The sequence below is a fragment of the Ambystoma mexicanum genome, chromosome 1p (genome assembly GCF_040938575.1).
Source record: "Ambystoma mexicanum isolate Mex_15411 chromosome 1p, UKY_AmexF1_1, whole genome shotgun sequence".
NCBI classification, from domain to species: domain Eukaryota; kingdom Metazoa; phylum Chordata; class Amphibia; order Caudata; family Ambystomatidae; genus Ambystoma; species Ambystoma mexicanum.
In genome coordinates this window covers 37,136,556-37,280,734 of record NC_090921.1, presented here as the reverse complement: position 1 = coordinate 37,280,734, position 144,179 = coordinate 37,136,556, and the positions used below count along the sequence as shown (strand labels likewise).

At 48.4% G+C, this 144,179-nt stretch overlaps 1 protein-coding gene across 2 annotated transcripts; it reads right to left on the bottom strand.

Annotated features, from left to right (window-relative positions):
- Positions 1 to 38,465: 38,465 nt before the first annotated feature.
- Positions 38,466 to 89,065, bottom strand: LOC138565518 (zinc finger protein 271-like). 2 transcript variants are annotated; one of them, XM_069642985.1, is made up of 2 exons: positions 88,080 to 89,065; positions 38,466 to 45,649 (listed from the first exon to the last, which is right to left on the bottom strand). In XM_069642985.1, exons 1-2 carry the CDS (start codon positions 88,909 to 88,911, stop codon positions 43,977 to 43,979), a joined length of 2,505 nt encoding a protein of 834 aa, XP_069499086.1. In that variant the 5' UTR covers positions 88,912 to 89,065; the 3' UTR covers positions 38,466 to 43,976. The 2 variants fall into 2 exon arrangements, with proteins under 2 accessions (XP_069499086.1, XP_069499087.1); XM_069642986.1 differs by having other exon boundaries at positions 88,107 to 89,065.
- Between the last annotated feature and the right edge of the window lie 55,114 nt (positions 89,066 to 144,179).

The window sequence follows — 144,179 nt, the reverse complement described above, 5'->3', positions numbered from 1 at the left end:
ATCATGTTGAACACCCTATCGACCCGCCACCCAAGTGAGCCCAACACCCCCCATCCACCCTCCTACCTCCCCCCCGAACACCAGTGTCCAAAGATGCTCATTGTCAGTGGGCTGTCGCTATTGCAAGCCCCCTCTGCGGGTATCAGGGGCACCCCTGCCTGTGGAGCGCAGGTTCCTCCCAGATCTACGTTGGGGGCTGCCCTGGACGGAACTTGCAACGGATGATGTCTCTGCCTGCTCACGTCCATGCATGTCCCTAAGGGTTTGCGAGAGCTCAGTGAGCACAGGGCGCACTGCGGCAAGTTCGGCACATACGTCTTTGGACGTCGCATGCAGTTCCCCCCTCAGGCTCTCGGTGCTTCTCTCCATTTGGACTCTCAGGCTCTCGGTGCTACTCTCCATTTGGACTCTCAGGCTCTCGGTGCTACTCTCCATTTGGACTCTCAGGCTCTCGGTGCTACTCTCCATTTGTGCCCTTAGTGTCTCTGTACTCCTCTCCATTTCTGCCCTAAGTGTCTCAGTTGATGTTTCTATGTCTGCCTTAGTGCCCCCACATTCATCGGCATGGTCCTTGAGGAGCGTGGCCAGTTGCTGCTGTTGCACGATTAACTGGTCGAGGGACTGTTGCCTCTGCTGTGCCATGGCCATTTGCGGGGGTGTCACAGAGGGGCTGTTGTCCTCATGTTGCCTTGCCACAGGGCTTGTGGGGGATGGCCAGTCGTCGTCTTGTGGGTGCCCCTGCGTGGTATCCTCATGTTGTACGGGATGGGACAGACAGGGGGATTGGGACAGGTCATGGATGGATCTGACTTCGACATCCCCGTCTTCTGTGTCGGAGCATGCTGCCATCAATGGGGTGTCACCTATGGTGCTGCTGCCACCAGAGGCAGTGCCTTCTGTGGCATCCGTTGGGGGGACCTGTGGTGGTGGTGTTGTGGGCATGCTGGCTGCTGGGGTGCCTGTTGATGTTCCCTCCTCTGTGCTGCCACCTGATTTGTGCTGCTGCCGTGTCTTGATGCGTGCAGCTGAGGTGGAGGGTCTTTGGCCGTTGGTCTTGGCCCTCTTTGCAGGTGTGCTGGTAGGGGTGTCCTGATGCTCGTCGTTTGGATCGGACCCTGTGGTGGAGTAAAGGAGGGCGAGGGTTATTAATGGGTCTGTGGGAATTGGAATGGCATAGTATCACATGCATTGGGGTGGTACCTGAGGGTGATTTGGGTCGGGGCCTTGGAGGTGCTTTCATTTGTGTGTGGAGTGAGGGTGCAGTTGTTTGGCAGCCTGCAGTTAGGGTGTGCCTGCTGCACGTGTAGTGGGTGTTTTAGGGGTTTTTAATTATTTATGTATTTATTGTGAGTTTTAATGTGCGCTATCAGGCCGATGTGTGTGGTCGTTCTCCTGGACATGTGTTTCTGTTGCACTATGTGGACACATGGTACTTCACATGATTGGACATTGTGGATTTAGCATTGTTTTATCTGGCCCACCTACCTGAATCTTCGGATGTCTGCACTCCTTTCTCCATCCCTCCGACTCCCTCTATGCTCTCCATTCCGATGGTGGAGGCACAGATTTCTTCCCAGGGGGTCAACTTGATGGGTGATTCAGGACCTCCCCCGGTGGCTGTGGCAATGTTGCGGTTGGCAGAGAGTATGCTGCGGACGCGTATTCGCAGGTCGTCCCATCGCTTTCTGCATTGCTGTGGGTTGCGGGGTGCGGTCCCCACCGCACTTACCCGCTGTGCCACCAGAGCCCATATGGCCTTCTTGTTCGCAAGTGCCGTCCTGGTCATTTGCGTGGAGAAGACGACGGCAGCATTCTCCTGGAGGGTCTCTGTTAGCACGGTGAGTTCCTCACGGGAGAAGTGGACCTGCCGCTTGCGGTCGCACGCTTTCTTCGCTACTTTTCCCATTTTTCTTGGTTTCGCTAGGGTGGATGACGGGTTGGGGTGTGTCTCAGGGTAGTGTTTTTAGTGGTTGTGTGGTTTTTGTGGTTTTATAGGTGTACGGCGGGATGTTTCCCGTTCCGGGCCCATGTTTTTACTTCCGTTTCCGTATATTTCCGGTCACCGTACTTTCCGGTAGGCGCACACTGCGGTGTCCGCTGTGATGGGTGGCGGTATTGCACCTAGGGCGCCGTACAGCGGCGGTGTGGGCCGTTTTGGGGTCATTTCCGCCATCGCGGACTTTGCACTTCCGCCATGCCGTGGTGCTCGTGCCCGATGGGTCGGAATGGGCCGCACTTTGCTCCTTCGTGCAATGGCGGAAACGCTATTTACGCTGTGGCGGTCCGGTCAGTCACTTTCCGCCAGGGTCGTAATGAGGGCCATAGTCCCAGTGCTGAGAGGAAGGACAACACAGGCTACATGCAGAAGGGCTAGTGAGCTGGAACATGGACCGGAGGGGCATCCGGGTGACTAGCATGTGAGTATGGTGCAATTGTGGTGATAAGGACAGTCCCTGTCTGCTCAACATGTCCACCATCCTGCACAGCAGCCACGCATCAGTGAAACATTGCATGACTTGCACATGAAAACGGTTCTAGGGCAAATGTTCGAATGCAAAGGATCGAATGACCAAAGGGTCAATTTCCTTGGCCAAATAGTTTGTGGTTTCCCCCCACAACCCCAGTTACTGTTGCAAAAACCACTTTCATTTTTAACTATACGAAAAGCATTGAACATATATATATATATATGATGTATAAGAAATTTGACCCTTTTTTCTTAGGTCCAATTACCCCGACCCTTTCATCATTCAATCCTTTTGGTGTTGAATCTTCCACAGGACACCCATGAGAACCATGTACACATGACATGTAGTGGCAGTCATGCCCAACACATGACACGAGTAAAACAACCATGGCCTCGACAAACACGCAGCAACACTCACTGGACTGGGCATCAAAGTCCTGCATCTCTCCCACTCCTTAGACCAATTGTGGTGGTATGAACTCCGCTATGAGTGACTAGTGCGGAGTGAGGTCTACCTCCTCAGGTGCTGGCCCACTGCCAGTCACCAGAGTCATGTAATTTGAGGCACGCTTCGCCTTAGCGCTGCGTTTGAGGTCATTCCAACGCTTTTTGCACTCTTGGGCTGTGCCCACCTCATGGCCGAATGCACTCACATCTTCCACAACTTGCTTCCAGTGGGTATCACGATGGGCAGCCGTGGTCTGACAATTCGGCCCCACTAGCATGTCACGGTTGTGGTCCCGCGCGTAGTCCACGGGGCAGTCCAGTTCCTGATTGCAGAAAGGCTTCTTCCTCGAAGTGCAGGAGGTCGTAGCTGTGTCTGGGGTCCCAGCCTGTACTGCAGGTGCAACCTTCCTCCTCTTGGACGCTGGTCCGGACCCTGGCTGGCAAATGCCGCCCTGATCAGTATGGGCAGTGGCACTGGTGGAATGAGCCGAGGGAGTGGCAGGTGGAACATGGAATGAGGCCCTGACTTGCATCAGTGGCTGCTGGGTGCCCTGGAATGGACCCTGCACAGCAACATCTGCTGGGCCAGGGTCATTGACCAGGACTGTCCTGGTTGATAGACTCACAACCGGGGTCGTGTCGGCTACATCTGCCCCTGCAGTTGCCGACACCCGGCTGGTCGGGCCAGCAGATGGTATTACTGCCCCAGGGACACGTGCCTTGGTCTGGGCAGCCCTGCGTGCACCTACGGTGTGCCTCCTGACCACCTGGAAATCTTCCATGGACTCCTCAAGTGCCAACGCAGCCTGCGCTGGCAGACCCTGAGCATGGATGGTGGTGTCCACAGCTGCACCTGCAGCTATCACTACCCTTGGGCCCATGGCAGTCGATGAAACGGACTGCCGGGTCACACGGGCGCCAGTGCCAGATTCAAGAACTGCATCTTGTCGAGCCGCAGGGGGTGGTGGCATGACTGCACCAACATGTGGCACAACAACATCCCGAGCTGGCGCACCCCTGCCTCTTCCCCGTCTGCAGCCACCCAGGACACCCTGGAGTCCCCCTACTCCCTGGTCACCCCGGCCACGTCCCTGACCACGCCTGCCACGAGGAGTACACCCAGCTGAGGCGCCCCTCACCTTTGGTGGTCTCCCAACCATGGCACAGATGGGGTAGTGCCGGCACAGATGGAGAAGTGCCAATGGGAGGTGTACACAACAATTGTCCTGGGCAATTGGGGTGAAGGGGGTGGGACACAAGATGTTATAAGCACCCCTGCACCTGCAAGGCTGTATGTGACCCCGGTGATGAAGTGACGGGTCACGCAACGCTCAGGCACCCCAAAACTGCAGTAAAATTGTGCACGCACACCGGTAGCCCACATGTGTGGAATTAACCTCCCACAGTACGCGGTGACACCCAGGGACACAAAAAACACATACGCATAGGACACACAGGCTACTATGACCTCAAAAACAGGTACGCGATACACAGGGGCACCCGCAGTGGGAAAAATAGCGTGCGCGACTCACCGTCAGACTAGCGTGATAATGAAAAACAGGCATAGCCAATACCCCAGCCAAAAGAAGAGATAGGTCCTTGATCCGCAGAGTAGTGATGGTGTGCGAAACAACACGAAGTAGCAACACACACGTCGGTCTCCACGTAAGGCACGTACAGCGAACTACCGGGAGACGCTCACCTTTAACCCGTGCAGAGGGAAACGCCCACACGCGTTTCGTCATTTATGCATGTAGGCCCTTTCTTCGGATTACACGCTGATGTGCACTTCTTTCACGTGCCAAATCACTCCGTAACAAGCAGGCCACGCAAAAACACACGGAAGATCATGCTCCTGCCCAGAAGGCCATTTTCCTGCCTCCAAGAGCCCCGAGCACGCTCCCACCTGCCATCTGCTGCTGCCTGCCTGCCTGCTGCCCATGTGCCCTGCTATTTGCTGCCTGCATGTCAGCCATCTGCAGGGGTGCAGTTGCTGTGTCCACCCCTGCTGGAACTGAAGACTCCCGTCTGGGATACCATCGCTCCACAGCCCAGCCCCAGGACCCAGTTGCCCACGAACACCTGCCTCTGGGGTTGCCATGTCAGACACAACACCATCTGGCACCACTGGCAACCCCCAGCCAGAGAGGCAGAGGGCCACCAGCTTCAGTGTCAGTGAAGTTCGTGTCCTGGTTGAGCAAGTCCTGGGGCAGTATGATGCCCTCTTTGGAAGTTCGCGTGCCGACAATGAAGGACGGAAGAGGATCTGGATGGACATCGTGACTGCCATCAACGCGGAGGGGGTGGCAGTCCGCGAGATTAAACACGTCCGGAAGCGCTGGGAGGACTTCAGGTCCAAGACCCTCAACAAGGCCCGGCACCTCTTGAAGGCAGCGGATGCCAAGGGGTGCCGGGTCCACCTAACCAACAACCAAATGATGGTCCTGGAACGCATATGCCCACCGCTCCACATCCAGGTACTTGAGAAGCAGACCCGTCTGGAGTCGAGCGGTAAGTGTACATGCATACTGATTGGATGCTGTGCGTGTTGTGATGTGCCAGGAGTGTGCAGGTTGCACATAGATCTTTGTAGGGACATGTATGGATGTGTATGTACAGGGACGTGAACCTGCCACATGTGATTCCTCTCATGTGTGAGACACATTGATGGTGTATGTGTTGGTAAGCATGCTGTGCAAATGTATGTGTGGGTGCACACATGTAATTGATTATGTGCATGTACTGTGACATGGTTGTGGTGTCACGCGTGGATGCTGGTTCCTGCTGCATGTATCTGCACTATGTACATGTGCATGTGTGTGTATTTGACAAGTGTGCACCTGTGATGCAACATGGATGCATGTGACACTGACATGTAGAAGGCTGAATGCCAGATGTGAAATGGATGGCGATCTCATCACTGTGACAGTTGGTGGAGATGCACACATGCATGTGAGCCTGGTGGCGTGTTTGCATGTGTTCTGCACTCCACGTGTTGCGTGTGACGTCAGGCTCACCTTCGGCTGCTCGTGCTGTTGTTTGTGTATGGATGGTGCTGCCTGGTGCAATATTCCTGTTGATTTGCTCATGTGTGTGAGTTGAAATGACGTGTGTTGGGGAGTGTGATGCCATGTCTGAAGTTTGACACTGCCACTCATGTACAACTGTCATGTGTGTATCAGTCCATTGTACAGTGCCCTGATGCCTGTGTTCTATCTCTCCCTGTCTGCAGCGTCAACTGATGAACGCCTGAATATTTACTCACATAACATTAGAAATATCCATTGAGTCTGTGCGTTATGCAGCCTGCAAAATCCACAGTGCCCCAGCCCGTAATTCCAGTGTTGTGAAGTAACATGTATTTGGGAACGTCCGGCCTCATCGCCCACGTCGCTATTGCGCATCCCAAACCATTCATATCAATCATTGCATCCTCGCCATGGCCCCTGTCTCAAGGACATTGAACAATAGAACGTTATATTTGCAGTCAGACCTGTGGGCATCTCCTCGCCGCTAGCTGAAAACCGAAAGCGCCGCCCTTCGAATTCCTCATTTGCAACATCACGTCGAAAAGGCATCTGTGGCCGTTTGAAATCATTAATTAATCCATCTAGTGCGGCTGTGTGTGGAAATGGCAAATGCCTTCACTCACAAATGGGACGCCCCGCCCGTCGTTGCAACTCGGTACAGTGATGCATGAGGGCCCACCGTTACTCGAGTACTACGTTCCACTGACCCTTCACAAGTCTGTTCGCGACTGCAAAGATAGTATGTGAAACAATGGGACCATAGCAGAATGAACATATCAACCAATGTTACACGGCCATCGGGTACAAATACATGATTGCAATAGCAAGATGCCATTCCTCGAATTGCAGCGTTGTGCGCGGGACGTGCTCGGCCAAAGGGGAGAGCAGTTTGCACAGGTGGAATGAATCACCACAGGTGGAGGCCATACAGCCTGAAAACACATAAATTGCACACCCAGTCTCCTCCCACAACCACACCCACTCCGAAATGCTACCGACAGGACTCGCGATGTTCGCCCTGGGGGACCTGATAGCACTGCAAGTACTCCAACTCCAAGAAGAAGACGAACACCAACTACAACCGGCCGCACGGAGGAGACGCAGGAGGAGGAGGAGGGCAAGGCAGGGCCAGCAAGGGCCGCCAGCACAGCCACTACCACCACGCAGGCAGCCCGCAATCCCACGCCTCCGAGCACATCCGTTCAACCTCACTGATGAGCAGATCCACACCCTCTACCGTTTGGACCGGGACACCATAGCCGCCATTGTGGACATGACACAGGCTGACCTTGTCAGCATGATAGATAGCCCAACCGCCATCCCACCCCTACTGAAGGTGGTGTCTGTACTCCACTTCCTGGCCACAGGCACCTACCAGCACACAGTCGGACAGTTGCATGGCATTTCTCAGCCACTGTTCTCACGGACACTATTGCAAGTGCTCGATGCCCTCCTGCAGCACGCAGACGACTACATCTCTCTACCACGCTCGGAGCAGGAAATTACCAACACAAAAGTGGGATTCCATGCACTTGCCGGCATACCGGGTTGCATTGGTGCCATCGACTGCACCCATGTGGAATTGGTCGTCCCACATGCCATGGAGGCCCAGTACCGCAACCGAAAACAATTCCATTCCCTGAATGTACAAATGGTGTGTGACTCCAACAGGATCATTACACATTGTTGTGCCAGATTCCCTGGATCAACCCATGATTCTATGGTCTTGAGGAACTCTACAATACCACGCTACATGGAGCGACACGCAGGGAACAGATCCTGGCTACTCGGTGAGTCTCATTTCATGCATGATGATGTGGGGTATGTGATGCGGCAATGACCTGGCAGGAAGGGGGCGGGGGGGTGTGCGTACGTAGCAATGGCATTCCACATCATACGTTTCTCGTCCACATACAGGTGATGCTGGGTATCCACTGAAGAGATGGCTCCTCACACCAGTGCGGAACCCACGGGACCAGCATGAGGAGGACTACAACCATGCCCACTCACGTACCCGTGTAGTCATTGAACAGGCATTCGGCCTACTGAAGACTCGTTTCCGCTGCCTCAGCAGGTCTGGCGGGGCACTCCTGTACCGCCATGAGAAGGTTGCAAAGATGGTGATGGCATGTGTCATGCTCCACAACATGTGCGTACGTAGAAATGTGCCCATGCCCCCTGACGCAGAACTGCAAGCACCTGATGATGGTCATGATGAGGGTGGGGATGTGGCAGCACCTCAAGGAGTCTGCTAGGCACCGGAGGGCCGTGACATTCGTCAGCATCTCATTGATGCATGCTTCTAGCACTCACGCCTGGTGGCTGATACATGGACACGGGACTCGTGGCACTGTGTGTGTCTGGTACATGCACAATATGGACTGTACGCCTATGATGGCCTAGTACACAAAGATCATTGTCCACACATCTCATTGGTTGATCATGCACTGTTTATGGCATATGTGATATCATGTTGAACACCCTATCGACCCGCCACCCAAGTGAGCCCAACACACCCCCTCCACCCTCCTACCTCCCCCCCGAACACCAGTGTCCAAAGATGCTCATTGTCAGTGGGCTGTCGCTATTGCAAGCCCCCTCTGCGGGTATCAGGGGCACCCCTGCCTGTGGAGCGCAGGTTCCTCCCAGATCTACGTTGGGGGCTGCCCTGGACGGAACTTGCAACGGATGATGTCTCTGCCTGCTCACGTCCATGCATGTCCCTAAGGGTTTGCGAGAGCTCAGTGAGCACAGGGCGCACTGCGGCAAGTTCGGCACATACGTCTTTGGACGTCGCATGCAGTTCCCCCCTCAGGCTCTCGGTGCTTCTCTCCATTTGGACTCTCAGGCTCTCGGTGCTACTCTCCATTTGGACTCTCAGGCTCTCGGTGCTACTCTCCATTTGGACTCTCAGGCTCTCGGTGCTACTCTCCATTTGTGCCCTTAGTGTCTCTGTACTCCTCTCCATTTCTGCCCTAAGTGTCTCAGTTGATGTTTCTATGTCTGCCTTAGTGCCCCCACATTCATCGGCATGGTCCTTGAGGAGCGTGGCCAGTTGCTGCTGTTGCACGATTAACTGGTCGAGGGACTGTTGCCTCTGCTGTGCCATGGCCATTTGCGGGGGTGTCACAGAGGGGCTGTTGTCCTCATGTTGCCTTGCCACAGGGCTTGTGGGGGATGGCCAGTCGTCGTCTTGTGGGTGCCCCTGCGTGGTATCCTCATGTTGTACGGGATGGGACAGACAGGGGGATTGGGACAGGTCATGGATGGATCTGACTTCGACATCCCCGTCTTCTGTGTCGGAGCATGCTGCCATCAATGGGGTGTCACCTATGGTGCTGCTGCCACCAGAGGCAGTGCCTTCTGTGGCATCCGTTGGGGGGACCTGTGGTGGTGGTGTTGTGGGCATGCTGGCTGCTGGGGTGCCTGTTGATGTTCCCTCCTCTGTGCTGCCACCTGATTTGTGCTGCTGCCGTGTCTTGATGCGTGCAGCTGAGGTGGAGGGTCTTTGGCCGTTGGTCTTGGCCCTCTTTGCAGGTGTGCTGGTAGGGGTGTCCTGATGCTCGTCGTTTGGATCGGACCCTGTGGTGGAGTAAAGGAGGGCGAGGGTTATTAATGGGTCTGTGGGAATTGGAATGGCATAGTATCACATGCATTGGGGTGGTACCTGAGGGTGATTTGGGTCGGGGCCTTGGAGGTGCTTTCATTTGTGTGTGGAGTGAGGGTGCAGTTGTTTGGCAGCCTGCAGTTAGGGTGTGCCTGCTGCACGTGTAGTGGGTGTTTTAGGGGTTTTTAATTATTTATGTATTTATTGTGAGTTTTAATGTGCGCTATCAGGCCGATGTGTGTGGTCGTTCTCCTGGACATGTGTTTCTGTTGCACTATGTGGACACATGGTACTTCACATGATTGGACATTGTGGATTTAGCATTGTTTTATCTGGCCCACCTACCTGAATCTTCGGATGTCTGCACTCCTTTCTCCATCCCTCCGACTCCCTCTATGCTCTCCATTCCGATGGTGGAGGCACAGATTTCTTCCCAGGGGGTCAACTTGATGGGTGATTCAGGACCTCCCCCGGTGGCTGTGGCAATGTTGCGGTTGGCAGAGAGTATGCTGCGGACGCGTATTCGCAGGTCGTCCCATCGCTTTCTGCATTGCTGTGGGTTGCGGGGTGCGGTCCCCACCGCACTTACCCGCTGTGCCACCAGAGCCCATATGGCCTTCTTGTTCGCAAGTGCCGTCCTGGTCATTTGCGTGGAGAAGACGACGGCAGCATTCTCCTGGAGGGTCTCTGTTAGCACGGTGAGTTCCTCACGGGAGAAGTGGACCTGCCGCTTGCGGTCGCACGCTTTCTTCGCTACTTTTCCCATTTTTCTTGGTTTCGCTAGGGTGGATGACGGGTTGGGGTGTGTCTCAGGGTAGTGTTTTTAGTGGTTGTGTGGTTTTTGTGGTTTTATAGGTGTACGGCGGGATGTTTCCCGTTCCGGGCCCATGTTTTTACTTCCGTTTCCGTATATTTCCGGTCACCGTACTTTCCGGTAGGCGCACACTGCGGTGTCCGCTGTGATGGGTGGCGGTATTGCACCTAGGGCGCCGTACAGCGGCGGTGTGGGCCGTTTTGGGGTCATTTCCGCCATCGCGGACTTTGCACTTCCGCCATGCCGTGGTGCTCGTGCCCGATGGGTCGGAATGGGCCGCACTTTGCTCCTTCGTGCAATGGCGGAAACGCTATTTACGCTGTGGCGGTCCGGTCAGTCACTTTCCGCCAGGGTCGTAATGAGGGCCATAGTCCCAGTGCTGAGAGGAAGGACAACACAGGCTACATGCAGAAGGGCTAGTGAGCTGGAACATGGACCGGAGGGGCATCCGGGTGACTAGCATGTGAGTATGGTGCAATTGTGGTGATAAGGACAGTCCCTGTCTGCTCAACATGTCCACCATCCTGCACAGCAGCCACGCATCAGTGAAACATTGCATGACTTGCACATGAAAACGGTTCTAGGGCAAATGTTCGAATGCAAAGGATCGAATGACCAAAGGGTCAATTTCCTTGGCCAAATAGTTTGTGGTTTCCCCCCACAACCCCAGTTACTGTTGCAAAAACCACTTTCATTTTTAACTATACGAAAAGCATTGAACATATATATATATATATGATGTATAAGAAATTTGACCCTTTTTTCTTAGGTCCAATTACCCCGACCCTTTCATCATTCAATCCTTTTGGTGTTGAATCTTCCACAGGACACCCATGAGAACCATGTACACATGACATGTAGTGGCAGTCATGCCCAACACATGACACGAGTAAAACAACCATGGCCTCGACAAACACGCAGCAACACTCACTGGACTGGGCATCAAAGTCCTGCATCTCTCCCACTCCTTAGACCAATTGTGGTGGTATGAACTCCGCTATGAGTGACTAGTGCGGAGTGAGGTCTACCTCCTCAGGTGCTGGCCCACTGCCAGTCACCAGAGTCATGTAATTTGAGGCACGCTTCGCCTTAGCGCTGCGTTTGAGGTCATTCCAACGCTTTTTGCACTCTTGGGCTGTGCCCACCTCATGGCCGAATGCACTCACATCTTCCACAACTTGCTTCCAGTGGGTATCACGATGGGCAGCCGTGGTCTGACAATTCGGCCCCACTAGCATGTCACGGTTGTGGTCCCGCGCGTAGTCCACGGGGCAGTCCAGTTCCTGATTGCAGAAAGGCTTCTTCCTCGAAGTGCAGGAGGTCGTAGCTGTGTCTGGGGTCCCAGCCTGTACTGCAGGTGCAACCTTCCTCCTCTTGGACGCTGGTCCGGACCCTGGCTGGCAAATGCCGCCCTGATCAGTATGGGCAGTGGCACTGGTGGAATGAGCCGAGGGAGTGGCAGGTGGAACATGGAATGAGGCCCTGACTTGCATCAGTGGCTGCTGGGTGCCCTGGAATGGACCCTGCACAGCAACATCTGCTGGGCCAGGGTCATTGACCAGGACTGTCCTGGTTGATAGACTCACAACCGGGGTCGTGTCGGCTACATCTGCCCCTGCAGTTGCCGACACCCGGCTGGTCGGGCCAGCAGATGGTATTACTGCCCCAGGGACACGTGCCTTGGTCTGGGCAGCCCTGCGTGCACCTACGGTGTGCCTCCTGACCACCTGGAAATCTTCCATGGACTCCTCAAGTGCCAACGCAGCCTGCGCTGGCAGACCCTGAGCATGGATGGTGGTGTCCACAGCTGCACCTGCAGCTATCACTACCCTTGGGCCCATGGCAGTCGATGAAACGGACTGCCGGGTCACACGGGCGCCAGTGCCAGATTCAAGAACTGCATCTTGTCGAGCCGCAGGGGGTGGTGGCATGACTGCACCAACATGTGGCACAACAACATCCCGAGCTGGCGCACCCCTGCCTCTTCCCCGTCTGCAGCCACCCAGGACACCCTGGAGTCCCCCTACTCCCTGGTCACCCCGGCCACGTCCCTGACCACGCCTGCCACGAGGAGTACACCCAGCTGAGGCGCCCCTCACCTTTGGTGGTCTCCCAACCATGGCACAGATGGGGTAGTGCCGGCACAGATGGAGAAGTGCCAATGGGAGGTGTACACAACAATTGTCCTGGGCAATTGGGGTGAAGGGGGTGGGACACAAGATGTTATAAGCACCCCTGCACCTGCAAGGCTGTATGTGACCCCGGTGATGAAGTGACGGGTCACGCAACGCTCAGGCACCCCAAAACTGCAGTAAAATTGTGCACGCACACCGGTAGCCCACATGTGTGGAATTAACCTCCCACAGTACGCGGTGACACCCAGGGACACAAAAAACACATACGCATAGGACACACAGGCTACTATGACCTCAAAAACAGGTACGCGATACACAGGGGCACCCGCAGTGGGAAAAATAGCGTGCGCGACTCACCGTCAGACTAGCGTGATAATGAAAAACAGGCATAGCCAATACCCCAGCCAAAAGAAGAGATAGGTCCTTGATCCGCAGAGTAGTGATGGTGTGCGAAACAACACGAAGTAGCAACACACACGTCGGTCTCCACGTAAGGCACGTACAGCGAACTACCGGGAGACGCTCACCTTTAACCCGTGCAGAGGGAAACGCCCACACGCGTTTCGTCATTTATGCATGTAGGCCCTTTCTTCGGATTACACGCTGATGTGCACTTCTTTCACGTGCCAAATCACTCCGTAACAAGCAGGCCACGCAAAAACACACGGAAGATCATGCTCCTGCCCAGAAGGCCATTTTCCTGCCTCCAAGAGCCCCGAGCACGCTCCCACCTGCCATCTGCTGCTGCCTGCCTGCCTGCTGCCCATGTGCCCTGCTATTTGCTGCCTGCATGTCAGCCATCTGCAGGGGTGCAGTTGCTGTGTCCACCCCTGCTGGAACTGAAGACTCCCGTCTGGGATACCATCGCTCCACAGCCCAGCCCCAGGACCCAGTTGCCCACGAACACCTGCCTCTGGGGTTGCCATGTCAGACACAACACCATCTGGCACCACTGGCAACCCCCAGCCAGAGAGGCAGAGGGCCACCAGCTTCAGTGTCAGTGAAGTTCGTGTCCTGGTTGAGCAAGTCCTGGGGCAGTATGATGCCCTCTTTGGAAGTTCGCGTGCCGACAATGAAGGACGGAAGAGGATCTGGATGGACATCGTGACTGCCATCAACGCGGAGGGGGTGGCAGTCCGCGAGATTAAAGCGCTGGGAGGACTTCAGGTCCAAGACCCTCAACAAGGCCCGGCACCTCTTGAAGGCAGCGGATGCCAAAGGGTGCCGGGTCCACCTAACCAACAACCAAATGATGGTCCTGGAACGCATATGCCCACCGCTCCACATCCAGGTACTTGAGAAGCAGACCCGTCTGGAGTCGAGCGGTAAGTGTACATGCATACTGATTGGATGCTGTGCGTGTTGTGATGTGCCAGGAGTGTGCAGGTTGCACATAGATCTTTGTAGGGACATGTATGGATGTGTATGTACAGGGACGTGAACCTGCCACATGTGATTCCTCTCATGTGTGAGACACATTGATGGTGTATGTGTTGGTAAGCATGCTGTGCAAATGTATGTGTGGGTGCACACATGTAATTGATTATGTGCATGTACTGTGACATGGTTGTGGTGTCACGCGTGGATGCTGGTTCCTGCTGCATGTATCTGCACTATGTACATGTGCATGTGTGTGTATTTGACAAGTGTGCACCTGTGATGCAACATGGATGCATGTGACACTGACATGTAGAAGGCTGAATGCCAGATGTGAAATGGATGGCGATCTCATCACTGTGACAGTTGGTGGAGATGCACACATGCATGTGAGCCTGGTAGCGTGTTTGCATGTGTTCTGCACTCCACGTGTTGCGCGTGACGTCAGGCTCACCTTCGGCTGCTCGTGCTGTTGTTTGTGTATGGATGGTGCTGCCTGGTGCAATATTCCTGTTGATTTGCTCATGTGTGTGAGTTGAAATGACGTGTGTTGGGGAGTGTGATGCCATGTCTGAAGTTTGACACTGCCACTCATGTACAACTGTCATGTGTGTATCAGTCCATTGTACAGTGCCCTGATGCCTGTGTTCTATCTCTCCCTGTCTGCAGCGTCAACTGATGAAGAGGGCAGAGAGGGTGCTGTGGAGCAAAGCGGCAGGGATCGCACCACCAGCCGGAGACGCAAGGCCCGGCTCCCCTCCCAGGTTGTCATCTCGTCGGGAAGTGAGGACTCGGTGCCGTGTCCCAGGCCGCAGCTGCCGAGGGTAGGTCCAAGAGGCGGAGGTCGGAGGTGGACTCCTTGGCAGCGAAAGGGGCAGCTGAGACCCCACAGGGTCCGACGGAGGAAGATGGCACAAAGTCATCCAAGTTGGTGAGGGGTTTGGTGGAGGAGGAGGCCATGGAAGGGACACACACGGGGTCTGGAGGTGGGGATTCCACTGGTGCTAGTGGTGCAGTGCAGGGGCAGGACGGCGGTGCCTGTGTGTAATCCTGTCCCCGATCCTGTGACTGCATCATCCTGCACCATCAGGGATGCCTACGTCCAGACCCGTTTTCAGGGAGGGGATGAGCGCACAACAACTGGCCTTCCTCTCCCTGCGGATGTGGTAATCCGGGACCGGGTTGAGCCTGTCCTGGCTGCGATAGCGTTGCGTCAACGGGGCATGCGAGGTGACCTGCAGTGTTTTCGTGAAGACACTGCAGGGCATCTCGGATGCCTCATTGACCACGTTGACCTACTGGGACGGGTGACCAGGGCTGGATTCCTCTGTATGCTGGACCTTCTTCCAACCCCCTCCTCACCTGAACCCCCTATGCGTCAGTTGTCCTCCATGCCATCTTCCCACCCATGTGTCACCTGGGTACCCTGTGGAGCTGCCTCTGACCCAACGGCCAGGCTGGTGGAGGATACATCCCTGCCAGTTGGGAGTCGGACGTCCAGCAGGGGTGGCCACCACAACAACTGCACCCCAGCCGGAGGAGGACGTGCAGGCAGCAAGAGCCAGGGCACAGGCACAGCAGCAACAAGGTGGGAGCGATGATGGCTCGGGGCCTTCAACATCCGAGGGGCAGGCATCGGCCAGAGAGCAGGAGGACCCAGGATTGGGAGTGTCTTCCGTGTGGCAGCGGTTGGGCCAGGCCATAGGTGCTGAGCGGCCACGGGCGGAAGAGGCACAGCTCAGGGCGCTGAGGCGGGCCGAGTGCCTCGAGGCCATTCGCAGGGAGTTGGAGTTGAACATGGCATCGTCCCTGCGAACCCTCGGGGCCATGGAAGAGGACCGCCTACAGGACATAGAGCAGGAGTTCGATAATGCCATGGCCCGGGAAATCGGAAAGTGAGCCGTCGGACTAACCCGCCGCCATCATATATAGCTTTTAGTGTTAGGTTTCATTTTCCTTTTGCTTTATTTTGGGGTTATTGGACTATGCCCCACACTTTTGTATATAGTTATTTCTTAGGTAGTTTGTTTGATAGGTTTCATTTCTTTCGTTGGGCTCATTGACACTTTGAACATTCGCTGTACATAGTTGGACATTGGATTTGTGCGAACTTATTATTTTTTTATTCACCATGGATCAATGGATTTTACATTTTACGTTTCCTTTGGATTTGCTTTGGTGGACAGAGGGTTTGGAAAATTTTTCTTTTGGATTTCTTTGGATTGGTTCTACATTTCTTTTTAGTATGCTTTGGACGTGCATTTTATTTCATGTTTGACATTTTTTTATGCTTTCATTTTATTACATTCATTTTGTTCATAATACATTTTCATATTTTACTTCCATGTGTGGAATTCGCTCATTGGATTCATGCATGTCAAAATGTGGGTGTGTGTGTGTGACGGACATGTGTTGATGTACATAGTTGACTTTTGGTTTGTGTCATGGTTCGTGTCATGGTTTGTGTCATGAGATAGGCATGTCAGTGTGGGGTGGATTGGCAAATTCATTGCATCTAAAGACTGGGGTGGCGTGCTGTGGGATTTTGGTGGACATGAGGGCCATGATTGTGCATCTTTATGGCGTGTTGGGGGGACATGAGTCGGGGCCTGCTGGCAGGAGCCCATCACTGCTGGGTGGGGGGGTACAGGGGGACATGAGTCGGAGCCTGCTGGCAGGTGCCTGTCACTGCTGGGTGGGGGGGGTGCAGTGGGACATGAGTCGGGGCCTGCTGGCAGGTGCCCGTCACTGCTGGGTGGGGGGGTGCAGGGGGACATGAGTCGGGGCCTGCTGGCAGGTACCCCTCACTGCTGGGTGGGGGGTGCAGGGGGACATGAGTCGGGGCCTGCTGGCAGGTGCCCGTCATTGCTGGGTGGGGGGGTGCAGGGGGACATGAGTCGGGGCCTGCTGGCAGGTGCCCCTCACTGCTGGGAGGGGTGCAGTGGGACATGAGTCAGGGCCTGCTGGCAGGAGCCCATCACTGCTGGGTGGGGGGGTCCAGGTGGACATGAGTCGGTGCTCACTTGTGCATGGTGACATGTGGGCTGGCTGGGGGGCATGGCCAGGGTGGATGGGCTGCCTGCGGGGCATGGCCAAGGGTGCAGAGTAGTGCCCTGTGGTGGGGCTGCCTGCAGGCCCTGGGGAGGGTGGTGAGGGCTCACCTGGGAGGACACACACTGCCAATTCCCGTTGGGGAACCCCAGTCTTACAAGTACCCTGCTCGCACAAGGCCTGTCGCGTGTGAGACTCCCCGCGAACCCCAGTAATACATGTACCCCGCTCGCCCAAGGCCTATCCCGTGTGAAACTCCCCGCGGACCCCAGTAATACACGTACCCCGCTCGCACAGGGCCTATCGCGTGTGAAACTCCCTGTAAACCCCAGTAATACAAGTACCCCGCTTGCACAGGGCCTATCACGTGTGATTCTCCCCGCGCACCCTCGAAATACACGTACCCCGCTCGCACAGCGCCTATCACGTGTGATTCTCCCCGCGCACCCCCGAAATACACGTACCCCGCTCGCACAAGGCCTATCGCGTGTGATTCTCCCCGTGCACCCCTCGAAATACACGTACCCCGCTCGCACAAGGCCTATCGCATGCGATTCTCCCCACGCACCCCCGAAATACACATACCACGCTCGCACAGGGCCTATCGCGTGTGATTCTCCCTGCGCACCCCCGAAATACATGTACCCCGCTCGCACAAGGCCTATCGTGTGTGATTCTCCTCGCGCACCCCAGAAATATACGTACCCCGCTCGCACAAGGCCTATCGCGTGTGATTCTCCCTGCGCACCCCCGAAATACATGTACCCTGCTCGCACAAGGCCTATCGCGTGTGATTCTCCCCGTGCACCCCTCGAAATACACGTACCCCGCTCGCACAAGGCCTATCGCGCCATGTATGGGATTTGTGCGCTGTTCATGGCGCACAGGGAGGGATTGGGGGCGTAACTGGCGCTGCTGCAAGGTCGCTGCACCACTCTGCGCCACGGCTGGTTATGGATGTTAAAATCCATGAATACGCTGTGCGCGGAAATGGATTTTGGCGCACGCGGCTGGCGCACACTGCTGCACGTGCACACTGTGCACCAGCTGCGTGCACCACTTGTGCGCTGAATTCTATGAATTACCCCCTTAATCTAGTGAACACTTGTTAAGTATTTGTTCCCACGTTTTTACAAACACTTGGTTTTCCTTACAGAGAGTCAGGTGTAGATAACCCCTAACTCCCCTTGGGATTCTCTGTGAATTGCGTGAAGCTCCAGTTTAGTGAGAAGTCTATCTGGGCTCTCATTGGGGGTCGTCTCCTGATCCTTGATATGATATGATATGACATTTATAACACACCTGTACACAAGTGTTTCTGGGCGCGACAAGACAAGGAGGGCGAAACAAAAGGGCAGACGAAACAATGATCTTACTAGGCCTTGTATCATTCAGATCGCGCAAGAGCAGGGATGGGAGGAGTGAGAAGTGCTGAGGGTAGGGGGAAAATGGAGAAGTGCGGGATAAGGAGAAAACAACAAAAATGTGTCTAACGGGTGGCAAGTGCGGGCACTCATAAGTGCAGCCACCGGTTGGCAAATAATGCAAGAGAGGGGACTGTAGGGTTACAGATACAGACCACAAGTGCAGGGGAACCAAGAGGCAGTGCAGCATTGCAGCTGAACCGACAGGCACCTGGATCCGAATTCAGAGGGTGACCAGGAGACTAGTGCATAGAACAGACAAGTTATCAACAATGGAGAGAAAGAAATAAGGCAGAAGCAAAGAAAAAGGTCTTGAGTGGCTTCCGGAACCGGAGATGGTTCTGCTCAAGTTTCAAAGAGACAGGGAGGCTGCCCCAGCCGAAGAAAGAGATCTGCCCCCAACTCATTGCTTGGAAAAGCAACTGACCCTCAGAGAGTTGGAGGTGGAAGAGCGGAGAGCTTGAGAAGGCAGATATTTAGGAAGAGAGAGTTGGAGGTAGTGTGATCCCAGGCCCCAGAAAGCCTTGTGGACAATGCAAAGGGTCTTGAACTTGATCCTTGCTGCCACTGTGAGCCAGTGAAGACATTTCAGAGCTGGAGAGATATGATCCCTGGGATTGAGGCCAAGGACAAGTCTTGCAGTCCTGTTCTGGATGAGTTGTAGAGGAAGGAAGATTTAGAAAGCGGCTGTTGCAGTAGTCCAGCCTAGTGAGAACCAGAGCTTTGGAGACGGTGAGCTTCTGGGGAAAGTGAGGAAGGGAAGAATACCTCTGAGGAGGTGCAGCTGGTAGTTTGACTTCTTAGAGACATCGGAGATGTAAGGAGAGAAGGAGAGTGTGGAGTCACAGATGACCAGGAGGTTCTTAGCCTCACAGGTAGGAGAAGGAAGAGGGCCCAGGGTGGGCAGCTAGAGAGTTAGAGGAAAGGAGGCAGCTGGTGTTCTGATGAGGAGGATCTCAGTCTTACTGGCATTAAGGCAGAGATCATTTGTGGCACTCCCGAATTGCAGAAAGACAGTCAGGAATGAGAGAAGGAGTAGAGGAGACTGAGGGGAGCCTGAAGAGGATCTGAGTGTCATCCGAATAGCACTGGAAATTGGAACAGAGGGCGGCTAAGTGGTAAGCAAGCGGTGCCAGGTATTGGTTGAAAAGCCAGGGAGAAATATTAGACCCCTGGAGTACACCACAGGAAGAGAGAGAGAAAGAGGAAGGACTCCAGTTGGACATGGGAAGGTTGATCAGTGAGAAAGGAGGTCAGACCCGGTTGAGCAGGATGGTATGGTTGACCGTATCGAAAGGAGAGAAAAGATTGACGAGAATGAGGACAGTAGGAAGGTTAGAATCGAGGTTTGAGATCAGGTCTTCACGGATGTTCAGGAAAGCAGTTTCCGTGCTTCTGGCCGCTCTCTAGCCAGACTGATGGTCATGGAGACAACCAACAGATTCAGTGTGAAGATTAAGCTGGGAGATGGCCAGCTTTTCCAGGAGTTTGCCCAGGAAAGGAGTAATGGAGATTGGGCAATAGTTGGCCAGATAGGAGGAATCAGCAGAAGGTTTTGAAAGAAGGGGGTGCACAAGGGAGTACTTCAGAGGGGAGGGGAAGGTTCCAGTGGCGAAAGAGTGATTGCAGAAATCGTCAAGGCTGGAGTGAGGGTGTCAATGTGGCCCTTGATGGTTTTAGAAGAACAGGGAAGAACTTGGTTTGACGAGACTTTCATAGGTCGGACCTGTCTAGAAATGTTGCCACGGGTGAACCAAGGAAAGGATGTTAGGCAGAATCCTGTGCAGTTCCATTGGTGAACACTGCAAAAAGATTAAGACTACAAGAGTAAGCAGTAAACCCAATTGGTAGCAGCCTGTACCACCCAGATTTACCTGGTAGCTGTGGCTGAACAGTCAGACTTCTCTCAAGAAGAGTTAGGTAGTATACAGAGGATACACAATAGGGCCAAAAACACAGTAGAACAAGCAGAGCTTTGTATCAAAAGTATATAATTATTTATTTAACACACACTTTAGAAAATACACAAGCGCTATTAATCAAAGCAAGTTCAAAACACAATCAGAAAAGTATACTCACCTCCCTTAAGAATTATTAGACAAGTCTAAGTTAAAACACCACCTTTTGTCAAAACAGAGGTGAGCGCGTAACTTAGATGGCACTCCAATAATTAAATAAAAGGGAGAGAAAAAGGCAGGTCATAGAGATAAAACAGTTCCCAACACTTTTAAGAGATAAAAACAAGTTAGTGAAGGCAGAGTCTACTGTAGAGCCAAAGTTCATAGGCCAGGCCCACTTTAAATGGAGCAAGGTGAAATGTGCCCAAGATCACACAGTTACGAAAAGCATTCAAGTCTTTGTAGAAATGTTCAAAAGAGGTTGGGGTGTTTCAAAAGATAAAGTTAGAAGGTCTGGGGGCCAACCCAGTTGGAAAGCCAAGGATTTAAGGGTCACCTTTAGCAATCCGAAGAAAGGGAGGCCAGGTAGAACACAGTATCTTAAAGAGTGAGGAAGCTCCAGCGGTGGCAGTTGTTCCTGGCAGAGGGTGCAGTTCATGGGTTCGACCAGGGGAAGAGAGGATCTCGTCGTTGAGGAAACTTGGAGTCGTTGCACTGCCCAGGGAAGAAACCAGCCGGGGAGTTTGTTGGTTAAAAGGTGCGTTCCTCGTATTCGCGGTCACAGTGGTGAAACTTGGCTATCCGGCCGCCGGTTTGCTTGGCACGGACGATTCGACCAATAGACGTCCTGGAAGGTGAAATGGCGAACTGGTTGATTCCACCAGCTCAGAGGGAGGAGACTCTTCCAGCAGAAGATCTCCTCTTGTCGTCGGGAATGTGGTGAGGTCGTTGCAGCAGGGCTCCACCGGTGGTGTCGTCGTTGCAGATGGCTCAGATTCTTCCCTCTTCGGATGCCTTAGGTACTGTGGTGACTTCTCAAGTTCCAGTCCCAAAGGCCCTGCTTTTATGCAGAAAAACCCCCATTCAACAGCTTAGCTGTCACTCAAACATGCTAAGTGGTGAGCCGGGCGGCTCACCACTGGGTCAATCAGAACAGAGTGCGACTTGAGTTGCTAAGGCAACGCAGTCCAGGGTGCCAATTCCCCCATCCACACATCCTGTGGTACCCAGACCGAGTGGCACCATTTGGAGGGCTTCTGTGGAGAAGCCCGCCAAAAAGTGAAACAAAGGGCCCGACCTTGCTTGGAGTTACAGAGACAGACACAAACGCTATTTTGGAAAGAGTTCTGGCAAAAAGACCCAACCGGTGATTTAATATTCAATAAATAAACCAGCGGTATCTTTAACATTGCACCAAAAAGTGGTGCGTTTAAAATCAATGGGAAAATCCCATAGGAAATATTACGGTGGAATATTTTGCGTGGTAACCACTGCCACCAGCCAGAAACTCGACAAGGGGGGACTGGACAGTGCCCCCTTGAAAACAGACCCAGGGGCAATGGAATTAACCCCTACCAGTACTTCCACAATATGATGGTTTGTACTGGTTCTGTTCACAATTTTGGACTAGTAAAGTCAATGGTGACTTTACATGCCCTGGGAGACAGTAGTCAGTCCCAGGGTATGGAGTCTATGTTTGGGGGTCACTATGACACCCCTGTGTTACAGCACTGAGGGTGCTGTGTAACACATACACAAAAACAGATGATACCCTATGGAGTAAAAAAACCCATAGCCCATAAGCACACAAAAAGTCAAAGACATACCTCAAATCATGCCTAAAAGTGGGAGCAAACGAGTCTCACTCTTAGCAGAAGAAAAAAACAAACCCCAAAAATCCAGCAAAGCTGCTGGGGGACTCACTAGGTTTGGGAAATTAGTCTTATAAGAGAAGGAGAAGGGAGGAGGAGAGGCAGCTCAGGTGGGCCAGGAAAAGAGGAGAAGGATGGAAAGGAGGGGAGGGTGGACAAGATGTCCTGGGCTTTAGTGAAGAAATGAGAAGCCAGGGCCATGAAAAAAGGCCTCGGAGGGGACAGGAAAAGTAGAGACTGCAGCAGGATTGGTCAGCTCCTTGCAAATTTTAAAGAGCTTGGCTCGGTTGAAAGATGCCGCAGAGAAGCGAGCTTGGATGTACGCTCTTTTCTTAGCAAGGACAGAGAGTCTGTATTGCCTTTGGAGAAGGCGGCAGGCCAGTTTGTCAGAGGATGTACATTTTGCCCTCCACCTTCTCTCAACCATCCTACAATTGCATTTAAGGGTGACGAGGTCTAAGTCGTACCAAGAGTTACACTTGGATTTGGGCTTCAGGCGGATCCTCATGACAGGGACAAGTACATCAAGAGTGTCCGAGATAGAGCAGTGAAGGTTAGAAAGTACTGTGTCTGGGTGTTAGTCAGCCAAAGGTGTAGAAGGAGCAGAGTAAGTGGCGGCAAAAGCCTCAACTGACACACACGTCATCGGTCAGATGACCGAGAAGGTGGGTGGCAGAGGTGGAGTAGGCTTGGCCTGAGGGGTAGAGAGAGAGAGAGATGAGAAGAAAGGAGAAAGTGATCACTCCGGGAGAGAGGAGTGGTGAGAAGGTTAGAGAGGGGAGGTCTGAGGAAATCAGAACATCCAAGATATGCCCTGCACAGTGAGTTGGGCCAGAGGGGTGAATAGAGAGAGAGAGTTGCAGAGGTTGTGAAAGAGTCCAGAAGAAGGACAGGAAGCATCGAGGTGGATGTCAAGGTCTCCGAGAAGGAGAAGTTGAGAGGTAGTAGCAAGGAGGAAAGAGGCAAGGCCTGCCCACTCATAGAGGAAGGAGGTTATCTGGCCAGGCAGCTGGTAGATAGTGGCAACACTGAGAGAGAGGCCAGGAGAGAGAGAGCCCACAGACCAGGCATTCAAAGGAGGTGTAATCCTGCATAGGAATGATAAAATCATGGATCCACTGCAGGAAGGTCAAGGCTACACCCCCACCAGGACGGGTGGTTCTGCGCACGGAGAGGATCTTCAAAACTTGTGAAAGATCTGGCCGTGAACCACATCTCGGGTAGACCGTGAACATTTAGGTCAAGTTCTTCAAGCAGACAGAAGATGTCAGAGGAGTGTTTGACAGCTGAGCGAGAGTTGAGAGTGGCAATGTGGAGCAGGTTGCCATCTTTGAAAGACTTCTGTGGGGGGATACAGGTCTGGGGTATGCCCTGAGGAAGTGTAGAAAGAGGCAGAGGATGGGCAGAGGAGGAAGAGGAATAGGGCAGAGGAGGATGCCAGAGTGATGGCAGAAGAGGGAGGCAACAGGATGGCCAGAGAAGTAGTAGAAGGTGCCGAAGAGGTGGCAGAGGATGGAGGAGCCAGAGGAGCCAAAGAAGGGAAAAAAGGGAAAGCAGGAAAAGAAAGAAAGTTGATAAGGTGTGGGAAGCATCTATCGAAAAGGAAGAGGTTGGCCTGAGGGCCTAGGACCAAGACGGTGCCATTTAGGTAAAAATATATGATGGTCTTGAAGGACTGGAAGGGTGCCACCATTAATGGGGAAGAGGAAAAAGGAAAGGAGAGAGGGCAGAGACCATATGGAGTGTCCATAGGCTTGAAGAGAGAATGAACAGAGGATGTCGGTGAGGGTCTGTCTGGAGGACGCGCTGGTGTAGATATCAGCGATATGGAGGTCCGGGTTGGAGACCAGAATATCCCAGAATATTCCCTTTGAACTTCTTCCTCCCAGACTTGGTGAGAAGGACCGGATAGTGAGATCGAAAATCAGTTAGAGACAATAGGTGAGACAGAGAGCGTCATATGATATGATATGATTAGTTATTTATAACGCGCTTAATGCCCAGTGGTTTCTAAGCGCGGACCCGGTGATCGTACCTGTGTTGCTCTGTGTTTTCTTGCTTACAAGGTGAGCACATTGCCCCTGAGCTATCCTCCGGAAACGCAAGAGAGAGGGTGGGTGAAAGGAAGGGTTGTGTGGAGAGTGGGGAGGAGGAACACTAGTGTTGAGACACAAGGTGGAGGGGAGCAAGCAGACAACATTGACAACTCAGAAGAAGTTACTATCTCTGTAATATACGACTTAGAGATAGTGCAGCCAGTCCTAGAGGAGGCGACTTGTCAAAAAAGCTGGCACAGCGTGCACTACATTGGATTTACCACCTTGACGCAGTAGCGCCCTCAGAGACAAATGAAGAGTTCTATCGGGGACCATATATCTAGAATACTCACAGATGGGACAGGACAGATCATGGTATAGAAGGGGGATGACCAGCCACTGTGATAATCATAACGGACAAAGTGTGATTTTTGACATATAAATTTAAAATATTGTTTAGTCATCAAAAATGTGATGTTTCCATCTGGTTAACCTTTGTGACAATATAATACAGATTTTCAATACATTTGTAATAGAAAGTCATGATTCTACTAAAGACACAGAAGTGAAGTATTATGCTCAACTCTTTACTTCTCGAGCAGCCAACACCAATTAACATCACTTTAAGCACACTGTCAAATACTACAACATCCATGAAAATATGCGAAATTTGAAGTGTGTGTCGAATTGGTTTACACATTTCATATGCTCCAGTCCAATCAAGTTCAATCACGTTCCTCAAGTCAAACACCCTGGCTTCCTTCCTTCTTCCTCTTTCTGTAGCTGATCGACAACTGAATCCTGTGTCCCAACCTGTAAAACGCTTCAACTCCCCAAACTCAATCTATCATTCTTCAGGAACCCGAATATTGTACCAAGTAGGAATGTTCGAGGACCTCCTGATCTATAGAACGGACACATACAAAACTAATGTCATCAAATGGACACGTTATATTGATGATGTCTTTTTCATTCGGAATGGTACCTTACAAGACTTGGAAGACTTCAGACTCCAGACCAACAACAACAGTTGGGGTATTGAATTCACAGGCACAAGCAGCCAATTGGAGATTAACTTTTGGGACCTAACAATTTTAACACAAAACAACCGACTCATAACCAGAACTTATCGAAAAGAGGCTGCAGTCAACTCAACACTGTTTGCCACCAGCTGTCATCATGAACCGGTGATCAGAAACATCCCAATAGGGGAATTCATAAGAGGGAGAAGGAATTGTGCAGACCCATCACACTTCAAGGAAGAATGCAATCTCCTAACCAACAGATTTAAAGCTGGACTTTATTCACCGAAAAGCGTACAAGTTCCCCAAGACAAAGCACAACTAATACCAAGATCACAAACTCTGATAAAAAAGGCCAAACCTACACAATACAACATAGTACGATTCATCACGACATATTGCGCCAACAACCATGAGATCAGAAAAATTCTTTAAAAAAGCTGGTATCTGCTCAAACTTGATCTGAACGTAGGGATCTTTATTCATGATCATCCTTCTATAATTTACAGAAGAGTGAGAACACTCCGCACAAGCCTAAGCCCATCATTACTACCTGAGAAGACAAAACAAAAAGCTCAGACCTGGCTAGAAGACCCAAGACCAGGTTTTAGAAAATGTGGCACTAGCACCATGCGCAGATATGCAACACCCAGTACAGACGCCTGCAGAGACTTAAATGGTATTCAAACAAAAGTAAAGGAACACATCAATTGCCGGACCAAGTACGTGGTCTATGCAATTATATGTATTTGCAAACAAACTTACATTGGTAGCACAATTAGAGAGCTACAGACAAGGATCAAAGAGCACCTCTCAACAATCGGCAGTCAAGATAAGAACTTACCTCTGGCCGACCATTGGCAGAAAGCTCATCAATTGCAAGACAAAAGAGACATCAGATTCATAGGTTTAAAGAGAGTATCATTGGGACCGAGGGGCGGCAACCATGAACTGCTCCTACGCCGTGAAGAGGCCAAATATATCTGCCGTTTAAGAAGTGTAGACTCTGGCCTTAACACGGACAATGAGATGTCATATTTTCTGTAACTTTTACCGCAATTATTTGTTCCTCTACACATGAGATACAGTTAGGGACTAGCACATAATGCCATACATGTAGTACAATGATATGGACCCCTTCAATAAGCAATATGGAAATGCTATGTACCTTGCAAGGTTTATTACATATGGGTTTCAGGCGATTCCAAGCAGCCTTAGAAACGCTACCTACGCATGACTACGATTCCCACAATACACTGTTTTGGAATCACATGATACGCATTGGCATCTTTATTACCAGACTCCATATTTACTCTTCCCACTACAACCAGGATTTATATGTTAACCAACATTTCTGTCCTCTACACATGAGATACAGTTAGGGACTAGCACACAATGCTTTACATGTTTAATAATTGTACAAATGGCATGGACCCCCTTATTTAACAATATGGAAATGTTATGTACCTTGCCAGATTTACTATATATGATTTTCAGGCAATTCCAAGCATCCTTAGAAATGCTACCTACGCATGACTACGATTCCCACAATACACTGTTTTGGAATCACATGAGACGAACTGGCATCTTTATTATCAGACCCCATCTTTAGCCTTCCCAATACAATGAGGCTTTATATGTTAACCAACATTTCTATTTCCGACAAAACCTTGACTTACAGACATTTAGAAATCTTTTTGGGACGTGATTAGCAGTCAAAACGGAACCTGAGCATGTTTTGGCCCTTCAATTTTCCTTATGTTTCCAGGTAACATACGATCCGTGCACACATTTAATCCTTTCTAGTGACTGTCCACTATCAGGACGTATAACGCTTTGGAGTTTTGTATTTCTCTTTTCCTATCCCAAGACAACGGCTGAACACCTTTCAGCATGACCAACACTAATACACACACTTACAGTCAGCCCCAGTTGACACAAACAAGGGACTAAGTTACCAGGACAACCATTCATTACATGGTAACAAGCAGGGATCACAGCTCCATTTCGCCACGACGCGGAAACGACATTTTCAGGTAAACCCTGGGGTCTATAATAGCCCACCCACTCTCAGATCCAATTGCATATAGATGCATTAAATTGCAATATACGGACGCATGGTCGTGTTAATTAGTAGCGCACTTGCCACTTATGGCTTTTTACATTTAAATAAGTGTTTAAAACATTGTTTACACGCATGCATGCCAATATAGCATGCTTAGTAACTGTGCACCTTAATAAGAACTTTGAATGGATTCAAAAATGCATTTTCACTTACATAGAGCCAAAGGCAGTATTTAGTAGCGCACTTGCCACTTATGGCTTTTTACATTTAAATAAGTGTGTAAAACATTTACACGCATGAGTGCTAATCAATGACTCTTTGATACCTAAGTGCAATGTAGCATGCTCAGTAACTGTGCATCTTAATATGAACTCTGAATGGATTTAAAAATGCACTTTCACTTACATAGAGCCAAGGGCAGCGCAAGCTTTGCCCCCTGACACAACAAGATCAGAATCTTTAGGTCTGAACTGAAACTTAACGTAACGAGCAGACTTGGTATAACTAATGATAAAAACCGCCACTGTTTTTCCTCCCCCATCCTTCTACCTCGCAGTTGGGATTGATCCCAATTATTACATCTTCAGTAATGGTTACAAGAAACAATGTTGGGTAAGAAAGGACCCTTTACCTTACTGCACATTCAGCACACATTTTTTTCATCACAACCACTCACTAATTTTTCATTTTTTTGTGTATCTCTGATTTTCTCTACCCTCATTCATCCTCCCCTATCCCCTGCCCCTTCTCTCTGTCAGTTTTGAACTCTAATGGAAATGTATACGGTTAATATGTCAATTGCTGGTCTTTTCTTTTCTTTGTTATGGCTGACTGAACTTTTCTCTTGACTTTCTCATTTTGATCTCTGCAATGTGACATGGAATATGGTGTTTTGAATGCATATGTACTATTTTCACTCATGATTGATTGCACCTAGATATGCCCTGATTTGAGAAAGGCACCTTGCCGAAACACGTGTGATCTATAGGGCAATTTAATTAAACCTTCCTATCACATAACCCTATTTGGATTCAGCCTTATTTTTTCTCGCGCATTAATAAAATTGCAGTCACAGCAGCTTGTTTTTTGAGTTTAACAAACGGAGTTGAGAAACTCAAAGTCTCCGTTCTATGACACACCAATGCGACAGCATAAATCTTTGCAATTAACCAGGTCGCGGAGGCATTAAGTGATATCGACCCAAAAGTTCCTTCACATTACATAACCAACACTCAATTCTCAGTCATGTCAAACTATCTTCGCGATTGACAGGGTGGGATGATCCTTCACCTCTGTGTCTTTTATAGAATCATGACTTTCTATTACGAATGTATTGAAAATCTTTTTTCAATGTCAAGACCCAGAGGCTCGGATTAGGCTCGTTTAATGCCTCCTGAGTGTAGTTCTGCGAATGTTTGAGTCATGGCCAGATAATGAAGAGCTGTCCAGAAAGACTCTTTGGGCAAAACTAGGTGCATTGCTATGTTTAATTTCCTGCAAGAGGGTGTCTGACGTCAAAGCTTTGGAAGTGGACAGGAAGTCCTTTTCACCTACGGGAGTAACGTTCTATATAGAGAAAAGAACTAAGACAGGGATCAAGACTGTAGAGTACGCAGCGTTTCCAGACCGTCCCAGGTTATGCCTGATCAGATGCCTCAAGGTTTATGAGAACGTTGCAGCTCAGCCTAGGCCAGCAGGTGAATCTCAATTATTGATAGCGGTAAAGAAGCCATTCCTGGCAGTATCATCAGCTACATTAGCGAGATGGGTGAAATAGTGCATGGGCCAGGCGGGTATTGATGCTGATCATTTCAGGGCACATTCCACTAGAGGGACCATGGCTTCCACAGCGTTCAGAACGGGAGCCCGCTTAGAAGACATTACGAGTGAGTCAACCTTCAAGAATTTCTATTTTGAACCAGCACCTGGCAATGGGGAATTACCAGGACCGCCGGGGCTGTAATGCTCCGGTAATTCCCCATTGCCAGGCGCCGGAAGAAAACGACCCTGGCGGCAGCCACGCCGTTTTTACCAGCACGGCTACTGCCAGGGTCGTAATGAGGCTCATTGTCCATCTTGAGAAAAATGGAGCACTTTGCACTTTTTTGTGTCCAGCATTGTATTGTGAAAGATCCTGCCAACAACTCGAGGCAATTGAAGTGGAGGTCTAGCTCCTCCTCTGACCATCTCACCCCAGTGGACCAATTTCCACATCCGGCCCCACAGCCCCAGCGGCTGGCATCCGACTCTATAATCAGGTCCGGGGAAGAGCCGAATATTGCCATACTATTCCATGCTTCCATGTGGTGATACCACCACTCTAGTTCTGTCCTCACCTCTTGTGAAATAGGGATTCTCTGTTCGTATGACAGGCCCTGTCTGATGTGTTTTATCTTTAGACCCTGTAATGCCCGATAATGCAGGGGACCCGAGAAAATGGCCTGGATCGACGATAACAGACGGCCTACAAGCCTGGCCAGTCCTCTTAAAGGTATGTCCTCCTTCGACATCATGGTCTTTAGCTCTCTCCTGATAGAGTTCATTTTCTATAGAGGTAAACTGAGAGTGCCCTGTACAGTGTCCAACATAACACCCAGACGATCCATTGACTGGGCTGGGGTCAGCTCTGATTTCTCCCAATTCCCTAGACACCCCCATTTTTGTAACAAGCCTATTGTGCTCTTCGTCCTGGTCTGAAAGCAACTCTCTGTCCTGGCACATAATGCATATATTATCCAGGTATATGATCAATCTGAAACCTTGCTGTCTGCGGTGTCCTACTACTGGCTTCCTCAGCTGTGTAAAGCACCACAGCGCTGATGCTAGGCCGAGCAGGAGACATGAAAACCCCCATCTCCGACTTTCCAAAAGAATTGAAGAAGCTGACATTGAGGACCATCAGGTATGCGTCTCTGAGGTCTATCCGAGCCAGCCAGCCCCTTTCTGGAGTATGTCCCTCTGTAGATGGATGCCCTCCATCCTGAAGTGCCTGCATACCAGAAATGTATTCAGTGCCCTGAGGTTGCTCACTGGCCTGACCTTGTGTTTGCCCTTCACCAAAAACATGTTGCTTATAAAACCTTGTCCTCTAACAGCTGGTCTGAAAGCTTTCTTTAGCTGCAACTTATCTATCTCGCCATCTAGCAACAATCGTCTTACCTGCTGAGCCCGATCGGTCTTGGAAGGTATTCATATACTGGTTCTTGCCAAAACCCTATACTGTCTGTAAAGCCCAGGAGTCTGAAGATATCTCTCTCCACTTTTTGTATATGTTGTGACACTTCCCCCCCACCGGAGGGATGAGTGTGTTTTGTGTACATTATTGATAATTGATCTCTAACCTGAGGGGTTTTGTTTGTGATGTTTGGCGTTGCCTATACAGCTCCTGCCTCTGCCCCTTACCCTGGATGGGGTTGGCTCGCCGCTCATCCCGCTCTCTCCAGTATGTTAAAGCTTGGACTTTATCTAGTATGGCATATGTACTAGCAAACTTTGCCAAGTCCTTGATGAATGTCTCACTGAACAATTTACCCTTGGCAGACGCTGCTGCTTTTGATGGGGCTTTTATCTTTTATAATGCCCTGAGAGAAGGCCTGGAGGTCTTCCATAATGCCCCTGATTTCCTGCATCGGGCCTCTACCGGCACTTACAGCTCTCTGAACAGCCTTGCTCATTCTGATGCCACTTACGTGAGAGCCGTCAGAGTCCTCTTCAGAGTAATCCCTACTCATGCTGTTTGTCTGCGCCGACTTTACTGCAGAATACTTGGGCTGCCCCTGTCACTTTATTTTTCTTCGTAGCTTCATGATGCCTTCACAGACTGTGCAGGGGATTGTTGCTGTAGTTGAAGGAAATAGAGTGGAGACCAATGCTTTCGACTGTACAGGGATTTTGCTTGACCTGGTATGACCATTTTGACCTAACTTGGCGGCTCTCATATGGTCTTTTGGTTTCTGTAGTTTCATTCACACGGGGATCAACCAGTCTCTGGTGTTAGCACTCACGTGGTGCCGGTTCCCTCTGCAGCTGGTCTCCCCTCAAAACTTTTACAGTTTTTTTTAACTTAGTTCACTGTGCCACTTTGCGACTTTCATCCACCACAGCCCGGCTTTTATCGGCTGTCCCCTCGACTCACGGCTGTGATGAACCTCTTGGCTTTCTCCTTAATTGGAGTTAAGGCCAGTACCAGGAGTTTCCTTTGCTCACGCTTATCAGCGTCGACACACTCCATGTACCGTTAACATCTGTTGCAGCACACTTGGGCTACTGTCCTCGGTCTTACGATTCCTGCGGCAGAGGTTTTGCGGTTCTGCGTCGGAAAGGGCAAGGTCGTGTATCTCCTTGTCAGCCTCTCGATATTCGCCACCTTTCTCCTCCTCTTGAACTGCCAGACCTGTATAGCCGTCTTGTCGTGCGGTCTGCCTTGCTTGTACTGTACTCTCTTGCTACACCTTTTATCTCTGTGGGGAAGGGAAAGAGCCATCAGGCATGTGTGATTCTGATCAATTGCCTGACTTTGACTGACCCGACTGACCCTTGTTTTGGGACATGTCAGATAAACAGCTCTGGTCTTAGTCTGTTCTTCAGTGTGTCGTGCGGAAGTGTTTGTGTCGAGAAAGTGGGGGGGCAGTGATTTTGATTGCCCTAAGTGGTAGGATGGGGAAAATGGGTTGAAAGAAGGCGATACCGCACACCGATAAGGTCCCACTCCCTGAGGAACCCCCATCCAGGTGATACCCCCTCACTGGTCCACCCCCAGGAACGGGATCCAAAAGCGATGGTGTGTCCTGCCATGGATGACAGATCCCCGGGGACTAGCTAGGAGGACACCTTCAGGTTTCTCACACTGCTCTGAAAAAGGATCAGAGAAAAATTACGACTTTTCTGAAACCAGTGGCACTTAAACTTAATGAACTCACTCCGACAATATCAGAAGATGAATTTCCGCCACTGGCAACGGTTGCGTTACTGATGATGGATCGTTAAACTTGTGTTTCAACCTGCAGCCTGACTCGATTGGTGGTGCGACCCTTACAAACAATGTGGGTAACACCAGTGAGGCTTTGAATCATGGAAATATAATTAGCATTCCCTCTGGTAATGCCTCTAAGTTATCGAAAACCCCCAATTTAGTTCCGATTTTGTAAAGTGTGTATGCCTCTTCACCAGCTGACAATGTCTCATATAGCTCCTCGTATTCTTCAGAAGACGATGTTGCACCAGACTTCGAGATAATAACAATATTGAAAGCACTTTAAGCCTTTTGTAACAACATACATAAGGAGCAGCAGTTCTTGAAAACAGGTTTAGTTATACTTGTGTTATTAGTGGTTCAGCCCAATGAGCATAATTTATCCACCAATATACACGGTTTTATGGGAAAAGGCATGGATGAATCCATTCAGGAAGCCTATAATAAACCAACTGATACAGCAAAAAGATACCATGCAGAGGCTTCGTGTGAAATCAAAATCAGTGTTGCCATTGATGAGGGCACACAAGAAGAAAACATTATATCGGAAATTAATAGTACGTTCTCTTACATAGCGGTTAGCCCGTTCCAAAGGACAAAGCTAATTTTATTTTTTAATTTTATTGGCTTATTCAAGCCTTTAAAACACAACGTAAACAAATCTGTTGTCGCCACATCAATTACATGCAAAAGAAAGACATTCCATCTACTTTACAAGACCCTTTTCTCCGTGGACAAGGTAACATTGTCAAAGAACGGTGGGTTTACAGTATGAGGCCAAGTGCGTGACTGCGCACCATACAGTTATTCTTGAGCTTCACTGGCTGTTGCCTCAAGGCGTCTTCAATTTCATCCAAAAACAAGGTTAGCGCAATAGTCAGTTTCGCGTTCGAACCCGTGAACAACGAATGCCACCCTTCTTCAGCATTCCTCGTTACCTGACCTTCCAACAAGTGACCAAAGTGTTTCATTCTTTGGGTTCCAAAAAAGGGGCAGAATAGTACAAGATGCTTAGTCGTTTCATCACAGGTGTCACAGAATCTACATAATACATTTATCTTGTCCCTTCCAGCCCAGTTCTTTGTTCGATCTTTGGTTCTAATCAGGTTTAGACGAAATCGCATGTGTGTAGTCCTCTTCCTGTTGTCAGGGAATAGTACTACGTAGTTTTGTAGTCTGTTAAATGCTCTGGCTTCACTCGGAGCGTCTTTCATTGTTTTAGCCGCCCTTTGGACTTCGCTAGTCAAGATCCAGTCTGTTTCCCAGAACTTTTTCTTCACCAGGTCTGGATTTTCCTGAAGCGTTTTTATATTGGTTTCATACATGATCAGCAGCTCTTCACATCTTTTGGTCCATAGAGATAGTATGCAGTCAAGGTTGCCGCTGCCAGGCTTACATAAGATTCTAAATTGCGGGGCAACCTCTGTCAGGATGATTTTCCTGAACAGGGCAAGGGTGTTACAGGTGATCCGGCTTTGATAGAGATCAGGCCTAACTCATATCGCAGACAAGCTGTTGAGATATTATTGGGTAGATGGAGTATTTTCACACAAAATATGTGTTCTAAGGTTGACCAGAATTCTTCTGGACATCTGAAGGCATTTTCAGCTCCGTATATGAGAGCTGGGACCACCTTCTGTTGGTAGAAGGTTATCACCGGCTTTAATGAGAACTTACCATATTTTTTGTTTAGTATCGTAGCTTGGCAGGCATATTGTCGACATTTTATTTTAGTAGTCTCCATCCAAGGGCCATCATTTATATTAGCGCTAATCTGCATGCCAAGATATCTAGGAGTCCACCGTGCTTAATTTCTCACTTCCCAAATGCCATTTGAATTTGTTGTTCTTCCGATGGCATCGTGATTGCAGATTTTGTAGCGTCAGGATTTCGCTCTTTGTGTTGTTGATGAGCAGGCCATTAGATTCCACATAGTATTTTACGGTGTTCATTTTGCGCTGAAGACCGATTGGCGTGGTGTCTAGCAAAATCAAATCATCAGCATACAGCATCCAGTTTAGCACAGAGCCGTGTATTTTTGGAGAGAAGGATCGAGGCTTGTCGATTGCACTGCCAATATCAGATAGAAACAGTTTGAAAATTATTGCTGCCAGTGGGCACCCTTGTTTTACACTGCAGAAGGTGTTTCTTTCCTCCGATTAGATCCACCCTGATCTAATCGGATCCTAATGTTAGTAGCACAGTAGATTTCTTTGATGGCGGCTTGTAGACTCTCAGGGCAGCCCCAATTGGTCATCTTAGTCCAGAGTAATTCTCGATCAATGGAGTCGAAAGTGTGAGAAAAGCCTATCAGGGCTAGGTAGACCTTTCTGCCAGATCTTATATGATCACTGTCTAAGATCCGTTGTGATAAGTTTCTGTTGCAGCATAGTGGTATATACTTTCCCCAGCACGTCCAGGAGCGCTATCAGACTTTAGTTTTTTGGCTCCAGGTGATTTCCTTTTTTAAAAATGGGGACAATGATTGCTTTCTTCCATGAGTTTGGTGTAGCACACCTGCTGCAAATTCTGGTGAAAAGCTCTTTACATAACACTGCCCATATTTCGGGATTTTGCTTTAGGGTAAAGTTAGTCAGACCATCTGGTCCAGGAGCCCTTGAGACACTAACGTTCTTAATTATCTGGAGGTTGTCTTCTTTGGGGAATGTAAGATTCCATTTTGTTAGAGTCAATGTTGTATGGTGCGACCACTTCCCTTTTTTGCTGTAGAGATTCGTGAAGTGGGCGATCCACCTTGCTACTTATACCATATTCGCCATAAGCGCAGATTGAGGAGTGCCTTCATCATTCAGTAATCTCCAAAACTCAGCCGAGTTTTAATTTCTCATCTTTTGTATCAGAACAAAGCTAATTAGGGGCCAATCCAGGAAGAAACAGTGTAAGAAAAGTAGAGCTAAAGCCCGGCGGGCCCAAGACCGTCAAAGAATTAACTGTCAAAGGGTTTACTCTGGCAAAATTCCTTCACCAACGGAGACTATCCCAGTGGTGGTAAACACAGCTTCGAATTGCGTTACATCGGGAAAATGATTTGACCCATTAGTAGAGATACATTGAAATAAAGATCCCCTTAATAAGAACACTACGGGAACTTTGGATAATTGGATTAAGCAGAAGATAAGCAAATTAGTAATGGAATATAACCTTAGAATGCGAGGCACAGCTGTTGAGATGCCCAACTAGGATGAAACATGTTTGGGGATGCTTGTGATCTCGTGCAGAAGGGATGTGACCTAGCAGTTTGGGCTGGACTACCCCTTTGGGAGTGGGACCAAGCCTGATTTGCATATGGACTTTCCCCTTTTGTAATGGCTTGGAAGGTGAAGAACATTGGTCTGGAGGGTTGGCCAGAGCAATGCCAGAGGTTAAGATTTATTCTAAACATTCCAAACATCACCTCTTTTATTTTACAGCTGTTGAGATGTGCATCCTAATTGAGGAGAATATTTTGACACCCAGTGAACAAACAAGTAGACAATGACATTTTAATTACAATCTGTATGCTTAGATCCAAATGTGGGCAACGTAAATAATAGGATTTAAATTACTGAACCGTTTACCACAGCAGATAGCGCATTTTTAAATCACAAGAAAAGTTTAGATATTATTCACTGTTTACCGCACTTGCACTTTATGACTTCTGAGGACCTTGAACAGGTCGAAATCCCAGGAAGATCTTATGAGACAAACTGGTCATGAGTTCAATTTGTCTCTCCCATAATCTCTGAACTGATCATGTTCAATTGGGAAGCGTTCTTAACATTGGGCTTTGAATTTAAGCGTGTAATTGATAAACATGGGAATGTTGACAAGGTTAACCCGATTGAGACCAAAAAAATAAAGGAAAATCACGCAGTCAGAGATTTGGAAACTATTATTGCTAAATGGGCCTCAGTATTGGGAGAGATAAAGGCACAGGCCCAGAAGGTGATGAACTATCAAGGGAAAAAAAACAGACGGATGGTTTCACCAAGAAAGGGTCCTTAAGAACATCTTTCCTTTTTGACATGGAATACAAGAGGTTTTAGTTCTTTTATGAAAAATTCCTTTGATAAAACCTTGTTGTCTGATTCAGATATTTTTATTATACATGAGTCTTGGCTTGCCATCGATTTTAGCCTCAATGGTTTTAATACAATTCAGAGAAGGGCACTCAACAATATGATTGATAGACCTTCGGTTGGCCTTCTAATGGCGGCTAGAAATGTCTTGATACTGAAGGAATTTAGGCTGTGTCTTATCAATCAGCATGTACTAGCTGGGGTCTTAACAATGGATATATGTCACACCACTTCCTAGACCACGGACACACCTCCCCACTCGCCCCTCCTTGTCTACCCATTCCCGCACTCCCCGACACTCGTGCATCATGCCCCCCACTCACGTCGCACACATCAGGGCACGGCATGGCATGTTTGGGGGAGCGGGTGTTTATCGCCCTTCACGGCGGTGGCAGATCAACTGGAAGCTTCGTCACTTCAGGAACTCACATCCTTTGCGGAGACCGGCGCTTCCCGGCGCTTCACGGATCACGTGACTTTGGTTACCTAGCAGCATTGCAACGCTTTCGGTTCACATCACACGTGACTATACGTGCGTCCCTTCCGAGGATAAAAGGAGTCGGTGAACCGAAGGCGTTGCTTCACAGCTGTTTAGTTTTGGATCACGTGACGTTCTCTCTTCGTTCAAGGACCTGCTCTGATTCTGACCTCGGCTCGCTCCACAGATTCCTCTTGCTTAACCCTTCAAGTACTTTTTGGATTTGCCTGTTACCGACTCACGCCTGCTCCACGGATTCCTCTTGCTTAACCCTTCAAGTACTTTTGGATTTGCCTGTTACCGACTCACGCCTGCTCCACGGACTCCTCTTGCTTAACCCTTCAAGTACTTTTGGATTTGCCTGTTACCGACTCACGCCTGCTCCACGGATTCCTCTTGCTTAACCCTTCAAGTACTTTTGGATTTGCCTGTTACCGACTCACGCCTGCTCCACGGACTCCTCTTGCTTAACCCTTCAAGTACTTTTGGATTTACCTGTTACCTACCCACGCTTGCTCCACGGATTGCTCTTGCTTTAGCACTTCATTGGCTAGGACCTCGGTCCTACAAATAGGTGGTTGCCTGTTCTACCCTACAGCACGTTTCCAGCCTAAGCTAGGAGACCTACGCCTTGACCCAAGTTCTCACAGGTATTCTGGTAATTTTGGGGTTTATGTACATGGAGGTATTCGGGCCCTGTTTCTTTGCTTAACCACTGTATCTTGCTTTGCAGCGCTCAAGGGGTTCTTCCGGCTGTTCCCGCGTCCTGGTTTTCCGGACTTCCACCTGTGGCCTTAATATTCACACTGACCATATAACTAAATCGGTCAGGGTGTTTCTTGGGGACAGAGGGGTTGTCCATACTCTACACGACCAACGAACTTCGTAACAATATAGGAATTCAAATTATGATTTTAAATGTTTAAGATCCCTTGGGAGTGTTTGTAACTAGTAAAAATATTACTATTTAGTTGGAGGCGATTTCAACATTCAGAGATATCCTTCAAAACCCCAAAATAAGGATAAAGAAATTGCCACAATGGTGTAGCATTGGCATTTGATATCAAAGAAAAGGTAGGAATAACTATGCAGAACCCAAGGGAAATGTTTATTGATAACTTCATCGGGATGTCCAATACCGTATGTATGGTCAAATGGGCTATATAGATTTTGGATTGACTATATATTTATCCAGGGTGGTATGTTTGATAGCATTGATAGGTTTCAGCTTATTACCAATACCCCTAGTGATCATTCAGCTTTGATAGGTCTTGTTTGGGCGATGATAAAATAAAAAATAAAAAATGCTGCTAACCAATTGATTTGGACAGAACGTGACATAGTCAAAGTTAATTATGAGGCTCTTAAGGTATTTGAAGATATAAAAGATATGCAAGATTTCGATTTCCAATTGTACTATGAAAGAATGGGAAATATTGTAGAAACACTAGGGACATTTACAAAGAATAATTCACATTGTAATGAAACAAGAAGCAGTGAATAAGATTTGTACGGTATACAGAAACTGGACTAAGCAGCACAAACGTTCTACTACAAACATCCAGTGGCAAATCATGAATAATGCAATGTGTAGTTCTGATTTCTGCACATTTTGGAATAATGGAAACAAATTTACTACTATTTCTGCAGTTTGTTGGGCACTATATGTGCAAGAATCGTACACGAAAAATGCTTTAGTCGAGGAAAAGAAGTTTAATGATATTTATCATGGCTATAGTTACTGTGGAGATGGTATCTCCTAGGTTGCTGATGATATTGAGGAAGCAATTAACAGTTTCCAATATAGTATATAAACACAACCCCCATGCCTATGCAATAATTATGGAAATACGTTTTAATCAAATGATTTTAACTGGTGTAGTCCCCATTAGCTGGAAGAGATCCATTTTGATTCTGATTTATAAAAAGGGCTCTAGAACCAACCCGGGAAATTACAGAATATTAGCGATGGTGGATTTTTTGGCCAAAATATTCTGTCATTTTATATTAAAGGAAATTAATCAATTGATTTTAACAAAAAAGATAAACAAGATTTCAGAAAGTAACAAACCCATTAACAAATGTATGGAATCTATCATATTTAATTTATTTGCTTATTTTAAGAAAGAAACACTTGCTTTATGCTTTGTGGACTACCCCAAAGCTGTTGATAAAGTAACCAGGTATAGACTATCGATGGGGTTGGATGCTATAATTCTATATTTTACTATGGCCCTTTCCTCAGATACTTCATCACAAGTACAAATGTATATGGATGGATAACTGAGTAATGCTATTAATACAATTTACAGCCTAAAGCAGGGCTGTATTTTGGTCCTAGTAATTTTTAATATTTATGTTGCAGACTTTGACGATTATTATTTGAGAATGTATAGAGTGTGAACTAAGGCCCAAAGGCATCTAGGCACTAGCGAGGACAGCAACCCAGGAAAAATACATGACTTCATCCTCTAAAATACTGAAGAGAAGAAGAGAAAAGCAAACGTATTAAAATAAATAGGTTTTCAACGCTCTTCTGAATGGGAGATATTCAGCAAGGTATCTCAAAAATAATGGGAGAGCATTCCAAAAGCTAGGGGCCAAAACTGAGAAAGAGCGACCACACAATCGGTTTAGTTGATATTTGGCGATCTTAAGAAGCAGCCGGGACGCCGAACATAGATTTCTCGCAGGGCAGTACCTTTCTAATTTCACTTTTAAATAGTGAGGACCAACATTATGCACAGCTCGATGGACAACACACAGAATCTTAAATTCAGTTCGGCACCAGTGGCAGCTACTGCAAATGGCGCAGGAGCGCTGATGAAGGAGTAAGGCGAGGCACCATAAGTGCCAATCGAGCTGCAGAGTTTCGAGGTACCTGCATCCGTTGGATCTGGTACTTGGACTGTGCCAGGTAGACACCATTGCAATAATCCAAAGAGCCCATTATGGTGGACGTCACCAGTGTTGTATGGTTTGCTGGGGGAAGCAGAGGAAGGATCTTCCTAATAACCTTTAGTTTTCCAGAGCCAGCATTACAAATAGCAGAAATCTGAGCCTCTTGAAACAGGTTTCACCCCCAGACTTTTTACTGAGGCACAAGAGACCAGACAGGGGCCAAGTGACTCCATCCCCTGAAAGCCGACTACCAGAACATCTGCTTTGCTTCCATTTAACTTCAACCAGTTTGCCGACATCCAGCTGCCTACTTTCTCCAGGCAGACGATGCCTTTAACAAAGTTAAGAACTGGCTTTCATATGCCGACCATACGGCTATCTTTGACCGGACACCAATCGGACTTCAACTGTGCTTAACTGTCTTACACCAGTATTCTAAATAAAACAAATTGTTACTTAACTTGCCAAAAACTAAAATAATGATCATTAATGGGAGTAGAGAACACTTATAGAGAATACGTATAAAACGTTTGCATGGAAATTGAAGGAATTCCCATTGAGACAATAAAAGGTTATATGTACCTGTCACTTCTATCACTTGGGGAGTGATCCACACAAATATCAGGGTCGTCGCTGAGAACTATTGCCCCCTCCTCCTCCTCACCTGTTTCTGTAGATGAGGCTTCAATTCTTTTCCCACCTTTCTTCTTGCCTTTGTGTCTTCTTTCGTAAAGATAGGGCCGCCCTCGGTTCAAAGCCACTCTGCTGCCTTATTGAATGATGGCAAGCGAGAGGGGCTCCTTCCCGATGGTGTCCAACAGAGGAAAAAGCCAGAAGGCAGAAAAAACCTCTCGGATTGTTCTTGTGACACCGGGAGCTGCAGTGGTTGACAGACTGTAGTAGCACGAAGCTTCCAGATGACAAAGGATGCAAGCGGAATCTCCAAGTAACAGGACGAGCCTCGGATGTCAACAGGCTCCAAAACTGCAGCGGTTAAACCTCCAAAACAATAGGGGTGCTCTGGAGGGGCACTGCTGAAAAGGACTGAAACTTCCCCTCAGTTGGGGAAAGTGTGTAGCCAGGGATGTTCCGGAAAGGAAAAGGAAATCAGACGGACCGGCGCATACGTTAAGCGGAAAGAAGCAGACACGAAAAGTTTCCTGGAAAAAAAAGAAGGTAGGAAGAAAAGGTCGGAACCCAAGGCAGGTAGTGAGCCAGAAGAAGAGGATCCGGCACAGAACAAAGTACTCGGAACGAACAAAAATGTGTACCGGGTAACAAAAGGAATGGAAGGAACAGGAGAAGGCAGACGAGGAATCAGGGAAAGCAGAGAGAAGCATGGGAAGAATATGCTAGTGTCAACCTCACGGAGGAAAAAGCAGTGAGTTGCAACGCAAAGCTGGGGTGGAAGGGGAGGAGCTAAAAAGCGGAAGAAAGAGAGGGGCACAAAAGACTAGACCTACACACCCGATAAAACGGGAAAGTCGCCTAGTAGGCCAGATGTGCCAAGAGAATCAGCGCATGACAGTACCTGGGAGTTCCGATTTTCGACTCCTTCGATCACAGATTAGTGGCTGAGGTTGTAAAACCAAAGGTTACTAACACATTTAATATTATACTATCTTTTATTTCTAATGGTGGCGGTTACTCCCTTGAGGGAATATTGCTGGATAAAGAGTTACTTTGGGTAAAGATCATGGAAGGAAAGCTCTGGCATAATGCCTTGGGTCTTTCCCCGACTACTCCTTTCCCCGACTACTCCTTTAGAGGCAATTAATAGTGAATTGGGAATTATGTCCAGGCTGACCCATTTAAAATTGCGCCACAGTTTACACTTTCTTCAAATACTTGAACAAAGTAAGAATGAAGAATCCCCTTACTATGAATGTGACCAATTATTACTATGGTGATGGGTAAATGGTTGGAAGACATTAAGAAATTCTATCAGGACATTGACTTTGTTTTAAATGTGCCAATTAATGTAGGCTTGATATCAGAGAAAGTAAGCGTAAGGCTGAAGGATGGGATCAAATTTAAAACATTGAACATTTGCCTAACAAATCTTTCTATTCTGTATATGCTACACAGGGTTTCACGAGTAAGACACCATTGAATTATATTTGTAAAGTTAGAAATGTTAAGGTACGACGTTTCATGATGAGACAACGTTTTGATCAGTTACCTACTTATGAACGTAGAGGAGCTTGGCTACAGACTGCAAATGCCCAAAGATTATGTTGCATTTGTAATAATGATATAGAGACTTCTCTGCATTTATTTACATAATGTACAACACTGCAGAGTAACTATATTTAAAGGGTATCATGAATTTGTGGCAAATTGTATGCAATATAGGGTGACCAATTTTGGTCACAAATTTATTCTGGAGAATCCCTAAAAATATCGCTCCTTATCCAAAAACTGCATTTTAGTTTTTAAGAGGTAGGAACTTGAAATGAATTATGAAATAATTGATTTAATCTTAAATATTAATAAGTGAGTACACAGTTTGAGTTGTTTTTAGTGAATATTTGTAGTTGGACTCTGTAACGTAATTTCGTCCTTTTAGGTGCTTGTGTATATTGTATCATGTATATAGGTGCTACTGGCATTTCACGCTTAGCCACAAAGTAAAGAACTCTAATTATAATCTCTCAAGTAGAGTATCATTCATTCAATTGATGCAAGAAATGTTATAGCAATTATAACATTTGTAGAGATTTTTGAAATGTTTGCTGTTTTTAATTACTCTTCCAATCTGATCTAGATGCAGTCAAAAAGTAAATTAACACATAGGGCCTCATTACACGGTAGGCGCTAAGGGATTACCGGCACCGGTAAGGTCACCGGTGCCGGTAATCCCTTAGCGCCCTACTAAGAGGTCCCTCAGTGGGTCTCGTCCTTAACGCCTGGTCTGACCAGGCGTTAAGGACGGGACCCGCTGAAGGACTTCATAGCTAATAACGGTACCGCAAATTGCAATACCGTTATTAGCTCCTTCCCCATTCCCATTGAGCCCTATGGGAGCTCAAATGGGAATGGGGAATGGTATTTGGAATGGGGATTTACCGGGTCCTCCAGGGCGGGAATGACCCTGTAACTCACCATACCGCCTACCCGGACCCGCTATGCGGTAAGGGAGTAGCCATGCCGCTAATAGCGGCATGGTTACCTCCTACCGTGTAATGAGGCCCATAATCCGACTCTCTGTCTTTTTCAAGGCTAAATTTCTTATATAATCTGACCTCCAGATGTAGTCCAACGTTTGCAATATTAGGAAGCATTTAATGTGTACTTCGAAATATAGGTATGAAGTTCCATTAGAATCTCTTCTCCTCCCCATCACTATTTAAGGGTTGCATTAATGTTGTACCAATCTTAGGGCCTCAGTGCCGATGGAATTACTGTATTTCAGGGCTAGTACATATTAGATTATAGTTCAAAGCAGTATCCTGTAAGGATTCACCCTGGCGGTCCGTGTGCATTTTTCCTACTGTATCATGTTTGGGTTTTTTCTTCTTTTCTGTTAAGAACATTTATGTTTTGTGTATATGATGGGTTAATGGGATTTTAATCAATAAATCTAATTAAAAAAAATAGAAATAAAATTCCCACCAATGGCACTTAAGAACTATGTCATGTGTTTTAAGCATTCACTTTCAATATGTTTGTTTGCTTGACATGCCATATTTGTCTGCTTTTGGGGTGTTCTAGTAGTCACAGAACTTTGGTTGTGTGTTGTTGTTGCTATCTTTTGCTGTGTGTGAATGGTGCATATAGAGACTGGATATTAAGCAGCTTCTGATGCTCCACGGAGGGATCTATAGCTTTCTCACATTTTCTATCCAGTTAATAAGCTAATTTATATGCACTACAGTCTGATTATTGTCTTGGCTTTAGGTTTAAACACTCTGTTTTGTGTTTGTTACATCAATTCTCGATCAGCCTGCAGGCTTTGCAGGTACTCTTTCTAGTGCACTATGCTCATGGTCTCCATCTAGTTTTGTCATCTTTTCTCCAAGTCCTTTTTCTTAAATTCGTGTTTTTAAAGCCTGGTTTTCTTTATTTTTAAGAAAGTGTCCCATGGTTAGTATGTCTGAGTTAGTATTTTGTAGCATACATTCAAAGACAACAATAACACTCATTCTTGAGTCTACACAACAGGACATCAGCTCCATGTAACATTCCTGTTTCCAAAATGCAGTTTCCAATCCTGCACCTGTCTTACTTTTTTCCCACCAACTGCTGTCATGTGACCATAAGGTATACAGAAGCCAAACCCCACCCCAGGGATGCTACTGAACTATGAAAGTTCAGCCCTGTTGCAACAACCTTTGTGGTGACTTTGATGTCGCTTCAAGCTTGACGACTGATTAAAGTACTTTCCGCACTCACTGCACCCGTAGGGCTTCTCCCCAGTATGGATCCTCAGATGTCGGGTCAGAACTGATGAGTAACTGAAACATTTCTTGCACTCTGTGCACCTGTAGGGTTTTCCCCCAGAATGAATCTTCTGATGCTTTCTCAGCTCTGTGCTCTGAGCAAAGGTTTTCTTACACTCAGTACATTGGTAAGGTCTTTCCCCTGTGTGAAATCGTTCATGCTGGCTTAGGCTTGATGCTAGCCTGAAGTGCTTGCCACACTCTGTGCACTCGTAAGGCTTAACACCAGTATGGATTCTCTGATGAATGTACAGAAGCCAGCGCCGAGTGAAACTCTTATCACATTCGGTACAGTGGTACGGTTTCTCGCCTGTGTGGGATCTCTGATGTTGCCTCAGGTGTGATATCTGTTTAAAGTGCTTACCACACTCAGTGCACTCATAGGGCTTCTCCCCAGAATGAATCATCTGATGCCTGCACAGAATCGACCTGTGAGTAAAGCTTTTCTCGCACTCAGTACAATGATACGTTTTCTTTTTGTGGGACCTGCGATGTTGACTCAGTTGTGAAGCTCGCTGAAAATGCTGATCACATTGCTTGCACTGATAGGGGTTGCCCCCAGTATGGATTATGCGGTGGCTATACAGAAGAGAGCGCTGGCCAAAGCTTTTCTCACACTTTGTACACTGGTACGGTCCCTCCTCTGCATGGTATTTTTGATGGCTCTTCAAGTTTGACACCCGATTAAAGTGTTTACCACACTCTGTGCACTTGTAGGGCTTCTTGCCAGAATGTATCATCTGATGCCTGCCCAGATCTGCCTTCTGGGTAAAGCTTTTCTCACACTCAGGACACTTGTATGGTTTCTCCCCTGTAAGGGATCTCTGATGCTTCCTTAGGTGTGATGTCACCCTGAAGTGCTTACCACATTCGGTGCACTCAAAAGGTTTCTCCCCAGAATGGATCCTCTGATGCATGTACAGGTTAGAGCTCTGGGTGAAGCACTTTTCACACTCGGTGCACTGATATGGTTTCTCCCCTGTATGGGATCTCTGATGATCCCTTAGCTGTGATGTCACTCTGAAGTGCTTACCACATTCGGTGCACTCAAAAGGTTTCTCCCCAGAATGGATCCTCTGATGCATGTACAGGTTAGAGCTCTGAGTGAAGGTTTTCATACACACTGTGCACTGGTATGGTCTCTCGCCAGAGTGAGATCTCTTGTGTAGCATAAGATTATGCCTGCTAGTGAAACACTTCTCACAAACTGTGCAAGCAAATGCGTTTTCTTTGATGTGGATCCTCGTATGTAAAGTAAGTTGTGAGTGCTGAATGAAGCCCTTTTTGCAGTGTGTGCATATATGGTTTCTTATGCAATATCTTTTATGCCTTAGGAAGCTGGGTTGGTCTATAAAGCTTTCCCCACATTCTGCACATGAGCGCAGTGTTTGGATCGCTTGCGTGTCCACGAATGCCTCTACCAGTTCAACAGACTGCACTTGTCCACCATCTGTATGATTCCTCTTCTGTCTCGGAACAACTCGTCTTCTAGAATTTATTTTCTGAGGCCTGGTTATGGGTATAGATCCATTTCCTATCGAGGAAAGCAGAGGAACAGATATTATTTTATTTCACTGTAAAGGCTATGGGTTAACAGACCTAGTGCAGAACACTAACACACTGTAGGGACATGAGGGCCTGCCCTCATCTTCCTGCTCCTTAAAATAATATTTAGGCGAGAAAAGCAAGAAACATAAGCACTATTAAGATTAATATCAAACTAAAAATGAAGAGGACTTAGATTAAACCTGTAGAGTTGTTGCATATCAGAAAATAAAAACTGCCAACATGTATTTGCTGTGTACGTTTTCTAAATTAAAGAAATACATGAGGAAAACTTCAGTGGGCAGAGTCTCTGTACCCTGCTCCACACTGCAGTTCACGTTCAGGTAATTAGAGGAGGGTTACCAAATCTTCCGGTCACTGTTTGAGGAAGCATTTATTTAACACAGGACATTACTTGAGGAAAATACTAGGGATGACATTTAAAGTTCTAGATTTGTCAATCCTTACACAAGTCCTCCTTACCCTCACTGGCTCCTATGACCACAACTCTGCAGCCCTTCTCCAAATATACTCCACCATCCAAGCCTGGATGGCAGCCAATGGACTTTGCCTCAACGGAGACAAAACTGAGATCATCCTCTTAGGTCCCAAAGAAATACTTGACAAATTGAACCAAAAATATAGCAATTGCATCATTGCTAACACCATCATCCCCGTCTCCTCCTCAGTAAAGACCCTTGGGGTCCATCTTGACTCCACCCTATCCATGAACAGACAGGTCAGTGCCATTGCCTCCACCTCTGCCCACACCACTAAACTAATAAATGCCATCAAACCATTCCTCTCCAATCAAAACTGCCTCTATATCGCACAAGCCCCTATCGTTGCCAAGTTAGATTATTGCAATGCGCTCCTTGTAGGCACTTTGGCAAAAAATCTAACCCGACTCCAAACTGTCCAGAATAACACGCTCTGAGCAGCACTCAGCATCCCCAAAAGAGACCACATTACACAAGCCAGACGAGATGCCCACTGGCTCCCGGTTAAGGAAAGAATTATATTCAAGACTCTTACTTTAACCCATAAATGCCTTAGCCTCGCTGCCACCTCTTACCTATCCGAAACTATCAACAGACTCCTCAGCGCGCACCAAAAGAGCGCACCACGCTAACCAACTACGCATTCCGCCCATCAAAAGAGCCAAAGCAGTGGGTATCGTTTTTCCCACCTAGCCGCCAAACTATGGAATGCCCTGCCCAACGCCCTTCGAGCTGAAGCCTCCTTCCCACCTTCCGCAAAGTTCTCAAAAACCGCTCTTTTCAACTGACACCCTCTCTTACTGCCTACACACCCTCTTTGTATTGACTGTAACTAAGTATGAATAACCAAACAGAAAGTCTGTAATTAAGCTTTGCTTACTGCCTGTATCTGTTAACTGTTATTCTCACTGTAACCATATTTGCTCACTGTAACAGCGCCACGATGCCTCAGGGCTGCTGAGCGCTATATACATGCTAATAAATAAATAAATAAAATTACATTGAAAAACATGGCGTACTACCTGGTCCCCCTCCTAACTTATTTTTCAATGTTGTGATGAGGCGTTACGAAAGGCCACTTTAACACCTTGATTTGATCCCAGGGATGTTTCCCCTGTCTCCTCCCCTCTACCCTTGCTTGCCCCCACCCCTCCAGCACTATCTGAAATGTCGTCAGGCCTAATATGATAGTCGCTTGTTTTGTTCCTCCCCTCCCTTTCTGCACACCTCTCCCTCATCTTTTGTGTTTCTCCGGCTCTACCAGAAATGTCATCAGGCCTAGTACGGTAGTCGCCTGTCTGTTTCCATTTCCTTCCCACTCTCCCCCTCCCTTCCTTATCTATGTCTTAGCTCTTGCACTATCTGAAATGTCATCAGTCCGAGTATGATAGTTAATTTCACATCCTTACTGTTCATGGCCTGTAAGAATGTCATTGTATTTTCCCTTGTTCCCTCCCTTGCCTTGAAGCGCTTGAAACACATTGTGTATTGGCGCTATATAAATAGAGTATCAAATCATATCATATCATATTGTTAATTCTACAAAGTGGTATGCTTGGTTGAAATCCCCACTAGTCATGGCAAAAGGGGTGTTTGGGAATTGGCGTTAGGGCTGTCCCTCTCTCTTGCTCGTCTCCCTTGGTTTAACCACACCGTAGCCCAGGCGCCCATATTCCCGGTTAGTCCTAGTGATTGGCAACTCCTACTGTCATTTACTGAGGCTAGTGCACTGATTTCTATAGGGAGTTGGGGGCAGTGCCTTGCGGTCTCTCCGATGGAATCGTATGCACAGCCATGCTCAGTCTCATTTTACCCTCCTCTCCGTTTTCTTCCCCCACTCTTCTCCTCCCCAAACTTGTGTCCCTCTGATCTCTCACTCCCCCTTCCTACCTCCACCCTTTGATGTAACTTCCTCGTCCTCCTCCTACTACTACCACACGTCTTACTTCTTCTACCGGTACTACCAGTTCTCTAATACACCCTCCTTTCTGCGACCCACCACTCTGCTACAACTACCATCTCTACTACTGCTTCTTTCTCCTACCTCCACTCACTTCTCCATTGACCACTACCTCCCCACTCCTACTGCCTCACTACTGGTTACTACAACGGCCACGTCTCCACTCCTGCTGTGCTGTGTTCACCACTATCACTGCACTTCTCTTCGTCCACTGCCACTTCTCCACTACTACTACCTCTCCTTTGCTACTAACACTCATCACGACCACCAATTGGGTACTATTACTACCTCTGTACTGCTACCATTACTACGTCCTCCTACCATTCTTTTCGCTTACTCAGGCACATGCCCTCTGCAGCACCTGTGTCTTCTTTAACAACCTCCACAATCCTTCCCTCTGTCCTCCTGTTGGTCTCTTCCTGCCACCTCTGACCTCACCCTTCTAACCCACTCTAAATCCTATCCTGTTTCCGCCTTAAATGTCCCTCCCTCGCCCATGATTCTGTGGCTCTTCCCAGGCAATCCAATGTGACTATTATGGAGGGCGAGTGTGGGAGGGCAAAGAAATGTTCAAAGAGGCCTAAAGCCCTGCCCCTTTCATTGCCATGCAAATCGCGGCATTCATTGGGGGGGGCAACTCATCAGTGCATGGTGAGCGGTTTTCCCTTTTGCCGTGGCCTCTTTGCACACTCAGTCTAATATTGTAATATCTCTGGTGGGCTAGCCATTCCTCCCCATGTGCAGGCTCCAGCTGGCATCTTACTATACCAGGAGGCCATACCGGGCTGCTAGCTTTCCATAGTGTCTCTTTCTTCCTCTACCTTGAAGCCGCCACGTCCTGTGGTTCGCCCACAGGCCTCACACGTATCTTCGCTGGCATCATCCGTTGATTCAGGGCCGCCCCACACATTTTTTGATTTGACTCATTTAAGAATGCGTTGAAGAAGGAAAACAGGAAGACTTTCTGGGAACTACTGGGATTGCCACAGAAATGCACGGTCAGCAATGTCCTGAATGCTTTCCTACAGTGGCCCATTCTAGCAGTACCTGTGGTAGACCAGGTGATGACACTTGACACAAGGTTGACAGTGTTTGAGCAAAATGGACTTTAGTCTCATTTTCTTAAAGAAAGGTCCAATCAAACAGCTACAGGGGCTACAGGTTTTCTGTAGAACACATGAGGATTTTATAAGGCAAAGCAATGTCACGGATGGGGCAAGATAAGTGAGTCTTCACTCAGTGTCTATCACCTCAACGTTCTACCCTTCTTAATCATAAAGTCCAAACGTACTTTTACGAGTCTTGCACTTCTTGGCACATCTTTGTCCAGGCATAATATGGCCAATAGGGAAGTCTCCAGGCTGCCCTAAAGTATTAATTCAAATGTTCCAAGGGGTGGCCAAACAAAGAGTTTTCAAAGCATATTCGCAAAGGTCCATCTCTAAGCCAATCACCTCCAAAACAAATAAGAGATCCTGAGAAGGCTCCTTGAGGAGTTACAGTTCGGCCTTCCCTTCGCCTCTCTGCTTTCACGTCATAGCCCAGGACCTCAACCAGGTCGTCCACAGTGTCCGCTTCTAGGGCTTCTTGGGCTTCAGCATCTGTACTGGTGGCTTCTTCTTGCCCCTTGGGCTTCCAAACTCTAGGAAGGTCTGGCATCAACCTTGGGTTGTTGAATTCTCACAACCGGTTACTAGTCGACCTTAGGTTCTCTGAAATTCACAAGGGGTCCATCCCTCCGAGACATTAGGTTCTCTTATGATTTAAAACAGGTCAACGGATATTTCTTGCCCTCACATTAAGGGTCTTTTCAGGCAGCCAATATTCAGTCAGCTTTCTGCCATGGGCCAGTTTTCCCGGGCTCACTGTTTCCCATGTGTTGCTAGTGGAAAGACTTAGAGAGTGGCTTACCAATTACCCGAGGACTTTGAGAGGTGCTTGGGCCTCTCTTGCAAGCCTGCTTCTTCAGGGCATACAATGTCTTGCAACTTCTAATCCTCTGCAAAGCTCCAGGGTTTGGGCTGCCTTCTTCCAGGCGGTGTCCTCATTAACATTTCTCCACCACAGTGCTTCAACTCTGCCTTCTCCCCTTGTACCATGGGATCAGTATCTGGTATGCCTGCTCTCTCCGGGATCGTCTCTGCTTTGACATTTCTTTCACATCCTCTTTTATGCACCCTTTTTTGGGGCTGTTTCCATGAGTTGTCATCGGATAGGTTATTCCCCTTTCTAATTTGGATTCTGTTTGGTGATTGGTTAATCCCCCGGGGACTCTTAATTTCATTTATAATATCATTATTAGCCTTGGGTAGTGGTTAATTACCTGAAGGTTTATCTGAGGGTTGATACAGGGCTGCCAGATTTGAAAAGCACCGTAACATGCAGAGTCATCTTGGATTCTGTCCAAGAGCTGGGCCCGGCTCAGTAGAGTTCCACAGATTCTCCCTTCTGCGGGTTTGGTCACCAGTACAGTAACAGACTTGCCATTCCATTCCGGGAGCTGCTATAGCCCTTGGTAAGGTATTATGGGAAGCAGCGTCCTTAAGAGCAGCCAGGACACTTGGCAACGCATTCTGGGAAACTGAGTCCATGGGAGTCCTGGCCCGAAGGATTTCCTTCAGTAACGATATAACACATCTTTCGGGGGGCAAGGAGCTGAGAGGTTCCTCCTCAACCATGTCTGTAGGCACATTGCTTAGCGGCCGGACAAGGCAGGTCCACGGTGGCTTGATTTCCCCACACATTAACAGGAGGGTTTGAGCAACGCGTCACACGTGTTAACTGCATAAGCCCCACATGGAGCCAAACTATTGTACAGTCTAAATGTTAAAGGTAGCACCCAAATGATATTCCAATGAGCTATTGACTTATTGAGCATAAGTGCCGTCTGGTGCCTCTGCCCAAACAATGCCATTGAATGGCCTCATTGAATGGCCTCATTGGTTTTACATTTCACCCCAATGCCACATTGCTGTCGATGACCTGAAATGAAAAGGGGGCCAGAAGCGGCCGATGGATCTCAGCGCCTGCCACTGTGGCATGAAACTGGGGCTCTGCAGTGCTCTTTGGAATGTTCTCTTATTTAAGCAACAGTGCTGCATTGCAACAGCCTTTACTAGGTGGTTACGGCCCTCAGCCGATGGCAAATATAAGGCCCATGGGACGTTACCAACAGGTAATGGCCCATCGGGGGGGAATCATTGCTCTAGGGAAATTCCACCCAGTGGGGGTTAAACTCGGTTTAAAACAAGGAAAGACTAAGGCGAAACATTGGAATGGTCAGACAGAAGACTGATAGCAGCCAGTATTGCCCTCTGCCCTCTGCCACTGTGTTGTCTGCAATGGAAGTGCCAACATTCTAATGTTGTAATATAGCAACATAGAAATGTATATGTTTCAAAAAACGGGATGCGTGCTTGCCGCAGCCCGTTCTTTGAAGCAAATACTCACCCAACATAGCCACCATGGAAATGGAAGGAGGGGCTTCATCCCTCTCCTGTTTCTATGGCGGCACTGGAGCATCGGAGGAGCAGCGTGGCAGTGCCAGGAAATGGAAAGGGGAAGGGGGAGCAAAATGGAGATGGCAAGGGGCCTAAGGTGGGAAGATGGTGGGCGGTGTGAGTCATGTGCTGCTTGCTCTGAACCCGTGCTAGGATTGTTAGTTTCAGCCCAGGTTTGGAGCAACCTAATTGGCTAGTGCATTGCCCCCAGGTGAATATGGGGGTTTATTCTTCCTGCTTTCACTGGCTCCCAGTCACCCAGCAAATCAAAATTAGGAAGTGCACAAATGTATCTTTAGTTTGGCTCCAAAATACTTACACAAATCATTGCATAACAACCAGAAGAGAACGAGCCATCACAAAGTGGTGTGGATTTCTGTTCCCAAATGACACCTAATAACCTAATGTGACAAGCCAGTACCCTGGCCATGTCAACGCAGGAGTTTGGGGGCTGGGGGGACTACTTCAAAGATGGACCAGAGCCTACCATGACCCTGGGAGGCAAGGTAGAGTGGGATGCAGTGCCTACCCCCATACCAGGTGCCCACATGCTTGTTTGTAGACCTCTAACACCAACCTTGCCACGTAACGCATAACTTGCCTGTCTACCCTTTATGCTCGCAGATCTATGGGGAGAAACGAAACGCCCCCCCCCCCCGGAGATGGAATGGCGAGTGGAATATCTTAGGAAGCTGCACCACTGAGAGGAAGAGAAGAGGCTGAACCCCAAAAGCACTGATGCACAAGGAGCAACCGCAGAGAGAGGGGCACCGATTTGCTTAAAAGTCGCATGCTGCTCACATATATTGGGTACAGATACCATAATTACTGTTGATTGTTTCCGTCTGCCCCTTCTGTGTGACCTCCCCCCCGCCCTCTGCCCATCCTGCATTGCACGGCTCGTGCTGTGCATCTCTCCTCTCTCTCTTCCACTCCCTCCTCCGCCTACTTCCTCCTTGCACCCTCTATGGTGCTTTCCGTCTCCGTTATCTTCTCTAACTGCTACTTTATCTCCTATCCTCTCACGAAGTTCAAGGGGGACATCCTGGTCTCCAACCCAGGCCTCCCTATCGCTGATAACCACACCAGTGCTTCCTCCAGACAGACTCTTACTGACATCCTCTTTGTCGTTCCTTCTCCAGACCTATGGACCCCCCATATGGTCTCTGTTCTCTCTCCTTTTTTCCTCCTCTCCCATTAATGGTGGCATTCGGTGGGAGGTCCTCTTGGCCTCATTCCACTCCTCTGAGACCATCAATAATGTCAATCTAAATGGCACCGTCTTGGTCCAGGGCCCTCAGCCCAATCTCCTCCTTTTCGATAGGTGACTCCTGTGTCTTATCAACTTCCTTCCTTCTCCTGCAACTCCTACCAGCACCGCTCTGGCTGCTACACCACCTCCTTCTTCTGCCACCTCTCTGGCACCTTCATCTTCTCTGGCTACCTTGTCATCTCCTTCTACCTCCTCTACCCACTCTCGGGCCCCTCTACCACCTCTGCAGCGCATAAAGCAAGTCTGTACTCTTCCACAGAAGTCTTTCAAATGTGGCAACCTGCTTCACGTCGCTACTCTAAACTCTCGCTCTGCTGTCAAACACTCCTCTGACATCTACCACCTCCTTCAAGAACTTGACCTTAATGTCCTTGCTCTCACCAAGAATTGGTTCACGGCCAGCTCTGTCATGGGTTTTGACAATCTTCTCCCTGATGGCTACAAGATCCTCTCCGAGCTCAGAACCAGAGGTTCGATTAGCCCTGATCTTTCCGGAGTGGGTCCCTGCTTCTGTCATTCATATGTATGCCCACTACTTCTTGGAATGCCTGGTCTGCAGGCTCTCTATCTCTCCTGCCCTCTCTCCCACTGTGTCCACCATCTACAGGCCACCTGGCCAGGTCACCCTCTTCCTCTCAGAGTGGGCTGACATCTCCTCTTCTCTACTTGCCTCTCCCTTTCAACCTCTCCTCCTCTGAGAGTTCAACATCCACCTGGATGCTTCTAATCCCTCCTCTGGGCTCTTCTGCAACCTACGCGACACTCTCTCTCTTTCCATTCCATGTGATTGGTGTCCTGGGCCCTTTCCTCCCACACCCAATCACCCAAGCTCCTGTCTACCCTCAGAACTTGCCTTGGCACAACCTCCGCCCTGGAGGCTCGCACCTACACCTAACGTGGCCTCATCTGTGGCTCACCCATGAGCTCGGACCCCCTAGCACCTTCCCCTCTGCCCTCTTCCTTGTTACACTTGCACACTCTCAATGCTCACAAGGCATAGTAGGTTCGTCCTTTTTCCTTTTCCCTCCACTGCTTTTAACATTGCATTTTTAATGTGTTTCACTGCTAGTTCTCTCCCCTTGCCCTGTGGGTGCTTTGAAACAGTATTCTACTTGCTGTATAAGCACCTAACAAGCAGGCCAGATAGACGAGCTGAGAGACAAAGGAAGGACAGTACTCCTGCTCCTACTCGACCTCTCCGCTGCATTCGACCTGGTCAAACACAAGGTCTTATGTCGGCACCTTGACTCTGCAGCTCACTTCTCCACGGACGCTATCAAGTGGATCGAGTCCTTCTTGAGTGAGAGGACCATGAGAGTCTTCTCCTCCTCAGCATCTGCCGAGCTGTCATGCATGCTGGACGTGGTCCTACCTCCTACGCTCGTAGAACAGCTAGACCGTTCTATTCCAAATGGCGGTTGTTCGATAAGTTGCCGGGAAAACGACGTTTGCACTTTTCACGTCGCTAACTTCACGTGTATTCTGCTTCGTCACGTGAACTACGGCATTACGTATTTAAGCAGCGTGGAAACTTCACTCGCTGCTTCTGATCGAATCATTTGGCGTTGTGTAGCTGAACCTCCGGTCTGCATCCTTGCAGGTTACTACAGCTACTGTTTGGGCCTTCTATAGCGTGTTTTCTGCCACACGCTGATTCCTGGAGCTGTTTGGTCGCGTGTAAATCCACACGTGCACGCTATCTTCAAGCGCTGCTGGTCTGGGCTGCGTGAATCCTGTTCGCGTGTAAATCCACACGCGCACGCTATCTTCAAGCGCTGCTGGCCTGGACTGCGTGAATCCTGTTCGCGTGTAAATCCACACGCGCACGCTATCTTCAAGCGCTGCTGGCTTGGACTGCGTGAATCCTGCTCGCGTGTAAATCCACACGCGCACAATATCTTCAAGCGCTGCTGGTCTGGGCTGCGTGTAAATCCACACGCGCACGCTATCTTCAAGCGCTGCTGGCCTGGACTGCGTGAATCCTGCTCGCGTGTAAATCCACACGCACACGCTCTTTTCTTCGCGGCTGTACAGAACCGCGTGTACTTGTTTATACCTTAAAAGGAGCGCTATTTCCAACTCCTGCACCTGTGATATTAACAGGGGGATTGATTCATTTCTATACTTTACTCTACGTGGGAAGGAAGCTTTTCAAGGATAACGGGAAGGTGACAGTGAACAGTACTTTGGACGCTATCCTGTGGTGCATCAACCCGGTATCTAGCGTGAGCCTCGTTCCGTTCGGGATAAGTCTCCCTTACTAATCTTCCCTTCCTTGTCGTTTGTTCTACCTTGGATTCCTCAAGAGACTCTGCTGGATTCATCTGCCCTAGACTCAAGGTCAGTGTGTGCATTCATGACATTCTCTATTCCATCATACCCAGGTTGGGGCAGTTATTCATGATACTTTATTTTGTTCTAGGTTGACTTCCAATACCTTACCCACGCCCTTTCCAGTGATCCATCACTCTGCCTGTTTTACCAGTCAGAGAGTTGTATCATTTGGAAGGTCTTAACTTGACTTCACAACTATCAAAACGCGTGAACAGGGATCCGGAAGACCCTACCACCTGTATCCTTTTACTTTGTTGCTCTCTGACACGAGCCTACACCCATCCTATGCGGCGTTCCGCAAGGATCCTGCGTCTCGCCCACCCTCTACAACATCTTCACTAAGCCACTGTTCGACGATCTGGACCAGCTGGGTGTCACCTACACTAACTATGCAGATGATACTCAGATTCTCCTACCACTTTCTGGGGATTACGGTACGGACACAGGCCTAGTGAACAAAGTTTACCTTATCATCCAAGCATGGATGGCCACACACGGCCTATGCTTGAACGATGATAAGACTGAACTAATAATACTGGGTTCGCAGGCCAATATTAAAAAACTAGGTCAAGAATACTCATCTTTCAATATTGACGGCAACACCATTAAAGTCTCCAAGGAAGTAAAAACCTTGGGATTCTACTTGGACTCCACACTATCCTTTGACAAACAGGTCAAATCCCTTACCTTGTCTACGGCTTACACATGCAAACTTCTTAGAGCTGGTAAACCGTTCCTCTCTGACTTTAGCTGTCTGATCCTGGCTAGAGCTCTTATACTCTCTAGAATCGACTATTGCAATGCCCTCTACATTGGGGCTAACAAATCCACCACTAATAAGCTCCAAACGCTACAGAATAATGCCTTAAGAGCAGCCCTTGGCATAGATAAGAAAACCCACATCTCTGCCTTGAGACATCAACACAAATGGCTCTCCACATCCAATAAAATACTTCTAAAAACACTCTCTCTGACACACAAAGCCTTGAACAATGCAGCCCCCAGTTACCTTATAGACAAACTTCAGAGAAGAACTTCTCTCAGACCCACTAGAACAGGGAACACTAACTGCCTAAATATCCCCAAATACAAACTTACTACCATCGGGGGCAACAGCTTCACTGTTAAGGCAGCCAGAAGCTGGAACTCACTGCCCCAGGAGTTGAGAGCTGACCAACCATATCCACTTTTCAGGAAAAACTTAATAAAGCATATCACTGCCACCAATCCTTAGCTCCCCATCACCCTCTCCCCGAGGACACTATCCTGCAATCAAGAAACAGTATATCTTGCTATACTCTTTCTTTATGTAAATACTGCAGCCCATGCATTTGTAACCATTTAAGTTTTACATCCTAGTGCTTGCACCCTTGCTCCAGCCCTATTGTTCATATTGTATATATCCTATAATCATGCAAACTTGCCACAGTCCTATTGTTCATATTGTATATATCCCGTAATCATGCAAACTTGCCACAGTCCTATTGTTCATATTGTATATATCCCGTAATCATGCAAACTTGCCACAGTCCTATTGTTCATATTGTATATATCCCGTAATCATGCAAACTTGCCACAGTCCTATTGTTCATATTGTATATATCCTGTCTGTAACCTGTGTAAACGTAATCATGTAAGCCTTGCATTTCCTTGTCATTGCGCCCTTTTACTTACGAGTCTGGTGCGCTTAACAAATGAATAAACAAACAAACAAACAAATGCATTCCACCCTCTGGTCTAACACACTCGGCTGCGCACACATTGGATGCTCTCTTCTCTTCAGACATCCCCCTCTCGAACCCTCTCACCACTCCTCTCTCATGGACTGACCACTGTCTGCTCTACTCTCACCTGAAGCTCTCTGGCCCCAGGCAAAGCCGACCCCAGCACTGCCACCTACCTTCTCAGTCATTTGGCCCATAAAGCGTGTGTCAGTGGAGGCCTTTGCCGCTACTTTCTATGCACCTAATGCGGCTGACTCACACTCTGACACAGCCCTCTCTAATGTGCATCTTTCTATCTCCAACACTCTGGCTATCCTTTCCCCTGTCATGAGAATCTTCCTCAAGCCTACCTCCAAGTGCATCTCTTGGTATGACTCCAACCTCACCACCATGAAACGCAAGTGTAGGGTGGCTGAGAGGAAGTGGAAGCCATTGGGCACATGCTGTGACAAACTGACTTGATGCCTGCTCCAGAGGCAATACAGACTCTGCCTGGTCCAAGAATAGAGCCCACATCCAAGACTGCCTCTGCGGCTGCAAACAACACGGCCAAACTCTTTAAAATCTGCAAGGAGCTGGCCAATGTTTCTGCAGTCTACACCTCTCCTGCTCCCTCCCAGGCTGTCTGAATGGCTCTGGTTTCTCACTTCACCACTAAAACTCAGGACATCCTGTCCTCTCTCTCCTCTTCCTCTACCTCTACCTCTCTTGGCCCCCCTCTGGCCGCCTCTTCCTCTCCTCCTTTCTCCTCTTTCTCTCTGACCACACCTGAAGATGTTTCTAGACTGATGTGAAAGTGTCATCCAAGCAGGTGCTCCCCTGCTCCTCCAGAACCATTAAGGACCACATTGACCACATTGACACCCTCGCTTCAGCCTTGGCTGATTTCGGCAATCACTCTTTTGCCACTGGAACTTTCCCCTCTCCCCTCAAGTACTCCATTGTGCACCCCTCCTGAAAAAGCCTTTTGCCGATCCTTCCTGTCGGGCAAACTACCGCCCAATCTCTATCACTCCTTTCCTAGGCAAACTCCTAGAAACGCTGGCCATCTCCCAGCTTACTCTCCACACTGAATTTGTTGGTTGTCTCCACAACCATCAGTCTGGCTTCAGAGCAGCAAAAGGCACGGAAACTGTTCTCCTGAACACCCATGAAGATCTGCTCACTAATCTCGATTCTAGCCGATTCTAGCCGTCCTTCTGTCCTTATCCTCCTTGATCTCTCCTCTGCTTTTGACACAGTCAATCATGCCATCCTGATTAACTGTCTCCGTGAGAACCTCAGCATCATGGATCAGGCCCTGGCTTGGTGGACCTCCTTCCTTCTGGACCGACCCTCCCAGATCCAACTTGTGTCCTTTCTCTCTACCACCTCTCTCTCCACATGTGGTGGTCTCCAGGGTTCTAACCTCTTAGCCTGGCTTCAATGTCTACTTGGCCCCTTTAGCCCACCTTATCTCTACCTTTTCCCCTAACTTTCAATGTTAAGCGGATTACACTGAGCTCTCCTTCAGGCTTCCCTCAGCCTCCTCTGCTCTCTCGCTCATTCCTGACTGTCTATCTGCGATTCAGGATTGGTGCACCTCCAAAGATCTCTGCCTTAGTGCCAGTAAGACTGAGATCCTTCTCATTGGGATCCCTGCTCCCGCTTTCCCTCTCTCATTCAGGCCACCCTCCTTGGGTGCTCTTCCTTCGCCTACCTGTCATCTTCGACTCCACTCTCTCCTTCTCCCCAAACAACATGGACCTTGCCAAGAAGGCCCACTACCAGCTGCACCTCCTCAGAGGTATTCTTCCCTTTCTCGCTTTCCCCCAGAAGCTCACTGTCTCCAGAGCCCTGGTTCTCTCTAGGCTGGACTACTGCAACAGCCTCTTTCTCAATCTGCCTTCCTCTACTCTCCGCCCTCTGCAACTAATCTAGGACAGGACTGCAAGACTTGTCTTCAAGCCCAGGGACTGTATCTCTCCAGCTCTGAAATCTCTCCACTGGCTCCCGGTGGCTGCAAAGATCAGGTTCAAGACCCTCTGCATCATCCACAAGGCCTTCTGGGGCTGGGGTCCACATTACATCCAACTCTCTCTTCCTAAACAACTTCCTTCTTGAGCCCTTTGCTCAGCCACCTCCAACTCTCTGAGGGTCAGACGCTTTTCCAAGCAGAGAGTGGGTGGTAGAACTCTCTCATCTGCAGGTGCCTCTCTGCCCCTCTCAAACTTGAGCCAGTCCACCTGAAGTTCTGCAAGCAGCTCAAGGCCTTCCTTTTCGCTTCTGTTTTCTCTCTCTCTCTCCCCTGCTGACCTAGCTGTCTGCTGCGCTGACTGGTTGCCTGCCTATTCTCACTGGGTGCCAGACACCTCCAGTAGCCCCTGCACTGCCTCTGAGCCTACCACGCCCCTATGGGCTGTATCTGGAACCCTACAGTCCCCTGCCTCCCTGCCTCCTTGCACTCATCCAGAGCTGTGCTGCCCAGGCTGCACTTACTCAGAGCAATGCCGCCCTGCTTGCAATTTCCCCTTCCCTCCTCCTTGCACTTTCCCTCCCCCCTGCACTTTCCCTCCCCCCTACACTTCGTCTCTCCTTCCCCTTGCACTTTGCGTATCGCATTTCCACGATCTGAATGACAAAAGGCCTAGTAAGTTCATTTGTTTTGTCTTCCCTCTATCTTCCTTCCCTTGTCTTGTCACGCCTAGAAACACTTGTGTACAGGTGGGTTATATAAGGTAGGCATTGTTTCAACAATAAGACAGACACAAGTGACCACAGTTCAAGAGTGTTAATTGAACTATCTAATCCTAGATCTACAGATGTGAGCAAGCTACGACCATCAAATTATAGTGTGGCAGTCCTATTGGTGACTTGTCAAAATAGAAGGACCTATACTAATAAACCTATTGCCAATCCTTACTTCTTAATACAAATAGTGTGGGAAACAGTGTTACAAAAAAGAAAGAAGTGTTCACAAAATGATATGTCAGGATGTTCAGGACGCTGGCACGGTTTCAGCACAGGACAAGGCGGTACACTCGAGTTTAGCACAGTCACTGGCTTCTTTAGCACGAGGATACTGTTAAATCATTAGCATCCGGGCCTTCCGTGCCCAAGTCTCTTTGCCTTTCAAAGTCTCTTGTTTCAGGGGCGTGATGCTACAAACAAACAATAAGTTATTTTCCTCTTTCAGATTTTCACAAGTACTCAATTTCTTAGGCGATTCACAGTTCACCCCGGACCTTACTCAGTCGGGCTCAGATCCCGATTCCAACACAATATTCAATTAGTCTCCCTCCACCGGGCTGAGACCATTTTAACACACAGCTCAATTTCATGTGTCCCTGTTCACCCTGGACCCCCCTCAGCCGGGCTCAAATCTGTATTAACACAATTTAACAGGGGTATTCTTCCCCAGCCTTCTTACTTTCAGATTCACTTTGCTTTACTGTTGGAGATTTCAAAACTGTATGGCTTTGGATTAATCCCATACATGACCACTCCATCCCCGCTGCATTCTGGTATTTTCATTTCTTAAGATCAATTCCTTTTACTTCAGGGACTTACTTTTGCTCTTATTATCTTTCAGGTATGTAAGGAAGGCATGGTATCAACAGTAAGACAAACACAAGTGACCACAGTTAAACGGTGTTTATTGAACTTTCACAATGTTCAGATAAACGCCTATCTAAACTTAAATCTACAGATTGGAGCAAGCTGCGACCATCAAATAATTATAATGCAGTCCTAGTGGAGTCTCGTCAAAATAAAAGGAGCCTATACTAAAAAGAACTATTGCCAGACCGTTCTACTAATGTACACATAATGTGAGGGAATGTTCATGAAAAGAAAAAAGTCTTCAAAAAATGATAGGTCAGAATTTTCGGGTTGTTGGCCTCCCTGCCCCACGTTTTCAGCACTTGGCAAGGAAGTTCACTCGGGAAAAGCACACACTCTGGGTTCTGCGGCACGAGGATACAGAGCTATTTTCACAGTTCAGGACCTTCTGTGTCCAAGCCTCTTTACCTCTTTACAAGTCTCTTGACTAAGAGGGCCTGGTATTAAAAAAACAACACAAAAAAGTTATTTTCCTTTTCCAGCACTCAATTTGGGTGTTCACCCTGGATCCCCCTCAGCCGGGCTCAGATCATTTTCAAAATAAAGTATCAAACGTTGGATCCCCCTCTTCCGGGCTCAGATGCCTTTCAAACTATGTTCAGATAGTTCTTTCTTGGGTGACTCACGGTTCACCCCAGATCCCCTATGTCACATTCAGCCCTTTTTCTCACCTGTTTCTCTCTGGGTTGAATCTTCTTGGGATATCTTTCCTTCTTCCTGGTTGTTCTGGACTTGTACAGGTAAGGGCGCATATCCTCTGGGTCTGGGTCCAGTGTGAGGTTCGCCGTCTGCCTCAAGAAGCAGAATAGTGTTCAGGATCCAGGAAGGAAGCACTGCGGCGGAATCCAGGAATGAATAGGAGCGTAAACTCAGAGTTCGGAGCAAGCGTGGAACCCGCTAGCACGAGACCACAGGCGTGGTCCGGGATGGAAGGGAAAGGGAGCCAAGAATTGCGAGAGCAGTTCAAAGGGGGCAGCCTGGAAGGGAAGGACAGAACAAACTGGAGAGGGCACTGACGAAAAAGGAGCAGTAACAATAGCAATCGCTAGCAACACGAAACAGTAGCTTTGAGAGGCGCAGAGCCGCGTGGGCGTGCCTACTTTCTAGAAGGCAGCGCGTCCGGCGTAAACGCTAGAGAGCGGCGTTCCTGTGCAGGCGGCCATGTTGAAAGGATTACTGAGAAATGTTGCTGTGCATTAGGGACCATGAAGTCCATAGGGGGCGAAAGTGGCCATTCATGACACCCTATGCCGGGCTCAGATCCCTTTCTTTCACTAAATAAGTCTCCCTCAGTGGGGCTCGGACCAATTGTGTTGTACTTTAAACTATCAAAGACTTTCAAATGTGCAGAGAGTTTAGCTTGACCCGTTGCATGACCACTTTGATCTCCATATTACTTTTCCTCACACTCAGCATCAGTTTGATACCTAACAGAGTCTTTCGAATGAGCACCCACGTTGCCGCCGGACCACTCTGTGTATGGTATCTTTTCTCGCAAAGTTCAATTATAAAGTTCAACTACTCCTTTTGGTTTCCAATTATATCCATGTCGCTCTTTGCTAGTCCCCAGGGATCCCTCTCTCAGGTGGTCAAGGCACGGCCATCTCCTTTGGAACCAGACCCTGAGGGTGGACCATTGCGAGAGGATCACCTGGCAGAGGGATCTTCAGGGAGTGGGGGTGTGACCACAGATGGTGAGACGCAGTATCCACCCTTTCCGTGCCCATAACGCATCCTATTTTATAGGATTCTCCCCCCTCTTTCTACACAAACACTGGGCCGAGCAAGAGGAGGACTGAGAGTAAAGAGACTAACACTTGCATATCCGATTGGACATGTCCCGTTAATAAGGTCAGCCAAAGTCAGGCACTTGACTTTAATCACATACATCTGATACCCATTAGCTCCCCCCACACGGATAAAAAGCGGAACATAGAGACAAACTCTGAGCAAGATGTAACACAAGAGAGAGCAGATCTTCCGGGGCAAAGTCGAAACCCACTGGTGCATGACGACCGATCGAGGGACCAGAGCGAGGGGTAGGGAAACCCTGGAGATCCCTGCAGGAGGTTGTTGCCTCTGGGAAACTGTGAAGGAAACGTGGATAAAGTCACATTGCAGACAAGGAGCCTGCATTGTGTTTCAAGGACGCCAGCGACCCTCCCGGGTGAACTGCAGAGTTGGGGAGGCAAGGCCAAGCCTGCAGTATCAACCTTGGCTCGTGAATCAAAGCAGCAGAGAACAGAAAGGAATGCACACAACCAGTGAGTTAGCGAAAGACATGAAAGGCTAGTTTGTGTCAAGGAAAGATTGAAGCCGCAACAGTGTATCTCCGAACTGAGGGTTGCACATGAGCAGATGAGATGCGAAAGAAAGCAAACCTGTAATGAACTTTAAAGTCAGTGGTAACTGTGATGCCAGTGATAGAGTAAAACAGTGATCCAGAGAAAGGAAACAGCCCACTCGAAAGTCTCAGCAAAATGTTTGATTTGTTATAAAGTGACAAAGTGAACTAACTCTGAAATGTGTGATGGTCAAGATTAACCCTGACGAAAGGGGACGTTAAAAGGTGATTGCTTTAAGAAAAAGATTTCTTCGAACTTTTCTGATTGTATTATGGAACTACCAAGACCAAGAGAAACTGGGGCAAATACCATAAGGGTTGAGCTGAAGTGAAAGCCGAAGTGGTCCTGCAGAGGTCTATGGAAAAAGCCTTGCACATTCAAAGGTCTTTGACATCAGTGAAAGGTCGGAGCAGACTGAGGGAGACCTGGAACATGAAATAAGTCAGGGCAAGGGAACCCCTAACTAATGCGAATAAAGCTTGGGGAAGGGAACCCCTACATGTGCTGTGATTACGAGGCCCGAGCCCGACTGTGGGAGATTTACGTTGAATCATGTACTTTTGTTGAGAGGTCCGAGCCCGACTGAGGGAGACCTACGTGAACTGTTGATGCATTGAAAGGTCCAAGCCCGACAGAGGGGGACCTACATGAATTTTTGTTGAACCGTGAAAGAACCTTTGGTGAACTTAAGTGACTTTAACATAGAAAGCCAAGCGGGCCTCGACCCACGTTTTAAACTGCCTTTTATATTGATAACCTGAGCCAGAGTGTGTCATACTGTCAGGAGAGCCGCCTTACTCTGTTCTGTCCAACGTAGGGAGGAGAGCTGGCTCAGCCTTCTTGATCCTTTATGTTATAACACTGATTTTCCTTTGCATACATATTACCCATTACACACTTTTTGTATAAGAGATAGGGCAAGTATTATTTTATTTTTAGTATAGGCCATTTTGATTTGACATAAACTGACTAGGACTGTGTTTTGTTTATTATTTGATGGTAGAGGCTACTCCCATCTAAGCTGTAGGACAAGGTAGATGTTTTTCCAAGCCCCAAGAATTTAATAAAGGTTTTGAAACTTGTAGCTCTAGTGTCAGTGTCATACTTGTGATACCATGCCTCCTTTACAGTACTAGCAGCATGACTCTTAGGCCATGGGCTTTCTAAAGACTAGCCAACATAAAAATATGATTGACAATGCTCCAGTGTACTGTTTGTGACCTGGTATCTAATGTAATATTGTATGTGTTCCATTACAGATCAAAATGTAAATTGTTTCTAAGGCACTTGCATCTTCCTGTCTGCACCTGCAGATGTGTTGTCATCTGTCCTAGGAGACCCACCCTACAGCCTGCATACCCGGGAACCTTCACAAGCCATATCTGAGAAGCAGCATCTACTCCATCCTAAGATGGCAGATTCTGCCATGGTCGCTACTGCATTGCTCGCCGGTACCCTGACTCAATGGATGGTGTCATGATTCCTGCCCCTTATGTCCCCAGCCCTCCAAGATGTCAGGCTGGAGCCAGGCCACGATCACCTACATGGCCCTCAAGGGCCTCTCCATCCCTCCAAAGACCCACTTGGAGTCAGACTTGGCGCTTGTGGCACCAGACTCACTCACTCCCATAGGATAACATTGGGGATTGGACTTGCAGTGCATTTTTGGGGACAAGATGGATGCCCCCACATATTTCGGTTCCCTGAACTGCATGTGCAGTCTAGTCTTTTGGGTGTGGGTCAGCCCAGAGACACCTGGGATACCCAGAGACTATTTAAGCCACACCCAGGCTGAGAAACATGCTTTGCATTTTCTGCACCTGCAGCGTGACACTCACCGTGTTCGGATCGGTCTCCAGTAGGCCTGCATCTTTCTTCTGCGCTCAGCTCCTGCAAGAACAAGAACACTGTTAGGAACAGCCTTACCTTGCAGCGCTTCTGCCCATCATTCATTGCTCCTTCTGTTCTGCGGGCATCTTCAGCGGTGTCATTCCCATCCCGGCACGCCGCTTCCTAAGGGAAAAGAACAGAAAAAAGGCATTAGTAAGCATTCAGCAAATCTTCCTTTACTTTTAAAGACTGTACGAGCTTCAAACGCTTACCTGAATCCCAGCCGCTCTGGGGGAACTCTGTCTCCGGAACTTCTCATCCATCTGCAAGAGGGAAAAGACACTCCATGTAAGCATGGAGACCCCTAGAGGCGCCGCATACCCAGCTTACTCGCATTTCTTCTTCATAACCGGCATCCACGCTGAAAACGTTGCGGCACCTAAAAGACACAGAAAAAGAACTCAGTTCAATATAAATATGAAAGGGTCGCATCGCGCTCTCACTCACCTTCAGCGCTACTCATCTCAGCAGCACGTCGCCATCCCCGGACACCGGCCATCATCTAAGGAAGGAAAGGAAGGAAGTTAGAGAACTTTTCAAAAGACTCATTATACATACCTGTCGGACTCTTGCCAGTGAAGTAACTAGGCAGCAACGAGCCCGCATAAATCAACGTGCCCCTGCGCTGAAAGCAGGACGGAGAGCACACTTTCCAAGAAAACAAGGTGCGCTTTGGATCAATGGGAAGGGTTGGACCCCGGGGAAGAAGGGGTTCAAGCACACAGAGACACAGAGACAATAGGGAGTCTACCAATCCTGTGTTTCAGGCCCAGTCTCTAGTCGAGTAGACTCCAGGGAAGGGTTTGAGGTCGTAAGAGGTCAGAACAGGCTGAGTGACGTCCCCGTGGATACCAGGTGAGCGTTACAGATGGGTGCTATTTCCTTGGCTGGAATTGGAAAAGGATCTTTTCAAGTGAAGCATGAAGAACTGTTATCAGTGGATTTTTGTTTGGTGAACTTTTATTTCATTTGTGTGATGCTGGAAATGCATCGGAGGGACAGGGCCTCTGTATCCTTGTCCTTTTTATCATGTGTTCTGTCGTGTTTTCCGCACAGGAGTTCATGTGGGACTCCTGGCAGTGCAGCTCTCTCTCTTTGGTTTGGTGAACAGACCCATGGGATACCCTTATGGCACCCATAGGTAGGGGTGCAACCCTGCGCCCTTAGTGTATGTTTTTGGGCACCTGTGTGTGACCCACAGAGCAGAGTACGGGCTGGTGGCAGCTCTGTGCTGAAAAGTCTGGTGCCCTGAGCGTCCTCCATATTGGGATGCCCAGGCCCTGTCATTGGAATTGGTAGATTCCGGATGGAGACAAAATGGCCCCTATGGCCTCTTGCCTTCCATCACCTGTTACCTTGATCTTCCCGAAGTCCCGGGAAGCCCTGTCTCTGTCCCTTCCCCCTGACTGGCTGTTGGGTGGAAGTTCCGTATATGGTAGTGTGGGGAAGTGCCGACCAGACTGGCTGGAGCTTTCTCAACGACCGTATGTTGTGGGTACGCCTGTGGGTGGGACCTGGGTGAATGGAGTGTGTGACGAATATACATTCTATGTTGTGGCTGTCTAGTATCTGGTGGTTGACACAATGGTTGAGACAGCCCTGCCCGAAACCAGTATGAATGCAGCTTGGAGTGTTGAATGGCTCAGTACTTGTCCCAATACACATAACTTGTTGTGAGTTTCTGGAGAGAAGTGAATGGCCTGAATGCCCCGTGTGCCTGATTGGCTGCCTGCCTACATGAATGCCCGTAGTCGTGATTGGATGCTTGAGTGTGACCCAGCGGAATGGATGGGAGTTCAACATTTTATCTTGGGACCTCTCACTGCTAGGAATCGTGTTCAGAAGCTGAAGTCCACTACGACGAGTAACTGGAGTAACTGAAGCTTGATCTTGAAACCCTGCTGGATGAGAAGAATTGCTGTTGCTCTCCTTCACAATTTGAAAGCTGCTGTGCTTCAAGAACTGATCCAGAGAGGTCCTGGTAAGGCGCCCTCTTCCCGAGCTATGAGGGACCATCGTGCACAGCTGATCATGCCTAAGCTCCCTGGTAGACAGACCTTCGACAGGCTGCCGACCCGATATGGGGATTGCTGCGGAACTCCAAGGAGAAGCGCCCAGACTGTTGTCCGCCACTGTCGACGACCGACGTCGCCGACTGGAGCCACCGTGCTCCCGTTGCCTAAGACCTTCATTGATCCAAGGACGCTCTCATCCGCATCGTTGCTGCTGTATCCTGCGGGAGAAGGCCTGACCGTCGTCGCGCCCAGGAGCATCCACCGGTGGGTTTCCCGCCACCCAAAAACCACAGAGACGCCGACAACTCAACGCCCTTGCTGGGCCACAGTTCTTCAACTCTTTGCGGTCCAGAACTATCGACATCGAAGTGCCCTGCAGGCCTCTTCCTGGCAGGACGTTTACGCTTCCCTGTCAACGAGGACCGCTATGAACCACACGGCCGCTTCACCGTCGTAGCTCGATCTGTTCTCCGTCGGACGTTCGACTACCCGTGACTCCTGCCTGAAAGGGAGGACACTCAAGAAGGGCCATCGATTCCCTGACGCGGAACGCTACAAACCCAAAGTACTTTGGACTTGCAGAACTATTGGAAAGTCTAGTGTGAACAGTATATGGACTGGGCTTGTATCTTTCTTCTACAGGTTGCCCAGGTGGGGGGGATCTACACACAGAACTGTTTCTAGTGGTACGGGGCCAGTATTCTGCCAATTGCTCAACTAGCTTGCTTTCCTTTCTCTCGCTACTGCTGGTTTCCTCTTTATTCTGATCTGTGTGTCATTCTGACCGTATGCACTTTAATGAGATCTAATAACGTTAGTGGTACCACTTTAGAAACTGTATATATTTACCATCGCTGATTTTCAGAGTACAAAATGAGTTATCGTGATATTGTATGTACCTTTGAAGATTAATTATATAGACTGTGTTGTAACCGATACAGTGTGTGGACATTCCTTTGAGGGTGCTTGGGGACTACACTGTACTTAAGAACCAGCTTGTATCATCTCCTGAGAAGCTAGACCTTGATTGCTCGACTACGTTACCAATAATAGAGAATCTTGACAGGGGTCTCTGTGCCCCCCTCTGCCATATAGAGAGCGGAAGTGCAGACCCCCCCTCCGGTCTTTACAGCTGGTGGCAGCGGTGGGATGCTTATGGTTTTAAGACTCAGTGTATAACCGTGCCACTTACGAAGGATATCTGCACTTTGTTAAATTATGGTCTAGTTGTGTACAAGATAACTGCATTACAAGCAATGGAATCTATTGCAAATGGTAAATTGATTTGGATGAGCTTAGAGGCTCTCCAGAGTGCTTGTGAAGCCAGGGAATTAGGCTTTGTGGATAAGTCTAGGGCTGAGCTGATAGCTGCCCTGGTGGACTACCAGATAGATTGTGAAACTCTTGAAGGGGGGGATGCAACCAATGAGGACTGTACCCCGGGAGTTGTCACCGAATCTGATTCTGGGAATGCCACCATTCCTGCTGCCTCTGTTCCAAACCCCAGCAGTTCCTTGGAACTTGAGTTATCAAGGTTGGCCTTTGAATATCGCAAGTTGGAAATTGATGCTGAGCTTAAGAAAGAGGAGTTGGCGCAGCAAGTGGAGCTCAAGAATCGAGATCTTGAACTCAAAAATAGGGATCTTGATCTCAAAGACAAGGACACTGAATGTCAGCGAATCCAGTTAGAGAAAGCTCGAGTGGAGACTTCAGCTAAACCAGTTGAGAGTGTTAGGTCCCCAGCAACCAAGTTTATGAAAGATTTGGTTGGTGTGTATGCGGAGGGTTCTGATATCCTCCAATGGATTGAAGCGTTTGAAATGGCTTGTGGAATTCACGATGTTGGTAAGAGAGATTGGGCTAAGTGTTTGTTAAGCAGAGTGCCTCAAACTAGATATGACTGTATTCTGAAACTGAGTGTGGAAGAAAGGGGTCAGTATGAGTGCATGAAGTATGCCTTAATCGCCAAGTTTGGCAAAACGCCTACCCAATATCTTAAACGGTTCAGGGATTTTAAGAAACGAGAGAATGTGTCTTGGGTTGACTGGGTGAGTGCTGCGGCCATGATGGGGTGGATTGATGGTTACAAAGTGAAAACGTTTGTTGAATTGTCTCACCTTTTGTTTTATAAGCATTTTTCAGAAGCCTGTTCACCAGAGCTGCGTCAGTATGTTGCTGACCAGAACGTTTTGGACCCCTTTAAGCTGTCTAGGTTGGCTGACAAGTGGGTCTCCCACCGGGTGTCCCCTAAGGACTCCAGTGGGAAGGACAAGGACAAAGAAAAGGGGGCCTCTCAGAAAGCTGAGGAGTCCCAAAAGCAGTCACAGTCGGGTAAACCAAAACCTTCCTCTACGAAGACCCAAAAACCTAGTGGGGATAAGTCTGTTGTGGGTGGGAGTAAGAGTAGTGGTCCGCCTGCTGCAAAGCAGGGTCCCAGTGGCTCCAGTACCGTACCCCGCACTCCTGGCACTTGTTGGGATTGTGGGGCTCTGGACCACCGAAGGGGTGACCCCAAGTGTAAGGGTAAGGCACTTGGAGTCCAGGCTGCCAGCCTGACCTACCCCTACTCCGTACCTGAGGTGGAGGCTACTGTCCTCCCCTCCTCTACTGGGATCACCTTCGGTGCTCCCGTAGAGATTTTCTTAGTGTCCCTTGGGGCCTGAGACCAGTACGAAGAAGTACTGGCGACTATCCCACAAAACACTCGTAGGTTTTTGAGAAGTGTCCTCTTGAATGGCCATCCTTCTACTGATTTGAGAGACACTGGGGCAAGCATGACAGTGGTGGACAGGACCCTGCTCAAGCCAGAGGACTATGAAGGTGCTCCTCTGAGAACCACCAGGTTAGCTGGTGGGCCTGCCAAATTATTGCCTGTAGCCTTAGTCAACATCACGATTGGAGACAAGACAGCAAAGCTTCCGGTCCTGGTTCAGGACAACGTGCCTGCGAACATTTTGTTGGGAAACGATTTGGTCGAATTGGGGATGATCACGGATCGTCTACCCATGGCTGCTATGGCAGTCTCCCGATCACAGGTCACACAGGGTCCGGCTGTGAGCCCGGTACCCTTGCCGACGGGGAAACCCAAGGCACGAAAGAAAAGGAGGAGTAAGAAGGCCACCCCTGTGGAGGGAGCCCCTGCTCTTCCTGCTGTTCCGACAGCACCCATTGGGATCCATGCTCCGGGCGGGCTGGGTCCAGTGGTAATTCCCGTCTTGACTCCTCTGGGAGACGAGCCAGAAGACTTTCCTGTGGGAGAGGCTCTTAACCCGGAGGATCATCCCGACCTTCAATGCTTGTTGGCTGAAGGGGGACCCTCCCGGGCGGACTTCTGTAAGGGACAGAGAGAGTGCCACTCTCTCCAGGGTCTGAGGACACAGGCCCTGTCCCAGGCACAAGGAGAAGTGCCTAGGACATTTCAGATATATTGGGAGGGTGAGCTCCTTGTTAGTGAGCCCACTAAGCCTGAACCTGGTGCCCTCAAGAGGTTGGTAGTACCCCAGGTTTACAGGCCCTTCCTGCTGCAGTTGGTGCATGAGGTGCCCTTGGCTGGTCATCTTGGGACCAAGAAGACGAAGCAGAGGCTCTCGGCCCATTTCTACTGGCCACAGATGGGAGTAGAAGTGGAGTCCCACTGCAGGACCTGCCCAACCTGTCAGTTGTCTGGCAAGACTGGAGGCAGAGTCATCGCCCCACTTCAACCATTGCCAGTGGTTGGCACACTGTTTGAGAGGGTGGGCATCGCCATCGTCGGTCCCCTTGACCCTCCCACGTTGGGTGGACATCGGTTCATCCTAGTCTTGGGAGATCATGCAACCAGGTACCCTGAGGCTATACCCCTTCGTACGGTTACGGCCAAGGTGGTTGCCAGGGCTCTCCTGGGCATTTTCACCCGTGTTGGATTCCCTAAGGAGGTTGTCTCTGATAGAGGATCCAACTTCATGTCGAGTTACATGAAAACCATATGGAAAGAATGCAGAGTAACTTACAAATTCTCCACCTCTTACCACCCCAGACCAACGGTTTGGTTGAGAGATTTAACAAAACTCTCAAGGGCATATTAGGCGCTTTGGAAGAGACCCTCAAGAAGAAGTGGGATCTTCTCCTGCCATGCCTGCTGTTTGCTTACAGAGAGGTGCCTCAAGTGGATGTTGGTTTCAGCCCCTTTGAGTTACTCTTTGGACATCCCATGGGGGGGCCCCTCGCCATGATCCGATAAGGTTGGGAGGCCACGCCTCCAGGTCCCGCCAAGCATATTAGGCCTCAGACGGAGGATGACGCAGATGATGGGTCAAGCAACAGCGAATCTTAAGGCCAGCCAGGAATTTAATAAGTACTGGCACGACCTTAAAACATCGCAAGTGGATTGGACTCCGGGACAGGAGGTCCTCGTGATGGAGTCTACCAAGCCTCTGGCTTTGGCAGATAAATGGACTGGACCCTTCAGGATCATCTCCAAGATGGGCGAAGTCAATTATCTGGTTGACATGGGAGCCTCTGGGGCAGCCCCTCAGGTATTCCATGTTAATAGGCTCAAGCCTTTCCACAGGTGGGCCGACGTCACATGTCTCTTGCTAGCTTCAGGGCAAGAAGAGGATGAGAGTGAGCCCCTTCCTGATTTGCTACATAGCAACCCTCAGGATGGCTCCGTGGAGGGAGTACATCTCTTTCCCGATCTGACAACAGAGCAGCAGAGGTCCTGCAGGGCTTTACTCCGTCAGTACACCTCTCTGTTTTCACTGACACCAGGCATTACACCGTGGTGTAGGCACGAGATTGACACTGGTGACAGTGTGCCTGTCAAAAGCAGGTGCTACCGTATGTCAGATACCGTGAAGAACCACATCCAGGCTGAGGTCGCCAAGATGTTGGATCTGGGTGTTATTGAACCCTCAACCAGTCCCTGGTCCAGTCCCGTGGTCCTTGTCCCCAAGGCAAGTTCCCAGGCAGGTACCAAGGATTGGAGGTTCTGTGTGGACTACCGAGGAGTCAATGCCGTCACCAAAACTGACGCACACCCACTGCCCCGGGCTGATGAGCTCGTGGACACGATAGGTGCTGCCAAATTTGTGAGCACCTTCGATCTTACCTCAGGCTTTTGGCAAATAGCTCTGGCAGACCATGCCAAGGAAAAGACGACGTTCTCAACACCCGAGGGACTCTACCAGTTTAGAGTCATGCCTTTCGGGTTGAAGAACGCCCCAGAGATTAGTCAACCATGCGCTCAGTGGGCTGGAGGCCTTTTGTGTGGCCTACTTAGACGACATTGCCGTCTACAGTTCCACCTGGGAAGAGCATTTGACTCATCTGGATAAAGTGTTGCAGGGCTAACCTCACTATCAAGGCCACCAAGTGCCAGATAGCTGAGGGGAAAGTCACGTATCTTGGTCATGAGGTAGGAGGGGGTCCGATCCAATCCCTCCCCAGTAAAGTACAGGATGTAAATGACTGGGAGACTCCCACTACTCAAACCCAGGTGAGAGCCTTTTTGGGCCTCACAGGGTATTATCGCAATTTCATGGCAGACTATGGAACCATAGCTACACCCCTGACAGCTCTGACTTCACCCAAGCAACCAAAGAAGGTTAATTGGATGGAAGACTGTCATAGGGCTTTCGAGGGCTTGAAAGGAAGTCTGTGTAGGGCACCCGTGTTGTGTGCGCCTGATTACAGCAAGCCCTTTATCGTTCAAACTGACGCCTGTGACACCGGAATTGGCGCGGTCTTGTCCCAGTTAGATGACAAAGGAAGTGAATATCCAATCATATTCATCAGTAGACTAACTCAAGGGTAGGGAACTTACGTGGGCTACTGTTGAAAAGGAATGTTTTAGTATAGTTTGGAGCCTTATGCGTTTTAGACCCTACCTTACCGGGTCTACCTTCAAGGTCCAAACAGATCATAAGCCCCTTAAGTGGCTTATGCAGATGAAGGGTGAAAACCCAAAACTGCTCAGGTGGTCCATTAGCCTGCAAGGACTAGACTTTACCAGGGAAGAGTCACGATAATGCAGATGGCCTTTCCAGAAGGTATGTTGACCGTCTGGATGAGGGTGCCTATCCCGTGGGAGATTAGGCACCCTAACCTCAGTCCGGGGGAGGGGGGAGGGGCGACTGTGATGCTGGAAATGCATCGGAGGGACAGGGTCTCTGTATCCTTGTCCTTTACTGCTTTTTATTGTGTGTTCTGTCGTGTTTTCTGCACAGGAGTTCATGTGGGACTCCTGGCGGTGCAGCTCTCTCTCTTTTGGTTTGGTGAACAGACCCATGGGATACCCTTATGGCACCCATAGGTAGGGGTGCAACCCTGCACCCCTAGTGTATGTTTTTGGGCACCTGTGTGTGACCCACAGTGCAGGGTACGGGCTGCTGGCAGCTCTGTGTTGAAATGACTGGTGCCCTGAGCGTCCTCTATTTTTGGATGCACAGGCCCTGTCATTGGAATCAGTAGATTCCGGATGGAGACAAAATGGCCCCCAAGGCCTCTTGCCTTCCATCACCTGTTACCTTGATCTTCCCGAAGTCCCGGGAAGCCCTGCCTCTGTCCCTTCCCCCTGACTGCCTGTTGGGTGGAAGTTCCGTATATGGTAGTGTGGGGAAGTGCCGACCAGACTGGCTGGAGCCTTCTCAATGACCGTATGTTGTGGGTATGCCTGTGGGTGGGACCTGGGTGAATGGAGTGTGTGACGAATATACATTCTATGTTGTGGCTGTCTAGTATCTGGTGGTTGACACAATGGTTGAGGCAGCCCTGCCCGAAACCGGTATGAATGCAGCTTGGAGTGTTGAATGGTTCAGTACTTGTCCCAATACACATAACTTGTTGTGAGTGTCTGGAGAGAAGTGAATGGCCTGAATGCCCCGTGTGCCTGATTGGCTGCCTGCCTGCATGAATGACCGTTCGTAGTCGTGATTGGATGCTTGAGTGTGACCCAGCGGAATGAATGGGAGATCAACATTATATCTGGGGACCTCTCACTGCTAGGAATCGTGTTCAGAAGCTGAAGTCCACTACGACGAATAACTTGAGTAACTGAAGCTTGATCTTGAAACCCTGCCGGACGAGAAGAATTGCTGTTGCTCTCCTTCACAATCTGAAAGCTGCTGTGCTTCAAGAACTGACCCAGAGAGGACCTGGTAAGGCGCCCTCTTCCCGAGCTACGAGGGAGCATCGTGCACAGCTGATCTTTGTCTAAGCTCCCTGGTAGACAGACCTTCGACAGGCTGCCGACCCGATACAGGGATTGCTGCGGAACTCCAAGGAGAAGCGCCCAGACTGTTGTCCGCCACTGTCGACGACCGCCGTCGCCGACTGGAGCTGCCGTGCTCCCGTTGCCTAAGAACTTCATTGATACAAGGACGCTCTCGTCCGTATCGTCGCTGCTGTATCCTGCTGGAGAAGGCCTGACCGCCGATGCGCCGAGGCGCATTCACCGGTGGGTTTCCCGCCACCCAAAGACCCCAGAGACGCCGACGACTCGACGGCCTTGCTGGGCCACAGTTCTTCAACTCTTTGAGGTCCAGAACTATCGACACCGAGGTGCCCCGCACACCTCTTCCTGGGAGGACATTTACGCTTCCCCGACAATGAGAATCGCTAGGAACGACACAGCCGCTTCACCGTCGTAGCTCGACCTGTTCTCTGTCGGACGCTCGACGACCCGTGACTCCTGCCTGAAAGGGAGGACACTCAAGAAGGGGCGTTGATTCCCCGACATGGAACGCTACAACGCCAAGGTACTTTGGGGTTGCAGAACTATTGGAAAGTCTAGTGTGAACAATATATGGACTGGGCTTGTATCTTTCTTCTACAGATTTCCCAGGTGGGGGGATCTCTACACAGAACTGTGTCTAGTGGTAAGGGGCCCGTATTCTGCCAATTGCTCAACCAGCTTGCTTTCCTTTCTCTCTCTACTGCTGGTTTCCTCTTTATTCTGATCTGTGTGTCATTCTGCCCGTATGCACTGTAATGAGATCTAATAACGTTAGTCGTACCACTTTAGAAACTGTATATATTTACCATTGCTGATTTTCGGAGTACAAAATGAGTTATCATGATATTGTATGTATCTTTGAACATTAATTATATAAAGACTGTGTTGTAACCGATACAGTGTGTGGACATTCCTTCGTGGGTGCTTGGGGACTACACTGTACTTAAGAACCGGCTCGCATCACCTCCTGAGAAGCTAGGCCTTGATTGCTCGACCACGTTTACCAATAATAGAGAATCTTGGCAGGGGTCTCTGTGCCTCCCCTCTACCATATAGAGAGCGGAAGTGCAGACCCCCCCTCCGGTCTTTACAATTTGAAACTTACAAGAATTGGTTCAAGACTTTACTTTTTTTGGGGGGGAATTGACTTTGCTCAATCCTGGGGAAGGGATTTACCCAGGACAGGTGAAGGGCATCCTAATGGCTAGTTGTTGGTTATTCACTCATTTATGTTGTTAATTATTTATTTTTTATGTTTTGTTGTCTAGTGGGAGGGCCAGTTTGTTTCTATTAGGAGTGACTCCCTTAGCTCTCAGACTAGGTAGGGAACTCCCTGATCGAGTAGGTTTAGCAATGTTTCATTTGTTTCATATTTTTCTTTTAATAAAATGCTTAATAATGAGAAACATACAAGCAGTTGTCTGCCTCGCATTACTGACCCCTCACATTACCCTGCTTCATAATGGCATCATTTCTGTTCGTATGGGGAAGAGGGGTATATTCTCTCATTTCCCATCTTACCCTCCCGGGAGGTTTATTTCTGGATATGTTGAAAAGAACATTGTTCTACTACGCGCCACCATGTATCTGTTCAAGTTATGTTGGTGCAAGGACTGATGCAAATGTCTGCAATAAGGGTGTCTGGAAGCAAGTGGGTCCTGCTTTTCATGATCCATTCCTCGTACGTTTGAGAGCTGATGGCTTCACGGACACATATCTGGTAGATATTGGTGATAGATTTGCCTACATCTTGTACATCTCAGCAGAGTGTTACAAAGCACAATGGGAGACATCAGACACAGACCAATGGCCATGTCTGGGATCCAGCAGATTACGAGCGATGTAGCAGCTCAGGATCGGAGTGCGCTGGGACCCTTGAGTGTGGATGAGATGAGGGTTGTGGTGATGGATAACATGTCTGTTTTCTGGCAGTGGTATGTGGCCACACGTAGTGGAGGGGGATACTGTCAGCCGCCAATTAGGATCAGCAGAAGGTAAAGCAAGCAAGCATGAGGTCTTTCTTATCCACCCCATTGACGGGCCCCACGTAAAGGCATGAAAAGCAATCACATGATCCATTGAATCCAGTAGGATGTCAGAGGTCAACTAACCAGTGTGGTAACGCCAAAGACTTGACTTTGTCATGGGAGGGGTAACCCCCTTTCTCTAGAGACAGGCAGTAATGAAGTGATCTAGAAGCAGCAATATTACCTAGTAAGGCAGAGCCCAATCTTTCCTTATGCCCATATTTATGTATGCAGAACCATATCTCCAATCATATCTCGTAAATCAGATGCCCGCCAGACTTTCTCTTCCTCAAGGTTAGAACAGACTGACCAAGTAGCAGCAATAGCTCCCGCGCCCTCGGAGAGGCCAGAATTCTACCGAACAACTTGCAACACCAGTCCGAAACAGTGCAGAGCCAACCGGAGAGCCAAAGAGAGAGAGAGCAAGTACTGCACAGAGAAGACGCAAGCATGAGTGGCAAGCCCAGAAGTGGCGCATTGCCGGTTGGACACCCCAGCTGGGGCTCACACGTAACTTTACTAAACCACCAAAGACTCAATACAGTGCCATTCAGTAGGAGGGGCTTAAGCCCATTTTGAAAGATTTCCTCTGCACACACACATGTCCTAGGCAGAGAGCAAATAAGATTGGTTAGGGTAAGAGGGGCAAGCTCTGAAAGGGGAGAGCTACTTAAGGGGAGAAAGGAAACGGAAAGCTTTGGGTGCACCGAGTGAGGTCAACAATGGAGTTCAAGATCGGCCAAAACACCAGATGGGAGAAGGAAAAAGTGGTGGATCGTGGAAGAGATTGTAAAAAAAACTTTGAGGTATTGGTACAGGAGTGTTAGTGGGTATGCAGTGTATGTAGTGAGGATAGAGTAAGGAGTGGCCATGAGAAGGCTGTTTTTGAGTGAAAGGACAGTGCCTGAGTAGTAGTTGGAGTGGAGTAGTAGCGGTTGGAGGGGAGTAGTAGAGGTTGAAGGAGAGTACTTGTGATTGGAGGGGAGTAGTAGAGGTTGAAGGGGAGTTCTAGTGGTTGGAGGGGAGTAGTAGAGGTTGGAGGGGAGTAGTTGTGGTCAGAGGGGAGTTGCAGTGTTGCAGGGGAGTAGTAGTCGGAGGAGAGTATTAGTAAGAGGAGTAGCAATAAAGGGAGTGGTAGCAGTTGTAAGGAACTCATGGTGGCAACACTAAAGACAGACACAAATGATCGCAGTAAAAAACTGTAAAAATGGCTGAGAAAAACGCCTAATCTAGACCTAAATCTAAGATGGGAGCAATCGTCGACCATCAAATGAAAATAAAGCAGTCCTAGTGGCGTTGTGTCAAATAAAAAGGGCCTATACTAACAAACCTATTGCCAAACCTAATACAAAAAGGGTGTGGGATAGTTCTCAAGAAAAGAAAGAAGTGTTCACAAATAATATGTCAGGATGTGGTAGCTTGGGTCTCCCTTCCCCACGTTTTGAGCACGGGGCAAGGCGGGATCTTGGAGCACAGTACACACTCGAGCTTCCCCAGAACGAGACGACAGTTCCACTTGCAGCAATCAGAAATGTTGATAGCCAAGTCTTGTTTCTCTTGAAAAATCTCTCGCCTTCGAGGGCCTGACGCATTCAAATAACAAAACAAAAAGTTCCATCAGCTAAATTTGTTTCCTGGTTTTACTTAGAGGAAGGATTTTTCACCCATGGGTATCCCTGTTCCGGGCACTGACCATTATTTACTTTCAGCCTCCATCCACCGGGTTCACTATGGCTTTTCCTTCCTTCATAAATCTTACAATCTTTTTTAAACATTTCCAATGGACTTCCATCGACCAAGTTCACTCTTGTGAACACACTGTGGGCCTCATTACGACCCTGGCGCTAAGTGAAAAACGATGGCGGTAAAAGATTACGCCATCGTTTTCCTCTAGGTCTGATTATGACCCCTGACCGTTAACTATGATGCCATTAGCGGCATCGTAGTTAACGCTGCCGCTAACTGCACCAAGGACCCGCGCACGCGGCATCCCACACCGTAATCACCGCCATGGCGGAAAGATACGCGAATGCCGACCCAAGCGGACATGCACCTAACGCCATCACCCAGCCCGTAAAGTACCTTACCGCCATGGCACTAGTAACGCCATCGCAAACCAACCGTAAAGGGCCTTGTGCAGTGAATCCAGCTGCCACAGGTGCACAGAATCAGCACAGGTGGAGGCAATACAGACTCAGGAAGTAGAAAAAGAGCACACCCAACCCCTTCCCAGACCCAGTCACACTCCACAATGATACCAATAGGACTAGCAATGTTGGGGCAGGAGGACCTGATAGCAATGCAAGTGCTACAACTTCAACTACAACAACAACAACAACAACAACAACAACAGGCTGCACAGAGGAGACGCAGGAGGAGAAGGAGGGCAAGGCAGGGCCAGCAAGCCCCACCAGCACAGCCAGTGCCACCACAGAGGCAGCCCCCAATCCCACGCATCAGAGCCAGTCCATTCAACCTCACCGCTGAGCAGATCCACACCCTGTACCGACTGGACCAGGACACCATCACCACCATTGTGGACATGATACACAACGACATTGTCAGCATGATTGAAACACCCACCGCCATCCCCCCCTACTGAAGGTAGTGTCTGTGCTCCACTTCCTGGCCACAGGCACCTACCAGCACACAGTGGGGCACTTGCATGGCATATCACAACCATTATTCTCACGTGCACTGATCCAAGTGCTCGATGCCCTCCACAAGCACACAGACGACCACATCTCATTGCCACGGTCTGCCCAGGAGATTGCTAACACCAAAGTGGGTTTCCATGCACTAGCTGGCATACCTGGTTGCATTGGTGCCATCGACTGCACCCATGTGGAATTGGTGGTCCCACATGCCATGGAGGTACCGTACCGTAACCGTAAACTATCTAACCAATCAACGTGCAAATGCTCTGTGACTCCAACAGGATCTTCACACATTGTTGTGCCCGATTCCCCGGATCAACCCATGATTCAATGGTCCTGAGGAACTCCACAATACCACGCTACATGGAGCGACATGCAGGCCCAAGATCCTGGCTACTCGGTGAGTCTGATGTCATGACCATGGAAATGCGAAGTGGGTAGGTGATCGACGTACCAATGCATACTTCACCTGGCAGAAAGGGGGGGGGGATGATGCATACTTCACCTGGCTGCGGCTAGCAGTAGCCAGACCATACCCTGAGGCAGCATTTACGTCATCTGACAACTGTATACATGATGCCTGACCTAGGCAGCCCTAACATGGGAATGAAGGTGTGTCCCAACCATGACACAACCATCTGCAAGTGTATTGTACAAAATGTGACAACATTGACTCCAACGAATAGCAGCTACATGCACGTCACCAAACACCATCTACTGAAAGGCCTGTCCCCCATAACTGCGCACAAAGGAGGCACATGACGGACAGGAACATCAATACACCACAACTCAGACAGCAAGGCCCACAAACTGTCCACATTGACATCAGTATTGTTCACTGGGGTCATAATGTGCCCGACATCAATGTTGCAATCATGTGAGCGTTGACCTCACAGGACACGTGCCAGGTCACCTGAAATACGGCCTGAACGACACAGTGGATGTGCACTCACAAGGCACTTGTCACCCCTTCATTGTGACTTGGCATGCAAAACAGTACATGAGAGCCATGAACATATACCGGTTGCATAGTGTGAATCCATGAGTGCGACTAAAAGTGGTGCAAAGTAACAGTCTAATGCAAGGCATGGCGTCACTTCATGTTCAGTAATCATTCTCATCCCTGACACATACATTGTTGTCCACTTACAGGTGATGCAGGCTATCCCCTGAAGAGGTGGCTCCTTACACCAGTCAAGAACCCACAGAACCAGCATGAGGAGGACTTCAACCGTGCCCATGCACGTACCCGTGTGGTGATTGAGCAGGCATTCGGCCTACTGAAGGCACGTTTCCGCTGCCTCTGCAGGTCTGGCGGGGCACTCCTGTACCGCCATGAGAAGGTAGCGAAGATTGTGATGGCATGTGTCATGCTACACAATATGTGCGTCAGACGAAATGTGCCCCTGCCCCCTGACGCAGACCTGCAACCACCTGGCGATGAGGATGATGAGGGTGGGGATGGTGCAGCACCTCAAGGAGGCAGCGATGCACAGGAGGGGCGTGAAATGCGTCAGAATCTCATTGACCAATGCTTCTAGCACACACGTCGTGTGCGTGTGACATGGAGAGGGCACTCGGGCCAATGTGTGTGTCTTGAAAATGCACACTGCGGACTATTCAACAATAAAGCACACATACGCAATGAGCAATGTCCACACATATGATTTGTGCAAAACGAAAAAGTGTATTGTGATTTCAAAAAGGAATGACACACCCCCTCCACCCTCCCACCTCCCACCTCCCCCCTGAACACCCCAACACACCCCCTCCACCCTCCCACCTCCCCCCTGAACACCCAACACACCCCCTCCACTCTCCCACCTCCCCCCTGAACACCCCAACACATCCCCTCCACCCTCCCACCCCCCCCCTGGAATCCCTATGAAGGTGTGGTACTGTCTGTGCAGCAGTGTGTGAAGGAGTCCTGCTCAACTGTCCAGCCACTACTGACAGTCCCCTCCCCTGACCCCCGGGGCTCCCCTGCCCGTGCTGCGCAGATTCCTCCCAGATCTGCGGATGGGGCTGCTCTGTGCCGAGCTGGTTGATGAGGAGGGTCCTGGCTGCACGATTGGACGCGTGTCCCTAATGGCCTGTACTAGTTCTGTAAGGACGTGCCGCACAGCAGCGAGCTCTGTACAGATGTCCTTTGTGGAGGACTCAATGGCATCCGTGACTCGGTCCGCACTTCTCTCCATGGCAACACTTGCACCCCCACACTCTGCTACGTGTTCATTAAGGAGGGTGGATAGCTGCTGCTGGCGGGTGACTATCTCTTGCAGGGTCTGCTGGTTGCGCTGGCTCATGCCCAGTGGCATTGCCATGTCCATTGGGCTGCTCGCCTCAGGCTGCGGGGATGGGGTGGCTGGCAAATCCTCGGCCTCCGAATGCCCCTGTGTGGCATCCGCCTGCAGGGGGCTTAGGGATGTGTGGGGGGAATGTGGGTGGGCAGTGGGGCTTCCATCATCGATGTCCTCGATGCTCCCTGCCTCACTGTCTGAGGATGCTGCTATGGCAGCAATTTCCCCCAGGGTGCTGCTCGCAGCGGAGCCTGTCCCTTCGGTGGGCACAATTGTTGACGTGTGCGGTGCTGCTGCTGCGTCTCCGATGACTGTTGTGGTGGCTGTCACTGGCCTGGCCTCTTCCCCTGGCAGGGTTTGTGGCTGCTGGTGTGTTTTTCCAGGGACGGCTGAGGTGGAGGCTTGCGGCCTTGCCACTGTTGTCCTGGCCCTCTGGGTCTGAATCAGAGCATGTGGTGGAGCAAAGGTGGGATACTGTTATTGATGGGTCTGCGGACATTGGCCGTGCATTGTGACGAGTGACATCTTAACAGTAGGTACATGCAGAACATTTCCGGCAGGGGCATACAGGTTTTGTGCCTTTTGTGTGGAAGTTGCATGGTGGTATGTGGGTGCCAGCAGTTAGGGTGTGCAGGGTGTGTTCCGGATGTGTCTGTGGGCATTCTCCTGCCGATGTGTTGCATATGCACTATGGGTCAACATGGTACTTCACATGATTGAACTTTGTTGCTTTTAGCATGGCTTGATTTGGCCACCTACCTGCATCTCTAGATGTCGGGACTCCTCTCTCCATCCCTCCGACTCCTTCGATGCTCTCCATCCCAATGGTGGAGGCACTTATTTCTTCCCATGCCTGAAGCTTGATGGGGGATTCTGATCCACCCCCGGTTGCCGTCCCCAGGTTCCGGTTTGCTGAGAGTATGCTCCAGACCCGTAGCCTCAGATCGTCCCAGCGCTTCCTGCACTGCTGTGCAGCGCGGGGTACGGCCCCCACCGCACTGACACGCTGTGCCACCAAGGCCCATATGGCCTTCTGTTGGACTATTGCCGGCCTGGTCATCTGCGTGGAAAATACTACTGCAGCATTGTCCTGCAGTGTCTCGGCAAGCATGGTGAGCTCCTCACGTGTAAAGCGGTCCTGGCGCTGCCGGTCGCATGCCTTCTTCACAACTTTCGGAATTTTTGCGTGGGTAGTAGGGTGGGTGATGGGTTTGGAAAGGTTTCAGGGTCGGATCTGGTATGGTTGGGGAGGATGGCAATGGATTGTGTTTTTAAAGATGGCCGCCGTGCTCCTTCCCTTAATTGCGGTCACCGCTAATTACGGTCACCGCTAATTGCGGTCACCGCTATGATGGGTGGCGGTAGTGCACCATGCGCAGCGTACGATGCCGGTAGGGGCCATTTTGGGGTCTTTTACGGCATCGCGTTCTTTGCATTACCGCCATGGCGTAATGCTCGTGCGCGATGGGTCGGAATGTGCCGCACTTTACGGCATCCGGCCATGGCGTAAACGTTAATTACGCCATGGCGGTAATGTTCGGTACTTAGCGCCAGGGTCGTAATGAGGCCCTGTTTTTTGTGACTTTAGACTTGCCCCCTTCTCGTCAGCATCCGTCTTCCAGGTTCACTCTTGCCAACTTCACATTCACATAAGTTTTCAATGTTTGCAGGATTCACTTCCATTGATTTCTCGCAGTTCTTAGGTAAACAGCTTTCAACTGTGTGGGGATTTTGCTTGACCTCCTGTATGACCACTTTGACCTATCTTGGCGGCTCTCCTACGGCCTTCTGGTAGCTGTAGTTTCATTCAGACGGGGATTGACCAAGGTTTCATGGAATAGCACCCACGTAATGCCGGCTCTCTTTTGCAATGTTACAGTTCTTTATGCTTGTCCTGCTTTGCCACTTTGCGACTTTCATTTACCACAGCCCTGTTCTTATCGGCTCTCCCTCGACTCACCGGCTGCGATGAACCGCTTGGCATTCCTCTTTAACTGGAGTCAACGCCGGCACCACGGATGCAGGACTCTCTCTTGCTCCGGCTTATCAGCGTTGATACGCTGTGTACCGTTGACATCTGCTGCAGCACACCTGGGCTATTGTCCTCGGCCTTACAATTCTTTCAGCGGTGGGTTTGCAAGGTTTTGTCGAAGAGGGCAAGGTTGTGTCTTTCCTCATCAGCCTCTCGATGTTTGTCGCCTTTATTCTCCTTTTGAACTGCTGGGTCTGGATAGCTGTCTCGTCGTGCAGTCTGCCTTGCTCATACTGTGCTCTCTTGCTCCACCTTTTATCCCTGTGAAGAAGGAAAAGAGCCGTCAGATGTGTGTGATTCTGATCAATTCTCTGACTTTGCCTGACCCTTGTAATGGGACATGTCAGGTAAACAGCTCTGGTGTTAGTCCATTCTCTGGTGTGTCGTGCAAAAGTGTTTGTGTCAGAAAAGGGGCGGGGCAGTCCCACTCCCACACCCCAAATACCCCCCATCCAGGTGATCCTCCCCCACTGGTCCACCTCCCGGAACTGGATCCAATAGCGATGGCCGTGTCCTGGATGACAGATCCCGGGACCAGCTAGGGAGACACATTCAGGTTTCCCACACAGTGCAGAAGGAGTGGTAGTGGTAAGTAGAAGTGGGAGGCAAGAGATAACCTCTAATTGTGGAGGCAGCGACAGGAGGAGTGGAACATCTGACAGAAAGAAGAGCGGTGGGAAGAAGAAATGTGAGAAGCAGGTACAGTAGAATGGAAAGGTCAAAGGCAGTGTCAGCGGAATAGACAAGTCGTACACGGCAGCTGCAGCCACTGTTCCCACTTCCACTACAGAACTTACCTGTAGCTAGAGTAGGAAAGGGTAGGAGTTAGTGAGCCTGTACTTAGGAGTATGCGATGAATCATGCAGAGCCCTCACAGAAACCTTACCTAAAGTCTCCTCCCAGGTGGCCAGGCGAAGACAGCCGCTACCTGATCCTAACCCTGAGGGTGGTTTAATTGGGAGGATCACCTCGGGGAGAAGAAGGGCCCCAAAGGAATTGGAGAACTGCGTTGGGTGAGAACCGTTATTTGTCTCCCTTGAAGGAAGACATGTTAGTGATGCCAGAATATGTTATGGCTTGTCATCAGAGCAAGATTTCTTGTTCTAAAGTTATTCAACCTGGGGGTGGAAATCAGTCATTTATTAGACACAAAGTTCCCCCTCATTTATAATGGCAGCCAACAAGAGGAGATTAAATGTGAACATCAGAAAATGCCTATCTCAGGTTTCAATAGAACTAGCACTCCTTTGATTTCAAAGCAATTGTTGACTCCGTTTACAGGTCCTCCTGAAAACATGATTAATGATAGAAGTGAAGTTCATTCATTTAAAAGTGATATGAAGAGGAAATAAGCTAATTATAACATTGGGGACTTCAAGTCCCACAATTCCCAAAGTACTGGTACGAGAAGCAGGATCTGGAGGCATTAGGCTGGAAGGTGCAGTCTAATGATTTCAATGACCCACACCTGAGAGGGACTAAGCGGTATAAAAAGCCGCCTCAGGCACAGGCCATTAGTTGTTGTCGTGGTTGCAGTTGTTACAGTAATAGTAGCAGAAGGAGCAGAGGGTGGAGTACTGTTCAGCACTCCACATTACAGCAGCCGCCGAGATTGAAGGGCAACAGAGACGCTGCAGCCATCGCGTACTGAAAAGCCAGTGCTGGTTTGATGAGGGCCTCTGCCCTCAAGCACTGTGTCTGCAGAGAGTGTGCAGTGGGAAGCTTTGATACTGAACGCCTTCCCCCTGAAGATCTGATGCGCAGAGACTATGTGGCGGGAAGCTTTCAATTTGGAATGCTTTCCCAAAAGTGAAGTGTGTTCCTGTGGCAGGTGAGCACCAGAGCACTTCTGGAGCGAGGACTACTCTTTTTCTGATCAGCGCGGACTGCAGGGAGCAGGAGAAAGCAAATTACCTGGGAGTGGAAAGCAGAGAAAGCAGAAGGCACAAAGGCAGCAAAGCGAGCCAAAGCGTATGCAGCGCCTGGTAAGTTCACTCGTTGAGTCTGACCCCAGAGCGCTCTGTGATCGCGTACTGGCCCATGCTATTAATTTTTAATACTAAACTAATGTTAAGAGGCAGAAGTGGGGGATTGGGCTGAGGTGGCAGAGTAAGAACATTGGGGGCAATTGTCATTCTGAAGATGATAAAACAACCATTGCCAAAGCCAAATGAAGGCAATAGGAAAATTTACAGCAACCAATATTTCCCCAATCCAAATAGGGGAGTTAAGAAGAACAATTGTACATTCTATTGTTACCAAGAGGAAGAGGCAATAATTAAGAAAGACCCAAACAAGCATTGTCAAACCCAAGAGGATCAAGGGTGATAAAACGCCATTATCAGTGTTTAATTGATGAAAAGGTGAGGAAGCAAGTGTGGCAGATGAGCTGCCGTACAGATAGTCAGGAGGAGAGGAGTGGAACCTGCATCACAAGTGGCAATCCCTAGGGTGAAACCAGCAACATCAATGTGGCGTAGGTTTACCCAGCAAAAGTAGCCCAGACTGAAGATAAAAGACTTTGTTGTAGAAGAGCAACCCTCCTGACAGCCGGCACTCAGGAGGATAGAAGCAAAGTCTGCAATATAGGTGGCATAAACAGCACCAATGTGGGTTATGTCTTATAGAAGAAGTGTTCATTATTCTGAAGTTGTCGAAAGTCAAAAGACTTTGTTAAGTTGTTGCCAAATTAACTTCACCACTGAACTACTAGCAGTAGAGTTAGACGTGTATGGTCTTGGCAGGGCCAGGGCAAGGGACCTTGTAGTGTTAGACCTGGCAGGTGAGTAGACCAGGTGGAACATATTAAGTCAATTGTAACTCGCTCATGGCGCTACAGGTGAGTGCAAATTTTGAGGCCGTAGTATGTCATTGGTTTGCCGGGGAGGAAGCTGGTAGGAGAGTCGCGAATGGCTTTGCTGCAGATAAATGGTGCTCTGTGTAAAAGACCTCTGCCAATGTTTCTTCAGTAGCTCAGAATGAGCCAAATTGTTCATATGACTTAGATACACCGTAAGAGTGTATGGAGACTTTACAATTCTTATTAATATGTATAAAACTCAAGAACATTGTTTGGTATTCAATGAAGGACATCAACACATCAATTGTAGAGGTGTAGCCATTCCCCAATGAATATACAGTCCTTTTTTAAATCACTGCTTATGAACAGCTTGTCACAAATTGATGAACCACATGGCCATTTGCAATCAACCGACAACCATTATGATGTCACCGCCTAGAACGCCTCCATTAGGCTGACACATGTTTGAATTCTTTAATTGTTTGCATAGTACGGTGTTTAATTTGAACACAGCAGTTTAGACAATACTGACCACTTGAAATCCGAATTTGTTGAATTTGTTGTTGGACACACTTGATTATCTATGGAAGAATAGACCGACCAAATACATAATTGAATAACTGAGTGAATATTTTTTCATTGATGAAATATACCAAAGTAACCGAAATATTGGTTGATCTCTATTAGAGAATATATGTGAATATTATATATTGAATCATGAATGACTTGGAGAATAAGTTACCATATAGGTAATTATGTTTTTTTTTAAATTTCCCTTTAGATGTATTACATTTTGTTGAATATGCCCCTGAAGAAGAGATGAATTTCTCGAAACGCGCTGGGTCATCTATGAATTATTGAAAATTAAAGAAACTGAAAATACCTGCAATTGATGTGTTGAGGTTCTTCATTGAATACCAAACAATGTTCTTGTGTTTTATACACATTCATAAGTATTGTAAAGTCTCTATACACTCTTACAGTGTATCTAAGTCATATTAACAATTTGGCTCATTCTGAGCTTGTGAAAGTGTGTTGGGGACGGGAGTTCCTCTATTAGGAACTTACTTTGCTTTCGTATATTTCACAACCCATATGCCAGGGTTGACTGTTATCTCCCCTGCACCTTACATTTTCTAAAAGCATTTTTGTGCTATTTAAGATCTATCAAATTTTACAAATATCTTAAAGAGGAGTGCATGGTGAACACATCTGTGGTTTTAATGTTTCTTCAGTAGCCAGGCAGCACAATTGGAGGTCCAGACAAGTAATGGTATTTGGGGCAGGCATGGGGTCCATTCGATTGAGGAACGGAGAAAGCTCACAGTGGGAAGGAGACTCTAAGGCACCCATATACTCAGACCAATGCCTGGCACACAGGAACTGATAATGGGTCCAAACAAAGGCCATATCATCTAAATGCCCCGAGCTGTCTCCAGGGTAGGGGATTGGGGAGGGGTGTGCCTGTCACCTAACATAGAAAAAGTGGTAAATCCTGAAATGTTCCATACTGTATGATAACGTTTGTTACATTAAAAAGGCATGATTTTATGATATGATATGGTATGGTATGGTATTTATAATGCGCCTATACACAAGTGTTTCAAGGCGCGACGAGGCAAGGGAAGGGGAACAGAGGGAGGACGGAGACAACGATCTTACTAGGCCAAGTGACATTGAGATTGCACAAGTGCACGGAAGAGAGGAGGGGAAAAATGTTCCAGGGGAGGGGGAAGGGAGCAGTGCGTTACATGGGATCAAACAAAATAAAGAAGTGCGGCCATCAAGTGGCAGGTGCAAGGGTAAGTGAAGACAGCTGGTGTCCAATAAGTACAGGTAGGGGGATTATAGGGTTACAGATACAGACCCAAGTGCAAGGGTTGCCAGGAGGCAGTGCTGGTGTGCAAATGGGCGGGCAGGGACCTGGGCCCGAAATCAGAGGGTAGCTAGTTGACCAGTGCAGTATCAGACAGGAGATCAGCAGGGGAGAGGAAGAGAGAAGGCAGAAGCAAAGAGGAAGGTCTTGAGGTGCTTTCAGAACCAGAGATGGTTTTAGAGAGGCAGGGAGGCTGTTCCAGAGGGAGGCCCAGGCCGAAGAAAGAGATCTACCCCCCAACTCGTTGCTTGGAGAAGCGCCTGACCCTGAGGGAGTTGGAGGTGGAGGAGCGAAGAGCTCTAGTAGGAAGGTATTTACAAAGAGAGAGTTGGAGGTATTTGGGACCCAATAATGTACTTTATTAACCACTTACCAGAAGCTGAGCTTTTAATCTCCTCACCTTTCTCTGAATCTTGAAGGTCCCCAGCAAATGACTCTTCCTCATCGCCAGACTTCCTCCATTGACCGTTAGAAGGATCCTCCCCTTCTCCAATCTTTACTAGGATGACTGACTCATGGCAATCTCGAGCAGATTCCTCCTCCCCATCTTTAACTATCACTGGTTGACTGGCACACTGACAAACTTGAGCAGATGGCTCCTCCCATTCTTCGGCCTTCACTTGGTTAGTAGTACACTGATGATCTATGGTAGAAAGTTCCACTTCTTCCATTTCCGTTTTCACCCAGTCCATAGAACCCCAACAGTTCTTAGAAGGAACACCACCATCCTCTTCAATCGTCAACAGATTAATGTATTCCTGACAATCCTTTGAAGGAAGTTCTGCCCCTACTTCCACCTTTACCCAGTCTATGGAGTCCTCACAATCGCTGGCAGACGGTTCCTCCCCATTATTGTCCTTCCACTGCTCCATGGATTCCCCACAGTCGCTGGCAGAAGGACCCTTCCCTGCGTCACTCGTCGCCTGGTCCCAGGAGTCCCCACAGTCGCTGGCAGAAGGACTCTCCTCTTTGTGACTCGTCTCCTGGTCCGAGGAGTCCCCACAGTTGCTGGCAGATGGACCCTCCGCTGCGTCACTCATCGCCTGGTCCCAGGATTCCCCACAGTCGCCGGCCGAAGAACCCTCCTCTGCGTCACCCGTCGCCTGGTCCGAGGAGTCGCTTGCAGAAGGACCCTCCTCTACATCACCTGTCGCCTGGTCCAAGGAGTCCCCCACAGTCGCAGGCAGAAGGACCCCAATCTGCATCACTTGGTCCACGGAGTTCTGGTGACCTTCAGAAGATTGCTCTCAACATGCTTAAATCTTCAACAGATTTTTCCTCAATGGTGATTTCTCTTCCATTTTCAACTGTCTCCAGAACCAATCCTTCCAATCTCTGGTAGTCGGATCTTCCTTTTCCCGATCTACAAGAATAACAATCACAAAGTTACACACTCGGATTAGAAAGGGAGCAGAAGCAAAACAAGGAGTAAGCAAAGGCAAAACAGCCAAGGAGAAAGAAAAGAAGACTAGAGAAATGGGGGGGATGGCAAAGGAGAGGTCCAAGTCAAACATCACGTTGTTTGCTTGTTCATTATTGTTGTCAACCATTGTATTAATGATGACAAGTGTTCTGTTGTTTCCTGTATGCTTCATGCCATTGCATGATTAATCATTTAGTCCACTGTGTTTCCCTTTTCACCAATGTATACAAATATCTTTCAACAGTCGTCCCACTTGCTCACTCTGCAGATCACTCACCTCATTACACTAACCTTGCTTCTGACCTTAATTCTTGTATTCTTGTACATGGCCCAACCGCCCGTCCCATCTGTGACAATGCATGATTCTAGCATGCTCTACCCCCCTCACCTTACACTATGGGAGCTGGGCACCACTTCACACTACCCGCATGACTCCCTCCCTGCTATCCTGGACTCCCCTCCATATACCCCATTGTTACAGCCTGCCTTTCTATCCACATAGCCTCCAGGCTATCCAGGCTCAGGTCCCGCCCTAAACCACTACAACACCTCAGTATCTCCATTCCTACGGCCAAGAGGAACTCCAGGTTGGGCACACACTCACACTGCCCCCATGTCCCCAACCGTACTAGAGTCAACACACCGACACCTTACCGGAAACATCTCCCAGCATACCCCACCAATGGCCTACCTCCATCCGCAATAACACCCATAACTCCCCTAAAACTCACACCACGAAGCCAGGAGGCTCGCCCTCCCCACCTGGTACCTCTCACCATCATGCCACAGTTTCTCAACCAATAAGAGCACACCTCTCCCAACCCCTAAAATGCGCACTCATAAATGCACGCTCTCTCCACGCCCATGCCACAGAGATCCACAACCTCCTCCCCATCCATTATCTCGACTTGCTTGCCATCACCGAGACTTGGCTTCATGAGGCGTCCGGTCCTGCCATTTCGCTAGCCCTCCCACCTGGAGACCCCATCCTCCGACAAGACAGACAGCTGAAGAAAGGAAGAGGAGTAGCTGTTATAATGAAGATGCCCTTTCCATTAGGATGCAGAACCTCCCATGGGAAGGTAACACTGACATTATCTCCACCAAACTGACCATGTCCCCTAACTGCACCATAAAAAACACCTGATCTACCGCCCCCGGGCCTAGCCTCCGACTTTCAGGGACATCTCCTCCATCTACTAGGTGATAATCTTAAGAGCTCCACCAAAACCATTCTGCTCGGCAACCTTAATCTGGGTCTAAATGGCCGAAAAGATAACATAGCTTCAGCCTTAGCAAAGGAACTCAAAGACATGGGCTTCATACAAAAGGTCACTAGCACCAATCACTGCAAAGGTTACACCCTCAACTGGGTGGCTGACCATAACTGTTCTACCACCATCAGTTCCAACTCTTCCTACCCTTGGACTGACCACAACTGCATACAATTCACCATTCCCAGAGCACCCACTACCAAATCACTCACCTATGCTCTGCCAGAGCAGATTAGAAGCTCAAGAAAATTAACCAAGAACAACATTCTTCCTTTCCTTGAAGTTCCAGTGCTCAAGCACCCTTTCTCCAGTGGCCCTGGCATACTAGCAGATATCTACTCAAATACCCTCACCAAAGCAATCGACTCTATCCACTGCTTCAATGCAAAAAAGAGAAAAAATCCATGCATGTTAACTCTTGGTTCACAGCTGAAGTGCAAGCGCTACGTACCAGTAAACGTAACACATTATCCAAATGGTAATCCAAGCCTAACGATTCTACCAAGGAAGAATTCAAAAGGTTATCTGCTCCGTATAAAGATGCCAAGTCCAATTCGTTCAACACACGGATTACTAATGCTAATTCCCAGTCTAAGGAAATGTTTGCCATTTTTAGAGACCTAATCACCCCTTCCACAAGCCCTGACGAGATCATTAAAGATGAAGCTTGGTGCTCTAGTATACAAGAAGCCCTTCTCAACAAAATAGAACTACTCAAAAACAAAATCAAAGTGCAATTCAATGCCCTACCCAACTGTGAACAGCCTCCCCCGCCTTGCCTCCCCACTTAGAATCCTGACAACATGCTCTTTTCTTTACGAGACGTCACCGAATCAGAAGTCCTTGACCTCCTTCAACATCTAAGACCATCTATCTGTAAAGGAGACACTTGTCCTCCTATCATTATTAAAGAATGCGCTGATTATCTTGCTCCTCGCATAACGGCTTTCATTAATGCCTCATTTGCTTCAGGAACTGTCCCATCTAGTCTCAAAGAAGCATGGGTGCGTCCTCTTCTAAAAAAAAAAAAACTCCCTAAATCCCCCATCCCCAATAACTACCAACCCATCATCACGGTCCTGTTTCTCCTAAAAACTTCTGAACAAACTGGCTCACAATCAAATTCAACACTTCCTCGAGTCCAACTCCATCCTCGGAAAAAGGCAATCAGGATTCAGCAAAGGTTACAGTACTGAATCTGCTCTTCTCTACCTCAAAAATCAAATAACAGAAATGATGGACTAAGGCAAGCCAACGCTTCTCCTACTCCTGGACCTCTCAGGCACGTTTGATCTTGTGGATCACGAGATTCTCACCAGACATCTCACTCATGCAGCTCAATTCTCCAAAGAAGCCTCCTCATGGATCACTTCCTTCCTCGAAGGAAGAGCCATGAAGGTCTTCTCAAACCAAGCGAGTGCTACCCCAACTACAATTCATTGTGGAGTCCCTCAAGGCTCATGTACAGCTCCTTCTCTTTGCAACCTGTTCACTAAACCGCTCTTTGACAAACTGGACTCCTTCGGCATATCATATACAAATTATGCCGATGATACTCAGGTACTCCTACCTTTCTCGGGCTCCTATGATCAAGACGCCACACTCTCCACAAGATATACGCCACCATTCAAGCGTGGATGGCAGCAAATGGCCTATGTCTCAAAGGAGACAAAACTGAGATCCTCCTAGTCGGCCCTAAAGAAACTCTAACCGAACTTGGGAAACAATATTGCGCCTGCACCATCGACAACTCCATCATCCCTGTCTCCTCCTCAGTAAAGACACTAGGGGTATATCTAGACTCCATTCTGTCCATGATGCGACAGGTAAGCTTGATTGCCTCCGCCTCTGCTCACACCATCAAACTAATAAATGCAGTAAAACCGTACCTGTCCAAACAGAATTGTCTCTCAATAGCTAGAGCCACCATTGGTGCTAAACTAGATTATTGTAATGTCCTCGGCCAAAAATCTAAATAGACTCCAAGTCATCCAAAACGATGCCCTAAGAGCAGCACTAAACATTCCTAGAAGAGATCACATCACACAGGCCAGGCATGCAGCTCACTGGTTCCCGGTCAAAGAACGGATTACCTTTAAGACACTTACCTTAACACACAAATGCCTAGCTCTTACAGCCCCGCCTCACCTATCAGAGAAAATCGACAGAGCCACTTCCTCACGACCCAAACGAACCTGCCATGCCAACCAACTGCGTATCCCGCCTATCAAAAGGGCCAAAGCAGGTGGCATCGGGTTCCCCCGCTTAGCCCCCAAATTATGGAATGCTCTCCCTAACCCACGCAGAGCAGAGACCTCTATCCTTGCCTTCTGGAAAATGCTAAAAACTACACTCTACAACTAACACTGTCTCCCTCTCTACTCTCTACTCCTCTCACTGTTTTCGTTCCCTTGCCCTTCCCCCCCCCTCCTACTGTACTGATCATGTAACTAAGTATGCTGCCTTGAAACAGTGCCACAATGCCTTTGGGCTGTTGTGCGCTTTATAAATGTTAATAAATAAATAAAACTCCAAATGAGTGAGCACATGTAAGAACCTATTTTGCGGAATGTAGAAAACCCTTGAATTAACATGGAGCCAGACATCCTGGCCTGTTCGTCATCAGGTAGTGACAGCAGTAACTTACCACACAGATCGAAAGACACTATGAGCGAGTAGGATTCAGGCTCAGACATGCACATGATCACAAGTGTTTATTAACATACGAAGAGGTGAAGAATATCGTATACATATGGCCGAAAATAACAGCAAATCCTTCAAGTCTCTAATGTCCAAGGTTTTAAAGTCCTTTGCATCTTAATGTTCAACATTATAGTGCTGTTAAACAGTAAAGGGTGAGGGTTCACTAAGATGCTAGCAATGAGACTGCTGAAAGCCAGCCCACAGGCTGGGGGTGCAACTGTTGTATCTCCTGTCACTTTCGATGCCCGCTAAAGGTTGGGTTCTGTAAGGAAATCATGGTAGCAACAAGTAAGACATACACAAGTGGTCACAGTTTAAGGGTGTTTATTGAACAATTAATGCAGGCTGTAAAAAAAAACAATCTAAACCTAAAGCTAAAATGGGAGCAAGTGTTGACCATCAAATGAAAATAAGGCAGTCCCAGAGGCGTTGTGTTAAATAAAAGGGCCTATATTAAGCAACCTATTGCAAAACCTTACAACTAATACAACTAATACAAACATGGGTGTGAGATAGTTTTCCGTAAAAGAGACGTGTTCTTAAATATTATGTCGGGATACGGTAGCTTGGGTCTCACTTCCCCACATTTTCAGCACAGGGTAAGGTGGGATCTTGGAGCACAGCACACACTCACGCCTTCCCAGCACGAGTCGACAGTTCTGTTCCAGTTTATAAGGAGCCTCGATGGCCAAGTCTTGTTTCTCATGAAAAACTCTTGCCTTCAAGGGCCTGATGTGCTCAAAATGTCTAACAGAAAAGTTCCTTTAACCAAATGAAATTAAAGGCTGATAATGGTTCACCCCTGGGTCCCCCTCTTCTGGGTGCTGACCTCTCACTTATCGTATTCCACAATTATGTATAAAAGTTCTCTTCTCAAGAAACTTTGGATGATAGCTTCACCCCCGTATCTCCCTCGGTAGGACTCGGACACCTCTTGACTGCCAGTTCTAGGGTGATGGTTTCACCCCTGGATCACATTTCCATGCTGGCATAAAAGCAAGGGATACCTACTGAATGTGGCTGTTTTTTGCACCTGGCAAAAACAAGTGCATTTCTTTGTAAATGTGCTTCTACATGTATGAAGCGGGAACATTTACACAATTTGCAAATCAAAACTTACTGCAAAAACGTGTAAAGTTATTACAGGCACTTTGGCACTTGTATTTTATCTATTTATTGTGCACTTGTAAGGCGTTTATACATCAAGAAATTGTGTTTCAAAGCACCCACAGGGCAAAGGCAAATAAACTGAAGAACAGAGACAGTCCTACAAGGCTTTGTGAGCATTCGGAACGTGCAAGTGCAAAGAGTGAGAACGGGCAAGGGTAGGTAGAAGTACTAGAGGTTCCACAATGGAGAAAGTGCCAGAGGTCAGTTGCAGGCAACAGGTAAGTGCCTGGTAGAGAGCACTTGGTAAAGAGTGGTCACCTGCCAGTACATTAAGTGCAGGCCTGTGTGACAATGCAGGCCAGTGGGTGCCAAAAGGTAAGTGCAGAGGGAGGAGGCTGAAGGCGATTGGGAGTGGGAGGACTGGATCCAGAAGGAAACATAAGGGCCCAGGCCACCAATCTCAGCGACTGAGGAGTTTAGCAAGGGAGGGAGAGGGGGAAGGAGGAGGTGAAGAGAAAAGTGTTGAGGAGCTTCAGGGATTTGACGATATCCAGCTCAAGATGGAGAGGAGTATGTTCCAGAGAGGGAGCCAGCCGAAGAAAGAGATCATCCACAACTCCCTGCTTAGAGAAGTGCTTGACAGGCAGAGAGTTGGAGCCGGAAGAACGTAAAGATCTGGAGGGAGAGTATTTGGTGAGAGCCAATTGTGGATAGCGTGGTCTCGGGCCCCAGACAGCCTTATGGGTGATGCAGAGGGATTTGAATTTGATCCTTGTAATAACCGTGAGTCAGTGGAGAGATTTTAGGGCTGGAGAGATGCGGTCCCTGGGCTTGCTGGAGGGGGCAGAGAGAGGAAGAGGGTAGATTAAGGAAGAAGCTGTTGTATTAATCCAGCCCAGAGAGTATCAGGGCTCTAGAGACATTGAGCTTCTGGAGAAAAGTGAGGAAAGGAAAGATACCTCTGAGGAGGTGGAGTTGAAAGTGGGCCTTCTTGGCAAGGTCCAGGATGTGAGGGAGGAAAGAGAGAGAGGAGTCAAAAATGACTCAAAGGTTTCTGGCTTCAGATGAAGTCCCAATAGGAAGGATCTCAGTTTTGCTGCCATTGAGGAAGAGATCATTAGAGGCACTCAAGGACTGGGTGGAAGATAGGCAGTAAGGAATGGTAGAGGATGTAGGGAGAGGATCAGAGGGAAGTGTGAAGAGAAGTTGGTTGTCGTCTGCATAACACTGGAAGTGAGGGGAAAAAGTGGAGATAAGGTGAGCAAGTGGCGTGAGATAGACTTTAAAGAGCCATGGTGAAAGGCTGGAGCCTTTGGGAATGCCACAGGTGGAGAGAGAGGTGGGAGAGGATAAAGTGTTCTGGGTAACCTGGGAGGGATGGTCAGTGAGGAAGGCGGTCAGCCAGTCCAGTGCCTGCTCCGAGATACCAAAGGTATCATGGAGCCGGATTATGATGATGGAGTGGTTGACCGTGTCAAATGCAGAGGAGAGATCAGGTAGAATGAGAACAGTGAGTGCGTTAAGAGTCAAGAAATGCAAGCAGTTCTTCACGGGTGTTCAGGAAAGCGGTTTCCATACTTCTAGATGCTCGGAATCCAGATTGATGGTCGTGGAGGCAACCAACAAGCTTAGTACGCTGGGACAGTTGGGGGAAGGCATGCTTCTCCAGATGTTTCCCAAGGATGGGTGTGATAGAGATGGGGCGGTAGTTAGCCGGACACGAGGGGTCAGCGGAAGGCTTTTTCAGGAGGTGGCGCACAAGGGAGTACTTGAGGGAAGAGGGGAAAGACCTGGTAGCAAGAGAGTGATTACAGAAGTCAGCGAGTGCAGGGGCAAGTGAGCCGATGTTGTTCTTAATAGTTCTGGAAGAACAGGGTGAGACCTGTTTGGAAGAGACCTTCATAGAGCAGACAACTCAAGTGACCTCATCTGATGTGATAGGGGAGAAGGAGGAGAGAATGGCTGAGGGAGGGTGAGAGGCCGGAGGATGGGAGTGGGTGAGGGGGAAGAAGGAAGTACTCAGGATGTGCTGAGTTTTTGCAGTGGGTGGCCAGTGCAATGCAGAGGGGCTGGGAGGTAAGAGGCGAGCTGGAAACTGCAGAAGGAATGGCTAGTTCCTTGCAGATTTTAAAGAGTTCAGCCGTGTTGTTGGATGCTCCAGAGATGCAAGCCTGGATATGGGCCCTTTTCTTGGAATGAATGGAGAGACGATATTGCCTTTGGAGATGGCGACAGATCAGTTTGTCAGAAGATGAGCTCGAGGTCTGCCACTTCCGTTACACAGCTCTGCACTTGTGTTTCAGGGTGGCTAGATCAGAATCGTGTCAAGTGTTAAACTTGGTGGCCTTTTGCACTACTTGTAAATGTGGAGAACTGCATGGAGGGCTCCAGGCAATTGCCTCTTCTCAGAAATTGACTCTCTCAGAATGTGCAGCATCTAAGCATTTATGAGGACCATAGCGTACGCTGGGTGACCCAGGGAGGTAAGTATGTCTAAACAGGGTGTGAGGTCAGTCTGGGTCAGGCTACTGAGGTCCGTAAAAATCCAATCCCAGAAGGGCAAGGGTTTTTTGCATTACTCATGGCCAGATTAAGGAGTTTTGTGATTATAGTTCTGGGACAGAGCTGAGAAAATTACTTTATCGCTGGCTTGTAGGTGCCAACCGTGAGAAATGTGCGATAAAGACATGATACAGGTACAGAATGTGCAGAAGTATTCCTGTTGCTGCCCCGGTGTTGTGTCATGTGCTTGACATGCTGGTCACATTGACTGAAGGTAGAATGTTTGTGAATGATGAGTAGCTCAGAGAATATTGAGAGAGTGCTTGAATAAATGTTCCATTGGCGTGTCAGTTGGGTCGGAGCTTGACTGAGTGCAGTAAACGGTGGGTGTCTATCACCATCTAACTTGCAAACTAAATGCTATTCTAGTGACAGCCAGTATGAGGAGCTAGAAATTCCAGAAAGAAGGGGTAACTGAGCCTGTGGATAGCGCTGAATGGGACTCTCCTGTTCTTGTTGCATGCAAGGCCAATGCGGGTCTGCCTTTGTGTGTTGACTTGAGTGTGCTCAATAAGCAAGCTGGGGGTGGGGGGGGGGAGGTCCCCTTCAGCTGTAATACTCTCCAGGGAAAGCTACAGTTTGCTTCCACTATTAAACTTACTTCAACCTACCACCAGGTTAAGCTTCATCCCAATGATTTTCTATCATGCTGTCTGGGCTAATTATGTAAAGTAAGAAATCTTCTGCCTGGCATCAGCACCCATTGTGTTTCAAAAGGACATGTGCCATCTGTTGGGGAATGTGCTGGGTGTTGTCTGTTATGAAGCCCACACGGGCATAATAAGAGGTTGTGGATGAGACCCAGACTTCAGAAATTTAGTTTCAGGCAGTCATCCATTGTGCAACATGGGCGCGCTTCTCACTGGTGTAGGAGTGTATGATATGATAAGGCATTTATAACACGCCTATACACAAGTGTTTCAAGGCGCGACGAGGCAAGGGAGGGGGAACAGAGGGAAGACAGAGACAGCGATCCTACTAGGCCAGGTGTCATTCCGATTGCCTAAGTGCATGGGAAGGGGAAAGGGAGAAAGTGCAAGGGAGCAGGGGAGGGGATAGTGCAGTACATGGGATAATAGAACAAATATCAGTAAGTAAAAGTACAGCCAGTGGGTGGCAAGTGCTGGTAGTGGGACTGTAGGGATACAGTAGGGAGGAGAAAAAGCAGAAGCAAAGAGAAAGGTTTTGAGGTCCTTCCGGAACCGGAGATGATTCTCGTCAAGGTTCAGTGAGGCAGGGATGCTGTTCCAGACGAAGGCCCCAGCCGAAGAGAGAGATCTACCACCAACGTGTTGCTTGGAGAAGCGACGGACCCTGAGGGAGTTGGAGGTGGATGAGCGAAGAGCTCTAGAAGGAAGATATTTAGGAAGAGAGAGTAAAAGGTATTGAGGCCCCAGAAGGCCTTGTGGACAATGCAGAGGGTTTTGAACTTAATCCTCACAGCCACTGGGAGCTAGTGCAGAGATTTCAGTCCTGGAGAGATACGGTCCCTGGGCTTAAGGCCAAGGACAGGTCTTGCAGTCCTGTTCTGGATTAATTGCAGAGGGCGGAGAGTAAAAGCAGGCAGATTTAGAAAGATGCTTTAGAAAGAGGCTGTTGCAATAGTCCAGTCTAGAGAGAACCAGATCTCTGGAGACAGTGAGCTTCAGTGTGGAGTCGAAGATGACCCCAAGGTTTTTAGCCTCACAGGTGGGTGCAAGAAGAGGGCCAAGAGAGGCCGGCCATAGAGTGACAGGGAAGGAGGAAGCGGGTGTGCCGATGAGGAGAATCTCAGTCTTACTGGCATTAAGGCAGAGATCATTGGCGGCACACCACTCCTGGATGGGGGACAGACAGTCAGAGATGAGAGAAGGAGAAGAGGTGGCGGAGGGTAGCCTGAAAATGAGCTGTCATCCGCATAGCACTGGAAGTTGGGGCAGAGCGCGGCAATGCGGTGGGCAAGAAGTGCCAGGTATTGGTTAAACAGCCAGGGAGAGAGGTTAGACCCCTGAGGAACACCACAGGTGGAGATAGATGAGAGGAAGGACCCAAGTTGAACCTGACAGATGAGTTGTAGCACGCCATTGTGGACATCAAGCAGCCAGAGAATTGGCAAGATGTAAGGGGTGTGATGGGTGCTGTTGCAATATTATTTTAATTTTCTGAAAGGGTTTGTGGTCAAATCCGAATACGATATACCTATTTAAAAAACGGTCTAATTCAAGTGGCCCAAGGGGTATGAAAAAGAGTTCCTTGCGATAAATCAGGAGATTGTGTATTTGCCGAAGTTAACTCAGTTTGGTCAACTGGGTCAGACCATTCTCTACACCAATTCTAGCAACACTGGACTGCAGTGTGTGTTATCCAGATTCAGAATGGAGAGGAAAGGACGATTGCCTTTGCTTCATGGTGCTGCTCTCTGGAGCCCTGTGATTGGGAAGGAGGCACCAGGGTGTTACTGAGGAACTCAGAACTTTAAGACCTCTTTTGTGTGGAAGAACGCCCATACTTGGGTAGAGATCACAAGCTGCTGACAGGAGAACTTCCCAGCAAGGGACTGGATGGGATTTGCAGGCGAGTGGTTAGGTTAGTTACATAAATGCAGGGTCTCAAAGTGCAGGTAGAAACTGTTGCAGGAAAGAATGACGTGGTGTCGGGAATGTAGTGCGGAGATAAGAAGAGTCTGTGTGTCAAGATGATGGCAAGGAAGAGGTTGGTTGTGTATCATGGCAGGCTTCGGAGCCCACTTTTAGGAGAGTTGAGATTTACTTGCTCATGTGTCAGTGATCAAAGAGTCTCAGATGACAGGAGGATCAAGGCAGGGCTGTGTGTGAAGGGGACTAGATTTTAAGTGGTTCCATAATAGTTCCCACACTCCTGGCACACGAGAGGTTAGTCACCTGGCACATGAAAGGCTTCTGGGGATGCAGAAAAGAAAAGGAATTGTACATCAAGATTACTGGTGGCCTCGTTTGGATGATGAGGTAAAAAGTATGTTGAAGGGGTTTGAGATTTGCAGAGGGACTGTGCAATAGATGAGGAATGACCCCATGGGATTCCACCATTTCTACAGCAGACCATGGGAGGAATTGGGGTTTGTTTTTAGGGCTACGTTGTTCGGAAACTCTCCACTAAATCAGTAATACAGTGTTTGTGGCAAGTCTTTAGGAGGGAGGGTTTTCCTTCCAAACTTATCATAAACAACGGTGTGCAGTTAACCTTTAAGGAGATGGAGGGTTTCCTTGAAAAGAATATATTGAATCATTTGAGGTGTGCCTTGTATCATCCACAATCCACCTGGGAATTTGCAAGATGCAATCTTACCATACTCGATAATCTCCAGTTGGCCACTGTCCAGGGAGCGACTTTGTACATTTGTTACATCACAGGGTTGCCACATATCATCTAACAGCACATTAGCTTACCAATCTGGCACCCTTTGAGGTTCTTCAGAGGAGGAGAGCAAACATAGGGGTATATCCAGAATGGATAGGTCTTGAGTCTTGCCCTGTCTGGGCTTCAATATTTTCTGCAGAGAGGGCAGTGTGGTGGGCCCTCTTTTATTCCTCTATATATTCTTCCTTTGTGGTCCCCATGTTGTTGCATGTTGAGGTCCTCGAATTCCCTTCCCTGAGGATGCCAGCGTGGACACGATGGCAACAAGGTGTAGTGCGTGTGCAAAAATTAGATAAATAACATGGCGCCGGTGCAAGGCCATTTAGGACCTTTACTACCATTACTGCAATGAAAGCCTATGTTTTCGTGGGCTCAGTAAGCAAAAGTCAATTCTGCAACGGTTGCAAGGTCACATAATGATGTCAGATGAGTTAACTGTGGAGGATAGTTGTTGCATTTTCTGCTGAAGGACGAGCCAAAAAGGGAGTCGGAGCTTTGCAGGTGCAGTGATAAGGGGTGCTGGGAACGAAGACAAGGGAGAGCAAGCTGGGTTTTTCCACTTCTAGCTGGATTTTCTGACTCTTTGCTTCCAATGCTTGCTGTCTGCCCTTCGACCGAGGGCAGTCTGGTAACCATAAAGGTGCAGGGATTTCCCCATAAAGAGAAGGTATTCTTCATAGAAAACAGAGAGCTGTGCCCCGGGTGATGCAGTCTCGCTGAGAGGGAGGACGCTCCGCTCAGACCCCATTAGAAAGAGTGATCTCTCTGCCTACCTGCTCTGGGACTAAGCAGTGTTGTGGCGGCCGAGATAAAGGTGTCTTCTGTAACAGTACCAATGGTGATGCTCTTTTTCTATGTTTATGTATATTCCACTATATGTTATGTTTTAGTTGTGTGTGCCTGTATATAGTGTGTGAATAAAGGGCCTTTAACGAGCCATTTTTATTTCCAACTATTGGTCTAAGTGTGATTCATTGCCTATCTGGGTCCAAGAACTTTTCTGGGTCCATGTAATAGGGTGCGTGAGTCTCAGGTCCCTACACGTGGCCGGAAAAGTAAAACACAAGGGGAGGTGTTACAAATGGAAGAAGCACATTTGGATCCATGACCTTTTCCATCTGAATAAACCTATGATCTCTAAGGGAGAGCTCAAAGTCCTATATTAGAGGCAGGACTTTAGAGATTCAATGTCTTACAACCTGCAAGTAATTCTCGTGAGACTGACCTGGCTTTCAGGAAGAGTCGCTGCTGCGGAACATCTCGCTCACTGGTGTAAGCTGAACTGTGTGCACGCCTTGTTGTTTGAGTAAAAGTGCCTTTTTGATGGGCCACTGACAGCTATATGACGCATATTGTTCACGGACCCTTTCACACGTGGTCTTTTTGATGGTATTTGGCTTACATATGCAGGGATCCAAATAAAGAGTTGACACTCCATGGTAATGGCCGCACCTCAGTGAGCGGAAGCGACTTCGGGAGAACCAGGACCTAGGATTACACATAGTGCGCAGCAGGTCTAAGTTCACTGAGAGATTCATAAAATATCACTTTTTCCATCAAGTACAATAACAAAGTTACACACACATTATGTACTGGAGTAGATTCTAGAGCAGGGCACAGCATGTCAATGAAAGGCTACTAGTACAGCCTTGACGTCACTCGCCGCCGTTCCGGAATTAATGTCACACAAAAAGAACCCGAGTGATATATACAAGTGTGAAAGCCTGGATCCTTTTTAATCTGGATTTTTATGATCTGGTAGTAATAAAGATCCCCTTTGGTACTTTTGAAAATAAAAATTCACATGAATGAAAAAACAAACAGAAATAATGAAGCGTGTAGGCCTTCAAAGTCACTAAAAAGCCCTAACTCCGCCCCCACCTTCCCATAAGTACAGCAGACTATTTCATGTGTGCTTTTACAAAGATGCATGTGTGTAACTTTACAGCCCCCCTCCTAGAAGCCAGGCAGCCCCTAAAAGCCCCCCGTAATCTATTCTGTACAATCTTATATGTCATCATTCATACATGACAGGAATGCAGCATCCGCATGTGTGCTTGGATTCACCCAGGTAGGTAACACAATAACATGTGGTACATGGGATTCAAACGTGGTCATTCCTTCTACACCTTTACTTTGGTTTTTGAGAAGCAACCGTGTTTAATCCCAACAGGCCACCAGAGGAGTAATGCCACAGGCCTAGATTTGGATGGCACCAGATGTCTTGCCGTCACAGGTAGTTTCAAATCTCAGACTCTGTTAGGCTAACGTGGCCTTCGATCAGAGTATAAACGAATATGTGCTATGTATCTAGGCCAGGGTAGTGACTATGGGTTGCCATAGATGTGGGGCTGCCCCAGAGCACAGATCTGAGCCCTTACAGCAACAGTCAGTACCCATCCAGCGTAACATGGAAAATTAAATATCTCTTGTCAAACTGAAATAAGTAAATCTGTTCCTTTGTATAATGAAGGCATGAATTACTGTGAAGGCCTCATTCAAGAACTGGAGCCCAAGAGACGACGCCCACACGAGAGGTGACGACAGAGTAGCGTGGCACACAAGATGGAGGCCACATGTGAGGTGACCTCAGAGTAGCGCGGCACACGAGATGGAGGCCACAAGTGAGGTGACCTCAGAGTAGCGCAGCACACAAGATGGAGGCCACATGAGAGGTGAGCTCAGAGTAGCTCAGCACACAAGATGGAGGCCACATGAGAGGTGACGACAGAGTAGCGCGGCACACAAAATGGAGGCCACATGAGAGGTGACCTCAGAGTAGCATGGCACACGAGATGCAGGCCACACAAGAGGTGACCTCGGAGTCGCGCAGCACACAAGATGGAGGCCACATGAGAGGTGACCTCAGAGAAGCGCAGCACCGGAGATGCAGGCCACACAAGAGGTGACCTCGAAGTAGCGCAGCACACAAGATGGAGGCCACACGTGAGGTGACCTCAGAGTAGCGCAGCACACAAGATGGAGGCCACACAAGAGGTGACCTCAGAGTAGCGCAGCACACAAGATGGAGGCCACATGAGAGGTGACCTCAGAGAAGCGCAGCACACAAGATGGAGGCTAGATGAGAGGTGACCTCAGAGTAGTGCAGCACAGGAGATGGAGGCCACACGAGAGGTGACCTCTGAGTAGCGCGGCACAGGAGATGGTGGCCACACGTGAGGTGATCTCAGAGTAGTGCGGCACAGGAGATGGAGGCCACACGAGAGGTGACCTCGAGTAGCGCAGCACACGAGATGGGAGATCACACGAGAGGTGATCTCTGAGTAGCGCGGCACAGGAGAAGGTGGCCACACGTGAGGTGACCTCAGAGTAGCGTGACACAGGAGAAGGTGGCCACACGAGAGGTGACCTCGAGTAGCGCAGCACACGAGATGGGAGATCACACGAGAGGTGATCTCTGAGTAGCGCGGAACAGGAAAAGGTGGCCATACGTGAGGTGACCTCAGAGTAGGGTGACACAGGAGATGGTGGCCACACGTGAGGTGACCTCTGAGTAGCGCGGCACAGGAGATGGAGGCCACACGAGAGGTGACCTCGAGTAGCGCAGCACACGAGATGGGAGATCACACGAGAGGTGAGCTCTGAGTAGCGCGGCACAGGAGAAGGTGGCCACACGTGAGGTGACCTCAGAGTAGCGTGACACAGTAGATGGTGGCCACACGTGAGGTGACCTCAGAGTAGCGCGGCACAGGAGATGGTGGCCACACGTGAGGTGACCTCGAGTAGCACAGCACATGAGATGGGAGATCACACGAGAGGTGATCTCTGAGTAGCGCGGCACAGGAGTAGGTGGCCACACGTGAGGTGACCTCAGAGTAGCGCGACACAGGAGATGGTGGCCACACGTGAGGTGACCTCAGAGTTATGCAGCATTCCCAGACCACGACTCGGGCATTATCAGAGTTGCATTTCAAGGATTGGTTGCTCATCCTGGAAGAGATATCAGACTTACAATTTTGAAAGCAGATTGCAGAGAAGTTGGTGTCATTGTTGAGGAGGACCAATAGTTTAGTGTCATCATCACAGGCAAGTAATGAAAGGTCAACAAATGTGCTGAGTGTAGACGTAGGAGTGGGGGAGCCCTGCAGAACATCACAACTAAGGATGTGAGACGGCCTGGCCGGAGTGTCAAAGCAAAGAATTAAGCCAGCAGAAGGATAGGCCTCCAGTGCTTAAGGAATGGAGACTGTTTACTAAAATCTTATGGGAACCATTAAAAGGACAAAGGCGTCAGCTGGTCCATCATAAGTGGTTGTGCAGAGAGGGTGGCCCGCTGCAACCTGCACTGAATGTGCCCGGAGTCCATCATAAGTGGTTGTGCAGGGGGTGGCCCGCTGTAACCTGCACTGAATGTGCCCTGAGTCCATCATAAGTGGTTGTGCAGGGGGTGGCCCGCTGCAACCTGCACTGAATGTGCCCTGATCTGACTATTCATTAAGAAGGATGAACACATCTAGGAGTTTATCCATTATTGAAGGCCAATCGGGTAATGTAATGACCATCCACAAGCATGTCCCCAAGATGGTCAGAGAACTCAGTGAGGTGAGCATTCGCGGATTACAACTGCAGATCACAGCTTGGTGGATAAAATGAATATAATTACATTTGGTTTTAGTACAATTCTAAAGAAATGACAAACTGTGGCTGCGAGTGTTAACTAGAAAACTGGGCCCTTCGAATACTTTATGCATGTGATCCAGGCAGGCCATGCATTGAACGTTGCTGTTTAATCAGCGGGCATGCGAAGAGTTACAAAGCATTTCTGATTTATTTGGGGTGAAACTGGTACGATTATCTCAATCTGGCAGAAGTTAATGTTCACCGATCGTGCCACACATTTATAATATGTTTGAAGCAATTATTAATTGTTATTCATTTATTTGGAATGCACTGAAAACCTCAAAGAGGCACCAGAGCAAGCGATTGGAATTGCATCAATGAAATGAATATTTCAAGGTGGTAATTCCCAGTCCAATATGTCGAGTAGATCCTACGGGGGTCGTCGGCATTAACATGAAAGATCTGTGCCTACTGGGGAGGCCCCTGTGGGTAGTTCAGAGTTTTCATGATGGGTGGGTGTATGGTGGGTGGTCCTCCAGCTTTCATTGTGGGCGAGATGCTCGAGGTGATTAATGGGGCAGTGTGTGTGATATGCTGGTGATGGCGGGGGCATGGTCGTAATTGAAATCGTGATGTGGGGTGCGAGCTTGGAAGGGTAGGGGGCAGCTCATTCTCAAAGCAGCTCTTAAGTGGGTGCTTTCAGGCGTGATGGAGACTCAGCGCCTTGTAACAGTGAAGCTTGGCACTGGAATATTCTCATTATAGAATGGGTAAGGAAATGAGATGGTTTGCCCCCTCCTGACATGTGAAATGTTAGCCTTTGTGGTGGGGTAGAGGTTGTGCATGGCGTGGGCAGGATGGAGGTGTGGGCAAGAGGGTGTGTTGCTAGAATGAGTTCAAAGCCCTTGCAGTCATATTCTGATAAGAATTCCTGGATTTGTTTTCTCAACTTTCAAATGAGAAAACTACAAGTCCCAGAATGCAAAGGAAAGTGGGCCTGGTCGGTCTTCCCTGGCGCGCCCGCTGGGGTCGCAGCTGGGTGTGGTTTTGTGAGGGGGGGGGGGTAGCAGCAGCTGCTATTTGGTGAAAGGGGAGTCGCAGTTATGATGGATGTGGGAGGGACTGACACGGCCAGGGTGTTCTGCTTCTTTCACCTACCTGTCCTGGGGCACCCGGAGACGCTCCTTAAATCCCCAGGAAGTGACATCACCGGTCTGCGTTGGGTACGTGATGACGCAGCGTTAACTTCCGGTTCCTCGGGGCAGAGACAGCACAGGGCTGGCAGCAGGCTGCTACCTTCAAACACACTATTTACATTAAAATGTTCGTACAGAATGACTACTTTATACAAACATTGTTGCACTCCTATGTGGGTTCAATTCGTCCATTTTGGACTTAAGGATGTTACAATGTTTTATCACCATCAATTTACATCTATGTTTTACCCATATATGTGTTCTTGTTGTGTCTTGCTGGGGCCATGGGACCAGACACGCAACTGATGGTAGCACTAAGCAGGGTCAGGTTCCCATATATGCCAACCCTCCCGATTTAGGCGGGAGACTCCCTATTTCTTAGGGAAAAATGCAGCTATTTTTCACGTTCTCCCGCCTAAAATTGTACTTTCCCCAATGCATTCCTATGGGGAAATTGTTCTCTCCCGATTGCTCTGAAGAAATCTCCCTCCCAGGTGCCTCGGAATGTTGGCATGTATGGGTTCGTTTGGTGAGATCACTCAATGTCTGCCAGGGAAGCACACCGCCCTGCAGTGGTCGGGGGCACCAACCAGATCCAGGCGCTGGGGGGCACCCCGCGCACTCAGCCCATGCCACTGTGGGCACACAGGCCAAGGCGTTTTCCAAAGAGGCAAGTGATTTGTTTAGGTTCAATTCTCATCCCTCTCAGTGGGCCTGGGTCTGCCATGGGTGCGGGATCCGACTGTAATGGCATCACACTGGACTTCCATTATTTTTCAACTTGGAAAAAACCCAAAGGAGGCTATTTGGCCTAGAAGTCTTGGAAGGGAGCGGGGGAATATCAGTTAGGTAACATAAAATGCTCTCTGCTGTATCTTATCCCTGTAATGTCAGGATTTATTATAATTGCAATCGCCAAGGGTTCCATAGTAAGTGCATTTAATAGCGGGGAGATGGGGCCCCTCTGTCTGGTATCTCTCGTTCAGTTAAAATCTTGTATGTTTAAATTGTCCTAAAAATGGTATTTCTTTGAATATCTTTTAATTTATCTAATAAGCACTGTCAATACATATATCTTGAAACTATTAGTATTGAGTTCGTTTTGAAACTTTTGATAGTGTGCAGTGGACAGGAGTGTCCATCACCATAATAACGCAGTCCTAGTAGTGTCTTGGAAAAATAATAAACCTATAGCCAATCCTTATTTCTTAATACAAAATAGTGTGGAAAACAATGCTATACTAAAGAAAAGTGTTCAAGAAATGGTATGTCAGGATAGTTAGGCCGTGGCCTTCCCTTCCCCACGTTTTTAGCACAGGACAAGGCGGCACACTCAAGCTTAGCACAGACTCTGGCTTATCTAGCACGAGTATGCAATTCAAAACCTCAGTATCATAGCCTTCTGTGCCAATGTCTCTTTGCCATTAAAAGTCTCTTATTTCAGAGGGCCTGATGCGACAAATATTTAAAGTTCCTTTCTTCTCAGGATTTTCATATACACAATTTCTCAGGTGATTCACCATTCACTCTGGTTCCCCCTCCTCCGGGCTCCGACCCACTGTAACACAATGTTCTCTATTTCAGGGGATTTTCTGTTTACCCCGGGTCCTCCTCTGCGGAGCTCGGACCCACTTTAACACAACATTCTCAATTCGACTCCCTCGATCGGGCTCGACCATTTTATATCCTTTTCCAAACTTTCTTATCTGTATCAAAGATCGAAGACTTTCAACTGTGCACAGAATTTAGCTTGGCGCGTCGCAGGTCCACTTCGATTCACAGTTCTTTTTCCTTTACAATTCTTTAAGATACCTTACAGAGACCTCGATTGAGCACAAACTCTGTGCTGGACCACTCTGTCAACGGTATCGTATCTTTCCTTTCAAAGTTCAAGCATTCGTCTGCAGTACAACTTTGCTCGCGTCTTTCATCACACGCGTTTTAACAATGTTCACTCCAGAGCTCGTTATACAATGTTGCTGCTTGCAACCTTAGCTTCAACACAGACCGGTCTTGTATCAGTCTCCCCAACTCACCGGCTGTGTTGATTTCCCTGGTGCTACTTTGTTCTTGGAGCCAAGGACGGTACCACGGCGGGTGCTGCATCTCCCTGACTCGATTAGCCATGTAGGAGGGGCGTGGATACCTCCAACACACAATGTAGGGTTCTTCAGCCTGGTTTCCTGGGCTTAAACTGTCCAATTTTGAGGTCTCAACAATAATGGGCTCTTGCCAGAAAGGTCAAGGGAATTCCCCTTTTCGCAGACCTCTAGTAGTTCACCTCCTCTCATCCCTCGTTCAGCTGCCATCTCGAAACTGCTGTTTCCTCGTGTGCTTTGCCTCGCTCAGAGTGTGCTTTCGTGCGCCACCTTTTCTCTGTGGGGGAAAGCTTAATGGAAGTCAGGTGTGAGTGATCATCAGTAATTGCCAGACCTCATCTGACCATTGCATTGGCACATGTCAAGTATACCTCTCGGGTGTTAGTCTTTTTTCTCCCAGAGCGGGCTGTCCCTGTGAAAGTGTTTGTATAGGAAAAGGGGACAGGGATAGAGTTTCCGCGTAGCCTACCTAGTAGGATGGGGTAAAGGTTTTACAGGGAAGGGAATACTGCATCTCGCCATCCGGTCCCCCACTCCCACTCCCCAAAGACCCCTCCCCCAGTGATCTTCCCGCACTGATCCACCCCCAGGAACTGGATCCGAAAGCGATGGCCGTGTCCTGGCCACCTGGATGACAGATCCCTGGGGACTAGTGGGTGAGACACCTTCGCACAGTTCCCTTTGAGGGTGACTGATTAGTAGACATAGAGATGCTATGATTCGGGAGCAGGGAAGGCTTCTATTATTAAAACAAATACTAATTACCTAGAGCACAGTCTAAACTTTGTTGGTAACATGGATCGGTCTGAAGTAGCAAGACGTGGAAGGCACGTGTCTTTTGTTTTAATGGAGATGAGACTCTGTTTGCTCACAGCAAAATGCAAGGACGTGATGACGTCTTCATCACGGTGGCCATCTTGATGGGCCTAACTTGGAGTCTGCCGGAAGCAATCTTGGAATGGGCACTGACCTTGGAACTCATCCCAATGCCTCCAGGTAGCAGTGATTCAATTTTGGCTGCCATAATTGCCACGGAAGGAGAGGGTTGTGGGCCTGGGTAGGTGGAATCCTAACACCTGCTGCTAGTAGCTGATAATCAATTGGCCTTCAATCAGGGCCCGTAATATGTTTTCCATCTTGGTCGGGATCTCAAGTAACTGGTTTGGTCACACCCACTGGAGAGGGTACTGGTATTTCTTCCTCCTCGGGAGATTGGGTAACCCACTTCCACTGGCTTCTGCTGCTCCTCTCTGTCAGAAAGGGTTCTTCCTCCAGTGAGCTGCTTTGGACTGTTTGGTCAATTCCCTCTGTCCCTGCTTCTGGGAACCGGGTCCAGGGTTAGGAATTCTAGTTCTCTGCTGATCTCCCATATTTCTCTGTCCCAATGTTCTGTACAGATGGTTACACAGGAGTCTCCAGATTCTGAAGGTTCTTCAATGTTGCCTAGGAATAGGTCATCCTGTGTCTGGGTCTTGCGATTCCACTTCTGACACCACATGTCACAGATGGCACAGAAATAAATCTGAGTCTCAAGGATGATTCAAATGTTTTATGTATATATATTAAAATATTGGTGGGGCCATGGCTATCCCTGCTCTTTCATCTTCCCTTGAAGCTCCTCCCTAACTCTTACCCACAGTCTGCCGCTCATTCCTTCCTCCTGCTGCTCTCTTGGTCACTGTCCACCTCCTCCTCTGACCTCAGCCCATATACCCACACTTTCGATTTCCTGCCTTAGACCTTTATACCCCTCTAACTATGAGGGTCTGCTCTCCCTAACCATTCTACCGGCTGTCTCTCCCTCCCCTGGTGTGTATGGGGAAGGAAAAGCTTAAAAGTGGGCCTTAGGCCTGCCACCTTCCTCCACGCAAGCTTGCCACCTGGGAGATCTGATGGTGCACGAAAATCGATCGAAAAGGTATTCTCCTGAAGCACTTTCGAGCGAACCTCTTGGGTAAGTGTGTGGAAAATTCACATAGCAAATCCATGATGGTCCAGTAGGTGATGTTTCATTGCGGGACTGCCGGCAGCCTTTGCCGGACCTGTCCGTTGCGTGGGTGCTTCAGGCGATGAAGCAGTGGCTCTGTGCTGGCACGTGGCTGAAGTCGGTGTCTCTCCTCTGGTAACTACTCAGCTGCAGTGGTCACATCACTGCAGCACTGGAGATGTGTTCGGTCAGGCAATTTCTTTTCCACTCTCCTCGCTTCCCTGTCTCTTAGTTCACGCATGGGTCAGCATCTGAAAAAGCAATAGGTTACCTGCTGGCAGATACACAGGAAGGCAAGGCTGGAGACATGGTTCTGCAAAGAAGCATGCAAGCAAAAGGGCGCAGGGCTTCAAGGATTAAGGTTTGTTTTGTTGCCCTTTCCTTTAAGGTGAGGGTTGATTCTGGATTCTCTTTTTCTCCTCTCACCTCCCGAGGACTGGTAGAGGGGGCTTAACCCCTGTGGACAAGGTTAAGGATTTGACCATGTCACAGGATAATGACAACGCGGTCCCCATGGGAAAGCATAGGACTAGACAGGGGGCTTAACCCCTGTGGACAAGGTTAAGGATTTGACCATGTCACAGTATCATGACAACTCGGCCCCCATGGGAAAGCATAGGACTATAACAGGAGGCTTAACCCCTGTGGACAAGGGTAAGGATTTGACCATGTCACAGTATCATGGCAACTCGGCCCCCATGGGAAAGCATAGGACTAGAACAGGGGGCTTAACCCCTGTGGACAAGGTTAAGGATTTGACCATGTTACAGTATCATGACAACTCGGCCCCCATGGGAAAGCATAGGACTAGAACAGGGGGCTTAACCCCTGTGGACAAGGTTAAGGATTTGTCCATGTCACAGTATCATGACAACACGGCTCCCATGGGAAAGCATAGGACTGGAACATTCAGGTGAGGCAACGAACCAATTGGGAGAGGGAGGACCAGGCAGTTACTGCTATAAAAGGCTCTCATTCAGAAAACAGATTCAAAGGTGTTTGGGTGATCACCCACAGTGGTGGTGGTCTAGGAAACCAGGCGGAAGGTGGAGTCTGTGGAGGTGTTGAAAATGGGAGCTGGAGTAAGGTATTGAATGTGAGAGAGAGTGGTACCAGGTGTGAGAGGATGAGGTAGAGAAAGAACGTAGCGGAGGTTGGAGGTAGAAGGACAGAAAAAGAGAGGCTCTAGGAAGACCAGAGGTGGGAATAGAGAGCAGGGAAAGGGAGTAGGCGGGGAACAATGGAGGGACATGACCATGTAAAGGAGAGAAAGAGTGTGAGGAGATGAGCTCCATCCACCCTGAACATCATGGATCACATTATGGGTCTAAACAAAACAAAGGGACTATTTGTGGGAATTCCAACTGTGTGTTGCCCAAAATCGTTGTCACACTAAAGAAAACACAGTTTTATCGAATGGGACGGGTTTCAAAGAGCCAGTTGGTCTGACTGCGCTTTCCAAATCGTCTCTGGTGCACTGTGTTGTGCTAAAAAACACATGCTCAACCACCTTGGTTTTTGCATGTGCTTGCTGCCATACAGATGAAAGTTTAATTAATTTTAATGGGTTTTCTCTGTGTTGGCAGGTGCAGGTTAAGTCTAAAAACAAGGAAGACATTTCTTCAGTAGATTTCTCTCTGGAGGTTATTCACCTCAAACAGGAAGGACCCCTAGGTGCTAAGTCTGGAGGTCCTTTGTCAGAACGAGATAGACCTGTGCGGATAGCACTGTGCACTAGATCTGGTCGTTCTATAGCCGACCGGTTTCTGTGGAACAAGATGGATGAGCCACATTCATCAGGGCTAGACCAGGCATCTAGGTATATGCCCGCTGTTATTCATATGCAGCAGCGATGTCTGCTTAACTTCAGTACCTCTCCCTGTAGGGATGACAGGAGGGAGGGGTGGGAGATGGAGCAGGGATCAATATCCATTTTTAAAACCTCAACTATTGGTCTGTTTCAAAACACTGCATTGCATTATCAGTATGGCAAACAGAGGGGTAAAAAGGCTTACCCTCTCCGTGTGGTATAGATGCTCTCCACGGGGGGTGAGACGGCCCGGGACCTGGGGGCCAAATAACAGTCATTACTGTCAAGTTTGATGCATGCATGCATCTGGTCAGGAAAGCAACAATACTCATGTTGCATAACTATCCATTTGTAACCAAATTGAGTGAGTTACACTGTAAAGCTGCACGCGCATCGCGTTGCAGCTTCAAATTCAGCAAGTACACCACAAACTGAAACACCCTGTGTACACACGTCGGTCCGCGTGCCTACCTGTCGACCCCTGCGTGTGGAGGAGTGGCTGGCCGCGGATAGCATTTAAAGAGGCCGCTTACCTGGAGCAAACGTCTCTGGTGGTCCTGCGAGCCGCGCGTGCGTGAGGTTTCTTCAACACGGCCCGTGCTACCATTCTGCTTTTGTTGCCAATGGCGCTCTGAGTCGCGTGGTCAATGCGCGTGCAGCTTTACAGTGTAACTCACTCACTCCATCTCTCATCCCTCCCTCCTGTCATCCCCACAGGGAGAGGTACTGAAGTTAAGCAGACATCGCTGCTGCATATGAATAACAGCGGGCATATACCTAGATGCCTGGTCTAGCCCTGATGAATGTGACTCATCCATCTTGTTCCACAGAAACCGGCCGGCTATAGAACGACCAGATCTAGTGCACAGTGCCATCCGCACAGGTCTATCTCGTTCTGAAAAAGGACCTCCAGACTTAGCACCTAGGGGTCCTTCCTGTTTGAGGTGAATAACCTCCAGAGAGAAATCTACTGAAGAAATTTCTTCCTTGTTTTTAGACTTAACCTGCACCTGCCAACACAGAGAAAACCCATTAAAATTAATTAAACTTTCATCTGTATGGCAGCAAGCACATGCAAAAACCAAGGTGGTTGAGCATGTGTTTTTTAGCACAACACAGTGCACCAGAGATGATTTGGAAAGCGCAGTCAGACCAACTGGCTCTTTGAAACCCGTCACATTATGGGTCACCAGAGAACAGGGAGTCCTTAGAATGTCCCAGTGGGAGCTGTATAGATGAGGCCTTTGCCCTTCGGCCCTCGCCACACAATAGATACATTGAGCTTTCATATCGCGCTTCGAATCGCAGGGCTGGGATTTGAACTTATGATGCTTCCAATACAAGCGGTTCACCCTAAGCAATCCTCCCGGCCCCAGATTACGATAGTTTAGACTGTGGCGGTTACCGATGGCTAGTTTAATTACAACAACCTTGGGAACAGGGAAGTCAAGGCTAGTGTGGAAGGAGCCCACAGGAGCCCGGGGATGGATCGGGCAGGGGACCCCCTCGTTGGGAGCAGCCGCAGTCTTCCAAACATAAAAACATTCTGAAAAAACAAATAAAAAGAGTTGAACTGTTTTCTGGATTTGCGGGATTATTGAAACCATCCGTAACAATAGCTATTTGCTCAGCATGTCTCTCAGGGTTATAGAGGAAGAGCCTCTGCTCTTTGGTTACGTTAGACCCTGATTGTGACAGAACTTATGACATGCCTAGAAGGATTTTCTAAATGCACAAGGGGGTTTTAAATCTCTCTTTTTGGTACATAAATGGATATTTCTGCTGATCTTGACCTCCTTATCATCAGTTTTTTCTTTGGTAAAGAGCCTCCCCCTTTTGTTTTGCATGCCTTTGCCTGTATACTTGAGGAGATCTGGGTTGTTTCAGGTTTCTGTAAGAGTGAGCCCATCTCCTTTGCTTGGTGACTCCACTTGATGATTGAAAGCACAGGTTTAAGAGGTGGTGAGGATCTTAGTTCTATCACATGAGCCCTATCACAATTATTTAGATAGTTAAAATATACATCAATCCTCTTTCGTTTTGTGTTTTCTCCTGAATAGAAACTTCCCATTTTTGCATTGTAATAAAAAAGGGTAAAGCTCTAACCAAGAATCTAAAATGCATACGATAAATAGCATAACATGAATACAAACTATCATAACATTAACAATAGTAATTCTAATCAGGATAATTATAGCCAGGCTAAGGAAGTCTAACTGGCTTATTGGCTAACTGAAGTAATTTTCTCACCCCGACGCGTAATCGCCACACGACAACCGTACAAGAAAAATGTTTCAGCTTAGTGGCCACTATTGACTATGGATTGAGCACGGTCCCTAATATGGGTAAATAAAAAGCATCCCCAATTTTAGTGTCACAAATTAAAAACAGGACAACAAAGGCTACTGACAAGCTACTCCAATAATTCTGACCAACTCCTAACGTTATGCAGTAATGCGTGGATGGGTTCAAGGATTCCAGAGTTCATAGATCAGAAAACCTCAGACCAGCATTAGATAATTGTATTATCAAGACCGCGTCACACAACAGATCATTAGATAATTGCATCATTAAGACCGCGTCACACAACAGATCATTAGATAATTGCATTATTAAGAGCGCCGTCACACAACAGATCATTAGATAATTGCATCATTAAGACCGCGTCACACAACAGATCATTAGATAATTGCATTATTAAGAGCGCCGTCACACAACAGATCATTAGATAATTGCATTATTAAGAGCGCCGTCACACAACAGATCATTAGATAATTGCATTATTAAGACCGCGTCACACAACAGATCATTAGATAATTGCATTATTAAGACCGCGTCACACAACAGATCATTAGATAATTGCATTATTAAGACCGCGTCACACAACAGGTCATTAGATAATTGTATTATCAAGATCGCTGTCACACTGTATTATCAGGGAACAGGGTCGGACTGGGTCATAAACTTGTCCCAGGCACCAATGAAAAAGTGGCCCACAGTTCCAAATGACTATTCATGCCTTTTGTGACACTGAATAGCACACAAGATGGAGTTTTTTGATCAAATGTGATGCAAATTTAGCATTTTAAAGAATATTTATTCAGCCACACTGGTCAAAACTACTAGCGGCAGAGTGAATTAACTCATCAAACTGGCCCACATAGGCCAGAAAGTGGCCCACTTTGACCCAAAAACGGGCCCACACCAGCATTTTGTGTTTTTGGTTTGGCCATGGGCCTATTACCCTATAGGCCAGTCTGAGCCTGTCAGGGAGCTATATCGATTGTGTCGATACTGGCAGAATAGTTTAGCAATAGGAAGGAGCTTCTCTCACAAGCTCCTCTTTTGCACCCACCATCAACATGATGTCACTGTTCTTACTGCCCAATCAAACTTTGCCATGGTGCTATGAGAGCAGCAAAATGATCTCTCAAACAGTCTGCAAAGGAGGTAACTAGGGTTGGAACTCTCTTTGCATGACCAGTATATGGCTCCTTTAGTACTTGATAATCTGGGGATCCATTTATTCTGGCACGCTACAAGCAAGAGACATGGAGGGAAGTGTGGGGACTGCCCTTCGCCTCTGCTTGACGCCATTCTTAAGGCTTGGATAATGCAGCTCTTCAGTGTGGTGTGGTTGAGACCGCTCTAGCTTTCTACTTTCCATTCTGCATCACACCCCAATTCCTTCTTAACTGTGAGGATTGCCCTTCGCCTCTGCTTGACGCCATTCTTAAGGCTTGGATAATGCAGATGTTCAGTGTGGTGTGGTTGAGACCGCTCTAGCTTTCTACTTTCCATTCTGCATCACACCCCAATTCCTTCTTAACTGTGAGGATTGCCCTTCGCCTCTGCTTGACGCCATTCTTAAGGCTTGGATAATGCAGATGTTCAGTGTGGTGTGGTTGAGACCGCTCTAGCTTTCTACTTTCCATTCTGCATCACACCCCAATTCCTTCTTAACTGTGACGATTGCCCTTCGCCTCTGCTTGACGCCATTCTTAAGGCTTGGATAATGCAGATGTTCAGTGTGGTGTGGTTGAGACCGCTCTAGCTTTCTACTTTCCATTCTGCATCACACCCCAATTCCTTCTTAACTGTGGGGACTGCCCTTCGCCTCTGCTTGACGCCATTCTTAAGGCTTGGATAATGCAGATGTTCAGTGTGGTGTGGTTGAGACCGCTCTAGCTTTCTACTTTCCATTCTGCATCACACCCCAATTCCTTCTTAACTGTGGGGACTGTCCTTCGCCTCTGGCCGCCATTGCTTAGTCATACTGAAGACGCTGAGGCCCCTCAGCTGGACGGCAGTGACACCAGCTGGACGGCAGTGACACCAGCTGGGCGGCAGTGACACCCGCTGGACGGCAGTGACATCAGCTGGGCGGCAGTGACACCAGCTGGGCGGCAGTGACACCAGCTGGACGGCAGTGACATCAGCTGGACGGCAGTGACACCAGCTGAGGCCCCTCAGCTGGACGGCAGTGACACCAGCTGGACGGCAATGACACCAGCTGGACGGCAGTGACACCAGCTGGACGGCAGTGACATGTGACATCAGCTGGACGGCAGTGACACCAGCTGGACGGCAGTGACATCAGCTGGACGACAGTGACACCAGCTGGGCGGCAGTGACACCAGCTGGACGGCAGTGACATCAGCTGGACGGCAGTGACACCAGCTGGACGGCAGTGACATCAGCTGGGAGCATATCAAGCAATATCAGAGGAGGAGTGGCTGATTGCATCTGGTGGGTGGTATACAAGGAGGATTCCAAGATGGGTGGGCATGATAGGGTGTACCGAGGTATGCTTAAACGAGGAAGAAGTGATAGCGGGGAGGGGGCGCTGATGGTGCATCCTTGCTGATCGTAAGACGAGTACAACCACCTTTTTCGGAGAGACGGGGGAGTTAGAGAAAGAGGCAAAGTTGGTGTGAGGGGCTGCCTGGGTGCATGAGTCTGGAAGGGAAGAATCCAAGTTTCACTAATCGCCATCACTGAGGGTTTGGGGTGATTGCAGTGGAGTAACTTTGCTGAAAATGTTGGGGGGGGGGGGGACATGACATCTGATGAAAAGGTGCCCCAGCCAAATGCATGGGGACAGAATGGTGTTCCATGAAAGTTGGGGGGGACAATCACCCCCGTCCCCCACTAAAATTACGCCCATGGGTGATTGGAGTAGAAATGAGAAATAGGGCATTCCAGAGACGCAGGCTAATGTCAATAGGTCAAGCGGAGTTATTGGATGTGTTGGCTGCAGTGGAAAGCAATCGGGCGGGGTAGTTGTGGGAGGGGGTGGTGTTTGGGATTTGAGTTAATAATGGGTATGGGATGGGGATACGTGGAGGAGGAAAAAAAGGGAGAGGGCTCAGGGAGAGGAAGAGGGAGAGGGACCAATAAGGAGGAGGAGCAGGAAGGTCAGGAGCATGGTTGGAAGGAAATGATGGGGAGGGTGTAGTGGGGACCAGATTGTATTCAGTGACCAAGAAGTGCAGTTCAAGAAAGCACTTGGCTGTAGGCGACCACGCAATGCAAGTTTGAAGTGTAGTTCATGTATGCATAGAGGAAGTTCATAACAGCGATTGCACGCGGTAGCTGCACATTTTTTTTTTTTTTTTTCCTTTATTGCTTTAACCTATTGGTTTTAACAAAAGATGCTTCGCTATGCTTGGAGTTTTGCTTTAAGTTTTGTACTTGTACTTAGGACACCACTCTCGATGTGTCATGCTAGTCCACACCGGGCTTTGCTCTGGCTGTGGTTTCTCTTGTACTACTATCAGAGGGCGCTGTCGTCGGAGGGTTGATTTTCTTTAACACTCCCTCCAAGAATTTGGCTGTCGACCTAGCCCATCTTGGAGAATCTCCTGCGATCAGACGGAACCACAAGGTCTCTTCATCCATTATTGTCAGATCTGAAGTGAGTGGTGCTAAGTACGTTTTTCTTTCTCCTGCTAAAGCTGGACAAAACAAGAGCAGGTGTCGGATTGTTTCTATTTTGGCATGATCAGCGCAGAGCCGGCAATGCGCATTGGTTCCTGGACTTCTGATAGCCATAATTTCATTTGTATTCAATAAGTTCAGCCTGGCTCTCATGAAAATTTTTCTCAGGTTCTTCTCTGGAAATTTCTCGCAATAGTTCAGAGGGACTTTTAGACGATTTGTAGTAGGTGGCAGATGTTTTAATGATTTATAGCAAAGAATTTTTTCCGTAGTGCGTATCCAGTCTTGATTTTCCAGTTTTTTCTTTACTTTTCCCGGGTTGCTCAGGAGCGTTTTTGTTGAACAGGCCACTTCTTCTAGGCTTTCAAGAATCTTTCTTTCCCAATCACATAAGGGTTTACAAGACTTTTTTACAATTTCCGCTTCCATAATGCGAAATATCGGCAACGAGCTGGGTAACAGAATTTTTCTGTACAGTAGGACGGCACCTTGTAATATCACTGAGGCTAGAGAAGGTAAGCCCAGGTCTCTCCGTATGGCAGCTATGGGGGCGGAATTTGGTAAGGATAACACTGATCTCCATATGTGACCTTCCAACTTCGCCCAAATTTCAGGTGGTAGGTGTAAATTTGACGCCATGCCGTAAGTTAAAGCTGGGACTACTTTGGATTTGTAGTACTGCACTGCCGGTATCCAGGAGAATTTTCCGAATTTCTTGTCTACAGCACGGGTTTGAGCTGTGAGTCTTCGAGTTTTTTCCCATAGTGTGTGCTGCAAGGCAGTGTCTTTAGTGGAGTTGTCTAACTGCACACCCAGATATTTAAATTCTTTTACTGCCTCAATTTTTGACTTCTCCAAAAACCAGGAGTGAGATTGCTGAACTCCTCTTGTATGTTTGCAGAATGACATAATTTTGGTTTTTGTAGTGTTTATCTTTAGATTATTGCTCTCCATGTATACTGACAGATTAGCTAACTGTCTTTGGAGGCCTATGGCAGTCTGGTCCAACAGAATTAGATCGTCCGCGTACCATAGCCTTGAAATTTTGACTTCTCCCAACTTAGGTGGGAAGGCTCGCACGAGCTCCTCGGTGGTTTGGAAATCGCCAATGAAGGCTATGAATAGAGCTGGAGCCAACGGGCAGCCTTGCTTCACTCCTCTCTTGGTTTCAATCTTGTCTGAGAGTGTTCCTTGTTGGCATAATCGAATTCTTAGAGAAGTCTTCGTGTGGAGGGACATGATAGGATCCAAGATCTCTTTTGGACATTCCCAGTTTGTTAATTTCGACCAAAGTTTTTGACGATCCACCATGTCAAATGCCTGAGATAGGTCGATCATGGCCATATGGACATTGGGGGCGCCTTCCTTCACCTTTGCTTTGATTGTATTAAGGATCAGAAGATTGATTCCTGTTCCCGCTCCTTTTTGGAAGCCTGTCTGAAAAGTGTCAGTAGCCGGCGAGTTCTTAGCCCATTTCTTAAAGAGGGTGAGTATCAGTGACGCAAAGATTTTTCCAATAATGTCTAATAGGACTATGGGCCTGTAATTGGATGGTATGTTTCTTGGTCCCTTTTTGTAGATGGGAACAAGTACAGCCTCTGTCCAGTTAGTCGGTATCTGTTTTTGATGTACACACTGTTCGAACAGTTCTTTAATCACCCTCGCCCATGCTTCAGGGTGTTGTTTCAGATTTATGTTAGATAGACCGTCTGGGCCGGGGGCCCTGGATTGTTTCAAGCTTCTGATTGCCTTTAGAATCTCGTCTAGACTGGTGATATCCGCCCAGCCCCCGTTTTCCTCCTTTGGGGGTTGGTTTTGCATAGAGCAGAGGGTGCCAGAGGTCGGAAGTGCGTATAATTTCGCGAAATGGGTGATCCACTGCTGTTCTGTGACGTCACACAAGATCTGATTTGGTTTCTGTCCATTAACGGTTTTGAGTAGTGACCAGAAGTCACGATTGTTCTTGGACACACAGACTTTCATCATTGCTTCTGCATCGTTCTGATAGAGATTTTGTCGTTCTTGCTTAAGCCATGCTTTGTACTTTACTTTCCCTTCTTGATGTTTTGCCCAGGCTTCTTTGGTGTTGCTTTTTTTGCCGCTCTTTTCAATTTTGTAAGGTCTTTACGTTTTTCGACCAATGTTGCATTAAACGTGTGTTTGTGTATGGGTTGAGTTCCATTCTTTCCCCCAAAGCTTACTTTGTGGGGTATCAGTAAAGAGACATATTCAGGTTGAGACGCTTCCCTAGCGCTGTTTATCTCCATGTGGTTTTTGCGAAGCTTGTTCTCCAATATGTTTATGTTGCCGGAGGTCAGCCGAATTCGATTTTGTTGCGTGTTGACACCAATTACAAAGGGATAAAATGATCGCTCTTTGGTTTCCCCCCTCCACGACAGAAATAGAAGGTTGTGGTCACTTTCTCTGGTTCTTTCCACTTGGAATTCCACAAAGTATGGAATCAAACCTTCTGTAACAAAGATGTAGTCGAGATTTGCCGCTGCCGGCGCTCTCTCCCAGGTTGGTATCTGCACTTCGAGTTCTTGGAGAGAGGCGACGTTGTGAAATTGTCTCGATTTCATCAAGTCCATCCATGCTTGACCTCTTTTGTCCCTTTTCCTCAATGCTACTGCCATCGTGTTGCCTATCGATTGGGTTCCACATTTTGCATTGAGATCCCCACAAAGGATTATGTTGGGGGTATCGAAGTTTACTCTAATTTCGTCTATTGTTGTTGCAACTTGCTCACAGAATGTTTTCGTAGCTGTTTTCTCGGGATTCCAATAAAGGTTTATTATGACCAGATCAGGGCTCATCTGGACATTTTTCCCTTGAGCCTGGGGATTCCACTTTGTTAGGGTTGCCAGCATACCATATTTTTCACAGATTTTGATCTTAGGTGAGATTCCTGAGCCTAACCGGATTGCTGTTAACAACCCTCCAGAGGGTCTTCCTGATGCGGGTCTCTGAGCTGGCGAAACTTCGATACTGTAGCCCTCGAGAGTAGGTTTCTCTGTTAGCCATGTTTCTTGCAGGCAAATTAGGTCGAAGCGGTTCAAGTTTACATCGCTGGGCTTAGTTAGGTGGCTGAATCCTCTTGTATTCCACGACGCCATCTGAAGTGAGGTCTTTTCCTTAAATTGGTCTGGGATCATTACCTGGATCTTGTTATTGACGGCGTCATGGATTGATTGCTAGGCCTTCTTCTTACGGCCAAACGTGTCTGCAATCCATTTCCAAGGTTTGGTTGACGTGGAAGGGGATTGAGCTGGTTTGATCTCTGTCGCCTGGTCCCTCTTTATATAGGCGTTACGCGAGCTTTCCACTCGTCGCCTTGGCGTAGTAAGTGGTATGTGATGATTTCTGTCCCGTTTCCGGGGGTAGTCTTCCCCATTCCCGCTTTCTTCTCTGACTTGGCCAGCGTCCAACTCCTCCTTTCTATTAGCAAATTTCGAGGGGGCGTATCTTTGAGAGCCTGTCGTATCTTCATTTTCCTTTAGTTTTTCTAATTTTAGGCCTAAACACTGTAGCTCTTTTGCTATTTCAAGGGGCCATTCATGCAGGGCTTTCGACCTTATGTGTAGATATGCTTTAGCTTTATGGTCTTTGTGGTAGGGTTCCACCAGAACCAGGTCCCTTGTGGATAGATGCCGCAATTTGTCAATTTTTGCTGTGATTTTTAAGACTGTCCTTCTATTTAGGACCATGTATCTATCTTTAGATGAAGATTGCTCTAATTTAAATAGCGATGTCCCTTCGAGTTTTAGGAGTTTTTTTTCGGCCGGTTTTGATCGACCGTGGTCTTTTTTATAGGAATTAATCCTATATTTTCTATGCTCGCGATTAGGGATCCGTTCATCGCGACGGTCTGTCTCTTTTTTAGGGACTGGCTTCTCTTCCATTTTCTTTAAGGTTTGGATAACCTCCAAGCCAGTGGTGGGGGTGCTCGAGCGAGATCTACCCTGGTCGCTTGGAGCCTCCACATGTGTAACCCTCCTTGCTCCAGATCGCGTCCTAACGCAAGCCGGCGGGGTAGTTATTCTTGGTTGCTGCGGGCTTGAGATTTCCTCTTCAGCGCAGGCCGAGTCGTCAGAAGAGTTAGATGAATCGAGGGCGTGGATCAGCGTGGGGGACCTTTGCGCGGTTTCGGGGCGATCTTGCTGTGAGTGATTTCCCACTGTGGTCGCCTGGCGCTTTTCTTTGCTGGGAATGGCTCTGTCGGATCTGTCGACGGGGGGGTCCACCGCAGAGGTGAGGGATGCTGTCACTCGAGTGTCTGGGAGACTCTTTGGAGGAACACACAGGAGGGGGCTCTCCATTGCCTGTTTCCTCATGTTTTTTGTCTGTAAGGCTCGACTCTGATCCGGCACATCTCTTGGTAATTTGACACGGGCTTTCGTGAAAATCGGAGCCACTTCTGTGACTCTGGCCATCTCTTCCGTTTGAGTACTTTGAGAGGTCATTGCTAGTGTCTGCCTGGTTTGTCGATCCATATTGAGCAGCTTGTTTTCGAAATTCGTTAGTTTGGTTTCGAGGCTCTTTTGTATGGTGTTTGAGTTCCTTTCTACTGCTGTTAGGTATCCTTCTATAAAGGTCAATTTATCCTTAAGTGAGGTGATCATGGACGTGTTGTCCTTTAGGGCCTCATGAATCGCCTCATACAGTTTGCTGAAGGGGTTGAGCGCTATTGAAAAGGCTGACATGATTGATAGTAAGTCAGCCTTTTTTTTCTTTTCTGAGGGTGTTTCTTTCTCAAACCCTGCCAGGATGTCACTTGGCCTCCTGTTTCTGGTTGGTGTGTAGAGTTCTTTTTCGTTATGGAGCTGATTGAATTTTTCAGAGAATCTTTTGTCCCCTCCTGCAATCACGCCTTGTAAGCTGGTTGAAGATTCCGCCCATGATGTGTTACTATGTGCCTGGCTATGCGATCTCGTCCGCGCCGCTTGATCTTCGACGTAGGACTGTCTTTCGCTTGGTTTTAGTCTTGTCTGAGTCTCTTGATTTGCCATGGCTGCGGGTGCTTGGCATTCGGGTTGGTCTAAAGTGTCTTTTTTGCTCAATAAGCTGTGTGGGCCTTCACTGACTACATTTGATGGGTCTGACGTTTGATGGTCTGTTACCGTTTTTATTATTTGAGTATTGTCTTTTTGTTTTGAATCTCCTGAGTGAGGTGTCTCCCCACTTGGCTCACTAATGCATTCGGCATTTGTCCTTAGGATGTTTAATTGTTCTGCATTTTTCTCTGATGTCATAAGGTCCTTCGCACTCATTTCTGCCGGGGGCTTTCCTTTCACGACTTCAATATTATGCGTTCTGTTTGGTGAAGTACGAGCGTGCCATTAGACTCTTGGTAATGATTTTTCCTGTGGCTGATCAATTTTCTGGGCTTTACACGGTGAGGGAGGCTCTCGGATAGCCGCCAGAATTTCAGCGTCTGACAATTCTTGGTCTGTGGCTTGTTTTTGCTTTGTTTGTTTTATAAAGTAATCCCTCAAGGAAGCTGAGAGTAACACTATATCTTGTCTTTTCGAAACTTCACCCGCTTGAGGGCCTGCTTTCCGGCCTTTCTTTTTAGGTGGCATATCATTCCCTGCCCTGGCTTTGCCTCCAGCCTTCTTGGTTTTTTTAAAGATTTTTTTCCTTATAGTTGTATCTCTAAGTTGTTTATGTTGTTCGTCCTGTGATGTAGACTGATCAGATGACACCGTCATCTCACAATTTACAATTTGATCCCTGGGCCCTTTGTTCTCTGGATTTCTGGCCCTTGACTCTTGTAAGAGATCTTCTTTTTCTTGTTGTACTTTTTCTAGTTGAATTCTTTGGGCTTTTATTTCATCTGCTGATGGGTCTTGGCTGGATATGTTTCCGCCATCCGACATTGACTCTATGAAGACGGAGTCATCTGCGTCGTCCCCCGGCCCTGGCTCCTCTCGTTCTTCGTTTTCGAGTGTCTTCGGGGAGGGAGGCCTTTCCGACGGCGAAATGGTCTGCTTTTTTCTGTCTTTGTCCAGCATGTTTCTGTCTTTGGCCGCCGCGATTGGGGCCCTTTTTCTGACACTGTTATGTACAATGGCCATTGCCAGGCCTCCCCCCTCTCCGCTCTGGACTAGGGCATCTTTTTCACCTGTGCCTACCGAGCCTTTCCTCATGTCTTCACTCGGCATTGGTGTAAGATGCCGTTGGTGCGTGGGTTGCCCCATGTCTCCTTCCACCTGAAGAGACCCTAGCCATGCAGACCCCAGCCGAGGCCGTCCTCCAACAGCTTCAGGCCTGGTGTCATTCACCGAGGCGGTACGCTGGCGGGGCGTTTGTGTGGAATCCGTGGAAGGGGCAGGGGCAGGGCCTTTTGTTCTTTCCAGGTTTAGATAGCCTTTCTGTTTATTTACGGTCGCTTTTTGCAGGGAGGTCTCGGGTGGCACGTTTAGATCTATTTGGTCTCCAGTTTTCAGCCCCCTTACAGTGGCTGTAGGATTCGCTGGGGTCATGATGCTTGTGTTTTTTACTCCTGAGGTCAGTGGAAAAGCATCTGAAGACTGCCCCTCTAGCCCCTCTTGCGAGGCATTTGGCATGCTGCTGTTGTGTTCTAGCGTAGCACTGGCCACCCTGTGGCCATGATCTAACTGTGTTTTGTCGCTGCGCATCCACCTCCCGGCCTCCACTTCTGTCGGTGAGAGCGGCGCCATTCCTTTTTTGATATTTTTGGATAGCCGAAATGAAACGCGAACGGGGGTTGTGGACGCTCAAGTAAGGCGGAAAGTCTTTAACCGAGACTTGCGTAGGATCGGGATATTTCCAGTGCCTTAGTGTCTTGTTTCACAGGTGTCCCCGGAGCGGAGTGGCGGGAGAGACAGCAGAGAAAGGGTGCAGGAAGGGACTAGAAGTAGGGAAAAAGAAGGAGAAAGAAAGAAAGGGGGAAAAGGGAAGGGGGCAGAGGGAAACGGGAAAGAGATAGGGGGATAAAAAGAGAAGGAGCGAGAAAGGGAGGAGAGGCGAGAGGAGGGAAGGAGGGAGGGGGAAAGGGGGAGGGAAAAGCTTTGGTTGCTGCTCACCGCTCTTTGCTTCAGGCTCCGTTTGGCTCCGTTTGTCTGTCTCCGTTTTTTCGCTCTTCGGCCTTAGGCCACTGGACACTAGACACACTGTGCCGCACACCGCGCCGCGCTCCGCGCGTGCGCAGTGATTTTGAAGAGTCTTTGTGGAAATGGTAAACAGACTGTCACAGGGATCGCTGGAATCCGGAACGAAATGCACAGAGGTCTGTCCTCAGTCCTCACTAGACACACTGTGCCGCACACCGCCTTGTTTCTATTGTTTCTGACAAGTCCGTAATTCCTCCAAAACATATGTTAGTTTCACTTCCTGTTTTGCTTCGGCTGCTGAGCACACCCGTTAAGCTGCTTGCATCCTTGCCGCCCTCAATCTAAGTGGAATACACGTGCTCTCGGGCTCTCTGCACATTGGTCAGAACATGGATGCTGCAAGAAACAGAGCAGAATCTAAATCCCTTGAATCTGCCCTTGAATATGAAGTCATTTGCTCTGGATGCTAGTTGCTGGGACCCCGTCCTCTTCACGGGATGCTGTTGATGGGGTATGAGCTGGAAGGGCCAATCAGAGAGTTGCCTGCTTCCAAAATGACCACTTGTTCTCCCGAAAGAGCAGGCAAAATGTTGGTCCAAACGTAAGGATCCTCTGCAGTGTTGCCAGCTATGAACACGCATGAAAGGAGAAGAGAATGAACGTTCGTCCTTTCACGCCTTTCTATTGTCATGCAGTGACACAGGCTCAAGGCCCTCGCTGTTCCCAGCCTTTTGATGATCTGCTGCAACTGCGTTCTTCTCCGCAGTGGGCCCTTCCTAACCATATGTTGTGTCACTGATGGTCTCAACGCCCCCACCCCAGGGGTCATCAGCACACCAAAAAGCTCTCCACCTACATTTAATGCAGTTGGAAACCTTTGGGGACTGGCTCGCGTGGTGGGGCTTTTAGTCCTTGTTATGGGAAGGAGGGGATACGTTTAAAGATGTACAAAATAAACAGCCCGGAAGTGCATCCACAGTCTTTCCTTTTTTTTTATTTTTTCCGGAAGGATTCATCTAATTATAAACGGGCATGGCTTTACATTTGTCTTTTTCCAGGTGTGTGATCCTGGGCAAGTATAGAGGACTCACCTTAGCAGGGCCAACCTCAACGTTCACCCCCATTGCTCCCATGCACGAGTTGCATGGGCCATCCGGAGTGCAGCCCCACAGAAGACTGAGACATTACCTCCACGTCCACTCTTCCTCGTCCCAGTACTTACTTCATGAGGCACCCGCCTCCGACACAGGACCTTCTTCTATTTCTTTAAATCCCTATAACTCCTCCCCCACATCCATGTCACTCAGTTTAAATTTTTCCTGCCTCCGGCAGGTTGGACTTTTTCTTCCCGGTGCGGGGCACTGGGGAGCACCGATTGCTGGCCCCCTGGGGGGGGCTGTGTGGCGGGGCCCTCGGCTCCCTCAGGTGCGGCACTGCTCCTGGGCCCCCTGCGGGGCTTGGGGTCACAGTTGAGCTGGATTGCCTCGCTCGGTTCTTTGCTGGGCTCCGGACCGCAGCGTGAGCATTGTGTCCCGGGTCCTGCACGGCCCGGGGGAAGGTAAGGAGAGGGGAGGACTGGGCTTGATGTTTTTCCCCTCTCCTCCTGTTTTGGCCATCTTGATTCGACTTGGCAGTATGGGCTAGCCTTCCCTTTGTTGTGAGGCCTCTCTGCTTCTTGTCGTGGGGTGACAGTGGCAGAGAGTCTTTGGGAGTGCGGGGGCTCTGTTCTGTCGCAGGCATGTCACATACCACCCGCTCCTCAGACACACACAGCACAGGATGCACCGGATGTTAGCTGCATTATCTGGGGGAAGGTAAGGAGAGGGGAGGACTGTGCTTGATATTTTTCCCCTCTCCTGCTGGTGTGGCCATCTTGACTCCTTCAACATGCCGTTTTCCTCGTGCTTTGTGTGCACATCTTCATTGGAAATGATGGCAAGCACTTGGCAGTATGGGCTAAGCCTTCCCTTTTGTTGTGAGGCCTCTCTGCTTCTTGTCGTGGGGTGACTGTGACAGAGTATTTGAAAGTGCGGGGGCTCTGTTCTGTCGCAGGCATGCCACATACCACCCGCTCCTCAGAGACACACGGCCCAGGATGCACCGGATGTCAGCTGCATTCTCTGGGGGAAGGTAAGGAGAGGGGAGGACTGTGCTTGATGTTTTCCCCTCTCTTGCTGGTATGGCCATCTTGACTCCTTTGAAAGGCCGTTACCTCGTGCTCTGTGTACACATCTTTATTGGAAATGATGGCAAGCACTTGGCAGTATGGGCTAGCCTTCCTTTTTTGCTGTGAGGACTCTCTGCTTCTTGTCGTGGGGTGACTGTGACAGAGTATTTGAAAGTGCGGGGCTCTGTTCTGTCACAGACATGTCACATACCACCAGCTCCTCAGACACACACAGCCCAGTATGCACCGGATGTTGGCTGCATTCCTTGCGTGCTGCCTGTGAATACGGCGCAGATTTTGGAAACATCTGCAAGCGGCCGGAAGGGTACCGGCCTGGCATAGTCTACACTTCGGGTTCGAGTCTCAGCGGTGCTGACTCGGTCCTTCATCCTTCCTAGACCGATGCATTGGAACGATTTAGAGCATGGGGCTACCAGCTACTGGATACAGGGCTCAAGCCACCTCTCAGTCATGTGGTGTGTTTGGGTCTGTGCTAGCTATGGACGCAGACTCCTTGTCCTGTCCTCTTCCTCTAAACTGCGCAAGGGAAAGTCAAAGGAGTTGATTTGCTTTTCCCTTGTCCGGCATGGGATTATGGAAAATGATCATGGAAGTAACGGTCATGCAGGGGGTTCCCAGTGTCTCTTCTTTTAGGCCCTAGGTCCTCCGGTGCTGACGTGTTGCTTTCACGCCTCCTCTCAGACTTGTGGGAAGTGATAGGGCACATGGTGGCACATGTCTGTGCTTAGAGGGGTTCTCAGAGCCCCTGGTGCCGGTGGAGGGGATGTCACTTCAGTGGGTTTTCCAGTATAGGCATACCTCAGGTAGGGGGTTGCCTTTGATGTCGGCTATCCGGGATGGATTGCTTTGCCCCGCTTTGTGACAGTACTCTGCCCTTTTGACGCCAGCCTGGTGGCTCCTCTGTCGGCTGAGGGGGCCATAGTCTGCTGGACTTCTGGGCTGTCCAGTATCTTCCTTTTGATAGGTCAAATCTTTTTGTGGGCTGACAAGCATGCTGTTATATTGTGGCGCAGGCCTGTTTCAACGTCCTGTGATTTCCCTCTGGTGCAAGTGCAGTGACTGGCGGTTTTCCCTGGCTCCTCGTCTCTATCTTCTCGGAGGTGTATGGGACCGGTGGGGTTCGGCTTCCTGGGTAATGGGATCCGTCTGGAGGGGGTATCAGTTGCCGTTCCTGTCTCCTCCTGTCCAGGTTTGCATGGTTAGGACTTTGGTACCCAGCTCACGGTCCAAGTAGTTGGCCATGGGATCCGTTCTCTCCGAACGGTTGTTGTGGGTTACCGTCTTGCCCGTTCCTCTCCCTGTTCAGGGTCAAGTTTTCTACTTGCGGGTGTTCCTGGTCCCAATGCCTTCTAGGATGTGTCATCTGCTTATGGGTCTCAAGACCCTGCACTGCTTGTCCGGACGTCTGGGGAGAGCGTACTCTGGATGTTGTGCAGGGGGGGCGCTTGCTGGCTGTTCTGGGCTGGGTTCTCAGAAGGCAGTATGTCTCGACTCACCTGTTGCTGAAGTTACAGGGCACGTGGCGTCTTGCATGTTTTCCAGTTCCTTGAGCCTGTCTTCGGTTACGTCTCCTGGTGTCTTATACTCTCTCCCACTGGCTCCCGACATCTCGGCTTTCGTAGTTTTGTTTTCAGTGTCCCCAGCGCTGCGAGTGTCCCTGCTATGGTGGCGGGGGGTTTCAGGTCTACAGGCTGAGGTGTGCATGGTCCTTCCTCCTGTGACCTCTCCTACTACCAACACCAGCAGAAAGGGTATACATTGGGGGTCCTCTCAGCTCAAGGGTTGTGAGATCTGGGGAGAGCCGGTGATCATCCAATTGGCAAGAGTTGTGCCATTGTGCAAGCTCTGGTGTACTTCGAGGAGTTGCTGGACGGTCGGCGGTTTTTGGTCCGATCGGACAATACGACGGCCTTGGCATATGTGAACTGCAAAAGGGGTTCCGGCTGTTCCTTGAATGCTCTGGCAGCGCTGATAGGCACCTGGGAGGAATCTCATCTGGTGTATCTGCTGGCCTCACGGATCAGAAGGGTGGACAATGTTCAAGCGGATCTTCTCAGACGCCGGTTTTCACTCCTCTGCAGAACTGGTCCTGTTGGCCCAGGTCTTTGCGGTGACCTGTGTCAGATTAGGGTCCTTGGTTCTAGACCTGTTTGCATCCCCGGCCTCAGCAGAAGTTCCCCTCTTCTGCTCTCGGTTTCAGGTTGAGGGGATTGGGGGATGGACGCCCTCTCTGTACAGTGGCCTTGGGGTTTTCCTTTATGCCTTTCCGCCTATTCCCCTTCTGCCCCTGGTGGTTTGGCGCATCTGAGTGTCCAGGGTGACTGTGTTGTTGTTAGCTCTGTTCTGATGCCGCCGGAGTTGGCTCCCCTCTCTGTTGGAGCTTCGTTCCTAGGAACCTTGGCTGGTTCCGAGGTGGCCGTGTCCCCTTCAAGGGGATCTGCGGTTAGAATTCCACCGGATGCAATAGGCGGTGTGGCTATTGCTCAGTCTAGGCTGATATCTCAGGGGTTCTCAGATCCTGTAGTTGAGTCCAAATGGATGCTCTTAGACCCTCCACTCTGAAGGTGTTAGGCAGACATTGGGGCCATTTCCGAGACTGGTATGGGCAGTCTGGGATCCCTCCCCTGCGTTCTGGCCTCTGCTATCCTTCGGTTCCTCCAGGAGGGGTTTTGACAGGGGCCTGGCAGTTTTTCCAGGCTTTGCTCTCAGCGGGCCTCCATGAAATTCCTTTTGGGGGACTCTGACGGTCACTTGGATGGGGAGGTGTTGGTGGGGAAGTTGATCCAGGGTTTTTCTTCTTCCCTTCCTTGTGCTGATAAAGGGCTTTCCTTTTGGGATCTCCCTCTTGTATTACGGTTCCTTCATGGGCCTCCTTTTGAGCCCATTTCCGAGATTGATATCAAACATCTTACACTGAAATCTGCTTTTCTTATTGCCCTCACTTCTGCCCGTAGGCTTGGGGAGATTGGGGCTCTCTTATGTCACGCTCCTTTCCTGAGGGTGCTGCCAGACTCGGTGGTGCCGGGGTGTGGTCCGAAGTTTCTCCCTTCAGTTGTCTCTCGGGTTTCACACCTCTCAGGGTCTGGTTCTCCCTGACTTCTTTCATGATCCAAGAACGCCTGAGGAGGTGGCTCGGCTTAACATTGATGTCCGGCGGGACGCGTTGGAGTATTTGGCTTGGTTTGCCTTTTCCACCAATCTGATAGTCTTCTGATTGCTTGTGGTCTGGCTGGGGCTGGGCATAACGCATCTGTGGTTTCCATTTTCCGGTGGTTCCGGGTTGTGATCTCTAGGGCCTATGTGGCTTCTGGCCTGCCTGTGCCTGCGCACAATCAGGGGCGGTCTACCAGGGGTAGATGTAAGGCCCGATGTAAGGAGGGTTTTTCTCTGCAAGAGATTTGTATGGCTGCCGCCTTGGCTGGTCTAGGCATTTTCATCAACCGCTATGGGTTGAGTTTCTCCCACTCGGGGGTTGGTTCCTTCGTGGTTGGAGTTTTTGTCTGTGGGGATGTGATTTAAGTGTTATTGTGGGTGTGTTTTGCTGCACTGTTTTTGGCTCTGTCTCATTGGGACCTTTTCCCCGTTGATGCTTTGGTATACCTCATGAAGTAAGTACTGGGACGAGGAAGAGTGGACGTGGAGGTAATGCTCTGATTACTTACCGGTAATCTTCATTACTCCTAGTCCTACTCTTCCTCGTCACAGTACTGACGACCCTCCTCACCCTCCCTGCGGGGAAGGTCCCATGCTCCGGCTTGGTAATATGAAACTGAGTGACATGGATGTGGGGGAGGAGTTATAGGGATTTAAAGAAATAGAAGAAGGTCCTGTGTCGGAGGCGGGTGCCTCATGAAGTAAGTACTGTGACGAGGAAGAGTAGGACTAGGAGTAATGAAGATTACCGGTAAGTAATCAGAGCATTCTTTGCTATGCCCCATTGATGTGCACTCCAGGTTACTAAAGTAAATTGCCTGATTGCCAAAAGATGTGCTTTTAAGAAGCCCCATTCAGATGAGGAATTAAAGTACACACATTCTCCTGAAAATAAAATGGAATTTTAGTAAATGCGTTTTGTTTTAGCATATCCGTGTTATCTTTATGTAGGTTTGCGTTACTGTATTTTTTCTTTTGAGACCTATCCACAGTGTTTTAGAAGTGCGCTTGTTTTTTCAGCTTATTTGGTTGGGAGTCAGCTTGTTTTGGGCTTGTTTTAGAGGGACATTGAGCTTATTTTTTCCTTTTGACCTGGCAACACTGATCCTCTGAGCTCCAACCTCAGCAGGGGTGAGCAGAAAGGAAGCAGGACTGCGATTTGATTTTAGTAAATGACAGTACATGCAGGAACTGGCCTAGTGTTGTGAACGGCAACACCTATAACCTTAATGTCAGCAACTACTTCTAAAAGAGCAGACAGCAGACCTTGTTATCTTAGTGTTAAACATTAGGCTTAATGTGACTGAATGGCGTTCTTTAGGGTGTTACGAATGATCATCAAACACCTGCAGGGACTGGTACAACAAAATGGCTTGCTTTTTGTCAGCTTGTCAGAGCTCCTCGTGTGGATAAAGTTCTCGGAGCCTGTACTTCCTGCTACGTTTGGTGTGTTGATAGTGAATCCCTGTCTCTACAGCTATGAAGGTACACAAACAAGTGTTACCAGCAACAAAAAAACAAATTGGAGGGAGCATTTCATTTTATCTTGCCCCGTAAGGTGCCAGCCATGTATTCAGTTGCTTTGTAGCGCCCCAGGTATGAGAAGGGAGGAATGTATGGAGGGGGCGGGTGTCTGTCATGTGAAGCCTTGGAATGTACAGGAAAGGATGTGTGAAAGAGGGAGAGCTAGTTAGTAAGGAACATGACAATATATGATATGCATACATGCCAACATTCCTACGCACCCGAGAGGGAGACTTCATCATAGAAATCAGGAGATGGAAATGTTAACATAGGAATATATTGGGGCTAGAAGTATTTTAGGTGGGAGAACGTGAAAAATTGCTATATTTTTCACAGAAAAGTTGGGGGTCTCCCACCTAAATCGGGAGGGTTGGATGTATGGATATGGCATTTATAACGTGCCTGTACACAAGTGTTTCAAGGCGCGACGCGGCAAGGGAGGGAAGACAAGACAACGATCCTATTAGGCCGTGTGTCATTCGGAACGTGCAAGTGCGACAACGAGAAGTGCAGGGGAAAGGGAGAGGGGGAAGTGCAAGGGAGAGGGTAAGGGGAAGTGCAAATCAGGGCAGCATGGCTCTTTGTAAGTGCAGTGAGGGCAGTACAATTCTGGGTCACTGCAAGGAGACAGTGGGGCTATAGGGGTTACAGTTACAGCCCCTAGGTGCGCAGTAGGCCAGAAATTAGTGCAAGCAAGACTGGTAATGGAGGAAACTGGTACCCAGTGAAACACAGAGGGTACCAAGAAACCAGTCGGGAAGCAGACGGGTAAGTTAGCAAGGAAGTGAGGGAGGGAGAAGGCATCGGCGAAAAGGTAGATCTTGTGCTGCTACCTGAACTTCAGATGGTCCGGCTCAAGTCTGAGAGGGGCATGTAGGCCGTTCCAGAGTAAGACACTTACAGAGGAGAGACATCTATGCCCCACTCTATGCCTGGAGAAGCGTCTGACCCTCAGAGAGTTGGAGATGGCTGAGCGAAGTGCTCTAGAAGGAAGATATGATATGGCATTTATAATGCGCCTGTATACAAGTGGTTCTAGGCGCGACAAGACAAGGAGGGGGAACAAAGCGAGGACAAAACAATGATCTTACTATGCAGTGTGTCATTCAGATCGCGCAAGTGCAGGGAAGAGGGAGGGGAGAAGTGCCAAGGAGGGGAAGGGGTTGGGGGAGGAGGGCGGAGAAGTGCAAGTAACTCAATAAGTGCAGCCAGCAGGTGGCTCATAAGTGCAGAGAGAAGGGACTGTAGGGTTGCAGGTACAGACCCTTAAGTGCTGGGGGAGCCCGGAGGCAGTGCAAGCGCAACTGGACATGCAGGAGCCTAGGCCCAATTTCAGAGGGAATCCAGGTGAGCAGAGCACAGAGCAGTCAGTGACATCAGCAGGCGAAAGGAAGAGAGAAAGCGGAAGCGAAAAGGAAGGTCTTGAGTTGCTTCCGGAACCGGAGCTGGTTCTGCTCAAGTTTGAGAGAGGCAAGAAGGCTGTTCCAGATGGAGGCCACAGCTGAGGAGAGAGATCTGCCCCAAAGTCTCTGCTTGGAGTAGAGCCTGGCCTTCAGAGAGTTGGAGGTGGATGAGCAGAGAGCTCGAGTAGGAAGATGTTTTGGAAGAGAAAGTTGGAGGTAGAGCGGTCCCAGACCCCAGAAAGCCTTGTAGAAGATGCAAAGGAAGGGGGTCAATCCCGCCAGCGCCTGATCCGTGATGCACAGGTTCTTGCAGAGTGGATGGATCAGGGTGGTGTGATTGACCGTATCGAAAGCAGAGGAAAGGTCAAGGAGGATGAGGACAGAGGGAGAGCTGGAGTCAAGATTAGAGGGTAAATAATCATGAGTGTTCAGGGGAGCAGTTTCCGTGCCTCTGGCTGCTCTGAAGCCAGACTGATGGTCATGGAGACAGCCAACAGATTCAGTGTGAAGATTAAGCTGGGAGATGGCCAGCTTTTCCAGGAGTTTGCCCAGGAAAGGAGTGATAGAAATCGGGCAATAGTTCACCAGGCTTGTAAAATCGGCAGAAGGCTTTTTTAGGACAGGGTGCACAAGGGAGTGCTTGAAGGGAGAGGGGAAAGTTCCAGTGGTGAAAGAGTGATTGCAGAAATCAACCAAGGCTGGAGCGAAGGTGGCAATGGGGTCCTTGATGGTCCAGGAAGAGTAGGGGAGCACCTGTATGGATGAAACTTTCATAGATCGGACTTGTCTAGAAACAGGTGTTGTCAGATAGAAGGAGGAACAAGGAAGAGGACAGGGAGAGGAAGCCAAAGGGGGCCTGAGAGTGTAGATGGTAAGGAAGAGGAAAGTGAAGATGTCCTGAGTTTTAGTGGTGAAATGAGAAGCCAGAGCTGTACAGAGGGCATTGGAGGGAAAGGGAAAGGTGGAGACTGCAGTAGGATTGGCCAGCTCCTTTCAGATTTTAAAGCGTTTGGCCATGTTGTTAGAGGCCGCAGAGAGGTAGGCTTGGATAGGGAGCCTCTTCTTGGTGGGCACAGAGAGTCTGTATTGCCTTTGGAGTGGGTGGCAGGCCAACTTGTCAGAGGAAGCGCCCAAAGCCCTCCACTCCCTCTCAGCCACCCTGCACTTGCATTTCAAGTCAGCGAGGTCGGAGTCATACCAGGAGTTGCACATTGAGGTAGTCTTCAGATGGATTCCCATAACAGGGGAAAGGATGTCCAGAGTGTTGGAGATAGCAAGATGCAGGTTAGAGAGGGCTGTGTCACCATTTGAGTCAGCCGCATGAGTAGGAGGAGCAGAGAAAGAAGGGGTAAAGGTGTCCACTGACACTCGCTTCATGGGCCGAATGACCGAGAAGGAAGGTGGCAGTGTTGGGGTAGGCTTTGCCAGCGGGACAAGATGTTTCAGGTGGTAGAAGAGCAGGAAGTGGTCAGTCCAAGAGAGCGGAGTGGTTAGAGAGGGGGATGTCTGAGGCGATGAGAACATCCAAGGTGTGTCCGGCAGAGTGTGTTGGACCAGAGGGTAGAATGGAAGATGAGAGAGAGTTGCAAAGGTTGCGGAAGAGCCCAGAGGAGGGATCAGAAGTATCCAGGTGGATGTTAAGGTCTCCGGGGAGGGGAAGCTGAGAGGGAGAGGCAAGGAGCGAAGAGGAGAAGTCAGCCCAATCTGAGAGGAAGAGAGCGACCTGGCCAGGTGGCCTGTAGATGGTGGCCACAGTCAGAGAGAGGGCAGGAGAGATAGAGATCCTGCAGACCAGGCCTTCAAAGGAGCAGTAGGCCTGCGTAGGAATGACAGACACTGGGACCCACTCCAAAAAGATCAGGGCCGCTCCACCTCTGGGCTAGTTGGTTCTGGGCTCAGACAGGATCTTGTAGCCCTCAGGGAGAAAAGTGTCAAAACATGTGACAGCTGGTCGTGAACCATGTCTCGGTGAGGGCGAGGACATCCAGGTAAGATCTTTGAGGAGGTGGCATATGTCAGAGGAGTATTTGACAGCAGAGCGAGAGTTTAGAGTAGCAGCGTGGAGAAGGTTGCCACATTTGAAAGACTTGCGAGGTGGGCTACAGGAGTGAGGTACACCCAGACAAAGCAGTAGAGGGGCACGAGAGTAGCAGTGGCAGTATACGGAGGTGGCATAGGGGGAACGAAGGAGGAGGAGGTAGGTGCCATAGGCAACGGAGGTAGTAGGTGGCAGCGGAACCAGAGAAATGTTAGAAGGAGTAGTAGAAGGGAGGAAGTAGATAAGACATGGGAAACGCCCATCAAAAAGGAGGATATTGGTCTGAGTGCCCTGGGCCAGGACGGTACCATTTAGATAGACGTTGATGATGGTTTTGGAGAATTGGAAGGAGGCCAAGAGTGCCTCCTACCGGGTGCCACCATTAATGGGAAAGCAGGAGAAAGAGGAGAGAAAAGAGAACATATGAGTAGTACATAGGTCTGGAGAGAGAACGACAAAGAGGATGTCGGTGAGAGTCTGCCTGGAGGGAGCGCTGATCTAGGTATCAGTAATTGGGAGGCCTTGGTTGGAGACCAGGATATCCCTCTTGAACCATTTCCTTCCAGAATTAGTGAGAGGAATAGGGTAGGAGATAAAGTAGCAGTTTGAGAAGATGGGATACATTGAGAGCACCTAGAGGGTGCAAGGAGAGGGGAGAGTGAGGGGGGAGAAAGAAGCACAGCACATCGCCGCGCACCAAAGGAAGCACATGAGGGGGAGGGTTCAAAAGTAGGCACAAGCAAAACAGACCACAAGGGGAACATAGGGAGAAGTGTGGACGGAAGATGGGGCGGGAGTAAGAGGTAGAACAACAGCCTGGGGGGGCAAAGGCCACAGCAGAAAGCAATAGGCCCAACAGTAGCCAACAGTAGTCAGCAGTACGGAGTGCAGAGACAGAGCAAGTCAAGGTGTTTAAGTAGAAGTACGCATGGAAGATTCAACTTTCCTAAAAAGAGGAGAAAAGGCTTTGTTTTCAACACAACAGAAATGCAAACACAGTCAGATTCGACTTTCCTAAAAAAAGAGGAAAAGGCCTAGTTTTTAACACAACAGCAATGCAAAATGTTGACTTTCATAGAGAGATTTGAGAGATGGCTAAACAAACAATGCACTGAGATGCTTATGGGTGGTGAGATAAGAGAAATAAGAGTAATTAGATGGGTGGGTCAGTTTAGTGGGGTGCAGTGATTACTGCCCCCCCCGTTCACCCGCACCTACCATGTCAGTCGCTGCAGGCTCCTTGCTTCCCCGGCTGACACTGGCAGACTCCATCTGTGGGTGCTTCTGTGGGAGCTGTCCTTTGCCTCGTGGTCCTTCACCAGAGGGGGCTGCAACGGGAAGTGGGGCTGCCCTACTGGGATCACTTAGGTAGGGCCGCATGCCCAATCATGGAACCAGGAAGCGGCTACTGCCGAGGCCGAGAGGCGACTGGGCAAACAAGTATCAGGCAACAAAGAAAATTAAATTAACAGCTCAGTGCTGGAGCCTCATGATAGCAACACTCACCACGCATCAGTAGGAATAAGCCCTGCTACCCTGTCCAGCTGTACCCCTCCTCTGTGCCCCTCTGTATCCTACCCCGGCTGTATATCTGTTCTGTTGTTACCTCTGAAAAGCACTCCGTTATGCATCTGTACGGTGGTATGCATCTGTAAAGGGCTCTGTTGCTTCTTGAAGCTTGGTCTGCGCTTAATAAATTCCATAATAATAATAATAATGAGCGGAATAGTACGAGAATCAGGATGATTGAGGAGTCACAGTGTCCATAGTCAATACACAAAGTGCAGGACGCCCAGCAGAACAGGCATCAGTATCATGCATGGCTGCTGAAAGTCATTGGTGTTTGCAATGTCCATAGGCTTAGCCTACATCAGACTCAAGAGGTAAAGGTGAGCTCAAAAGGAAATGTCTTCATATGCTTGTGAAACTGGCAAGTGGTTGTCCAGCACTCTAAAGGAGGTTGTTCTAGAGCAATGATCCGACAGTGCCCAGCGTTCTTCCGTCAAATGTGTTTATTCTAAAATGTGCAGTGTTAGGGAAAAGGTGTTGGCCATGTGTTTGAAAGGAGGTAGAGGAAGGAGCAATAAGGTCAGCAAGTTGCTTGGGGTAGTGTGAGAAACCAGAAGGTGTCTCACCCACTAGTCCCCGGGCATCTGTTATCCATGGGACCAGGACCCGGCCATCGCTTTTGGATCAGGTTCCTGGGGGTGGACCAGTGTGGGAGGATCACCTGGTTGAGGGGTTTTCCGGGAGTGGAAGTGGGACACTGGACGGTGAGACGCGGTATCCCCTTCGTTATAACACCTTAGGATATTTAGGAACTCCAACCCCCCCCTCCCTTTACAACACAAACACTTTCTCATGGACAGCCCGCTATGAGAGACAACGGACTTCCACCCGAGCCGTATACCGGATATGTCATGAGAGCGGCAGGCGACCATCCCGGTGGTGATAGTGTGCGGTACAAATATCCTTTAACATTAACATTTAGCATGTCCCAATACAAAGGTCAGGCAATTACTGACCATCACACACACCTGACTTCCATTAAACTTCCCCACACGGATTCAAGGTGGAGCATGAGAGCTCACTCTGAGCGAGGCAAAGCACACGAGGAAACAGCAATTCCAAGATGGCAGTTTAACAGGAGGAGAAAAACAGCAAAACCAAAGGGATTGCAAAGAGGGAAGTACCCATGACCTTTTCGACAAAGTACTGTTGCTTTCATAAGCCCTTGAGATTGGAAAGTATAAGACCAAGAAAATAGGCTGAAGAATCCTGCATTGTGTGTCAGAGAAACCCGTGTCAAGAATCAAAGTGGGGAGAATTATCCGCTGCGGTACCGGTCTGTGTTGAAGGCATGGTTTGAAGCGGCAATAGTGTATGGCGAGCACTGGAACGAACATTGTTTGAAATAAGTGTGATAAAAAGACACAAGTAAAGTTGAACTGCTGATGACTGATTGAACTTTGAAATGAAGATACAATTGAGTGGTCTGGCTGTACGTGGATGCTCAATCGAAGGTCTCTGTAAGGTATACAGCTGAAAAGTGAATCGAAGTTGTCCTGCGACGGGTCACGCAAAACCCTGCACACAATTGAAAGTCTTCGATGTTGATACAGTAGAGAACATTAGTGGTAACGTTGTAACATTGATAAAGTTGGTCTGAGTCCGTCAGAGGGAGATCAATTGAAAGCTTTGTGTTAAAGTGGGTCAGATCCCGACAGAGCGGGATCCAGGGTGAAGCAAAAATCACCCGAGAATTTGTATGTGTGAAATCCTAAGAAAGTGGGTCTGAGCCCGATGGAGGGGGATCAGGGGTGAAGTGAAAAGCACCCGAGAAGGTTTTGTGTTGAAGTGGGTCTGAGACAGACAGAGGGCGATCCAGGGTGAACAGAAAATCACCTGAGAATTTGTACGTGTGAAACCCTAAGGATAAAGGAACTTTGTTGTTTGTCGTATTGCATCAGGCCCTCTGGAAAAGAGACTTTGAATGGCAAAGAGACGTTGGCACAGAAGGCCATGAGTTTGATGTTTTGAACTGCACCCTCGTGCTAGAGAAGGCACAGACTGTGCTAAGCTCGAGTGTGGCACACACAAAAGAAGTACAATGCCCTCTAGCCATGTATGACCACATTTTCAAAAAACAATCTTTCAATGGATATAGAACAAAATGTTTTTATTCTCGTTTGCATTATTGTTCAAAGAATTAAAAAAAAAACATAACGTGATTCACTTAAAACAATATTTGCAGTGCTAATTGGCAATACAAATTTAACACTACCAGTGTACCATTTATCAAACACACCTGCTACTCTCACACCACTCATACATGCCACAAACATGTATAACATTACCAATCATAATCAAGAAAGACAAATTAAAATCATATAGAATCGTACATAACAAAACAGACAGGATACATGGAACCAAGGGGTTGTCTACACGTGTTCAAATGTAACACTATTTTGGTATTACTGTGTAATGGTCATACACCCGTTACTTCTGTTACTTATATTAGTACACAATCTCTATTTCTTGGAGACATATGTATCCAGTATCTTCGTCCACTCGAGTTTCATTTTTAAGCAAGGGTCCTCAAGATGATTTGCAGACCAGCTTCATCATGACGAAGTGGATGGAAAGTGGTGAGAATGGATAATGTATACTCTGATGAAAAAATCACAAAATTAAAAATTGTTCGTCCACAGACAACTGCAAGACGAGCTACTGTGCACCCATAGCATGCACAAGTGATTTGAAAAAGGGAAGGGAGGAGTGAAAAATCACCTTGAGACCAAGGTTGTTGAATGGAGAATTGAAGTAATCCCACTGGTCTGCCCTATATATTCAATGTATACCTGTTTGTGGGCTGTTAGTTAGGCAGGGTGTGTCAGCCACTGTGGGATCCAATGGTCAAACGAGGTACCAAATGCACCATGTCTGGATTTGCTGAGTGCTGTCAATAAGGAGAAGTCTGCCGCTTCGCTGTTAAAAAGCAAATGACTTCTTAGAATAATTGAACTGCACCCGACGGTTGCATGGATCATTTAACCAGGTAGAGTGAACATAGGAAAACAGGGGCAGAGTGCGTATAAAAAAAAGCCTTGCCTGTTGTCCTTGCCACCGCAAGTTGATTTGTAAAGTTGTTTTGCTTGTCGGGATCTCCCGTCGGGCTTTGATGGCAGTGACTCTCAATGGGTTGAAGTCTGTCGCGTTGCTATGAAAAAAGGCACATGACTTCTAAGGATAATTGAACTCTAGCCAAAAGAGTGCATAAAGCATTGAATCCATGAGGGAAAGCATCAGGAAAAAGGGGAGGAGTGCATATGGTTAAGCCTTTACCTGATGTCATTGCCGCCGCACGCCTCTTTTCAATGTTACTATTCTTCTTCTCGGAATCTCCAGTAACCTCGTACTCTCAGTCAATGATGTGTTAATAGTATTTGATCTATGCATCATAGGCATAAAAAAGAGGACTGGTTCGTGAATGATATTTGGTGCATGCATCATGTATATAGAAAAGGGACTAAAATGGATTGGTTCCATGTCATTTCATCGCAGGATGTTTTTTCTCTGGGTTTTTTTTTTTATTTTAATGATTTTTATTGTTAAAATATTGATTTTGATACAGATATCAACAGGTTACAGACTTTGAATAAAACAAGAACAACAGAGAAATGACATAGTAATTGATTTTGATCCTTTGTAATAGTATTTCTATAAGGCTAAATCATTTGTTAAATTCACTTGCGAATGTAATATGAACTATAATAGATATAAGCCGCATTAATATAACATGTAGTTTAGAATTAATTATATCACAGGTCTGCAACGAGTGATTTATATATAGTGAAAATAGAGATTTGGGGGGAGACGTACAGGGAGACAGACTAGAGACATATAAGGATAAGGAGGGAAGAGGATAGGGGGGGGAATGGGTATATTGGGTTATTTCATCAAAATAATCTAATCATTTCAAACATTATCAAGTTCTAGCATTTTTGAATAAGTATGGCAATATGAATAATGATGCTAATATAAGAATGTAAATTTATGTACCATGAGCAGTTGCATTAAAACAGTTAAGATACCTGGTGAAAAAATACCATTAAGCATTATATATACTACTTAATTTTCTATGGGGAAAAGGAAAAAGTAAGAGAATTGCCCTGACAAAACTGAAAGCCCCCTATGATATGGGGGGAGTGAGATTCCCTGACTTTAAATCATATCATCATGCATTTCTTATAAAACAATCTCGTCAATGGTTCATTGATCCTATATCCGCTGATATCCCAACCTGGTGTACATTAGAAAAACAAGTAGTTTTACCACACGAAATCACGGACTACATATACATTTTCAAACATTCAACTAAAAAGATTTCAGACCCTATTAAAGCTTCAATATCTGTTCTCTGGGTTTTTTAATGCAATTTCTTTAATGAAAAAACCCATCAAATTCTTTTACAATTATTTTTGGGGAGTTTCCCCCTCCCTCCCAGTACATTTAATTGTTTATTTATTACAAACACCCACACCCCATATATATAATGGTCTAAACCCCCTAAAAAATTTGATGTTTTTTTTCATTAATATATTTGCGGTAAAAAAACACAAAAGAAATTCCACGATGAAAGGACGTTGTACCAATAGATCATGGTCAAAATAGACCATACCTACCAAGATTATGGCGGTAAAATCTTGGTCACCATCTTGGTAGACCCAGAAGGCAGAACAATCAAGAACCCTAACGATGTGAGAGGTTTCTGGTACCAAAATCAGACATTTTATTTAGAAGTAGAGGCCACTGTAATTATTCATTGAGATCATTGGTATGGATCTGTAACCAATATATCAATTTCTGTTCTAATTTTAACAGTCTGTTGGTAGAGGAAAAATTGCATTTTTCCCATTGGATTTGATCTGTTATGGTCCAACTCATGTCGTCAGCTGAATGTTGGGCTGCCAAGAAGTGTGTGACTAGGAGTGCAGATTCAATGCTCATACTAATCCAGGATCGATGTTCATTGATTCTCGTGACAACTTTCCTAGTTGTCATACCTACATACAGTAGGTTACATGAGCATTTAATGCCATACACCACATTCTGGCTCTAGAAGTTGGTCAATTTACATAGTTCCCATACAAAGTTGCAATGTGTAAAGGTTCTGGCTTGTGAAGTAAATTGGAAAACGCTACAATTGCCACATGGGTAATGACCCACTAATGGACTTGATCTATGGTTCCAAGACGCCTCGAGAGTGTTTTGTTGGAGGTGTGAAGTGGGTGACATAAATCTAGAATGAACTAGATTGTCACTGACATTTCGGTTACGCTTTAGAGCGAACAGTGGTGGGCCTGTTGTACATCCAGTGCTACTCACCAAATTCCAATATTTTTTTATAAGACTTTTGATCTTATTAGTCGATCTGGAAAAAGTTGTGACACAAACAATGTGTTGCTGTTCTGCATCTTTATTCTTTGGGGTCAAAAGGGAATCTCTGTTAGCAAAGCGTGCTCTTTTAGCAGCTTGCTTAATGGCTTTACAGGGATAACCTTGTGGTAATAACCTTTCCGACAGTATTTGCGCCTGTTGTGTGTAATCATCTGTGAAAGTGCAGTTCCGTCAAATTCTTAACAACTGCCCGTAAGGTAAATTGTCTCTAAGAGACAAAGGGTGTTGACTAGAGTACATCAGCAGAGTATTTCTTTCAGTTTCCTTCCGGTAAAGGCTAGTATATATTTTGCCTTGGATATGACTGATGTTCAAGTCCAAAAATGGAAGAGAGGATCTATCAGATTGACTAGAGAAGGCTAGAGAAGGCTAAATTCGAATCTTGTGTATTTAACCATTCAATGAATGTTCGCCACATAAAGAAGACGTCATCGATACAGCAACGCCATATCCTGATTTGCTGTGAAAAGGGATTGTTCTGCCAAATAAATTGTGCCTCGAAGTCCGCCATATAAATGTTAGCCACTGAGGGAGCAAAAGAAGCGCCCATGGCAACTCCATGTTTTTGTACATATAGTTCTTTGTTGAATTCAACAAAAATGATTACAAAGTGCCATATGTAGCAATTCAAGAATGAAGCCGGATGGTACCAAATGTGGCACTGGACGAGTCTCTAACCGAGTTTGGATTATACTCATGGCTTAGTCCTGAGGGATATTTGTGTATAAAGCTGCAATATCTAATGAAACCAAAGGGTCCTGGGTGATATCAAAGTCTTGGACTTCAAAAGCATTAATAGCAGACATACTATTGCAGACAAGCTCAAGTGTGCCACCTTGTCCCGTGCTGAAAACATGGGAAAGGGAAGCCAACAGCCTAAATATCCTGACCTATTATTTCTTGAACACTTTAATTTTGCATAAAACTGTTTCCCACACTATTTGTATTCAGAAGTAAGGATTGGCAATAGGTTTATTATTATAGGGTCTTTTATTTTGACAAGACACCACTGGGACTGCTTTATTATTATTTGATGGTCGTAGCTTGCTCCCATTTCTAGATTTAGGATAAGATAGGTGTTTTTCAAACCCAATTGACGTCCAATTAACACCCTTGAACTGCGATCACTTGTGTCTGTCTCACTGTTTGATACCAGGCCTTCCTTACATGCCCTTGAACTGCGATCACTTGTGTCTGTCTCACTGTTTGATACCAGGCCTTCTTACACACCCTTGAACTGCGATCACTTGTGTCTGTCTCACTGTTTGATACCAGGCCTTCCTTACACACCCTTGAACTGCGATCACTTGTGTCTGTATCACTGTTTGATACCAGGCCTTCCTTACACACCTTTGAACTGCGATCACTTGTGTCTGTCTCACTGTTTGATACCAGGCCTTCCTTACACACCCTTGAACTGCGATCACTTGTGTCTGTCTCACTGTTTGATACCAGGCCTTCCTTGCACACCCTTGAACTGCGATCACTTGTGTCTGTCTCACTGTTTGATACCAGGCCTTCCTTACACACCCTTGAACTGCGATCACTTGTGTCTGTCTCACTGTTTGATACCAGGCCTTCCTTACACACCCTTGAACTGCGATCACTTGTGTCTGTCTCACTGTTTGATACCAGGCCTTCCTTACACGCCCTTGAACTGCGATCACTTGTGTCTGTCTCACTGTTTGATACCAGGCCTTCCTTACACACCCTTGAACTGCGATCACTTGTGTCTGTCTCACTGTTTGATACCAGGCCTTCCTTACACACCCTTGAACTGCGATCACTTGTGTCTGTCTCACTGTTTGATACCAGGCCTTCCTTACACACCCTTGAACTGCGATCACTTGTGTCTGTCTCACTGTTTGATACCAGGCCTTCCTTACACACCCTTGAACTGCGATCACTTGTGTCTGTCTCACTGTTTGATACCAGGCCTTCCTTACACACCCTTGAACTGCAATCACTTGTGTCTGTCTCACCGTTTGATACCAGGCCTTCCTTACACACCCTTGAACTGCGATCACTTGTGTCTGTCTCACTGTTTGATACCAGGCCTTCCTTGCAGTAG

What these genes read in the sequence shown, in the direction of transcription:
- LOC138565518 (XM_069642985.1), bottom strand. Translation starts at nt 88,911, where the DNA reads ATGCAGATTGGGGTCCTTCTGCCTGCGACTGTGGGGGACTCCTTGGAC. An exon ending in GATTAAAAGCTCAGCTTCTG is followed by an intron (nt 45,650 to 88,079) that starts GTAAGTGGTTAA and finishes TTTCCTCGATAG; the next exon opens with GAAATGGATCTATACCCATA.